The sequence below is a fragment of the Pogona vitticeps genome, chromosome 3, assembly GCF_051106095.1.
Source record: "Pogona vitticeps strain Pit_001003342236 chromosome 3, PviZW2.1, whole genome shotgun sequence".
NCBI lineage: Eukaryota > Metazoa > Chordata > Lepidosauria > Squamata > Agamidae > Pogona > Pogona vitticeps.
In genome coordinates, this window is record NC_135785.1 from 169,569,118 (window position 1) to 169,713,296 (window position 144,179).

The following is a 144,179-nucleotide window of genomic DNA, read 5'->3' on the forward strand; positions in this document are numbered from 1 at the left end:
TTGATATTTCTTCCGGCAATCTTAATTCCGGCTTGGGTTTCTTCCAGTCCAGCCTTCCGCATGATGTATTCTGCATATAAGTTAAATAATCCGGGGGACAATATACAGCCTTGCCGTACTCCTTTCCCAATTTTGAACCACTCAGTTGTTCCATGACCAGTTCTAACTGTTGCTTCCTGTCCCACATATAGGTTTCTCAGGAGACAGATAAAGTGGTCAGGCACTCCCATTTCTTTAAGAACTTGCCATAGTTTGCTGTGGTCCACATAGTCAAAGGCTTTCGCATAGTCAATGAAGCAGAAGTAGATATTTTTCTGGAACTCTCTGGCTTTCTCCATAATCCAGCGCAAGTTAGCAATTTGGTCTCGAGTTCCTCTGCCTCTTCGGAATCCAGCTTGTACTTATGTTTTTAGCATAAAATACTGTATTTTAATGTTGTAAGCTGTCTTGGGTCCTTTTTAAGGGAGAAAGGTGGGGTAAACATATTTTAAATACGGGCAAACAGGCTTGCAAAATATTTTGGCATAGAAGGAGTGCCACTGCTTCTCAGCTGTTCTTGGTGCTGGCCTCCCTCTCCTCTGGGATCTTCACCTGCTTGGTATCAATTTGTGAAGGGCATCTTGTAGACTAGTAGTCCCCAACCTTTTCCAAACTGTGGACCAGTTGGGGTGTGTGTGTGTAGGAGGGTTGGACACCCCCCTGCACTCGCGCAGGAGGCGGGGGCTCATGCATGTACGGGTGGGTGGGGTGCACTCGCAGGGATGGGCAGGGCACCAGTGTGTGTGGAACAGTAGGCCATGGGTGCATGTGGGCATGTGTGAGGGGAGTGCATGCAGGGAGGGGGTGGAGATCTGTCTCCATGGCCTGGTCCTGCCAAGCCCATGGACCCACACCAGGCTACAGACCAGGGGTTGGGGACCCCTGCTCTATACCATCTTGACTGCTGCCATTGGTATTGACAACATACTGTTTGCCCTTTGCTATGTAAAACTTGCCAGTGCCGGCACCATATTGTGTAATATTGGTCCATTTCCTGGCATTTTGAATCATGGATACAGAAGCACAATATCCCATACTTATAAACAGGAGGGTGTTGTTGTTGTTGTTTTAAGAATTGACGCTTCCTACCTCAGACTTAAAACAAGATGGCACCCTTTCCCACTCCATGAGAGCACTGGCTGCTGCACCTTATTTCAGCACTGGTTCAACTACTAGTGCCATCTGTTGTGCCTGAAAAAGCAGGTCAGTGGAAGGGAGGCAGGGCAAGCCATGTGGCACACAGCATGCCGCTCCCAACACCTGGCTGCTTCCTCTCAGCATCTTTTCCCTGAGGCAAATGCTAGGGATGTGCACAGAGCACACTTTCAATCCTGTTCCGATTTTCCCCCTTCAGCTTGGGAGGTTTTTAGCTGTTTTGCCCCTTTATTTTTTGCCATGAAAGGGAGTGGCTCTTTCAGGTATTTTCATTTGGGGTTTCTCCCTTTAGCTTTTCAGGTCAGGAGGCAAGAAATGGAGGGGAAAGCAGAGCGGGCATGAAAGCAGGAAAGCACACAGCTGCTTGGTGGGGCTAAGAGGCAGGCAGTGGTGGCGACAAGGCTGTTTTTGAGGGGTGGGGAAAGCCATACAGGCTGGCTGTTTTTGCAGTTTCAACATTAGGTGACTTACTGTACATCAAACTGAGATTAACCGACAAATATGCAGAAATCAGGTGTTTTCATGAAGCTTTCTTTAGTTACACTGAATGAACTGAATTTTAGAAGCTGTCTATCTGAAATTACTGAAAGAAGCCAATACTGAAAATAAGAGCATCTTTAGTGGGCAAGGTTAACTCAAGAAGTCTTACCTCCAGTGGCTGCCTCTCTTTGTCTAAGAGCAGAGACAAATTTAGGTTCTGCTCAAAGGGTTGTTATGACAGCTCCCTCCCGCTTGCATTTTCGGGTGGAAATATTCAGCATATCAAAAATGGCATGCAGGCTAGACATGCTGAATATTTCCAAACAATACACAATCTGACCATATATTCTTGAAGGCTTTCACAGCTGGGATCCGATGGTTGTGGTAGGTTTTTTGGGCTGTTTGGCCGTGTTCTGAAGGTTTTTCTTCCTAACGTTTCTCCAGTCTCTGTAGCTGCCATCTTCAGAGGACAGGAGTCAGAACTCTGTCTGTGTTCTGGTGTAGTGTGTGGGATACCTGAGGCTCTTCCACACACTACACCAGAAGACAGACAGAGTTCTGAGTCCTGTCCTCTGAAGATGCCGGCCACAGAGACTGGCGTAACGTTAGGAAGAAAAACCTCCAGAACACAGCCAAACAGTCTGAAAAACCTACAACCAATCTGACCATACTTGGAAATTAAGTATTTTAACAGCATATGGCCAAGTGTATATTGGATATACTTCTCCCCATACAGAGAATCAATATTATAAAACAGAGGACAAATTTTGTACTTTTTTCTCTACAAAACCAAACCAAAAAGCTGAGGTAATGTGTGGGGGGGGCAGTGGTCAGGAGGCAGATTTTGGATCTTCTCCATATTTCTTCTTTCTAAACGCATTGTGGCTTACATAATCCCTGATTATTTCTGTAAAGGCTGGGTAAATTTTCATTGTTCAGGCAGAGAAACAAATTATGCCATCCTCTCAAGTGAACCATCAATTGCTGGCAAGTAGGCACACTTAATTTACAGAGCTCTAGCCTTCCATTTTAACTGGGAACAGAGCTCTGGAAAAGGTTGAGAGCAGAAGAAAAATCATCATCTGATAGAGCGACTACCCTTACCCATGTGGACAAAGTTTGCTAACACTTCCTTCAACGCTCTCTTACAGAATCACGGGCTTCTTCCATTGTAGAGATGCCTTTGCACAGCAGCACTGGAATTAGGACTTAACAGAGATTGTCACATCACAGAAGGGCCTGAAGGGACCACAGGGGTCATCGAATTCAACCACCTGCCAAGCAGAAACCCGTTGCCCAAAATATCCCTGAGAGATGGTCATTTACTTGAGTACATGTTTCCAGTTTTGGAGAATCCACACCACTGTACAAGGTTGTCCAATTCCAGCTTTGGACACCTCTGCTCTGAAGTTCTTCCTGATGCTGAGTCAAAATCTCCTTTCTGGTAATTCAAATTCATGACTTCAGGTGCTGCCCTCTGGAGCTGCAAGGAAAGAGATCACTTCATCTTCCATGTGCCAACCCCCAAATATAATTTGTAAGCACTCTGGAGAAGAACTTATTAGTCTTATGAATATTGGTTTATTAAATTCTCCCCTCTCTTTGACAATGAAAGTACAGTATTCCCTCTAATATACTTTTCCCATGCTTTCCACACATCACACAAATTCAGGACAACTATACCCTTTCTATGCTCTCTGTTCCACCTGGATATGCCCACTCCAGGTATTTCAACCTGTCCCTATTGGTGTGCAAGTTTTTCACATTTAGGAAATGTACATTCCCTCCTTCCCATCATCAAAAGGCTCTTTTATAACCACTTTCTGCATGTAAAGAGTTTGAGTTTATTTCTACCTGACTGCTGAAAAATTCCACTCCTATCCAACAACCGTGTTGAGCCTGTGGCCCTTCGGTTGTTGCTAGACTACACCTCCCACTAGGACAGAATTATACCTGAGACATAACACATGGAGTCCAAAATCACTGGGAGGGTTGCAGGTTCTGAGCCCTGTGATATAGAGTCTCTAAGCAAGCATGAACAAACTTGTTGTGAATTTTCCGGGCTGTTTTTCAGTCTGTGCTCTGGAGTTATAGGTCATTATCTAACCTACTGGTTCATCTTTCTGAGCTCTACTGGTGCAGCTATGATACTTCACCACTGAAATCCCTTGTAATCTACTGCATTTACTAAAACAGCACTATGTTCTCTTTGAATTTGCTGAGAGCACAGACAGAGTTCTGACTTCTGTCCTCTGCAGATGCCGGCCACAGAGACTGGCGAAACATTAGGAAGAAAAACCTTAAGAACATGGCCAAACAGCCCAGAAAACTCACAACAACCATCGGATCCCAGCCATCAAAACATTTGAGAATACAATGAACAAACCTCTTAGGAGAAGTAATTAAAGGTCACACAAGGAAGCTGAGAGGCAAGCAAAACTGTCACAAATTATTACCACTTTAGGCGGTATCTTAAATGGGGGGTCCCCCCCTCCAAATGTTGTTGGACAGCAAACACACCCATCACCCCTGGCCTGCATTACTGATGGTAAGGGAGAATGTGAACTACAATTCCAATATCTAGAATACACCCCCCATTTTTGCTTTAATGTGTTACATCTGTGACTGGTCTTACAGATCATTATCTAACCTACTGATTCATCTTTCCGAGTTCTACTGGTGCAGCTATGATGCTTCACCACTGGGATCCTTTGTAATCTCCCGCATTTACTAAAACAGCACCGTGTTCTCTTTGAATTTGCTGAGATTAATGATCCGGGCAGAGTTTAGAATACCTCTTAGCCTAAGATCTAGAACTGTTTTATTTTTTTCCTCTAACCCTTAACCAGTCTAAACACATGTGATCTTTAGGGCTTTTAAAACTACTACTTTCTGGCTTTTACTACAATATCTATCCAAATGACATAAAATATCAGGTGAGAGTTGGCCAGCTAACAAAAGAGGGCAAGTTAGAATGACCATCAGAGTAAAATGAGGGATTCTGTATAAATGTGATTCCAAGCTACAGAACCAAAGGAACAAGCCTATTGTACAGCTCTTCCTTCCCTCAGCCACTTATTTTGGCATTCCGAGAACATTCTCCGGGTAATGTATTCAAATGAAAATGAATAATTACCAGTTTAACAAAAGTCATTAATCCCCTCTAAGTGCATCCCTGCATGAATCTATTACTTGGCATTTCACAAACTTCAGAGCTAAAATAAATGTTTGATGTAATATGTGCTACCTACTCTGTTTTAATTAAAGAACCTCAACCGCCTTAGTTGGGTGAAATATGTCATTAGTCAATAACACATTCATCTTCAAGGAGAAAGCTTTGAGGGCTGCCTGACAGATATACTTTTGAAACAGTGGGAACAATCAGTAAAACCTCCTCAAGCACTAATGCCCTTTCATGTAAGAGGGACTTGTATCTCCTCCCCACCCACTCATCCTCTCTCATCTTAGCTCAGAGGCCAATTAACCAACATGCCATGTCCTTCTCCTTCTCAAACGCAGAAACAAATGATCATTTGAGAAAGCTATGCACTTGGTTTGGACCAAGCCTCTGATGTATACTTAAAAACAACGATATATATGACAGTAAGAATGTGATTCCTGAATCTGATGTCACTGACAAAAGTGTAAATTCTTCTGAAGCCCTCAATAGGTGTTTTTTTTTTAAATCTCACCAAGAACCGGGGAAGAACCGAATCCTTCTCAGCCCATGCCATTCAACATGCTGTCTTATGGTTAGCAAAAATGTATGGAAGCATACCTATACAAAGCTATGAACCTTTAGATCATAGGATGCAGCTTTCACAACAAATATGTATTACCTTGTCACATATTTTCTTTTATTTTTTTTTCTCAAGTAACAAACAGGCCAGCTTCTTTTTTGAATACCAAATACACAGCTTCACAGCTTTGTGACGTGATGTATATTCTATAGTGTGGAACATTTAAAGGGCACTAGCATTCTCTACTGACTGCCACATGCAATTAAGCAGATCATAACAGTGATTAGACAAGTTTGACACAACTCTAATACTTTGACTTGTAGAATCACATAATGGCAACATAAGATCCAAGGAGTGTTAAAGTGTTAAGTCCATGTTTGTGTCAGTTTACAAGCCTGGGTCCAAACTAGACAGCACACAGAAGACGTAAATGTATTTTACATATGATTTTAAGCTCTGTTGATGCTCCAGCTGGTTTTTTATGGATCCTCTGATGTTAGTCATTGCTTCTGTAAGACACATGCTAAGTCCTGTAACTCTTTTAACATTCTTCATTACTTTTATTTTTTCTTTGTATCAAATGATTATCAAACAGCATAAGGTAATTACTCCACAAGTCTGAATATCTTAACTAAAGCACTGCTGCAGTTACAATAATCTGTATAATTCAAGTGTATGCCATTTTACAGAAACACTGCTGCTTTGAGCTATCTAATACAATACAGTGAACCAGAAGAACTGTGTATTAAAACCAGAGATATCAATAGACAAAAATGCAAAAAATTAAGTTTCTGTAGTGAAAAGAAAAGAAAAACACATTGTGGTACTGATCATGAACTGTTAACATTCAACATTAAAGTAAATCTGACAAAGAACACTAAAAAAATTGTAGTGCCAAAATACTACTTTAAAAACATTCCCGGTGAATTTTAAATCCCTATAAGGGACATTATTAAACTCAGTTGACTATCAACCAGAAGAACTGTGAATTGAAACCGGATATATTCTTAGCGAAGGATGCAAAAATACAATTCCTGTTGTTACAAGAAAAGAAAAACCTAGATGGATGACAGAAGAAACACTTAAAATTGTAAAAGACAGGCAAGAAACAAAAGTAAATGGTGGCAGGAAGAGGGTCAGAACTCTGAATGCAGCTTTTCAGTGAATGTCATATCGAGACAAAGAGAATTATTATAATATTTAGAGCAAAGAGAGAACAAAAAAGAGGAAAAACAGGAGATGTTTTCCAGAAGATCCAATAAATCAAAGGGAAATTTAAGTTTTAGATTAAGAACACTGAAAGACCAACAGGGAAGTACACTATCTGACCAAGATAAAATAGAGAAGGTGGAAATAGTACACTAAAGACGTCTATAAAAGAGATAAAAGAATGACAAATTCCTTTGAAGAGGAATCCTATGATGAAGAACCTGGAATTCTAGCAAGTGAAACTGCTCTGAAAGCATTAGGAAGTAACAAATCATCAGAGGTAGATAGGATATCAATATAACTATTTCGAGCCACAGAGACTGAATCTGCCAAAATCCTAATAAGAGGCTGACACATATGGAAAACAAAACATCCCACAGACAGGAAACACTTAATAAACATTCTGATCCCTAAGAAAGGAGATGCAAAGGACTGCAGTAACTCTAGAACCATTGCCATAATTTCCCGTGCAAGCAAAGGGATGCTCGAGGAGTTGCAACAAAGGCTTTGGAGCGAGAAGCACCTGATATGAAAAACTAGATTCCAAAAAGGAAGAGGTAGTCAATATCATACTGCAAATATCTTTTAGCTACTGGAGCGCAACAAAGAATTTCAGAAAAATATCAGCCTATGCTTTACAGATTACAGCAAAGCCTTTGACTGTATGAGATGCTTTGGATTGTTCTGAAAGAAATGGGGGTGCCTCAGGACTGTCCTAATGAATAACCTATATTGTGGACAAGAAGCTACCATTAGAACAGTGTAGAGAGAAACAGAATACTTTCCTATAGGCAAATGTGTAAGGCATAGGTGTATTTTTCCCCTTACTTGTTCAATGTGTACACAGAACATATCATATGAAAAATTGGATTAGAATCAGATGAAAGGGAAGTGTAAATTGGTGGAAGCAACATTAATAATCTAAGATATGTAGATGATACCATCTTGCCGGCAGAAAGCAGTAATGACTTGAAATGAGTTGTGGTGAAAGAGAAAGAAGTGGCAAAGCGAGACTGCAGCTGAATGTTAAAGACCAAAATCATGACTACAGAAGAATTAAACGATTTTAATGTTGACAATGAAGTAACTGAAATAGTTAAACTTTTTGTATACCTTGGTTCAACTGTCAATCCAAATGGAGACTGCAGCCAAAAAAAATCAGAAGACGGCTGAGACTTGGAAAGGAAGCAATGAAGAAATTAGAAAAGACAATCAAGTGTAAGAATGCATTACTGGAGACCAGGACCAAAATCTCCACACTCTTGTGTTCCCAATCATGATGTATAGGTGTAAAGGCTGGACAGTTAAGAAAGCTGACAGGGAAAATGTTTTGTTTTGAAATATAGTGCTGAAGAAGAGCTTTGCCACATCCTGGACTGACAGAAAGATGGCCAAGTGGGTCCTGGAGCCGATTAACCCTGAACTGTCCTGAAAGGTTGAGGGTAGCAGAGAAACAGGAAGACCGAATATGAAATGGATCAAATCCCTAAAGGAAGCAACAGGCTAGAGTTTACAAATCCTGAGCAGGGCTGTTCATTTTGGAAGTCACCCATTCACGGGGTTGCTAGAAGTCGGAGGCACCTTGACAGCAAATAAACAACAACAACATACTACAATGCCCATTTTCTTTATCAGTTTCACATTTTGTCCATTAAGTAAAGCCAAGACCAGGACACTTTCTGGAAATATATAAATCAGAGCTGCTGAAGAATGCAAATAACCTGTTATATCAAAAAAATCACAATAAACCATTTCAGCTACTTCCATGTAACAAAAAGTACAAAGAAGCTTATTTGGCCATATATATATCCAAAGATGAAACATGTTCAGTTAAGTGGTGCACAAAAGAGAAAACCATAAAAAAAAAGAAACAAGAGAAGACTTTGGATTTAAAGTCCAAGACTGCAAAGGTGTCTGATTTCTCCACACAAGTTCCACAACATGATATACTGCCCAGAGAAGACCTTTGGTCTAGATGGGCGGGACAGAAATCCAATAAATAAATAAATAAAATACCTTGTTGTTGTTGTTTAGTCGTTAAGTTGTGTCTGACTCTTCGTGACCCCATGGACCAGAGCACACCAGGCCCTCCTGTCTTCCACTGCCTCCCGGAGTTGGGTCTAATTCATGTTGGGAGCTTCGATAACACTGTCCAACTATCTCGTCCTCTGTCGATCCCTTCTCCTCTTGCCTTCACACTTTCCCAACATCAGGGTCTTTTCCAGGGAGTCTTCTCATGAGATAGCCAAAGTATTGGAGCCTCAGCTTCAGGATCTGTCCTTCCAGTGAGCACTCAGCCGTGATTTCCTTTAGAATGGATAGGTTTGTTCTCCTTGCAGTCCAGGGAACTCTCAAGAGTCTCCTCCAGCACCACAATTCAAAAGCATCAATTCTTTGGTGGTCAGCCTTCCTTATGATCCAGCTCTCACTTCCATACATCACTACAGGAAAAACCACAGCTTTGATTATGCGGAACTTTTGTCGGCAAGGTGATGTCTCTGCTTTTTAAGATGCTGTCTAGGTTTGTCATCGCTTTCCTTCCAAGAAGCAGGCGTATTTTAATTTTGTGACTGCTGTCACCATCTGCAGTGATCATGGAGCCCAAGAAGGTAAAATCTGTTACTGCCTCCATATCTTCCCCTTCTATTTGCCAGGAGGTGATGGGACCAGTGGCCATGATCTTAGTTTTTTTGATGTTGAGCTTCAGACCATTTTTTGCACTCTCCTCTTTCACCCTCATTAAGAGGTTCTTTAAGTCCTCCTTACTTTCTGCCATCAAAATCCCTATTCTGGGTCAAAACCAATCTCCATCATCAGAAGTGGACACAAACACAGTAAATACCACTCTGATCATTACAGAATCAAAATATGGTATTAGAATCACTGAGGTGTCACAGACAGGTTCATCTACACATGCCTCATTTCTGATCTCATTTTGACTATAAATTCTCTTGATACCTCTACTGCAAATGTTGAATCAAGTTACAATACATTCTGGGGCTGAAATAATTGCTGAAAATGAAAGTTTTGTGGAGCATGGTGATGGTGGTGAAATTATTCTGTCTGCAAAAGATAAAGTAAACCACAATGTAGCAAAGGATCCAGGGTTGTTGCTTGATTTCTCTACTGAGTATGTGGTTTATTGGATTGCTTTTGGACCCAGTGACTGTCAACATCACAATGGGCCATTTGACAAGTCTTACTGGCATTTCAGTAGTGGCAAACCAGTAAGGTATTGTTCGCAGAAACTTTTTATTGGGACAAAAACCAATGGTGAGAAATACAAAAGAGAGGGGTTACAATAAACAGGATCAGTTTATTGTTTCGTTTGCAAACTGTTTCCTCCTTAAAATTTCTTGAATTTTATTTCAGGAGAAGGGTTCAGTGACTGGCAAAATACTATTATAATTGATAAGCATGAAAAAAGCACTACTCACAGAGACTCTATGCATATGTATCTGCTGTCCTCTGAAGATGCCGGCCTCAGAGACCGGCGAAACGTTAGGAAGAACAACCTTCAGAACGCAGCCAAAGAGCCCGAAAAACCCACAACAACTCTATGCATACTTAGCTCGCAGACAAGGTGTGGGGTCGGGGTAACAGTTGGAAAAACAAATTCAGGAAGAGTGTGATTATTGGGAACATGTCTTGTGGCGTGTCATAGTTGTTATTTGTACATTAGCTGAACATGGCTTGGCTTTTTGAGGAACAGAAGAAAGGTTTGGATCATTGCAAAATGGGAATTTTTTAAGGGCTGCTTGAACTCATAAGCCAGTTTGATCCATTTTTAGCACGCTACATTTCAAAATACGGAAATTCAGGCAGAGGAAATCCTTCTTACCTGTCCAAAACCACCTGTGAGGAACTCATTCAACTAATGGAACAAAAGGTCCATGCGCTCATTATTGATGAAGTAAAATCTTCTTGTTATTTTAGTTTGTCAGTCGATTCAACACCAGATCACATATCAATTAGTTAAGTGTTGTACTTAGATACTTAAAAGATCGACAGCCTACTGAAGGGTTTTTTAACCTTTCTGGAAATGAAAGGCCATACTGGTGAGGAAATGGCAAATCAGGTATTACAGTACTTACGTGAAGTTTATAGGCTAAACTTTTAAAGATGTAGGGTTAGTCTTATGACAACACTGCTATATACGTCTGTGCGTTATAAGGGGATGCAGCAAAAATTTCTAGAAACAAACAAGTTTGCTATATACCGTATCTGCCCTGTGCAGCTCATTCCCTAAATCTGTTAGGCCAAAGTGCTGTTAATTGCTCTCAAGAGGCAGTTAATTTCTTCTCTACAGTGCAGTTACTCTGTACCTTTTTTTCCAGCGTCAAGCAGCCAGTAGAAAATTCTTAAAGGTTGTATTGGAAATGAAAATGTTTTAAAATCCCTCTCTGATACCAGATGGGAGGCACATGCTATGGCAACAGCAGCAATTTTGAAATCTGTCCTTAAAATTTTAGAAGCATTAGAATACGTATATAGCCGAGGACCAGTCACAAAAGGGAGATGCAAATAATATTGCAGATAAGATTCAAGAGCTAGAATTTGTTTTTATGTTGAATTTTTGGAATGAGATTTTGCAGAATTTTCACAGAGTAAGCCAAGCTCTACAAAATGAGGGTGTGAACTTGGAAACATGTGCAGATCTGTATGTATCATTAGCTGATGAACTGTGCACTTCACAAGATGAATCTGAAAGATATGAAGCAGCTGCAAAGGAAATGCTACCAGATGTTGATTACAAGGTAGCTACAACTCACAAACATATCAGAAAGAAGGTACCCAATGATGGAGATGCACCAGAAGTATATCTAAATGCCAGAGATAAATTCTGTATCACCACCTTTTAAACAATTGTTGACAAACTTGAAACTGAGATGAAAAAGATATATAAATAGCAGAGATTTTCTTTTCTAAGTGATGTGCCACATGATGTTACTTCATCACCTACTAACATTGAAAGATATTCTCCATGCTGTCAAAACTTGATTGATGCTTACCCAGAGGACTTCAACAGTAATTTCTCAGCTGAGCTTCAGCAGTTTCATTCATATGTGTGCCATAAGTTCAGTGCAACAAAAAAAATGTAAAAACAAGATTCAGTTCTGCTGAACTTTATAAAATAATTGTAGAAGACAATATTGAGTGTGCCTTTCCAAATCTAGACTTTTGTATGTTTTTAACATTAATGGTCACAAATTGCTCAGTTGAGCATTCATATTCTCATCAGAACAACTATGCAACAAGGCAGGCTGGATGCCTTATTTCTATTAAGTACAGAAGCAGATGTGTTACATAAGATCAGTTTTGAGGATCTGATCAAAGACTTTGCAGTTAAAAAAAGTAGGAGAAAAAAATTCAAATATAAATAATAAACAAACATTATTTTCCATCTTACTGTAAGTTTTGTTTAATTTCAATAAATAAAAAATTATTTTGTGGTTTATTATTATTTATATTTTGAATTACTTATACAGTATATGGGGGGCACCAAAATCTTTTAAGTGCTTAGGGTCTCTAGGGGTCTTAATCCAGCCCTGAAGCCAGGCCAGAGGTAACCAGGGTCTCTCTTACTATGGATGAGCTCAAAAACAAACAATAAGCAAACATGCAAAGGAAAATTGAATTCAGTAGAGCAGATTCAGAGTTTAGCAAACATAGTATGGTCCTCATCAAGACTTGCCACCTCCATTTTTAGGTGTATAGTGTTTGATAATACACTATATGAAAAGAATATTTCACACAAAAACCTAGAATTACAATGAAAACACACAGAACTTTCAGTATACCAAATTCAACATCTGGCAACAATGGCAGTACTGCGACCTAAGTGGACCTTGTCACTTCAATCACTGAACCTTTGAGCTGGGCCTAATTCACTATCATGGAATCTTAGTACAGTACCTCTTTGCTAAAATGTTGCTTTAATAAAATCCTTCCAAATTACCTATTGTTTTTTATATTTAACAACAATTCCGTTAGAAACATACTTATAAACCCACAAAAGGGCATATTTTTCAGTTGAAACCAAGAAAAAGTAGCAAGGAATACTCCCAGAATCAAGAGTGTGTGAGCCTCTTCATGTTTCCAGTGTTAACAAAGTGAGGCTGTTAACTACTGGAAGTATTTATCTTAACGATTCATATTACATTTGAGATGTGATAAATTAAGCTGCCAATTGGTTAAAAAAAGGGCTAAGATTCATTATCAAGAAATCAAGCAATATTTTAGCAACAATGGTAAAGATTTTTGTTGCACAGAATGGAATGCAACATGGAGAGAGTGGCTCCTTTATGCCTCTACTCTAACTATTTTGGCCCAAGTGACTTAACAGAGTTTGGCATTCAAAACTCCTTAAAAAACTGATTAATGTATTAAGTACAATAATCAAGAACTGAATAGACACAACTGAAATTAATTTTCTCAGAATATGAATGGTAAAATGATTCAGATTTCACCCCAGTTCATTTGTTAACGTTCTCAGCTAGAATTCACATTTAGACCAACTTAAAAAGAGTGCTTTAAAATAATAATTTAAAAAGAACCATGTCCCATACATCCATTTATCTGCCAGAAAAATACAACAAATGGATATATGCTTAAAACCAACAATTTAAAACAGCAAATTCTTTTTTTAAATGCACCAAATTATTTCCAGCCATCATTTCTGCCACCATGTTAGGTCTATAACTAGGTTCAAAACACAATAGATATTCATGGATGAAATCATCCACACTGTATAGGCCAAACCCATTTCAAATGGAAGTGTTTATATGTACATAATATTTAAGCCAATCATTAAGTGGTGGAGGCTGAAAAGAAACATGCCTGTGGATAAACAAATGCCTTGCCAACTGATTCTCAAGTATCTGTTGCCAGTGTCTGTTAGACAGGATACCAGAATACAGTGGACCCTCAACTTACAGATGGCTCGACTTACAGACTTTTCGAGTTACAGACTTTTCGAGTTAGATTCAACTTGCAGCCAGAGAATCGACTTACAAACCAGAAAAAAACCCAAAATGGAATAAAAATAGAATAAAAACCACTGGTTATGGGATTAATTGGTTTTCAGTGCATTGTAGGTCAATGGAGATTCGACTTACAGACTTTTCAACTTGCAGCCACCATTCCAATACGGATTAATTCCTTAAGTAGAGGGTCCACTGTAAAGGGACAAATGCTTTTGTCCCTGACTGTTGGCAACTGAACATATTTACAGCAGTGGTACACGAGTGCAAGAGACGCCATACTCACACCGAAGTCAGCTGAACGCAACAGAACCCTAAAGCTGGAAGCTTCAATCCTGTGACAACCAAGGAGTTTTGTTAAATTTCAGTGCAGGGGACTTGGAATAAATTATTGTGGCCTAGATATATTAAATGCACATATGCCAGTACCAAAGGTGATTGTGTGTTTTTGATAGCCATGCATGAGAGTAATAGCACAAAAAATGAATTCTCTTCTCATCTGAGCTGCAGCACAGGAAGAGTTCTAAGGATGTAGCAGTAGCCTTGTTGGTGTGTTCCAAAGATCCGCCCACTCTGCCATCGTCTTCTTTGCCACAGCAGCCAATCTAATTTCTCCAAGAAGCTCACAAGGAAGACAACAACATCCCTCTGGTAGTTCATTCTCCACCTTCATGGCACCAACTAGTACTGAACATATATTCATCACATACTGACTTCAACATGAATGTTCCATACAATCATTAGGGATAACAGCCATACTCACCTTCTGAACATTTTTCTAATTGCCTTTTAAAGCTGCGTAAGCCTGTTAAAGGTAATCCATGAGGCTATTTGATTTTCTCAAGAAGATGCCTTACTTGTCTTGCCGCTATACTGACATGACTTAAAAAAACAGCAAACCTTGATATGATGTAGTCTCCAATTCAACTAAAATTTGTATCACAATGGGTTTCAAACTGACAAAACAAAGCAATTGGCCATATATTCAAAATTCTACCTGATCATAAAGTTTCTTTTTAAAATAAGATCAGCAATTTCTTTTGCACAAATTGTTCAAGCTACACAGAGAACATATGATTTTTTTAAAAAAAACCCACTTTAACATGCTGTACCAAAGGATGAATTCAGTACTCCATCTTCACATGATACCTTTTTTTATTACAATATCCAAAACAAAACAAAACAAAAAACCTGGGTATGCATGTTTCTGGGATCTCAAGGTCCTTTTTTTTTCCCTACCAAATTTCAGGAATGTGCCATCAAGACTATATTTAAAACCATAAGAAGTTAAAAGAAAAGAAAAAAGAAAATGCAGTTTCTTCATATAACATTCTGTGTGTCTTACTAGCAATCGCACCACCATTTCTAAACCCTGATTTGTTTTCCATAATGCAAATATATATAGATATATATTATATGTATGTATGCATGTATGTGTTGGAAGCCCCACCCACCCATCATTAGTTATGTCTATTAAACTTCTGTATTAGTGTCAATCAGCTACAGATACATATTACTTTAAGAATTAAATACATAATTGTTTAATTCAAACAAGCAGAAGGGCAAGAAGAGAAAGCATTATGTGGATGGCACATTTGGTTGTAGATTACCAAAACATTCAACCATTACAATTCAATGATTCTCTAAGTAATCAACTTTCAATGAAACATCTCTGTTGCAATTACATGTCAAAGTACGCTAGATAGATTCTTTTACTACAATCTTACTGTAGCAGTTTAAGAATTACTATTACAAAAAAAAATTTAGTTAGTGTACTCTTCACAGAGTCAAAGAGGCAATGTAATAGTTGAGTAGAGAGTGTAAAGAGTGCTTCTAGAAACTAGGAATTTCTGGAATAAACTACTTGGTAAGCAAAATAGCTACAGAACTCACAGCCACAACGGTTATGTCTACTATATTTCATTTAGTTAGCTGCAGGTTCAGTGCATTCAAACTGTGCCCAGTCTCTTAATGATGAGTTCTGCTAGCGTTCTGCTAGCGTGAGCTTTTGGAACAATTTAACACTGTTTTAAATTGAAGACACCCCTCGTTTATGTGAACTAACTATGTAAACGTACACAGAAGAGAGGAGTTCAGAACCCGGGAGAAGAAGAAGAAGAAGAAAAAAGAGTGCTTGCAATGGCCACATAAGTGAAATATTCAACCTGAGGGGAGGTGAAACAACTCAGTTTTTTAAAAAGACAACTGAAGCAAACAAAAAAGCAAGGGGCAAAGAGAAAAAGAATATAATCAACAGAGCAAATTCTTTAAGAAAGAAGCCGCTCTCTGACGACTATCCCAGACTGGTGTCAGCTGCTCTGCTCTATAAAACTGAATTTCAGACCTAAGGCTTGTAAGTTATAAGAGGCCCCTGCAGGCCTAGTCCATCTTCAATGTCACTGAAGTGCTTTGATTAGATATAACTTTTCCCCATGTTCACTGGTGAAGATAGGAGCCTTTTTGTAGTGTTCCACCAACTCATCCATAGTATTAAACCGACGCTGCCCAATGCAATAGACATTGTCCACCAGCTGCACCTTGAAATGTTTGTTCTTCCCTGATGCCTTTAGAGATACTGAAAAGTCGCTGGGCTGTGAAGAGAAGAGAAAACTGTTATTGTTTTAGGTTCAACAATAAAAAATGTGCCTTTAAAAAAAAAATGTCTGCTACAGCCCTGATCAGGCATTACACACCACAGTTTATCCGAGACTCAAAGAGAGGTGCCTAGCCTCATGCCCCTCTGTCATAGCTTTCCTTGTGTAAAAAGTGACTTGGACAGAGAAGGAGAGGTTCTTGTTTATGTGGAAGCTCTCAGTGAGAGAAGGAATTGGGAAATTAGGGTCCTTGCTGGCATGGAGGACCTCTGTGTGGCAACCTTTTCTCTTCAGGCTCATTGCCTTTTGCATCAGGAAAACAAAAAACGCAATGAAAGGAGGCATGTAGGGCAGGGACCCTGGCACTCTCCTCTTTGTGTGCTGGATAAGGCACAGTGAGTGATGTCTTTATAGCACTGATGTACTGAAGTAGCTGTGTTCTTTGTATGAGCTACTTAAATTGTGAACTACTATTACCATAAGCAGGATGAGTAGTTAAGTGAAAGGCATCTCAAAAGCACCATATACAGGTAAATATTATGCAACCTGAGCTTACCACTATTAGAGGCCTATGAGTCTCAAGAGAAACATTTCTGTTAGTATTTAAACAATACTGCACGGTCATACGCATACGATGTTAATTGACATGGTGTTTAACTCTATGGCCACGAGAGGGCCTTTCCTCTCTTTCCACTGGAAAAGAAAAGGACTCTTTCACCTACTATATCTACAAGAAGGTTTACGGGTTCGTCCAACTGAACCCTTAGCGTGGCAAAACAAAACAGCTTCAACATCCAATTATTTATGTATAACAATTTTAAAATCTGTTTGTCTAGTTTTACTATGACACAAATAAGCTAACATCGCTTCAGAAATTTGTGTCTGAAATGAGTGAATAATTTTTGCTACATATAACTTTTGCTATTTTGCAAAGCATAAAGCAACAAATGGTGGTGTGCAAACAATAATTTCTACCTGTTTTCCTTTAATCTAAGATTATAATGTCTTTAATAACCAGTAGAGAATCTTCCTCTATTTTAGAAATGGGGACACTGATAATCTATTTGTGAAGCATAATCAATTCCCCCTTTTTTAAAGGCTAACACATGAGCTAAGGCTGCACCAATGAACCGAAAAACAAAACTACTGAAATATTACCAAAAGAACATTGTAACATTGTAATGTTTCATTTTGTAAACCTTCTGTAGGTTGCCAAAAGTTCTTTTTTGTTGTTGTTCAAGAGCTGGTTGATTAATATAAAGTACTGTATTTTATCATATCTGTACTCAGAACGGTACTAAAAAGCATCTCCCACTGCTAATTGCTATCACAGAATTCTTGCACATCACTGTACTGGAGTGCTTATTTTATATTTCTTTATGAATCATCTCTTCAACACCACCTTCACTCTGAGGCCTAGTGTACAAAGCTGTTAAATAAAAAGCAAGGGTATACCAGCAAACATTCTGGATAGCACTCACATCACGGCTGGGGTTTCTCATTATTCTAGCCAGAAAATCTAGTAATTCCAGTGATTTAGAGACTGCAATTGTAGTTATCTGTCCCAGACTCTTCTCTCTTTTCTATCCAACCCACTCTGCCAGATTGCCACTCAGCCTACATGTTTCCAGCTCATTCTCCACATGTTTCCGGCTCATTCTCCACAATGTGCATGCACTGAAGACACTACTACCGATGAACAAAATGAAGAACATGAATGGCAGCACCAACCATCTGTATATGACTGATATAATCCCAGCCTAAAAAGGCCTCTCAGAGTTAAAGCTAATCTGGAAAGGAATGGTTTAGACAAACCATCAAGAAAAATCAGGCTTCTTATATTCAAAAAATAATATGTAAATAAAACATCTCTCAAGTACTGAACTGACACATGCTGGGAAAAAAATTTGAATGCCAGAAAAGAATTAAAATCACAATGTGCAAAGTATGAAATAGGGCATCACTGTCTACTGCAATGTGATTATGACATGACTGCATGTTATATCTAACATGAGATGCCAATTTCTGTTGTAATTAAAAATGAGGTTTTTAAGGATGGAATCTGACACTGAATGTAATGGCAAAAAACAGTTCTGGAGCTGATAGGGCAGAGCTAGAATCTGAAATACAAAAGCAGGTTTGTACAAGGCTAGATGCCAGAATGAACTGCGAGGGGATCCGCATTATGAGCGCACTCTTCCAGCAGACCACAGTGTTACAATAATTGCATCAGCAAAGTGCCACAGGAAACAAAATACAGTGCTATGACTGCTTTTCCTTGCCCGCGGAGCTTTGAACAGGAGATGTGCAACTGCCTTTGACTAGCTATTTACCAGGCAGACGTAGAAAGAAGGACTGACTGACATAAAAACAATGATCATTCTTTGTGGTCTGAGGTTTACTAAATGCATTTCCATTATTTCACCTTTCCTTTTATAAGAGGGCCATTCTTTCAGGGCTCCTGCTGCTCCTCCCCTCCCCACCCAAAAAAAGTCCAGGATCTGAAGGTCTTGAACAGCTGCTGATGTATGTGTCTCAGGTTCCCACCCTCGACTGGTATTTCAAGTAGCACAGGAAACACGAAGAAAATGTAGAAATAATTTTACTTCTCCCCCCACCACAGCCAATATTCAAAATAAAAGTCTAAGCCTCTCCATCTTAAAAAATTTAAAGATACCATCGCACATAACCACGGATGCTTAATGCAGACCAAAACTATTCCCTGCTGCTTTCCTTGGATGTGTTCTAAGGCTGTTTGTTTTTATATTTTGTTTCTGTTTTCTTTTCTTTTCTTGTTTCAGCTCCTGGAAGATATTTCTGCTCCTTTTCCCACTGGATATAAGCTGCTACAGTTGGATGGCTTGCACGCAATCTTTCCCAAGCGTAGACCTTTACAGCAGCACATAGCGCCCACAGGCCCTTTAAGGGTATACCTAGAGGTCGAATGCCCGTTACTCTGCACCTCACTACATAGATTTCCTCTTTCAAAATACCATACTTGGGGGGGGGGGGACCAGTAATTTGATACTATCCCCTTGGTACTGCACAGCCAATACAGCTTTGCCCCCCTTGCCCAGTTCAGAAATGTGACATTTGGGGACTTTGATTATACTTTTGTTATAATTTTTCTTTTTTAAACAACTGAACAAATTCAACCTCAATAGCTCAAAGAATAAGAACAAGGAGGAAGAAGAGAGAACGCAGGAACTCTAAACACAGTTTTAGACACTTCTTAAGAGATGGGAGGGGGTGGTGTCAAAAGAAAGAGAAAGCAGCAAAACCAAGGCAAACAGTGTGGACGCAGGATGGATGCCTCGCACGACAGTTTAAGCAATGCTCAGGGGTGGCTCATTCAATGATCAGAGCAGATACCTCACCCTGCACACTGTTGGGGAGGGGTCTGTTCCAGTCACCAGATGACTATGCCAAAATTGGAAATATGCAAGACAATCTTTATATGGTAGTTTGGGGTTACAATTTATTTCCAGCTCGTCATCTCATCTATTCTCTATTCCAATTAAAACACTTCTTTATCTGTCACTCCTTTTTCATGCATACTCTTTGTGGAGTAGTGCAAGCTTTCTTCTCTAGTCCACTCTGTCTATCAAGCAAATCCTTTTTCCAAGACCAGAATATTCTCCATAAGGCATGGGAACCTATTTCCTCCTAGATGGCTATCAGAAGTCTATCCACGCCAAAAGGCTCCAACATTTCTAAATGATGTACGGCAGTGGTCCCCAGCCTTGGGTCTCCAGATGTTCTTGGACTACTACTCCCAGAAACTTTCACTACCACCTCTGCTGGCCAGGATTTCTGGGAGTTGAAGTCCAAGAACATCTGGAGGCCCAAGGATGGGGACCGCTAATGTACGGCATTGACTGCTACAAGACTAACAGTATATCAGTCCACCTTTGTTACTCCAGATATCTAGTACTTTTCAATTTGTAACCTCCCAGAAAGCCATTTCAAAAGCAGGCCTGCAGTGGATCATTCTTAGGGCTAAATCTGATCATCTGTACAATCTCCTCAGATTCAAATTGACTAAGTAAAAATCCTTCTAAAAGACAGCAAAGAGCTGAAAAAAACCAAACTATTTTTGAAGACTAACTTATCTAATTCAACTTTATACAGAACCCAAGGTCTTTTCTTTTTGTTTTAATTATTTTAACTAAAAACATTTTAAGGAGCCTAGTGCTGCAGTGGTTAAAACTGCAGTGCTGCAGTGAAGACTCTTCTCACAACCTAAGTTCGATCCTGGACTCAGGTAGCTGGCTCGAGATTGACTCAACCTACCATCTTTCCAAGGTCAGTAAACTGAGTTCCCAGCTTGCTTGGGAGTGGGGGCATGTGTGGCCTTTATAATTAAGTTGTAAACTGCCCAGAGTGTTTTGAGTGCTATGGGGCAGTATATAAGCAGTATACTTGCTTTTTTTTCTTTCTCAGCTCTGAAATCCAACTCTGCAGGTATTAATCCTTACCAACTCTGAACCTTTCATATGATTCTGTTGAATGTGGGACCTATTCTGCACCTCATCTCACTCCGTCTTGCAAACAAAAACTGATGTTGCTATCAGCTTTTGACACAGTTGCGGTCTTCAGTGCTCTCACCTACAAAACCCTTAATTATTTCCTCATTTTGCAGACAACATATAGCAAATGATCAGTTTTTTGAATCAAAGTACAGTATTTAATATAGCATACTCATTCAGAGACATTTAAAATATGTATACATATGAACAGTTAATCCCCTTCAATAATAAGGTACAGTACTCTTTTTATTTACAGGAAGGAGATACTTTATGTTGAAATGATTCTAAGATATAATAAATATATCACAATAAATATATGTCTACAACACTCTAGTCCATCTCTGAGTACAGTAGTGGCAAACCAGAAGATACTATGTCCTGACAGCTTCTAATTAACCAACTAAAGACACATATATTATTTGGGGAAAATATTTAGTTCAAGTATACATCTTTAGTCAAATTTATATCATACAGCAGAGCATCTTTCAAAAGCATACACATATTTCATGTTCATAGGACCAACTAAATTTTGGCTGCTCCTCAACTGGAACTTACTAGGGGTTCTATGAGTCAGCAAAGGCAACTGAGAGTTAATTGCTAGCAATTAAATTTGCATGAAGTCTCTCTAGTCCAGCAGCTGCCTCACAAGCAGGTTTGGGGACCTGAAACCAGCTGGGGGTGGTGGTGGAGGAAACCTGTTGCCTCATAACTATCACCTTGAAATGCTTCCAGATCCCCAACCCACCCAGCTTCAATTCTCCCATGAAAAGGCCACATTTTGTTTTGCACAGTAGTTCTTTTAAAACATTTATTCATTCATATGTCTCAGGGCCTGGCGAAGACCACAAGGTGTGGTGAGCAGGAAACAGCAACTCAGATCTTATATCTATCAGGAACTCACTAGATTACTTTAGATAAACTACAATTCCCTCACCTCTTGAATACACTACAGAGTGTGTGAGAGAAAGAGTCCCTGAACATCTTTAGAAAAGAACTTTTGGCCGTGAAATGCAGACCCTAGATCCAATCCTCTCTTCCTTTTGTATTTCTAAATATCCCCTATGCGTAATACTTCATTTTTATATAACTGTCTACATAAATATCTTCTAATAGTGCATAATCCTAAAGCACTACTTTTAAAGGTAAAATCATCATAGTAAGTAATGAACATGAATCAATTACCGTATTTTTCGCTCCATAAGACACACCTTTCCATAAGACGCACCAATTTTTAGGAGAAGAAAAGAAAATATAATCTGTTTTCTTCACTCCATAAGATGCACAGACTTTCCACCCCCCTGTTTTGTGGGGGAAAAGTGCATCTTATGGTACAAAAAATACGGTAGCTGCTTGTTAACTCCGGTAAAAATGTATATTCATTGCTCCCCACCACCATCTATAAAGGAGAGTGGCTTTCTTCAAAAAGTAAAATGTTTAAAATAAAATAGGGAAGTGACACAGACATTAGGCATAAGGAATCTATTTGATTTTTAAATAAATTATTAGAAGTCCAATTTCTGCCCACATGAGCAAGTTACAACAATAGCAAGTTCGAGGCAGAACCAACCACCGATTATACCCCACAGATCACCATATGCAGGTATGCCTGCATATAGATTTACAAATTTTAATTTACACTTAATAAGCAATCCTACACAACAATGGAAACAGCAGAGCTGAACGAAAACATTGTCTGTGATAAACAAAATCATGCAAGGCTATAAAAAGAAAATCAACTTTAAAGAAGCACTCAAAACTGAATGAATGAGCAAAAAAAATAAAGAAACCAGTTCAATGTGAGCAGTTGTAAAGCAATCCATATAGGAGTAAAAAGGAAAAAGATCCTAACTTCACAAACACATTGATGAGACTGCAATTAGTGACTAATGAGGAAAGAGATTTGGGGATCATAAGTAAGTTTATTCAAGAAAAAACTATTGTACATTAGCTTAAATATGGGAAATTCTGTTTTAGGGATTATTAAAAGTAAAAAAATCAAACTACCCATTACAGCACTTTCAAATAAGCCTTGGTATGTTCTGCTTGAAATACTGTGTACAATTCCAGTCACTATACTTAGTAAAAATAGACCACAGTGTTGGAAAAGGTCTTCCAAAAAGCAACTAAAATGTCAGGGAGCTGGAGCAAATGTCTCATCAGGAAAGGTTACATTTGAAGATGCTTAGAGTATGAAAAAAGTGAGTAAGGAAGAGGGTCACGACAGAAGCCTATCAAAAGTTGTGTGTGGTGTAGAAAGGTGGGTGGAGATACATTTTGCCTTTCTCTCTGCATTACTGGACAAAGGCAAAATGTATCAGAGTTGGAGGTAATATTTCCTCTAAACCGTGCAGGCGCACACCGCTGTATTGGACACACGCAGGCAAGCGAGTGCTAACATCCATTTGCTTCTGGCTGCTGCCAAACCCCATGTGCAAAGGGCGGAGCTCCCATGCAGCACTCTGGAAAATTAGAGGAAACATTGGTTGGAAGAAAACAAGGACTGACAGAAAGAAGGCTTTATTCACAAGGCATGTGTGAGAAGTGGATTATATGTTTGCATTTCTCTTCAAACTTAGCAATTTTTACTCAACACAACCCACAACTGTTTTCTATTCAAATCAATACACAAGAAATGGGGTGAAATGCACAAAAAATATACAAAAATGCATGTGTGTTAAAATCGTATGTAGAGGTGTACATCAGGGAGAATGTACAAAAAGCAACATTTTTGTCACCTGGAACTGCTTAGAAAATACATAAACTTGAAACAATCTAAAATACAATTTTAAAATATAAAAAAAACATGCACCAATTTCCAGAGGACTATAAAAATGGCAGTCTGACGAAAAACTGGATCAAAATGGAGTTCATTCTGGGAAATAAGAGCCCTGAATGAAATCAAAATTTATCTGATTGCATTCTCCTATACATAAGAATATAGCTGAACCCTGGAATTACCTGTCATAAGATATGGTAACACTGTCTAGCTAGTGATGAAAAACAAATGTGTGCAGAAATAAAGCCACCAATGGATTTCAGATCACAGGCTGAATGTGTTTGAATTCCATCTACTGTGAAACAAGAGGGAGAAAGGGTGGATGCTTCTAGCTGTGAAGTTTTTGAAGGCAATACGGATGGCTCTTGTACTAAACAGGATGCTAAACTATATGTGTCTTGAATCTGATGCAACTTTGTCTTCAGTTTTGTGTTCATTCTCATGTTACATTCTATGAACGGAATACTAAGGATAACAGAGAAACATGCAGCTTTAAGCTAGCAATTGCAAATATTATTTTTAAAACTATAGTACTATTTACTATTGTGTTCTAGTTGGACTAGCACCAGACGATTTACACAGAAATCTACCAATAGATCAATTTACCTCTGGTAATAACTTCTACAGCATGCTAGCAGAGAAAACTTCAAACAGGATTTGTAGGAAATTAATTTTTTTATGTCTTGGATTCACAAAGCCTCAAACATTGTTCATAGCTCTTTCTCTTGACTGGCAACCAAAACAATGTTCTGTCATTTTTTACCTAAATGAGTACATTTTAAAAAGAGAGAACTGCAAATCAAATAAAGTAGGCAGTGCCCCTTGCAGGTTCCAGAAAGATCTCTAGTTCACTCTTTCACTTATTGCTGTGGATTGTATTTCTGGCAAATGTGCCCCTTGCCCCACTCACACCCAGTTCAGCTACTCTTAATTTCATGCCCTGTGAATACTTGCTACACCGTTCAAATACATAAGGATGCACAAAGCTATTCACTGTAAGATTTTAATTTTAGATACATAAAGCCTTCTGGTGGGAAAAACATAAAACCAGGTGGGTAACTGTTTTAGATAAAATTAACTAACTAAACACAACTTCCAGATAAACATACACATAGCCATAGGCAAGAAGGAACTACTAGCTCTAGATACCTATTGTGTAAATACAAAAAAAGTACTGGAGAAAATGGAAGAAGAAACACCAGAATGTGAGAAAGAGGATATTGTCTGAAACAGACTGACCTCCATTTTTTTTTTAAAAAGGCAGTTCCAATGTGTTTCAGACAATATACTCCTCTGGAGCCATCTCTCCAACTTTCATGCATAAGATCAATAAACATTTCAATATCAAGAAGATATTATCTGAAATACTATGATAAAAATGTTCCCCTTTCATTAACATCTTATTTTTTTTCTTGTTATGGTGCTATGCTACTTTTGTTGGGGGGGGGGCAGTGGGCCTGGAATGCCAGTTTCCTGTAGAACAGCTACTGCAAAACTACAAATTTGCATTGGCAGCATGATGACTGAAATCATAAATTATCATAATTAAGTGTACATGAGTCATCTTTGTCACCTGCTGCCAGCAAAAAATCCTGTGTTTGTTTATCCAGATGTTGGTCAGACTATGTTCTGGAAGGCTTATTCCTAGGTAAGTGTGCATGGCTTCTATTTGAGACTTGAGAAGAAAAACCTATACCAGAATCTAGTGGGTAGATACCCTTCTGCCAACCTAGATTTTGTAGCACAGCTGTTTCTTAAGTAGCCAAATAAAGCATAAATCTAGAAAACTACGATACAGAAAATTCTAGAACTCTGCTTTATACACGTTGCAATGCATTTTGTCTATAAAATGCAACTGATACACCAGTTTGGAGCAACATAACCAGAACCAATTAGAAGGAATACTAAAATAATTATTGAAATAAGCAGGGTTGTTTACAGATTTAAAACTGACTAAAATTCTAGATTTGTCATTTGTGGTTGGTTAAGACCAGTCCATCCTGAGGTGGAAGCTGCGAAACCCACAGGAAGTGGTGAGAGAGAGAGCCCATCTCAGAAAAGCTGAAGGTTACTCAGCTGTATCCAATGACACCTGCTGCTGCAAGGAAGCAGTTAAGTCTCAATAGACAGGTGGCCAACACGTGTTCCTGCAAATAATATTGAACTTGAAATCCCAGCATTTCTCGCTGCTGGCTATACTGGCTAACTAGTGTTCTAGGAGTTGCAGTCCAAGAGCGCTAGAAGGGACATATTCTGAATTCCCTGTTTTAAGCTGCCACAGGAGCCTTTGGCTGCCATGACATGTACATTTAAACTTCATGACAATTACATTCCCAAACAATCACTCAGACTGGCGCCCCCTTGGCTGTTATGCTGCAAGAGTCCAACATAGCCTTCTCAGAAGCTTCCTATATCAAAAGGCCAGAAATAGAAGAGCAAATGTAGCAAGCATTGAGGGAGCTTTAATATATATTTTTTTTGGCACAACCTGCTCAAATTAAGATGGCATACTAGAGCATTTTCATATGGGTAGGATTAATAATAGAAAAGGCACAAATCAAAATAGACCAAAAATGTCTCGCCCACTCATAATCAAACTGAATTAAACATTTCTCACCAATAGATTGTCATAAACAATCTATATCATTGCAGCCACAAGCTATTTTGTGAAATAATTTACCAATGCAAATCTTCACAGAAACTTCCTTTTCAGATAGAAATCTTCATACCCACTCTCAAATCATTTTAGAGGCATAAAATGAAAATGATCTAAAATTCCAGCCATGTTTCATTTCAAGAAGGCCTTTATGTTGCATGCTTGCTGCTCTGTTTTTCCAAATGAATTAGAAGTCTATTCATGTAACAACTATACTAACATATCCTCTCTTTACAACAGGAGAAATTTTGCTTTCTCTGCTTTCCATATCCACTGCATGAAGCCTTGTATGCAAAAACCTAAATCAACTACTTTACAGCATTCAAATTCTGACACAAAGACCACTTACCGAAGACTCACTGTCTCTGACGAGGAAGTCCCCTTCCACTCCCCTTTCATTTAGCGCACATTCTGCCTGATGCCGAGTAACATTCCCATAATACCATTCTCTTCCTGCAAACCGTCCTGTAGAAGAGGGCCCTGTGTAGCTTATCTGAGGTGGATGGGAAGCGTTAATGGCAGGACCATCACTTAAGATTACTACATAGTTTTTAGGAACAAGACCAATTTGCCCTCGGGAATTTTTACATTTCCACCATTCTGGGTCATTTTCAGGTTTCTCTATGACTTCCATGGTTTCACCCTTTTCGAAGTTGAGCTCTTCTTCTGTAGCAGAACTGAACGGATATAGCGTCTGAACAATGTGAAGTACTTTCATGGCCTGACCGTTACTCATGGATGCTCCCTTCCTCAAACTTAGGAAACTTGGTGAATCAGCAGTTGCCTCCTCAACTTCTTCTACAACATAGTTTGAAGGAAACCAGCCAATTTGTCCATTGTAGCTCCCTCTCCACCAGCCATCGCTGCATTTTTCCATAACAATGACTCGAGATCCTTTCACCAGAGACAGTTCATCCTCCCTCTCTGCCATGTAGGCAAATTTGACATATGCTGGGATGTTGAGGTCATAAATCCGATCAGCACTGCTACCATTGGATGGATATTCTGCATCAGTACTAGGAGTTGGTGAAGCATCTCTGGCACTTGTCTTTCTCTTTGTTTTACCCAAACCTGTTAAAATGAAAACACAAAATAAAGCAGATGTTTCAAATAAGCTTTCAGTAAACTTAGCTTGTTGACCCAATACAGAAATGGAAAATATCTGAATTGTTTCCTACAACAAAAGAATTAAGACACAGAAGAATAGAGCTATAATGCCAGAAAAGCTATCAGAAAAAAAGCTCAACATCTTAACTTTTTAGTAAGTTTCTTGGCACTGAATGAAGCTTTGCCCTTTCAGTGTAGTTCTTTCCAATGTCACTACAGAGTTAACAGACATACAAAACTATAGTCAGCATGCAAAAGGAAATACTATTTTTAGTCTCCATTGTGGGAATAACACCAACTGCAACTAGCCAGTTTTCCGTTTAAATGTAGCAAGTGATGGCAAATAAAAGAAGTTAACAAAACGTAAAGTCAGTGGTTAAAAAGTTCCATCTGACCATTTAGCTCACTCTGCTGGAATATAAATGAAAACAATCTTTACAAATTATGTCTCTATGACACCAGGATTATTCTTGAATATTTTACCAGAGGGTTTTGACACTAATGATGTAACAATGCAAAAGGTCCTAGGTTTTATTCCTGGTATTTCCCAACAATACCACCAGAGTATCCTGCATGAAATCTTAGTTAAAAAAAAAAAGGTGGGGGCTAGATGGACTATTGGTCAGGCCCAGTGTAAGACAGCACCCAGTGTTCCTGTGCTTCTGGGCTGCAGTCAGCTTGCGTGGCAATGTACCTTATATTCTGCTTTTAGCCAACTGGTCTGTGAACACCAAACAGCTGGCATCAGAAACCAGCAATGGAACCAACACTGTTTTCAAACAATAAAGTTCATGAATATTACCATGCATGATAAAGATTTGGCATAGAAACAATTCTTTAGTACTCTACCCACGAACACATAATCATTACTTCTTAGTTCCTATAGCAGTGTAAGTCTCATGGCATTTCAATTGGGCAGCAGAATCAGTTCTTGCTGGGAGAAACAGAATCTAAGTGTTTTGCAACTGACATACAATGACAAACACACAAAAATACCCATTGGCTCCTCCTTTTAAACATAATGGCTGAAATCCAATAGTATGCTGCAGCTAAAGTAGGCCAACTGAATGTGTAGAACTTGCACAGATGTTGACTCATCAAATCCCCACTGTTTCAATCACACAATTCTATTAGACTTACTACTGGAATGAATAGTCAATTACTGTGAAGAAGAATTTCAACCTTTAAAAGAAACTTCTTCACTCTGATACAGGGTCTAAGGTGATAAGGCTAATATAAAATGAAATAATTCTGATGTGCACAGAAACAAAAGGAAAATGAAAGGTACAGAACCATAATAGAAAAAATAGAACAATATGCTAAAAATAAATCCTGTTCTAAACAGTTTCATCTCATCCTTAACAATTTGGTTTGACTACATCACCTCTTAATTATACACTACACAGTGCAGCTTAAACCACTGTCTAGGGTACCCTCAACATACCTGATGCTCTCTGGCAGACTGGCCAACCAAATGCTACAAACAAAAGTTTTCTGGAAGAAACAGAAGTTGAAAACAGCAGCAACAAAAGCCACACATACATGATGACACCTTTACATGGATCAAACATCTTCAGACACCAAAAAGAGAGCAACAAAAATGATTCCACATACTGTACATGGTATGTTCATCAGAAAACTCTCCCTCCCCTTCCCTTATTTATATGTGATTATCTGAATAATTCTAACTGAAGGTTTCACTTGCCTGGAAGTGAGTGTGCATGCATTTTGGTTAAGTGACAGCAAATAAGCCTATACCAAAGGATACAACTGCAGGAAAACTGTATGTCTGTTGTTTTACAGAATGGACTGTACTACAATTTGGCTCTACAATCTGATCCATGATGGGAAACTGTTATGTGTACCACTATATCAACCTACTGCATGCAATACAAGAAAGAGGTAACTGAAAAGGTAATTCTATCCAGGAACTGAACAAAATCAATTCATGATTTTTGTACTTCTTCACTGAACTGTGATTACTAAGTCCCATACCATCAGAGCAGTCATTTGTTTGGTAATTATGATTTCCAAGTATGTATTTAGAAGATTCTCCTTTTAATATCAATGACCAAAAACAATTAATATAAAAGATAGTTGATACCCAAAGAGTAGCAAAGAACCATAAATAAACAAATCTCTCACAAAATATATACATTTCATAGGCAATAATTCAACACTTACAATACTGTGAAAATGGACCTTAAAATTCTTTCAGTACTGCTGCAAAATTGGGTAAGAGCAATTAAATGCTCAAATTTACACAAACACAGAGGCTATTTTTAACATCATTGCTGGGAAAATCTGAACTTTCCATTCCTATAAAGAAGCACGAAAAAAGCCCACATAATTTTTTGTCAAGTTTTAGTCAATATTAGCAAAATGCTTACCATTATGAAAAGGAAAGTAAATACAGCATTATAAACATGAGCATTTATATACTATAAGGACCTCCCTGGGATTCTTGTCAGTCATGGTTAGGCCTCCTACTGTTATGGAAAACAATGAACTCTATGACTATGTAGGGTTCAAGATTACAAACAGAAAAGGTCATTATTTAATTCCAATGGGAGCAGGGTTTTTTTTATTAAGAATTCCTAGAGTGAGGCCTAATAATTAGTTATATCTTTCATACTGAATCTTCTCAGGAGTTTGACCACTATGGCCAAAATCCTCTTGCACAAGTATACTAGTGTCACACTAACAGTGCAACCTCTGGAGGTGAACTGCAGCTAAACAATCACTGTATCCATTGCCTACTGAGCTACACCACCCAGTACACAACAAATAATGTCTACAGTGATTTCTTGAACTGAAGCAATTCACCTCCAGCACTTATGCTGCTTTAACTAGGTGTAGCGTTCTCTATGGTCTATGTCAGTGGTTCTTAACCTTTTTGAAAGAAATGCCCCCTTGAGCCATTGAGGCAGTTATCGCCCCCCTCCCTGAGGTGATATCTTTCTTACCTACCTACCTACCTACCTACCTACCTACCTACCTACCTACCTACCTACCTACCTACCTACCTACCTAGTCTCCCTCCCCACCTGGGTGTGAGGCAGCGCTTCACGGGGCGAGGATGAGGACCCAAGAGACCCTTTCCTTCCGCCCGATCCACACTCAGTGCTCCCCTAAAGGAGAAAGGCGAGATGTGGCAGGTAGAAAGAGCTGGCTCATCTGGCGGCAGCAGCAGCACCGGATCTACTGTCAGCACTGCAGCTACAGTCGCCTTCACAGGTTTGGCTCGCTCCAGCGCCCCCCTTCTGTTCTTTCGCCCCCACACCGCCCCTTTTGTTCTACCGCCCCCCTGAAAAATGAAATCGCCCCCTGGGGGGCATTATTGCCCACGTTAAGAACCACTGGTCTATGTTATATAATATAATGGTTTATGAATATTAATGTTGCAGAGAGGCGGAGCCGAGACACATGCTATAAGAGGCGGAACCTGAGTCAATATTTCAATCAGAGTGTGTGAAGATTAAGAGAGTTTAATTCAGATAGAGTTAGTGAGAGAAATGTAAGAGTCTGGCAGGAGAGAAAAGCCAGACAGAGACCTTCGGGCAGTGTGGGCGGCATATAAGTTAAATAAATAAATAATAGGGTGTGTGGTTTGGGAAATTTAGGAGTGATTAGCTACTGAAGATATGAATCAATCTATGTAATCAATAAACCAAAGTTTTACTTTAAAACAACTGAAGTGTGGACCTGAATCTTTCTGAAGTAATGGTGATTTAGAGATCACCTGGTGGCAGCAAGTGTAAAAGGAGAGTGTTTGATTTCGTGTGCTCTGGGGCTTGAAGGTCAAGCGAAGGGGCACGAGGGTGGACGCCACACTAGGCAAAAGGATTTTGGCTAATAAATATTAATTCAATTTAGATATGTTTGCCTACTGTGGTGGTGTATCTCTGTGCATTACAAGTAAGTCTAAAACTGGCCTTGTTCAGAGCCAGCCCTGCACATCCACCTCTCTGAAACACTACATAGAAATATACCTTTCAGCAGCATCACGAAGGCTGACAATATGCATGCCAATCACTTTGTTCCATCATATTTTGGCAACACATAAACAACATTGCTTCTATAGACATATCATATTTTTCCATTTATAAGACGACCCAATGTATAAGACAATCTCCCCTTTTCTAACCCCAAATTAGAAAATTTGCACGATTGCACCCCTTTGATCCTGAAGCCCTTTTATGGCTGCATTACCCTGTGGCTTCGCAAAAGGAAGGGAAAGTGACTGCCTTCCGTGTATAAAACGAACCTCAATTTTTTGTCTAATTATTTAAGTTAAAAGTCTCATTTTATACACGGAAAAATACAGTACATGCTATTTTTAAATTATAGTCTGTATACTCAAAGTTTGTTTATATCTAGGAGGCCAAACCTGACCACGTCTTCACACGTTTATGCACATTTTTAGGTTCTGATGGTGAGCGACCTCATTACAGAGTTCTTAGCTCAGTGTTCTCCAAGCAAAGGAATGGAAATGCTGGAACCATGGCTCCTCATCTGTTAACCTACAAGTAGTGCCATTTTATCTGTTATAGGTATGAAAGAAATGGACTAGATGTATTACATAATTCATGTTACAGCAAGTTCATACAGTACCTGGTCACAGAACCAGTTATATAATTCTTAAAAAATCAATTCATATATTAGGCAGACTTAAGTGCAATTCAATACATAGTATTTTTTTTTAAATGCCACTGAAGACACTTAGGCATTCAGTATAAAAGATGGGGAGCAAACCTGACCCACTGAAGGACTGTAGTGCTATCCAAAATAGTCTGAATACCCTCCCTGCTAAATTTGGGAGGGGACATAGTCATTCACAGAACCTCTAGCATGTTGAAATAGAGTTTCGGTTTACTCTTATTCAGAACCCATTTATCTCAGAAAAGTTATTCAGCTTATTATCAAGTCCAAACACTCTTTGGGCATTTCTACCACTTTGCCTAATTCAAACGTAAAGTTGACTACTTTCTGTTTACTGTAATGGATTGTATAAATATCTGCAAGGTGACTGGAAATGGTAACTATTCCAATACAGGGACGTAAGAATGTTAGCTGTAACTGAGTGATTTGATCAGTACTGAGTATTTTACTAACTACAGAGGCTTCCACTCTGTCTCCAAGCTAATTTCAGAATACCTGAGCTTCTTATTAGAAAACGCAGCTCAGCTCAGGGCCAGGTATCCAAAAGTCTGCTTTCTCCCACATATGTTACGTTGGTTTAGGCTGTCAAGTCAGAACAGACTTACAGTGACCCTAGTTAGGGCTTTCAAAGTAAGAAGTATTTAAGGAGTATTTTTACCAGTTTCACCAGACCCAATAAGTTTCCACAGTTGAGTGGAGATTTAAACCCAGGTCTCAAGTGCTAGTCCATCACTCTATCCACTACAGAACACTGAGTAGCCTCCCACGAATATCTACTAAAATCTTGGAATCTATGCCTGCTGCCTTCACCAAATAAAATGAGGCGGGCAACTGCCAAAGGCAAAGCCTTTTCAGCAGTTGTGGCATTACTTAATTAAATTTATATTCCAGTTTTCCACCAAAAAAGGGTGGTCTGGAAGGCTAAAAATAATAAAAACAATTATGGCTGCAGATTCAGCTCAGAGGTTTTAGATTCACCGCTCATGCTGTGGATTAGAGTGTTTCTCCCTACCTTGTTAGAGAAAGCACTGCCAGAATAAAATACACCCTGAAATAAAGTCTTTATTAAAATATAGCATTAAACTAATTAAAAAACACAGGACCCTATCAGTTAAAGTGTCTTCAACTGCAGAGCAATTTATAAGCCGAGAAAACTGTTTTAGCTTGCCCTCAAAAAAGTGCCAGAATAGGTGCTAATCCAACCTAGGCAGTAGTACAGAATCTGGGCTAACTGCCTTTCCTGTTCCAGGTGAAGAATTGTGCAGTGGGAATGCTAGCTCCCGGTTTGATATGGCCCACTGCTTGCCACAGGGCTCAACACTGTCCATCAAGTCCAATGAAACAACAAGAACAAAACCCAAAAGAGACTCCTAATAAGACAAGGGAGAGGCTGGCTGAAGGGAGCACACTGAAGTGGCCTCCTGGTGCAGTGGTTAAACTTCTATACTGCAGCCAAAACTGTGCTCAGGACCTGGGGTTCAGTCCCAGGTCCTGAGCACAGTTTTGGCCGCAGAAGGTTGACTCTATCCTGAGGTCGGTAAAATGAGCACCCAGCTCACTGGGGGGGGGGGCAATGTGTAGCCTGCATAATTAACTTGTAAACCGCCCAGAGAGTGCTTGAAGTTCTATGGGGTGGTATATAAGCAGCACACTTTGTTTTAAAGGAACCCACATTTACCAGTTTAGCTTCTCTGCCACTGCTGCTGTTTCCAAAAGACACACACCTCAAAATAGATCATTGTTGCTACTGGTAGAAGAACTCAACCACCAATTACCCTGAATTGATACAAAAAGAAACCTTGAAGTCTGCTGTCTATATGTAGACGCTACATAAAGAGATGTACTATAATCCCCACTTCCTCAACTTCAATGCTCCCAAAACATACAGACCACCCCACACTACTCCCTAGTTATAATAACAGGTATTTTAGTAGCTTTGTTCATAATAGTCTATAATAACTGCTTCCCACCTGTTTAAACTATTGAAACTGTTTTATTATATGAAATAAAACAAGTAAAGTTAAATGGAAAGTGAAGTGATGTTATATGAAGAAAAACAGTTGCCCCACAGTCTTGCCACCATTCGCAGCCAGTTTGGAGAAAAGGAGAATTAACCATGTGCCCTTAGGCAAGGAAAAGACATACAGCTGCTTAGGCCCTGTAAAGTTTGCAAAGGCACCGACTGCATATGGTATTCACTATTTGACAGTTTATCATATTACATTCCATAAATAGAATTGCTTGTTTCAAATCAGGCAACCACAACTTCAAAAGATGTCAGCATTATCTGTGATACAGAAACAAAGAGACTGACACACTTAATAATCTCTCTATTTTCCTGAAGGAGTTTCATTAAACCAGGTGTTAGGGGAGAGGGTGGAAACAAATACCATTAAAGTGAGGGAAACAGGACAGAAGCCCCCACTTGGCAATGTTGCTCTTCCTAGAAATCAGACTGGCTTAAGGTCAGATGACAGTTTCACTGGCATGTGTAGATTTTTATTCTTATTATTTAGGGATGACCTACAGAATTTTACATTGTGCTCCAACCATGTCATGTTTGAGACCAAATATGTTGTTGTGCTACAAAAATAAATACCATTTAGAAGTGTTATATCAAATATTCCCAAAAACTATGATGGACACTGATAATAGCTATCATAGATTTGCAGATATTTCATTGGTCATTTTTAACTATCATAATCAAAGACAACTTACATAAAATAAGAGTGAAGGTTACATAGCTGTCTAGATGATGTTAGACTATAATTCACGAGCCCCAAACAACACAGCAAATATTTAGGAGTTAAGGACACTGCAATTCATACTTGGAGTGAAACATAGCCCTTATCTCAGATACAGAGCAATTCGATCTAGGGACTCTAGTTTCTTTGCATACATATTAGGCATGTCAGCCGTTTTGAACTCAGCAAAATTTATTTCTGAATAAATATGCATACAATTTATTATAGGATACATTTATATGCCAAATTTCTACAAGATAAAGGCCTCATACTGAAACCACAACATATAGTAACAATCCATTACAACAGGGCATAGATAATGATCAAATACAAAAGAAAACAGACCAAGCAAACAGATGCTGCCGAAAAGCTGGGGAAATAACAAAAAAGCCTCCCAAAAGATAATAAAGAAAAGCACCCAGAAATAGTGTGGGAGCTACTTCAAAAAGGTTCTGCCACAGAGAAGCCCCTGTCACCAGCAGCCTCTGACCTGACCTCTTTACCCTGGCTATCTACAGCTCACCTACACATATGGTAGATATTGACATTTAGCTCACAGCTGAGTAGCATTTTTGACAAATCTCTGAACAGTAAGCCAAAGTCAGGTTCTGAAAAATAACAGCAGAATGAAGAGTGCTGGTACCAGTGCATGCAATCAGATTATCTTCTTAGAAGGTATCAAGAATTAAAGCTTTAAATATACATAAAGCGTAAGAGTATAATTGGTAGAGACATTGAGGATCAGAAGTAAGAATATATACAGTTGTGTTCAAAATTATTCAACCCCCACTGAAATTGAGTGTTTTGGCCATTTTGACATTGATTTTGATCATTCAGTCATCTTACTTACATACATTTACATGAAAGAGGCACTTGCAGGTCAGAGAAATATAACCTTAAGTTTATAATGAAATAACCACAAATGTCTTTTCTGTGCTCACATCATTATTAGTTTTTATTCAACCCCCAAGTGACATTCAATCTTAGTACTTAGTACAACATCCTTTTACAGTTATAACAGCTTTTAAACGTGAAGCATAGCTTGACACAAGTGTCTTGCAGCGATCTACGGGTATCTTCGCCCATTCTTCATGGGCAAAAGCCTCCAGTTCAGTCAAATTCTTAGGCTTGCGCACTGCAACTGCTTTCTTTAAGTCCCACCAGAGGTTCTCAATCGGATTTAAGTCTGGTGACTGCAATGGCCACTCCAAAATGTTCCAGCCTTTCCTCTGCAACCATGCTCTAGTGGACTTGGAGGTATGCTTGGGATCATTGTCCTGTTGAAAGGTCCAACGTCTCCCAAGCCTCAGGTGTGTGACGGACTGCATCACATTTTCATCCAATATCTCCTGGTACTGAAGAGAATTCATGGTACCTTGTACACGCTGAAGCTTCCCTGTACCTGCAGAAGCAAAACAGCTCCAAAGCATTATTGACCCTCCGCCATGCTTCACAGTAGGCAAGGTGTTCTTTTCGTCATATGCCTTGTTCTTCCTCCTCCAAACATAGCGTTGATCCATGGGCCCAAACAGTTCTAATTTTGTTTCATCAGTCCACAGAACACTATCCCACAACTTTTGTGGTTTGCCCACATGACTTTTGGCATACTGCAGTCGACTCTTCTTATTCTTGGGAGACAGCAAGGAGGTGCGCCTGGGGGTTCTGGCATGGAGACCTTCATTACGCAGTGTGCGCCTTATTGTCTGAGCTGAAACTTCTATAAACACATCTGACAAATCTTTTTTCAGTTCCTCAGCAGTCACACGGGGACTTTTCACCACTCTACGCTTTAGGTAGCGCACAGCAGTCGAAGTCAGCATCTTCTTTCTTCCACGACCAGGTAGCATTTCAACAGTGCCATTTGCCTTGAATTTGCGAATGATGCTTCCTATGGTGTCTCTTGGTATGTTTAACTTCTTTGCAATCTTCTTATAGCCATTGCCCTTCCTGTGAAGACAATTCACCTCTTCTCTTGTCTTCCTGGACCATTCTCTTGACTTCACCATGTTTGTAACCACACCAGTAAATGTCTAGAAGGAGCTGAGTATCACAGTCATTTTAAAGCTGCCTAATTGGTGCTTATTATGCTTGATTGGTGCACGGTGACATCCACAGGTGTTTTCAATACCTGATCGAAAACACCTGAATGAAACTCTCTTCTTCAGAGTGGTAGTCTTTAAGGGGTTGAACAATTGTGGCAATGAAGAAACCACAAAAGAAACATTTACTACTGTATTACATGAACAATTGATGTTATTTTAGTTGCATTTGGTTCTTTAAGACGTCCTTGTAGGATTTCATTCTGAATACAATTCCAAATGTACACTATAGTCCCTAAACCCCTTTGCAGCATTGGGGGTTGAATAATTTTGAACACAACTGTATGCAACGATATAAATAACAAAATAAAGTTTAGACTTAAAAAACCTGACAGCCTTGAATGAGAAAATAACCCAATTATCTATGTGATGGACAGGCAATGAGGTAAAAATCTCTTTAAAAACACATCCATCGGACATAACAAAAACATATTTAAAAGGAGAAGCAAACTATAATAGTTCAGTAGTAAGTCAAATAAGAGAGAGAGGCTAAGTAATTTATACTTCTATTCAATTTTCCGTGAGCCAGTCTGAATCTAACATTTGGGAGAAAAAATTAAGAAAGGAAGACAGAAAGACAGTCTGCCTATGCCGGATGTCCAGTCAAGTGTTAAGGCCTATTATGGTGTTTTTAGAACAACCAGTACTGGGGGAAGGGACATGGCAGACAAAAGGTTTTACACATTTGCCATTGCTACAATCTGAATCAATATTCCTCCTCGTTCTGAAACATAGTTTTTGCAATGAACTAAAGGGTGCTGATTTCACACGCTAGCAAGGTTATGCTCAAAATCCTCCAAGGTAGGCTTCAGCAGTATGTGGACCGAGAACTCCCAGAAGTATAAGATAGATTTCGAAGGGGCAGAGGAACTAGAGACCAAATTGCTAACATGCACTTATTATGGATTATGGAGAAAGCCGGAGAGTTCCAGAAAGATATCTACTTCTGCTTCATTGACTATGCAAAAGCCTTTGACTGTGCGGACCACAGCAAACTATGGCAACTTCTTAAATGGGAGTGCCTGACCACCTTATCTGTTTCCTGAGAAACCTATACGTGGGACAGGAAGCAACAGTTAGAACTGGATATGGAACAACTGGTTCAAAATTGGGAAAGGAGTACAACAAGGCTGTATATTGTCCCCCTGCTTATTTAACTTATATGCAGAATAAATAATGCAAAAGGCTGGACTGGATGGATCCCAAACTGGAATTAAGACTGCCAGAAAAAATATCAACCTCAGATATGCAGATGTTACCATTCTGAAAGCGAGGAGGAATTAAAGAACCTCTTAATGAGGGTGAAAGAGAAGAGCGCCAAAAATTGTCTGAAGCTCAACATCAAAAAAACTAAGATCATGGCCACTGGTCCCATCACCTCCAGGCAAATAGAAGGAAAAGATATGGAGGCAGTGACAGATTTTACTTTCTTGGGCTCCAGGATCACTGCAGATGGTGACAGCAGCCACGAAATAGATGCCTGCTTCTTGGGAGGAAAGCAGTGACAAACCTAGACAGCATCTTAAAAAGCAGAGACATCACCTTGCCAACAAAAGTCTGCATGGTCAAAGCTATGGTTTTTCCAGTAGCGATGTATGGAAGTGAGAGCTGGATCATAAAGAAGCCTGACTGCCAAAGAATTATGCTTTTGAATTGTGGTGCTGGAGGAGACTCCTGAGAGTTCGCTGGATCACAAGGAGATCAAACTTATCCATTTTGAAGGAAATCAACCCTGAGTGCTTACTGGAAGGACAGATCCTGAAGCGGAGGCTCCAATACTTTGGCCATCTCATGAGAAGAGAAGACTCCCTGGAAAAGACCCTGATGTTGGGAAAGTGTGAGGGCAAGAGGAGAAGGGGACCACAGAGGACAAGATGGTTGGACAGTGTCATTGAAGCGACCAACATGAATTTAACTCAACTCCCGGAGGCAGTGGAAGACAGGAGGGTCTGGCGTGCTCTGGTTCATGGGGTCACGAAGAGTCGGACATGACTTAACGACTAAACAATGACAAAGATTACTGAAGGGATCTTTCCCTTCCCATTGGATACAACAGATGATTGGAGGACTGGCTATCACAGAGACAAAAGATTAAAGCCCACTTCACCTATACCAAGGGTGTTTAGCTGATTGCCCCTGCCTCATTCCAGCTGTCTGTTAAGAAAACAGTAAACCATGCAAATCTTAACTTGCTTCTGCTGTGTGCCAGGAGAAGCATTCGGTCCTCCAGGCTGGCAACTAGATGGATTCTAAAGACTACTTTTAAGGAAGCTCTGCCTTGCTCTTTCCTCTTGTAGCCTAGAAGGCAAAGGTAAAGCTGGCGAAATTAAGTAAGTATTGTTTGCCTTGTTTGCTGTTCTCCAGAAGATGCAATTCAGACATCATCTCCCACCTGAGGAAGGGCCTTTGCTGGGAGATGAGCAGACAGAAGCATGAAATAATGCATGACAAAGGAGGTGGCAATGTTCTTGCCCAGGTTAATCTAATCTGTCCTCACAAGAAACAGGATCCACCATATTGACCAACCTTTTACTTTGGATCCCAATAAAAACTTTTAACTTACAAAATTCCCCTCTACTGCAATTCTTAAGCCAACAGCAAGTTGCACTGATAACCGAAACATGCATTCCAATAATAAGATATTATCATAAACCTCCATAACATCTGAACGTGCACAACTTTTGATAGTAGCATATGAGAGGGAGCATTTGGAAGTGCTGCAATCCTCCCTGGAGCATGGAAGAGGCAGGTCTGCAGTACATTTGACAACTACACCTGCACAATATTCACTCCCTGCTTTATTTTGTGATCTCTAGGGCAGATCTGTTGAAGAACATCTGCTACACACAACTACCTAAAATAATTTCACCCTGTGCAGTTTTATATCAAGCAGTCATCAGTCTTTAGTAGCTCAGGACTGAGCCATTTTTAAGGATTCTTTTCTATGACAGAACTGAAGGTTCGTTCTTACGCATTTATCAACCGATAGCATACATTTTAGGATTCACAGCTAATTGTGCAAACAATTCCACTGAAAACTAATCTGTTGAAGCTCATGTCAGTTTATACAATCTCAGGCTGCTTCAGCTGCCCCAGGAATGCCAACTGTCCACCAAAGGACAGAAATAAACTCCTGCTTACAAATGACCACCAGGCACTGTATTTATCCATGTATGCATACTCACTATTCAACAGCCAGTAGTGACTCACAGATGTGAAGTAAGCTGAGATACAATGAAAACAGATAAGATGACTTCATCTCAATTATATACCAAGAGTATTTTTCCTAGGCACATGGACAGGAGGTCTGCATCTATTCAACAAATAGGGCAACTCTGCATTTAAATTCAGTTTTGCCACAACGGAAAAACTTGGTCAACATCTGATGTACCTACTAAGAATCTTTATCACATGAAATGGCAATATTTCAAGTGATACTGTAACCCAATGTGTAACAATATTAACCCGAGATGTACAGTTCATGCAAGTCAAGCTTTCAAAGGTGTGCATGTGTGGTTATGCAACAGGTTAGAACATCCTGCAACAAGGTGTTTAAGTGAACTTGAGTGAAGGCCCTCAGACAACAAAGGAAAACCTAAATAAATGCTTCACTTCCTTTGGTAGTGAAATAAGGAGAGGCAGCATCTAAAGCACCCTGACTGCTAACAAACCATGTTGCTTTAAAAAAAAAAAAGAACCATCAGTTTTTAACAAACTTTCAAAATAAACAGGAAGTGAAAGAGGAGGGGGGGGAGAAAGGCCAGTACTGTAGAGATATGCAACATCTTTAGCTTGAAACAAGTGGGAAACAAAAAAGATTTACAGTGAACATGTTATGCTACTTATTTTAGCAGTACTATTAGAATTGGGGTTAAATACCACATTCCATTTGTGCAACAGTGCATTAAGTGGAATGAAAAATCAGGCATGCCTGTCTTAAACAAAGACTTCACGCCAACAATTGGAAGCAATCTCTGAGCAACTTCAAGAATCTCTCCCAGTGTCCCAGGTATTGCTAATTAATTTCAATTTTACTATCAAGCTATTCGGGGAAAAATACAATCGAATGGGCAGAAATGAGCAGAAAAAGAAACTAAAAAAAAGCAAAAACTTAATGGCATGATTTCAGACTGCTGAAGGATTCAAAAACGCTTTTTATCTATGCAATCTGGAGAAAAGGCTGTGGTCTTTTATTTCAAATTCACACCAAGTAATTGTTGTTCATGCCACCATGGATAGAAATGCATTCCATGAATGGCTGTCATAGACTGCTTGAAAGAAGAAGCCAGTGATAAAGGTGGTGGCATTCTAACTGGGTAAGTGGCTGCAAACGTAGTATTGGCACTACAAAGTCTACACTGGTTTCCTCTAGCCTTTCAGGCACAATACATGATCCACATTTTGACCTAGAAATCCTTTTGAACTAAATGACAAGTGTACATATGCAGGAATTTTCCATGGCTGACCTACAAAGTATGGAATTCTTTCCTCCAGTTGATTAAAATGCGCACACAACTATTTTCTGAATGCACAAGATTTTTGAAAGGATAATTTTCTAGAAAGGAGGATTTTAACTGGCTTAAAGACATGTTGAAGAAAATTAGCACACTGCTTGTATTGCCAAAGACACCCGTGACTCAAGAATCCAGACAGCTGTTATGCATTCAAATAACTATATATTTAAAATATATAGTAGTTACTAATCATGGATCTCCCCCTCCAAGGAAAACTGTTTTCTAAAACATACATATCAAAACAAGCTATCTTCTCTTCCTGAATTATCAGGACAATAGTGGTATACACCTGGGTCACAGACCATCTAAATGTGCTTTTTCTTCCAATCCATTTTCTTTTCCAAATACATGGAATGGCAAGGAACTTTCATTCCTATAATGTGGTACACAAGGTCTAATGTTACTATCATTCCTGCTGGTGGATCATTATATTTACACTATTAATACTACCTACAATAAAAGCCTATTCATATGATCAAATATCATAGTATATTTTTATTACACCAGTATCATTTGACTGATGCCTGAGGCTTAATGTCTTCGGAGCTGTGCAGCTTCATTTCAACAAAACAGCACAATGAATAGACAAGAGCATTGAATTACAAATACAATTTGGCATGCTGATCTAATATAAAGAGATCTGAGCACTGTAGGAGAGATCTGAAATTCGAGGAGGTTTTTCATCTGATAAAAACTCATACCTGGTTGTGTATTGGCACAATAATTTTTATTCGATCCCCTCTAAACTAGCTGGAGGAACATTCAGATTTGCATCTCCATTCCAGACCAAATTACTTACTAACAGGAGCAGGATCCCTGTCCCACTGCTCTCAGGTAAAATTAATATGGTTCTATGAAATTATTGGCAGCGATAAGAGAGGAATGGGGAGAAAAATGAGATCCAAATCAGCATAAGCCTTTTGTTCTGGGATATCAGAAAAGGAAATACAGCTTTTTTCCACAGGTTTATTGATAAATGTCAGGATAGAAACAAGTGTTACAACAAACAGAAAACTCCTTCTTCTTAAGTTCCCCTACAATTTAAAGCAGGGGTGGGCAAAATGTGACCCCCTGACTACTTCAACTCCCCAGCACTAGTTGTTGTTTTTTACAGAAGATTAAAAATTATTTGCTCAAAAAGTCCTGTGCTTTATGGGGGTACACTTTCTGGGAGTATCCAGCAACCTTGGGGCCACCTCCACAATTTGTTTTTTAAATGGGGGGTTGCTATTAGAAGGCTTGAGAAGCTTGACAAAAACGTGGAAAGAGCACATGTTATTCTAGACATTATAGAGAAGGAGGGAAGAAAGTTTTGATAGCACGTCCTATGCGTTTTCTATCCTCACAATTCTCAAGGTTTCTCTTACTATTTACAGCAATCTGGGCTATTTTTTATATTTGTAAAATTATATCTACAATATGCAGGCTCACATGAGGTAGTAAGAGAGATGAGCAGAAAGAGAAACTGAAAAAAGCAAAAACTTAATTAGAGGAATAAAAATGGAAAGATGGAGGCACGAAATTCCATTTGAACTAACACTGTTCAACATTATGAAAACTGCATGATCTGAGCAGATACTACTTGTGCTCAAAATTAAAATAAAAAACATAAGGAACATGTTAATAAGGAAAGAAATTTCTAATGAAACCACTGGATAAAAAAGGAAATATTTCATAACTATATGATCTCCATTATTGTGAGTCAAGGCTAAGAGCATGTCCAAGTATAAACCAGGAATCACAAAGTTGCACTATCAGTATCAGGGTTGCTTTGGAGCATAAGAGTTTCAGACAACTAGCAAATATATCTAGAAAAATTTAAAAAGTGGGGAAGCAAAAAAAAAAAAAATTAAAAGAAGATAATTAACCAATCTTCCTGGGCCAGATTAGCCCCCAAGTAAATTAAATAATTAGAAAATAAGGGTGTGATTGCAAGTACCTAAGATGGCAACTGAACTGACACTACAGCAAACTGAAACTATGTTGAATCCGAACACCTCCCAGTCTAAAATGTTGGAAATTGCTCACAACTATCGTCACTTTGGCCTAACTTTGTGCTACCACAGTAGCTGTGGCTGGAAGTGGTATGGATCTGACATAATTCAGCTCCTCTCTCTCCTTGTCCCTTCTCACTCCTTTTCTGGCTGTTCTGCTGTTATCTCAACCAGCGTAGGAGTAGTGCCAACAGATCTTTTATATCAGCTAGTACAAGGAATTATTGCACAAGAGCAATTTTGCTGACAAAACAGATTTCACCCACTCTAAATAGATACATCTTTAGGATTGCTCTATCAACTAAGAGGGATTCCCCATTTTTAAGCTTCATGATGAATTTACATGTGCAAATCAAAACACATACACACTAGATCAAATACTGGCGAAAATGTCATCATTACTAGTATGTATGAGACTGCATTTACAAGTTTAAATTTATGCAGGGAAAGTGGGGAGTGTGACACACTAATTTCTCTGGAAAAAAACTGAAAATCAGGACAAAATAAAATTGAAGTTCCTTTGTATTTCATGAATAATAATTTCTAAAGCTATTTACAAACTGAAATCTTTTGCTACTTGTTTACTAAATTAACAAAAGCCACATCTAAACACCTTTCCATGCATAATACTAACATTATGGCTACCTCGAAGATATTTTAAGACATTTGATTTCTTGATAAAATCAATGTAGGATTTGAAATAAGGACTCACCCAAAGTGTCTTTCAGATTCTTAACCAAGGATCCTTTCTTCAAGCTGTTCTTTCTCTCAACGTAATTTGATGGCACGTATCCTGTTTTGTTGGCTGCATTTCTTACCCTCCACCATGTTTTAGAATCATCTAGCAGCCAGAGACGCTCATTCTTCTTGATGTCAAGTTCTTGGTCCTGTTGTGCAGTGTAATCCCACTTTGCTATAACAATAACTTCTTCTGTCATCTTTCATGGAGTCCCTCTGTACTAAAACAAACACATTCATTGAAATGATCACTTGAGCTCCTCCATTAAACTTTCAACACTGAAGCATGGAAACATGAAATGGTCTTTAAACAGTACAAGCCCACATGTGCAACGGGCAAAAAACAAACAAAACAAAATAGAAAAACCCCACCATTATGTTTTTGCTGGGGCATTAAAACACACTGGATCCTAGAATGTCAAAACAGAATTCACTGCACACAACTCTTATCAGGATGTAGAACTGTCTGTGCATTCCATCATCTGCTGTCCATTCATCTTTTTCAGGATTTCATTTGTTTGGGCAAAATCTTGTTCCTCATTAAGGAAACACAAACCTGTTCACATCTGATCAGAAAGCCTATCTTCCCAACCACTATCATACTACTTTCATGTCATTTATTGGCACTTACTGACTCCCTATTATTTAATTTGCACTACAGAACCAAAACAAGATTTATTTAACTACTACTGTGAAACTTTCTTCTGTGAGCAGAAACTTACATAGCTATTGCACATTCTGAAAACATATCTACTTCACAGTCTTGTTGCAAAGGCATTATACTGTGTCAAATGTTATTAGGACAAACAGACAAATGAACAGATGGAAATGCATAGGCATAGGTATATAGTGGCTTCCATTTTTATGAGGGCATGAAGGTCAAAGTCAATATAAGACACAAAATGAACAGAAACACCAGCAAGAACGCTACAATCTGTCATTATGGAGCCACAGTTATCACTGAAAATCCCATACATTACTGTATCTGAAGTTTAACCCAAGTCATAAATATGGATATTTTCTGGAATGCATTACCTGTTCTTTACTGCTTAACACGTCACTGTATTGCCAGTACCTAAACCAACACCTCTGTTATGCCTGAATAAGTTTCTGTCTTGATGTGCTATATATTTTTCTTTTTAAACAATATACTAAATTACAGTGTTCCAGAAGCATAAGCCTGAATTAGAGTCATGGGGTGTGGCTCTGAGTTGTATTTGTTTTTCCTCTGAGCTGGAAGCACATGAGCACCAACAGTAGAGAATGTGATGTGGAGATATCCATACCTTTCAAGTTAAAATTGATTTTCCACTGTCAGTGTTATAACACAGAGAACGCAGACTGAATGATTAAAAAAATTCTCTTACTAGCCAATTTTCACTTAGTACAGTCTAAGATAAGGCATTTGGTAATTACATGGGGTTGGAGCAATAACATACTAATAATAAGGGCAGGAGTTACTAATACAAGACAAGATTCATAAGAGGAAAAATGCCTGAGTCCCTATTTTCCTCTGAAAATTTACACTGATAAATTAGTGTTGTGCCATAAAGTTTCAAAAAGTTGTAGTAGTAGTAGTTGTTGTTTTTAACTTTACTAAGGTACTGAGACTGAAAAGAAAGAACTATTTTCCCTTATCAGAAAAAGAAATAATAAATTAAAAAAACAAAGAGAACATAAGGGTAGTGTGGCATTAAAGTACTTTGAAAATTAATATGCACGGCATATGGTTTTGTGGCTCTGAAAGATCAAAGCACCAGCCAATACATATGAAAACACACAGAGAAGATGCCAAAGACCATGTTAGCCCTTTAGGGGGGAAATTAGAAAGTATCAGAAGCATACCCCCAAAGGACCAAGTATGCAATCAAGGATGACATCATGATGAATTTGTCATCAGAAAAGTTATGCCAAGAATCCACCCAGCTACTGTTAATAAGCAGAAACATGCAACCAAGACTTACATGATTTCCCTCACACTGGTGTAAATCTGCAACACTACTCTGGCTAATGTACTGCAAATTGAAGAACCAAGATTTGCATTCTGCCCTGTTGTTTTTCTGGCCTTGACAAAGGGTTTTATGAATTTTAATGCTTGTTCATATTTTTGTGCCTTTGATTTTGGTTGTGCTTCTCACTACACAACAAACAAAACTGCCACTCAGAAGAAATAGATGTGGGAAACTGGGTATACAGTTGTACCCTCTTTAAGCCAGCTAAACATTTCCTCTGTGAGAATTATGCAACAGCAAAGTTCAATTTCTGAACAAAGCCAACACACTGCAATTACAAAACAAACTGCAGGTCAATAACATGATCTAGCCATAGGGAGATTATCGCTGAGCCTGCTCTGGATCAACTTATTGTCAATACACATTTAGATTAATTTAAATTATTCTGAGCAGGGGTGGCTGAAATTCCCCATTATCAACAACTACAGTGTCAGCAGAAACAGCTGACCGATCAGTAGGGGTAACTTGGGACATAACCAGCACAACACTGATCATTAAAATGAACAATAGTCTGTTAAAAAAACCTGCCAAAAGAAAGAAAGAAAAAGAAAAGAATGTATTCTTGAAGGCTTCACAGCTGGGATCTGATGGCTGTTGTAGGTTTTTCAGGCTGTTTGGCCGTGTTCTGGAGGTTTTTTGTTCCTAACGTTTCGCCAGTCTCTGTGGCTGGCATCTTCAGAGGACAGGAGTTAGAACTTCATCCTGGACTCAAAAGACAAAGAATTACTATTCCTACACATCAATATCAGCCAAAAAATTAGAAGTCATGATTGGGACAAGATCAATTCCCTCTCCTACACAAAGATGGAAAAAGAAATGGTGGACCACACAGCCAGACAAAAACAGAAATTCAACAAATGCCAACCAAGTCAACTGAAACCTACACTAGACACCTCACACATCATCAACAACCTATCTGAACGCCAGTGGAAGACATCATTGCCAACATGTAATCAGCCATACACCATCTTCCAGAAGAAAAAGCAACAGAAATCTGAGGTAAAGTGACAAGGCTCCTACAAAAAGGAAAAAAAAAACCAAACAGCAACATAACAAGAAAGGAGAGAAACACTAGCAAGTCCCTAAACTAAGATCCTTACATCATCATTCTGCCAGCAGACAAAGGCAACACCACAGTAATCATGCAAACAGAAGAATACAAAGACAAAATCTGGGAACTTCTAGACCCCACCACCTACAGAAAACTGAAACAGGACCCAACCAACAAAATCACAAAACAAACATGCTGATCAGGAGTTCCTCCCTGCACCTCAACGTCATTCAACAAATCTGCAAGACAGAAGCTCTCTCACCAAGACCATATAGACTAACCAAAATCCACAAAGACTCAGTCCCACTCAGGCCAATTATAAGTGCCATTGGCTTCCTGACATGAAGTAGCAAAACACCTGGCCACCCTCCTAGAGACCCACATTGGACAAACCTCATCCTACATCAAAGACTCGGGACCTTTCCTAAACAAGATCAGTACCCTAACACTCAACTCCAGGGACAGACCGATCAGCTTTGAGGTAGTATCCCTATTCACCAAGGTACCGATAAGGGACACTCTGACACCCATCCAGCAGATCTTTCCAGAAGACATCACAGCCCTTCTCCATCACTGCCTAATGACCAGCTGTTTTCAGTGGGATAATGATTTCTATTAACAGGCAGATCAGGAGTGGTCATGGGGAGCCCCCTCAAACCGGTTATAGTGAACTTTTACATGGAACATTTCAAAAAGCAGGCCCTGGCTTTGGCACCCTTCGCACTCACAGTCTGCTTCTGATATGTGGATGACACCTTCACAATTTGGAAACATGGTGAAGAAAAACTGGAAGAATACCTAAACCATCTCAACAGCATCCACCCAAATATACAATCCACCATGGAAGAAGAAATAAGAGGGCCAACTTCATTTCTTAGATGTCATGGTCATAAGCAAACCTGACCTCCTATTGGGACACAAGGTCTAGAGAAAACCCACCCACACAGACTGGTACCTACACAAAAACTCCAACCACCACCCACAACAAAAAAGAGGCATAATCAAAACACTGGTAGACCGTGCGAATAGGAACTGTGAAGCTCAATTTCTCAGCATTGAACTCAACCATCTGAACTGGGCCCTATAGGCAAATGGCCATTCCAAGAATAAAATCACAAGAGCCATCAAATAAAGAAAACAACACCAAACTGAAGAAGAAAAACTAACCCCCACAAATAAAGTATTTCTGCCATTGCCAGTCGGAGCAGGGAGGCAGTAAAGGTATTGCTGAGGTGGGCTTGGCTATAGTGACGGACAGCTGCTGACTCACTGTTGACAATGGGCAAAGTGCTCGCGAGAGTGATGAGCGGTGTGTGTGTGTGTCGTACAGTGTGCAGAGGGAAGACTGCATGTGTGCCGGGCCGGCCACTGTGGCTGTCAAAGGGAGACCTCTCTCCTCCTCCTGGCGTGTCTTCTCCTGGCGTGTCCTCTCCATGCAAACAGGTGTGCACCAGGGAGGTGGGGGCAGAGGAGATGCAGGGGCTAGTGGAAGGCTGGCTGTGGCCAAGTACTGGCCAGGCTGCTTTACCTGGCCTGTGGCAGTGGACTAAAACTCCTATCCGTCTGGGCTGTGTTGGCTGGTGAGGGTCTGGCCCCCCCAACAGTCTGAACGACAATGAACTGGCCCCCTGTTTTAAAAGTCTGAGGACCCCTACACTAGAAGATCCAGATCCATTTTCTGTCCATCCCTTTAAAAAGCCATAGATGACTGACATGAATCCTCATTTTCAAAATAATCTTTAAACCCCTCTCCTTGATCCCAAAGCACTTATGTTGTAGATGGGCACAACAGAACAGGAAGCAAACATTTTGCATTCATGCATTTGCAGATGGGATACACTGAAAATATGCCAGGCAAAATCCAAAGGAAAAAACAAACAAACAAAATGGATGAAAACATGTGGCACCTTAAAAACTATTATATTTTAATGTGAGCTTTTGTGGATCAAGTCTATTGAAAATATTTAGCCTACCTCACTCACTATATATAGTAATATTTTAACTAAGTATTTATTTGTTCTACCTTACCATAAATAGGGACGTGGTGGCGCTGCGGATTAAAGCGCAGAAGCCTCTGTGCTGCAAGGTCAGAAGACCAGCAGTTGTAAGACTGAATCCATGCAACGGAGGGAGCTTCCATCGCGTGTCCCACTTCCTGCCCACCTAGCAGTTCGAAAGCATGCAAAAATGTGAGTAGATGAACAGGTACCACCTCATTGGGAAGGTAACAGCGTTCCGTGTCTAGTCGCGCTGGCCACATGACCACGGAAACTGTCCTCAGACAAATGCTGGCTCTATGGCTTGGAAACGGGGATAAGCACCGCGCCCTAGAGTCAGACAAACCTGAACTAAATGTCAAGGGAAACCTTTACCTTTATCTTTACCATTAATATATACAAAGAATTCCTAATTACAATAAAAACCCATGTAACAAGATTATGTCTTCCCATATCTTTATTTAAAACTAAGCAGATGCTATTTCAAGTTTAAACTTTTTTACAAGTAAATCACCCATTTCACGGTAATAAAGTCAAGATAAATAATGTAAAATATCCTACCGTGTTCACATTGTTTTTTCTAAAATGCAGCCGTGGGTGCTTAATCTTAAAACATTTTAATGCCAACGTCAAGCAACACCTGCTCATCTGTGCAAGTGAGCTAAGTATCTGATAAAAACACAACACACAACCACTCCAAAGAACCTGTACATCCTCTATCACCTAAATCTGCTTACAGGAAACCTCAAGTCAGCATACCCTCGAGGCAACAAATAGCTAAGCAGCATCTCTAGAAGAAAAGATGTCTGTGCATGCACCACTAATGCCACAGCAGTTTTACACACACGCACACATTTCATTTGCATGGTCTTTTTAAAAAAGGCTGGATGTATTCAAAACACTATGTTACTAAGCCCTCAATAGTTAATAAGTGTATGAATATAATTATTGCCACTTTTCTACTTTACAGTATGACCATAACAAAAAACATGCAAGTGAAATCAGTATTTCACATATATCTTTAATATAAATGTTTTACCAAATGTCATCAAAATGTTTAGTATTGTTTCACCTACACATGGTTTCAGCCAGCAGAGAGAAACACACCTTAATCAGCACACTGAAGAGAAGTGTGCCGGAGGCAAGCAATAGTCCATCAAGATGACAAAAAAAAAAAAAAAAAAAAAAAAAAAAAAAAAAAAAAAAAAAAAAACTTTAGAAAGAAGCAACATCCTACCTCCGGAGAAAACAAAACAAAACAACTTTCCACTTATTTTCAGCTTGTTTTTGCTTCCAGTTGATCTGGAATAACCACTTAATGGCCTAACACATCATTCTAGTGCACCATTCACAGCACTGGCTGTATACCTAGTGTCCACCAAATTTAAATGCCAGTCTATGTTGCTAGTTAACTGATTCTTAATGTGGTACAACTTCGCACTGAGACAGCAAGCTTCCTTTAGTCAATATTCTTCTTCACAAAGTGAGCAGCAGTTGAATTTCAACAAACAATCATTTGTCCCTCCCCTGCCACCTTTTGGAGAGGTTTTTTTTTTTTTTAACTGTTTTAGCATTTTTACTCAAGTTAATGTCCACTTTAACATGGGGGTGCCATCCATGCCTTTTCCCTGCTTTTTGTACCATTTATTTTTCTGTTTCTCAACTGTGTTATCCTCTCCTAGTACTATGAAAGCTATACAGACAGACACAGTAGTCCTATCACTGGAACACAATGGTTAGAAAAGTCAATAAATCAAGAAAACAATTTTGAAGAGCTGTTGTGCTACCACAAATAATGTAACTGAAAGCTCCTAATACCCAGTTATGTTCTCAGGCAAAACATTTTTGAAATCTTCCAAACTTATATCTTTGCATCTTCCATAGAAACAATGAAATGCCTTTAAATCATACACAAGACATATACTAGTGGTTCTTTTAAATTTGTCTTTAAAAAGAGAGAAAAGATACTCCTCTATCTGTCTTGACAGAAAATGCTATGGAGACACTAAAAGTTGATCAAATGACCATCAATTTTATATGCTAATATTTTACTTAGTCGAAAACTTTAAAAATGGGAAAAGAAATGTCTCATTTACAATAATAATAATTGAAATCTATATTGCTTGTGTTTTTCACCTGTGGCTAATGATGTATTCCAAAAAAGCTGTATCCTGAGAAATTCCAGATCTTCTAAACTTTTTCCACCCACTAACCCCAATAACCTTTGGGCAACACGTGCCCATCAACCTCAGTTTATTCTTGCAGTGTCTACGGGGTGGAGAGACAATAACTACCGAGAGAGTGAATTTATTAGACTTCTGTACTGTCCTATAAGCAGAACCCTCAGAATAGTTCACAAACTAAGATTTAAACAGCAAAACAATCAAGACTATCATTTTCAACAGCAGGAGAATAAGGAAAGTCTTGACAGGGCCACAAGCTGAGCAAGAGTCTCAGGACTGCATTCCACATGGCACCAACAGGACCCAGTTTAAACATCTTTCTACCTGATCCATCAAGTACTTGGTTATTTTGCAGATTAGATTTTTATTTTTTTAATTGAAAAGATTTTTTAAAAACATACATAGAAATAAGATTCTTTTTTCAGCAAAGTAGCCATGTAGTCTTTTTTAGCAGATGAAAAATAAAAGCAAAATAATAATGCCTTTGACACTGATCATTATTGAGACTGACATTGTTTCAATGTGATCTTTCAAGGATTGTAATTCACTGTTGTTTGAAGGATTGAACTATAATCAACACAAGATCAGATTGAAACAAATTTGTTTGTCTTAAAGGTGACAGAAAACTTTGTTCCATTTTGTTTTTAAAAATTATGGACTTTGCATTGCATGTTTTGTTAATAAGTAGAAACCTGCAGGACAACTGTACAGACCAAGTTAAGGAGTTCAGATATCTGGGCACTATGTTCAAGTCTTCTTTCTTTTGTGCTCCATAAAGATAGTCTGCTATACAGGAAGCTCAAAACACTATCGATGCTTTCTCCTCTCTCTTTTTTTTCCAATACTAATTGGCTCAGTTTTATCCCTGCTACTATCCAAGTATTTAAGACCAAGATTCTGCCTTTGTTACTTGTACAGAGTGATTTAGATCCAAGGTTTGCACCCAAATATAGAAAGTGCCCTTTCAAGATTCTTGCAAACTTCAGAATACCAGGCTGCATCCCTATGGAAGGTTTACAATTGAAGGCAAGTACTGTATCAATAGATATTTGGCTTAGTCCCTTGCTTTCAGATACTGGCTAAAGGTAGTTTATGTCGATGCTACTACAGGATACCTAAATCTTCTCAGATGGACATTTTTACCAGTTCATGGTTTAAAACAGTTTCCTCCAAACTGCAGTTATTGGGTTTTTCTATGGATTTTCTGTACACCCAAGAGCAAAGGGCAATAAAAACAATTTTAGAAAAATGGCTCAAAGATACTGAACTCCACTTCTCTATCATAAAAGCCTGTAAAACTTGCTCACCCTTGCATTTCAGTATGAATGCTGAATTTTGCAAATATGCCAGGTATTTTAGAAATCTGACCATTCCTAAGTATTGTCCTGCCTTCTCTAGAACTACTGTAGATTCAACTGCCTTCCACCTGACAGAAGAGCACTATCAAGGCATCCATATGAGAATCAACTATGCCCTTGCACTGACAAAAGATGGTGAATCTCTAGGGCATTGTTTTGCAAACAATTTTTATAGGGAAAATATATCAGATATGAAAGCACCTTTCAATTACTTGAAAGGTACTCACACAAAGAAAACAATCTGCACTTGATCATCCCAGAGTGTAGGACATGTAATAATGGGCTCAAGCTACAAGAAGCCAGATTTAGGCTGAATATAAGGAAAACCTTCTTAACTGTCAGAGTTGTCATGAGCATGGGATATGTAGTTAGAAGCATATCATGGTGATGGGGTATGCAGTCAGAGAAATGTAAAATAGAGTCAGATAGGTTCTGTGTGGAGATGATTTGAGAGACTTTAGAATGTGTTTTTCTAAGTGCCATGAGAGTGTTTTTCTGAAGACCGTTACAACCAGGATCCAGATATCCTGAAGGCCAAATCTAGGGGCCCTGGGAGACTCAACATTCCAAGCTTGTTACCAAAGAGATAAACAACACTTTGGAGTCTCATGGGAATAAGGGGAGGAGAGAGGTGGTACAACCTCTTGAAGCTTAATTTGTTAACAGCCAGAAGAGGCCATGAAGAAGGGAGAAGTTAGGAGGGTAGAAAATGGACACTGGGTTATGTAAATGTAACAACAAAATGGATTCTGTTCTGGATTTCGTTCTATGATGATGGTATGGGCATGTAGTTTGAAGGAGAGAGGATCTAAGTAAAGGAGAAAGTGGGGGCTAGTCCACCATGTCAAGGAAAATTACAGGCCTGAGCAGAATGGAGTGTATTAATGAGAATCCATAATGATCAGGTGTGTTAAAGCTGAGTCAGGATGACTCAGCAGTGCTGATGCAACTCATGGATGATGCAACTCAGGGACGATTCAATGTGTGATCTGATTGGTCCTGTATATGTACGTATATATGTGTTAGTTGTACAGTCAGTTGTGTCTTCTTCCTGCTTGAAGATCACTTCTACATGTTATGCTGCCAAAATGCTGTAAATACTGCTGTAAATACATGTTGCTGAAGGAAATGCTGCTGGACTGTGTGTGAGTTATTTCTGGACTGTGAATCACTCTGCTAAAACCGTGATTTGAGTTAAGAAACACTGACACACCATAACCCACTATAGTCCACCATAAGTTTCAGCTTAGTAGTTTATCATTTTAAATGGGAAATAGTTATCTTATTTAACTGCAATGATCTTTGAATATGTTCTTGAATGCTAATGCTTCTGCAATATAAACTGATTTTCTAATGAATCTATTTTTCTAATTAAAAAATTAATAAACATCTTTACTAAGGACTGGTCTCTTGAACAGCAGGGTCTGGCTAAATCCAGGAATGGAGAAGGGCCACAATCTAGCTATCATTTAAGAGTCCTACCTAACTGAGCTGTTGTGAGTTCTAAGGAATCACAAAGCCCATGTGCATGTACTTACAAAGTACTGAGTAAGTGTAAAGTGTTTTTAGGTCAGACTTGTTCAAAGGGCTTATGCTATGCACTCCTGAGGTCAAAGGACTCAATCCAGCATGAAGGTGGTAGATAAGTGCCGGTTGAACTCTCTGGCCAAATGCCCAACGACCCTTTAGGGGGCCATGAGCACCGCAAGAGCAATACAACAATGGAACGAATTACCTCAGGAAGTGGTGAGTGCTCCAAAGCTGGAGGCATTCAAGAGAAAACTGGATAACCATCTGTCAGATCTGCTTTGATTTGGATTCCTGCACTGAGTTGGACTCGATCGCCTTATAACCCTCCCAACTCAATTATTCTATGATTCTATGATTTCTTGGTCCTAACATGGGAAGATTTCCAGGCAGATCCTAGATTGTTATCTGAAATATTTTCTGGCTAATCCCAACAAGCTAACCAACTTTAGTGGCCAAATTCTTCTTTTTAATTCAAAGAACATGTAAGATGATTTATTCCTTTGAACTGTAATAATTCGTATTTGTTTTGCAACTAATATTATCTGTTTTTCTTATATATCTATTTTGTTGGGTCTATAACCACACAATAAAAGAGGGGGGATTTTGTTTTTGCTTCTGTTTCTGCTGTTTCTTTGTGTCACACTAAGGTATCTCAGGCTAGATGCTGAGAAATTAATGTCTTCTTTCTTCTTATCCTGTTCTACCTTACCTTCAATGCAGATGACATCTCATGCTGAGACGTTAGTATGAAAGAAACAAATAAAGTAGTACAAGTTTATTCAGATAAATTACAAGGCCTGTCCTTGGTTTTCCCTGAGCACAGGAGATCTACACTATTTTGAGGCAAAAAAAATAGAACTTGCAGCAATCTGATGGGAGTGGGCTTCAGTCCACAAAAGCTTATGCCAAATAAAATTTCCTAGCCAAAAGTCTGTCTATCACTAATACTTTTCTCATCATCTGTTATTTGGAAGATCCTTGAATAGGAATGGACAACTTGCTGACTTCAAGATTTTTTGTTTTAATCTTAACCCCTATCAATCCTAGCCAAAACAACTTAGCCTGAAGAGCCAAATGATGACAGAAAATAGTCCACAGCAATGGCTGAAGAGCCACAAACTGCCAACAGTTGCCCTAAACTAACTGCAAATACACATGGTTTTAATAGCAGTATGAGCCATGACATTATCTTGTTTTGAGGAAGCATAGTAAGAGCATGTAGGCAATCGTAGACATATCAAAAATCTAAACGTTCAGAGCCCTGTTTAAATGTCAAGAAGCTTTGAAGCTGAACAAATGATAGAATTACATTGCAGCAAGGAAAGCCTCACACAAGCAACACAAAACCGTACTAAGACTTTGCCTCTACATAAAAATAAGCCAACCTGCCCTGACCTTTAAGAGCCATTTTTTTAAAAAAAATTAATAAATAAAGGCTAAGTCTGAAAACTGCACTCTAATATGAAATGTGGGCTGAGGGGAGGTATGTTTACCTGGCTGAGCAGTGTTTGCTAGAAAAAGGCTACAGTTGGAAAGACTATTCAGAGCAATGATGTTCAGTCTTTCTGAAACAAAAAAGCAGAAGTTGGGATGGGAACAAACACTGATGGAACAGAAAGTTCAGAGTGAGTCTCCACATTTATGCATGTATAAAATAAACAACTAACTTGGAAAGCAACACAAAGTGTGAGATATTCTGTGACAGGGCCACTGTTACAAAGTACACCATCATTCATATGTATAATATATGACCGAAAATGTAAACAAGCAAGCCTAAGCTAGCTAAGCAGCGTTGCTAGCTGCAACATTAAGAAACAGAAGTATCAAGCAATGGAGTGAACAGAAAAAGAAAAGCAAGGATTGACCTGTTTTTTTAAAGTTCCATTTGTCATTCGTTTCGCAAAATGAAAATTTCATTCACTAAATGAATCTCCTATCAGCAATGAATGTCCCCATTTTATTTATATCTTTCATTTAAAAACCTATGAGCAATCTGTGGTTGGCCTTTGTACTCTAATTCACCAATGGAAAATTTAGAATAGTATTTGAAGAACAGTAACAATGAAATAATAACCAAATAGCATTTCTCACCAAAATATTACAAATTGCAAATTGCAACCGATAGTCCCACTTCGGGAAATATTCCTGCCCAAACCTACTTGTACCTCAAATGACTCCTTCTGTCTCTTCCCCTGGATCTGCAAACCAACTGTTGAGATGTAGACAGCTGTCTAACGGCTACCACAGGAAAGCCCTTTTCTTTCCACCATAATTTCTGCTATAAAGGATGGGGCATAAACACCCTGAAAAAGCCCCTCAGTGCTATTAATTTACATTAGATAGGTCCATCTACAATCCTAGTGGTAGCAAGAAAGAAAGGAGGAGACTTGTAAAATATGTATCAACCAGGCAGAAAATATCAGACATTAGGGGAGGGATAAGAAAGGGAAAGGGACGTGGTGGCGCTGTGGGCTAAACCGCAGAAGCCTGTGCTGCAGGGTCAGAAGACCAAGCAGTCGTAAGATCGAATCCACACGACGGAGTGAGCGCCCGTCGCTTGTCCCAGCTCCCGCCAACCTAGCGGTTCGAAAGCATGCAAATGCAAGTAGATAAATAGGGACCACTTCGGTGGGAAGGTAACAGCGTTCCGTGTCTAAGTCGCACTGGCCATGTGACCACGGAAGATTGTCTTCGGACAAACGCTGGCTCTATGGCTTGGAAACGGGGATGAGCACCGCCCCCTAGAGTCGAACACGACTGGACAAAAATTGTCAAGGGGAACCTTTACCAGAAAGGGAAAGAAGCTCTTCTGGGGAGAAGCATGAAAACTGATGGGGGAGAGTATTTTTTTTAAATGCCAGGGGAATATAGTAAAAGGAATGAATTTTTTTTCCAAAAAGTAGCCTGAGCCTCTTAAAATTGTGAATGATGGAAGGAGTGAATAGGGAGAGATGATAGAGACATCTTGGCTGAGTATTACCAGAACAGGAGAAAAACAACCTTTACTAAAGAGAAAAACTTATTTTCCGGTTCTCCAACTCTAATGTTAAGTGAGAAGTCATCAGGGTAAAAATAATCTCTTCCACATGGTTTAACACTAAAAACCCTAGCATTAGCTGGTTACACAGACACAAAAACATGCACACCCCAAAGGAAGATTTTCTTCTTCTTCTTTCATGCCAGCACTGGACAATCCCCTTTCTTTATTTGCACCTGACTTTATTTCTCAACATTAAACAAAACATATACCTATTTTTTAAAAGCAATTTCTCAAAATGCAACACCTTATACCCATGATGCCATAGAGGCCACCTCAATTAGCGTGCAAGTACCATTATTTCAGAGATCTCCCTCTTTATTTCAATAAGCCTCCGTCCCACCCACATCTGCTTCAGGAGTAATGTCTCTCTTGCCATCTCCATTGCCATCTTTAATCTCTTAGAATTCCGCCTCTGATAAATACATTTGCCATCGTATTCAGACAGAGTTCTAACTCCTCTGAAGATACTGGCCACAGAGACTGGTGAAACATTAGGAAGAAAAACCTAGAGAACACGGCCAAACAGTCCGAAAAACCTACAACAAACATTTGTCATCGTTGTCATTGTCATCATCATCATCTTAGAACTGAAGAGCCGGAAGGGACCTTATGGATCATCAAGTCCAACCTCTGTCAAGGTATTCACAGATTTGAGAGAGAGAGAGAGAGAGAGAGAGAGATGAAAATTCCATACTAACAAAAGATCAGAACAAAAGGAAGAACACAGCCAGCTTAGCTTGTAGAATTTCTTCAAAACAGACATAAGAGAACATACTGGTTGCTGATTGTGGAACCTCATCCAAAACTTTTGTCAGGATCATAGAAGCTCAAAGTTCTGCCCAGTTAAAAGGTGGCAAAATGTCTCATCACCTATCTTTACTTAAGGGGAAAAAGAGAATTCTGAGTGCCTTGGCTATTTCCTGAAGTGATCAAGTAAAAGGCTCCTGAAGCCAGAGCAAGTTTCAAATTGATATGCTGCACAATTGCCCTACCTCACTAAACACCTACCAGATATTCTATTTCAAAGAGTCAAACAGAATCCCAACAAATTGCTTTTAATAGCTTGAAGACGTTCTGATTAATATGAAGATCAGGGTATTCATCCCATGCTCAAACAAATGAAAGACACTAAAGAATATTGCCTCTACAGCTGGGAGTGCAGCTGAGCACAGACAAAGAAACAAAGACTGGAAGAAATGGACCCGCATCTTCATCTCGTACAAGGCACACAGACATGTATTTTGTTTTAATACTCCACATAATCTCAGAAGCATTTGGCTCAGTCTGCCTGTTTGATAAACTGAAGGTGGTGGAAAACAGTATCTGCCAACAGCTTGGGCTGGGGGTATCAAGATATTGCTGGCTCCTTAGGACTACCCATATTCCACAGACCAGAGACAATATGAGAGAATCCTACCTTTATATGATGGACTAGGAAGTCCACTATCACTCACATTCAACTATAGATTCTCTCCAGCACCTTCCCTAGCACTAAATGTAGAACTCAGCAACAGAAGTGGGGTGGATAGATGGGAAAATCTAAGAAAATACAGTATGGCAAATATAATACAGTAAATACAGAAGAGAATACAGTTCTATAGGGAAGACAAAAACACATCAGAAGCGCTAATAATGATCTTGGATAAATTTCCTCCCAGCTTTGTCAACCAGTGGCTAGCTCTAGGTCTGCAGTAAATGTATTCTGTGGTTATAACTTAAAGCACTAAAATAACACAGGTAATAGGGAGCAGGTGGGCCATAACCACAGTGGTGAGCAATATGGAGATCATGCCTGGAACCTTGTGGCGCATTGTTAAACTGCAGTCCTGCAGTCATGACTCTGTTCATGACCTGAGTTCAATCCCAATGGGGTCAGGTAACCTGCTCAAAGTTGATTCAGCCTTCCATCCTTGCAAAGTCAGTAAACAGAAAACCAAGCTCACGGGAGGTGAGGAGCAATGTGTAGTCTGCATAATTGTAAACTACCCAAAGAGTGCTTTAAGCACTATGAGCGGTATACTGGATAAGCAGCAGACTTTTTTTTCTTTATTTGTAAATAGTAAACAAAACAAAGGATAGGTGTTCCATTTCTGGTCTGCTGAGGCAAAGCAGTGCTCACCTTCTGAATGGCTATGTGGACAAGACTAGCTGCCACAATGAAAGAAACAGCCATTCCTGTTCAGATGGCTGATGATCAGATTCTTCCCACCCTGCTCTCACACTAGCACACAAAGAAAGTCACTCACATAAACTGAGTGTGTGTGTTAGCCTTCTTTTTAAATTGTTCCTGTAAAGCCTCATATTGCTGCACATACTGTTTAGCACCTTCCAAACATACTTCTCAAAGGCTGAAGCTGAAAACAATATAAATAAGTAGATCAATATTAATCCTACTAAACAAAGTTCATTGGAACATATAAAAGTGGACATACTTGACCACTCCAGTTGAACACCTAGCATAAATTGTGACATACTTTGGCTCTAGTCAAATCTCAGTTCTGAACAAACAAATGAATCCAAGGGCACTGACTGTAGATGTTGTCATGTAAAGTTAGCCATTGACTAGCCAAGCAACATCAATTACAGCATCTGCAATCCAGAAAAAATGACTCTCTTCTGTCAAATGCTCATGGATGTCCTATAGTTCCAGAGCTATAGGTGTTAGGAGAAAGGATTTATTTTCTGCCAGCAGCCTGGACAAAAATGTGTTTTTTTAAAAAATCAAATAAATTATTTACATCTATTTTTAAATTTTTATTGTTAAAATGCTTTAAAAAAGAGAAAAAGCCCTGTGTGATTATAGTTTTAATTTAAGAAGTGTTATAGCTCTAAGAGCTCATTATGGGACAGGGATTCTACCTTCTAAGGCTTTATTATGAAATAATATGAGAGAGAGAGAGAGAGAGTTTTGGATTTGTCCTCAATTTTACAAGATTCCATAGGATTCTTCATATATTATTTTGATTAAACTTTCTATCTTCCCTAGCTTAGACTAGTCAGTACACACACACACACACACACACAAATACCGTTCTTAAATGGATTTGTTTATTGAGATTAAAAATGGAAATAGTCCTACTAAATAGCAATATATGGAGATGGGAAATAAAATACGTCATTATACCCACTCACCCACCCCCTTTTCCAACCCTGACTAAAATTATTCTTTGAGCTCCAACTTCCCTCAGCACGACATACTGCTGGAAATTCTTGAAACTCCCTCCACTATGTTGTGCTGACAAGGTCAAGCCCTTACCCCTTCCTCCCTCTCAAACAGCATACTTTCAGTCACTGCAAATATCAACGAATAAAGCATCATTAGAGGTGGAGTCAATCTGGGCAGGCAAATCGTGAACTATATACTATGGAAAATATGTACATTATTAAAGTTATGTCAAGTGAAAGAGTGCACTTTCAAGGGATGGGGAAAAACAGTAGCATTGAGACTTTCATAGTACTGATTTAAATGAAATCCACCCTGCTAGGATCTGCTTGTGAATGGAAAGGCAGAAACATTCTTTCAAACATACTGTTTCTAGGTCTGAGCCAGGCTAGTGACCTTTAGCAAGGACTGAAGCACTGACATCCTTGAAGTGAACTCCCAATTTTTCCATGTATTTGTAAATAGTGCTGTTACTTGATGAAAAATCTCTCACCAGTGTCTGAAGCAAAGCAGAAAATTTGCCTGCTGTATGCTATAGACTTGGGATATGCTGACATTTTAAAGGTGATATAATTTGTAAATTATGCATTCTACAATCAAATGAAAATAACAAAGGGCACTGGGCCTACAGGTGGAGGTGGAGCTGAGCAGGGAACAAAGAAATACACTAAATTGCAGAAAATGAGCTGCATCTTTGTGACTCAAATTGGTACACAGAGCTAGTTAATAGAATTACTAATTTTTTGTCTTCGGTAACTCCAGCAATATGGATTTTGAGTAATTCATATATAGAGCAAGCCCTTTCTTCTTTCAACAGTGCTACAGTGAGTTTTATTCTTGCTTTGTACACTTCTGTAAGTTATATTACATACCACCAAGATGGAAATGACTGATAGAAACCCTAAAAAGCACTTTCAAGATATACGAGATGTTGAAGGAGTGGATTTACCAGTTCCACACACATACACCAGTGAGTTTCCATGGCCTAGCAGAAATATGAATCCAAGTCCCCTAAATCATAATGCATCAATTTATCCTTTATACCAGCCATTCTCAACTTTTTTTTTGCCACTGCTATAAACACAATATGAAAGAAATATAGGCTGAATCAAGATTTTACAAGTCACACAACGAACCTTATACGGTAGTATGTGAAGAACTGCTTCCATTCTGTGCCCCCTTCAAATGTGCCAGGGTTTCCTAGGGGCCATATAGGCCTGGTTGAGAATAGCTGCTTTAAACCAGCATGAGTATCAAACACCTCTACTGTAACATAAATTTTATGCAACTAGATCAGTTTACGTCTACACTGAAATGACCTTATGGCTCTGAATGTATCTGAACTACCGTATTGCCGGCGTACAAGATGACTTTTTGGCCCTGAAAAACATGCTTCCAAGTGGGGGAGTCATCTTGTACGCCGGGTGCATGTCCAGCAAACCCTCCCTCTCTCCCAGCGAAGTCACTTAGCTGGTAGTAAGACTGAGTAGAGCCCCACTCCTAGCCTGGGAACAGCCTGACTCTAGCGCAAAACAGCTGACTGTCGGAACAGCAGAGAGGCAGCAGCCATTTTGAGATGTGACCACATGGCTGCTGCCTCTCAAAATGGCTGCCGCCTCTCCAAAATGGCTGCCGCCTCTCTGCTGTTCCTTCTTCCAGCAAACCCTGGCTCTCTCCGAAAAGGTACCAAAAGGAACTCTCCCCATGATTCAGCCAAAGCAGAATCACACGTGTGGAAGAGGGGGTAGTCTTTTACAGCAAGTATGTAACAAACTCTACATTCTGAGTGGGAATGTTGGGGGGTGGTCTTATATGCCCAGTAGCCTTATACACCGGCAAATACAGTAATATATGCTGTGAATTTTACTCTTCGGTACATTACAGATATATCCCTTAGATAATATCTAGCTCACTGAATGTTTTTTTACAAATGGGATTTAAAAGGTACATACATATAAAATATACTATCAACAAACAAAATAGAACCTCCATGTTCTATCCACCTTACTTAGGTGATTATATTTAAGATAGGCTCAGATGTTTAAAATCTAGGTGTCTTTTAAAGACACAGATTAGAAGGGTTTGGGAGGAAAATAGCCATATGTTCTCCTAAGCTTTGCTAGTCATTTTTTATATAATCTTCTTTAGATAATGAAGAGTTACTGTGATTTAAAAATAAGTATTCCACAGCATCCTTTGTACAGAGGTAGCAAGCCTGAATTGTGTCTGAATCACAGAAATAAAAGTGTATTACTGGTTCTTCCCCATCCTCCGGGCTGCAGGTCTACAGTATTTATCAGTAAAAATAGTCAATTGACTAAAAGCAGTAGTCAATTGTCTTTGTACAAACGGTAATCAGCAAAAAAAGTACTTTGACATCATGGCTGAAATTCTGTTGCTTACAGCAATAAGTCATAACTAGACTAGGTCCACTGAATCTATGGAACTTGAGCCGATTCACCAAATCCCCAATGAGCCTACTCTAGTTTCAACTAACTACAGTGGACCCTTGACTTACGAAGGTCCCTACTTACAAAAATTTTGCAGTACGAAAAGCTCCGGCCGCAAAATTTTGGTTCGACTTGCAGCCGGAGCTTTGATCTACGAAATGCAGGGGGAAAGCAGAACAGCTTTCGGCTTCCTGGGCTTCACAACTCCCTTCACTGTCCCTGTCTCCCATCCCTGGTGCCCTCTGCTTTCTGTCCCTGTGTGGACAGAAGGCAGAGGGCACCGGGGACGGGAGACAGAGGGCAGCAGGTGCAGCTTTGGTAGCCCAGGATTTTTCTTCCTTTGGCTGGAACAGATTAAATGGTTTTCAATGCATTCCTATTGGAAATGGACCTTCGACCTACGGACTTTTCGACCTACAGCCACCGTTCCAATACGGATTAATTCCGTAAGTCGAGGGTCCGCTGTACACTAAACGACAGTTTAGTTGTACTGCCTCTATATCTCCTCTTCTGGTTTGCTCCTCTGTTTAAGCTTCAAAAACATTTTTTTCTGCCAATATGCAACTTTAGCCTGAGATTCCTATATACAGTATTTAAACTCAAGAGTGTTGCTTTCTGCTCACAGGACCTTTATGTTCTTCTAGCTGATTCCCAGGCTACAAAACAGCAACGTACCACCACACATTCCAGGCTCTCATATAATCTCAGAAATTCTCACACAGTCCTCAAATGCTTATAACTGTACTCAAATTAAAACAGAGTATCAAACATCTAGCACTTGAGGGAACCCACGCTTAACAATGTCAATAACAACCAACTGTCTTGTAGCATTTCTGATTTCAGTTAAATCAGTCAATGTCTTGGAAGAAAAAATTGCGTTGACACCTTGGAGAAGCCATTCTCAATGGGGGAGGGGCATATGCCCCCCAGGGCACCCTGGCACATTTGAAGTTGGGGCACAGACTGGAAACAATTATTCACACACCATCTTATAAGGTTTCTTATATAAATTATACAATCCTGATTCGGCCTATATTACTTTCATATTGTATTTATGGCCAGAGCCAAAAAAAAAGTTGAGAATGGCTGCCTTGGAGAGTAATTGACCTGTATAACTGTCCTTATCGTTGTCAGGATGTCTATATTAATCAGTCTTTTCGAAGGCTATGGCCATTGTTGTTAATTCAATTAACAGAGTTAATATAATTGTACATGTAATATAATAGTTAATATAATTATCTATACCGTATTCCATTTTACCCCATCCCAATAATCAGAATTGCAATTGTTAAATGTGACAGACAGATCTAGTGTTTTATCTTCTTCTCAGCTCAGTCTTCAGAATGCTTGGGGCAGTGTTTAGAGAGTCAAAGAACATCAATTTAAATGTCTGAGTTAGAGAAGGATTTTTTGAGAAAATGATGCAAAAGTGAAGGGAGACGTGAAAGAATTCAAGAAAAATTGAAGTAAAGTCAAACGTTAACTGTTACTGAAAGTATTAACAGACATCTAACTCAGAACAGTTTGGTGTATTGCTCCAGCACTGTAAATAAATTACTGTGATTTTATGCAAGCTCATAATTAATTTCATTTTTATTTTTTGGGGGAGGGGGATCTGTAGACTCCTGTCATGCTTCCATGGAACAGTCATTTCTTTATTTCATTGGTAAGCCTCCATGACAGTTTGAGCCTGGGGTCAAATGGGGACATAATGCCTCTGCAACCAAGAGACCTGAGCGATAGATACCAGAAGCGGTGCTCAGAACCTGGCCACCCCCTCCTCACAACTTCTATATGAAGTTCAATAATTAATCAAAATCAACACTGTAGCCAAGAAAACAGAGACTTGGAAGGTTGGCTATGAAGAAACTAGAAAAGATCCTTAAGTGTCAGACTGTGACACTAGAGACCAAGGCCAAGTTCATTCAGAATATCGTATTCCCAGTTACAATGCATAGATATAATAGCTGGAAAATGAAAAATGCTGATAAGAAAAAACTAATTTGATGATCTTGGACGAGTTTTATGAATGGAGCACCAGAAATGCAAACAGTGAATGCTGTATCAAACCAAGTTTGAACTGTCACTACATACTAAACTAACTGAACAAATGCTACTGTACTTTGGACTTACTTGAGAATAAAAGACTCAATAAAAAGGCAACAATACTAAAAATGCCAAAAGTAGGAGGAAAATAAGACTGAACACAAGATGGCCTGACTCAGTAAAGCCATAAGCTATTGTTTTCAAGACCTGAGCAGCTCTGTTAATGACAGGACCTTCTCGCTGTCATTTGTTCATTAGGGTTGCCCCAAGTCTGAAATGATGGTGCAGAGCAACATAATAACCAGTAAGCATAGGGTCTGAATATGGTACTTGGGCATAGGTAACTTCCAGACACCCATTCCTAGAATTTGGAGAGTACCCACTCCTCTAACCTGCCTACTCCAAAAGTATTTTTCCTTTTGAAAAATGAGGTATTTAACTGAAAAGTCTCCTCCCTCATGCACTCCTGTGATTGAAACATTTTTCAAATTTACAAAAAAGTAGAAGAAGGGGCCAAGGTGCTCTAAATATAGCAAAATTGCTTCCCATGTCCACTAGAGGGTAGAAAATAAACTTTTAAGGGTTCTTGGAGTTGGTGGGGCCATATTTCAGCCTCTGGGACCATATGCAGCCAGCCAGCAGGTCTCTGTTTCCTTCCCTGTTGTATTCCTGTATCAGAAGTGGACTATTTTCCATGGAAGTTCACATCAAATAAAACGTATTGCTTTTAAAACTGCCACAAGCCACTTTTTACTGCAACAGATTAACATGGCTAGAGCTTCAAAAAATGTCTGGCATCAGTAACGAAGACTGAGTTTTTGTGAATTTTAGTTGAAACTTGCTAAGAATATGAACAAAGAAGATCCTTGTGAACTTCTCTTTAAAGTCAAGAAAGCTTCAAAGCAAACATATATGTAATTGGTTGTTGTGGGTTTTTCTGGCTCTTTGCCCATGTTCTGAAGGTTGTTCTTCCTAACGTTGCGCCAGTCTCTGTGGCCGGCATCTTCAGAGGACAGGAGTCAGAACTCTGTCTGTGCTCTGGTGCAGTTTGTTTGGATAGCTGAGTATTTATAGCTGTGGGATCAGCTTTTGTCCTTTTCAGGAGGTGGGTGATTGTGGTGATCAGGGTGTTTTTATTGTGGGTGTATTGTTGTGATAAGAGGGAGAGATTATCTGTCACTGTAATTGATGGGTGTCGTTAGCTGGTCTTTTGTGTGCAGTGATCACCAGTCCGTGTAGCTGGGTAGAGTTCACTGACCTTTTGGAGGCTTTATTTTTCAGTACTGGGAGCCAGGCTTTCTTGAGTTTTAAACTTTCTTCTTTTTTGTTGAAGCTCTGCTAGTGTTTGTAGATTTCAATGGCTTCCCTGCACAGTCTAACATAATGATTGCTGGTATTGTCCAGTACTTCAGTATTTTGAAATAGAATTTAATGTCCAGTTTGTTTTAGGGCATGTTCAACTACTGCTGTTTTTTCCAGCTGTTTTAGTCTGCAGTGTCTCTCATGTTCTTTGATTCTGGTGTGAATGCTGCGTTTTGTGGTCCCAATATATACCTGGCCACAACTGCAAGGTATCCTGTATACTCCTGCAATGGTGAGGGGGTCCCTTTTGTCCTTTGCTGACGGTAACTTTTGTTGTATTTTTGTGGTGGGCTTGAATACTGTTTGTAGCTTGTTTTTTTTTTCAAAAGTTCCCCATATGGTCCGTAACCCCTCTGATGCATGGCAGAAATACTTTATTTGTGGGTGGCTGTTTTTCCTCTTCAGTTTTGTGCTGTTTTCTCGGTTTGATGGCTCTTACAATGGGTGGGATTGAGTCTCTGTGGACTTTGGGGAGTCCATATAGTCTTGGTGAGAGAGCTTCTGTCTTGCAGATTTTTTGAAGGACGCTGAGATGCAGGGAGGAACTCCTGATAAGCATGTTTGTTTGTTTTGTGATTTTGTTGGTTGGGTCCTGTTTCAGTTTTCTGTTAGGTGGTGGGGTCTAGAAGTTCCCTGATTTCGTACCGATAAAGGACACTCTGACACTCATCCAGCCTAACAACCTTCAGAACACGGGCAAAGAGCCCGAAAATCCACAACAACCATCAGATTCCGGCCGTGAAAGCCTTCGAGAATACGTGTAATTATTTTTTAAATATACAATGCAATGGAAGCAGCATTACAGAAAGTTCCCTTCAAGTGATTGTTGCACCTCTTAATAATGCCAAGATTATAAATCCCTTCATTCTTCCCTTGCTAGGAATTAAGATGGCAACATGAAACTAATAAATCAGACTACATTGACACTTAGTTCTTATGCTCATTAGCAGCCCCCAAAATGAACACAGATGTAGTGAAACTCTGTTATTCATAAAGAAAGCAGAATTAAATATATAGCGCAGTCAACAATTTTGTAGATTGCATAGACTTCTGTGTGGGAACAAATGGTAGTATGCTCCACGTCTGGCAATGGGATACACTCAAAAATGTAGCTCCATCAGCAAGTTAAATGTGAAAAGAAAATTAATCACAGAGTATAGCATATAAGCCACTTGCATATATTTTTCAAATCTGACATAAGTACCATGAAGGGGGATTTTATCATTTTTCTGGAGATGCTCTTAAGGCTGCAGTTATGGAAATTAAATGATAAAAACACTGGAGAACTGAGTAAACTCGCCAATCAAAATAAATAAATTCAAAACAAACATACCTATGGCACAATTCAGGATCCAGACAGCAATTAAGACACCTGAGCAAGATTCTGAAAACAAACAAAAGCACTTTTAATTAAAAGTCTAAACTTTCATCAAATCATGAGTTTATTCAATGTAGGCTTTAATTTTTAATTAATAAAACAGAATGTAGAGACATTTCCAGTCAAATGAACTCATGCAGTCTTTTCCAGTTCTCATTTATACAAAGTTTAAAAACACTGTTTCCCTCCTTCATATATTGATGCCTTTGCCCAAGCCAAGATTATGTCCCTTATAGAACACTTTATTTGTTTCACTGCCCAAGTCACAAATCAGCCATTAAATGGGATGAGACATTGCTACTTCTCTCCCAATCTGAATGCTATACACCATAAAATCTTTATTAAAGCATTACTTGAAATAGCTAGAATGGAAATAGTTGCACAATGGAAGGCCCTCAAAGGACTGATCATGTAAAATGGCTGTGTCCATAAAATTTACCCATAACCTGAGAATTATGAGAGGAAGTTACAATAACTGGTATTCATTTGTAAGCACACTGCCTCCCTTTAATTTTGGTGCCAATAAGGAAGGCTTTCTATATGCCTCCCAAACCCCAGCTGACTATTTGAAGTTTTCAGAACACTTATCCTACTTTTACAAAGAAGCCGCTGCAGCTGGTTGTTTCTGCCTTTGTTTGCTTTTAACTGCAGTATCTCTCCTTTTCTTTTCTTTTTCTTTTTTTGGTAAATTATATTATACTTAATACATTTTGAACAAAATTTTGGAAAATTAATAAAACTGGGGGAAAATAAGGAAACTTAAAAGATTAACAGCATAGCCCTGTATAGGTCATTCAAAAGTAAGTGCCACTGAGTTAACTGAAGCAGCGGTCCCCAACCTTTTTAGCCCCATGAACCAGCTGGGGAAGGGGGGGCACCCACTGCGCTCATGTCCATAGGCACACATGCACTTGCGCGAAGCAGCGCTCGTTCAGGTGCTCGTGTGCATGTGTGAAGGGCGGTGCAGCGCTCGTGCAGGCGCACGCACACTCATACGCAGGAACAAACAGGATGTGTGTGGGTGAGTGCGTGCAGGGGCAGGTCTCTGCGGCTCGGTCTGGCTTGGGTGACGGACCGGCACTGGACCGTGGATCAGGGGTTGGGGACCTCTGCACCAAAGCAAGAGTGAACAAATTGTGGCCTTACAAATGCTCCTGAACTGCAATTCCCATCAATTTACCCATCATAGTCAACACCGAGGAATACCAGAGGCTGCAAGCAAATAACATCTGGAACGTTGCACTTTGCCTACCTCTGGTCTAAAGTGACACATTTAGCCTGAATATGAAGTCCTGCTGGTGGCTGAAGCTGAACTTTCCTCCACTCTCCCTTTTTACTCCTTGTGTGTCCACCCAGTTCTTTTTAGCGTTTCAGAACCTTTCTCCCCTCTTTCCAAACATATCTAAAATAATTACTGGAACAAATTAAGGAGGAGTGCAGCTACAGGTTGCTAAACACATTTGAAAGCTTCTTTGGATGTTTCAAGGAGATGGCAGGAATGGAACAACACATTGTTCACTGCCATGAATAATGTAAAGCAGAAGAATGAACTTGGTGTGGAAATGTGTGGTTGCCAGATATGGGGACACAAATTCCCTCTATGTTTCAGATCAGGTGCAAACTGTCAGGATAACACATATAAATTACTTGCACTGTTCTCTTGACACTTCTCTGTTGTATTCAAAGCAGGCCTCATTTTAGATAGCATAACAATTCACACAGCTGTTAAATCATGATAAACATCACTGTTGTTTGTAACTACTAAACACAAGCAGAACTCACAGCTATCTTAACCACTTTTCATTTGTAAGGGAAAAAGCCACCGCTAACAAACGAAAGGGAAGGTAAAGCTGCTTGCATTCCTTTTCCAACTGTAACATATACAGTGGTGCCTCGCTTAGCGATCGCTCTGTTGAGCAATGAAATCACTTAGCGATGGGGTTTTGGCCATCGCCAGAGCGATCGCTTAGCGATGGCCCCATGGGGAAAAATTGCTTTGTGATGATCGCAGGGAAGCGATCATGGCAAAGCGACCCTTTTTGCACAGCTGATCAGCGGTTCCAAAATGGCCACCGGAAAAACAAAATGGCCACCCGCTGTTTTGCCTCACTTTAGAGGCACCGAAAATGGCCACCCCTATGGAGGATCCTCGCATAAGGTCAGTTTTTAAGCCCATAGGAACGCATTAAACACGTTTTAATGCGTTTCTATGGGCTTTTTAAGATCACTTAGCGATTAAATCGCTTAGCAACGTTTTTCCTGGAACGGATTAACGTCGCTAAGCGAGGCACCACTGTAGATCATTTTAAAAATAAAAGCTTCAATTCTTTTCAGAAAGTGCAACCTGAGGCATTTTTCAAATTGTACATGTATATTCCCTTTCCAGTATATTATGAAGAAACTTACATTTAAAATAATAATAAAAGGCCAAACAGCTTCAATAATATGGTGTAGTATTTTGAATACAGCTTACTGCAGACTGTTAAAGAGATATTTATTTAAAGAAGAAAAAATAACAAAACACAAACACAGAGTGGTACATACTGAGTAGACTATGTCTAGATGGGCGGCATATAAATGCAATAAATAAATAAATAAAATAAATATGTTCACAATTTCCTCTAAGAACTACCTACTATAATGGTTTGTGCCTGATAGCTTTTTGGGTGCCCCTTACTTGATTCCCAACCAGAATGAACCCTGAGCACCTACTGCTGTACTTGCTCACTGTTCATCCATTGCTACTCTCCTTGTTCTCCCTAGTTAGGAACACTGACTACTGTCTTTTGAGTAAAAGAGTACATGTTTTATAATCCAAAGAAATGAGAATATTGACTCTTAAATCAATGCCATGATTGAAAAGTATCTTCATGCAGAGCAAATGGAAGGCAAACCCTTCATTGTGGATTGATTATACAGTATAAGTAATGTCTTTTGGCTCACTTCACCATAGATTCATTGCATAGTGGAGTCTTTTTAGTTTTCACACCAGGTTAACTTCTAAACTTCTATCTAATCCTTAGATATTTTACCTAGATTTTAATAGTTTCTATAATAAGCTCATTCTTCCCTTTATTTCTTTCATATTCATTATACTCCTAAACAAAGAAACAAATACAGTATTTCATAAAGAGATAATGACCTGATTTTAAAATATGCTACAATTCACTCCTAATTACAAGCCACAACCTCTTTATTTCAAATGTAGTTTACTATATCACCCACCTTCCCATTATTCATATATTTTTATAATATCACTAATTACTTCTGGAGAAGCTCTGAGACACTGGCCAAAATTCTGTTCCCTAGCTATACTTGCTGAAAGGCAAACAGTATTAATTATAGTAGCTCCTCCTTGGTAATTAATGAGTCCTACATGGATTTCCAGGAAGGTGCTAAGCCAGCAGGCAGGCACCCAAAAATCCAAACAAGAGATTTGTTCATTGCTAGTGATATGCTATTGCAAGTTAATGCTGTTTGCCTTCTACTGGTATAAACGACACAAGATTATTTTGGATGCTGAATTTTAAAAAAAGTTACGTTGCTGCTCACATATTTACTCTTGTTCTTTACTTGTAAAATAAGCAATTTTTTCATGTCACTGAAGAAACAAGCCATGTATAGCACAATCCTGTTTATGTTCAGGCACAATCCTGTTTAATGTTCAGGCACAGGCAAGTCCAACTTGAGTTGAATGTGGCTGACTCTTATGTCTAGGATTGGACCTACTGTGTCCCTAATCCCACCTTTTAAAATACTTTCTACAGAATAAACAATTCATTTCACTGGTGATATATTTTCTCCACCATCCAGACATTGCAATAACAAGTATTCAATGCATAATGTAACCTGTTTTTGTGTGCTTTTAAAAAACAGGTTTTTTCTTTTTCAGCAAGAGCTTCTTCAATCAGAAGCTCTTAATTTAGCACTATTAATTTAAATTAATTTAAAAGCTGCCAGGATCGTGTCCAACTTTTACCTAGCTAGAGTAGCTACAGTAAAAGTTGCTACAAGACCATTCTTCGCTGACCGGATAAGCAAAGCTCACAACCAGCAGGCGGAACTTTTCCGTATAGTGCACAATCTATCCAGAGTTGGCCACGGTGATAGGCCTCCTACTAGTATTTCCTGTGACCAAAGTGGAGGTCATCTGCTGGGAGCTTGATCCCTTTTTACAGACAGTAGATCGAGTTGAGATGTACAGTGCATCGTCTTGTCCAGAGAGGTTAACCTGCTTTCAACCTGTGACATCCAATGAGGTGGATAGGGTGCTTGCGCACTGTCATGCCATCACCTCCTCCTTAGACCCTTGCCCGGCTTGGCTCATCAAAGCAGCCAAGCCAGTAACAACAGAACGGGCCACTGAAATAATTAATGGGTCTCTCCAGGAAGGCATGGTTCCCTCTGCCCTCAAGGAGACACTCATTAAGCCCATTCGAAAGAAACCTAATTTGGTGGCGGACGAAACTGGAAATTATAGGCCCATCATCAATGTTTCTTTCTTAAGTAAAATGGTCAAGAGGGTGGTGGCTGATCAGTTTCAGGCACTCCTGGAGGAAACTGACACCCTTGATCCATTCCAGTTGGGCTTCAGGCTGCCGCATGGTATGGAAACAGCTTTGGTTGCCCTGCAGGATGATCTCCTGAGGGAGGTCAACGGGGCAATATGTCCCTGTTGGTCCTCCTCGATATCTCAGTGGCCTTTGATACCGTCGACCACAGTATCCTCCTGGGACGGCTCTCCAAGTTGGGGATTGGTGGCCTCGCTTTGGCATGGCTCCGTTCCTTCTTGGAGGACCGTCCCAAGAGAGTGAAGCTTGGTGAGATGACTTCACCCTGTGGATCCTCAATTGTGGGGCTGCACAGGGGCTGATCATCTTGCCAATGCTATTTAATATCTATATGAGTCCGCTGGGTGAGGTCATCCAGAGTTGTGGGGCTCGGAGAGGGATATGCTGTATACCTCTCCTTTTCTCCAACTGCAGTGGATGCTGTTCTGTCCTTTGAATGCTGCTTGGGGACCATTCTGGGGTGGATGAGGGCAAATGGACTGAGGCTGAATCCAGACAAGACGGAAACTTTGCACATGTCAGTGGGTTGGGAAACTCCCTTTCCTTTGTGGGAGTGACTCTTCCCACGAAGAATGAGGTTCACAGCTTGGGCATCTGTCTGGACCTGGATTTCACCATGGAAACTCAGGTGACAGCTGTGGTCCAGCAGCCCATTTCCATCTTTTGGATTGTTCAGCTGTGTCCCTGTCTAGGTGCAGGGGCACTCACGACTTTGATTCATGAACTCGTAATCTCAAGAATAGACTACTACAGTGCTCTCTACATGGGGCTACCCTTGAGGTTGATGTGGAGACTACAACTGGTTCAGAATTTGGCAGCCAGATTAATAACTGGGTTAAAGAAATTTCAGCATATCTCCTCCATTCTGGCTGCCCTTCACTGGCTACCGGTTTGTTTCCGCATTGACTTCAAGGTTATGATGATAACATTCAAAGCCCTAAACACTTTAGGACCTCAGTATCTAGTAGAATGCCTGCTCCCAGCCAGATCTGTCCATAATACCCATTCTTCACAGGCAGGGTGGTTAAGGGCCTTGACCCTGAAGGAGGCCTGGAGGGAAAGAACAAGAAGCCAGGCCTTGTCGGCATCCCCCCCCCCCCCGCCTGTGAAACAATCTGCCCATGGAGATACGCCTGGCACTCTTGTTGGATGGGATTAAACGAGTACTGAAAACTTAGCTCTTCCGTCAGGATTTCCCTGAGCATTAAGTTGCTGATATTTCTGCTTCCCTTTCATCATCCTTTTTGCCATCCTTTCATCATCCTATCATCCTTTCTACCATCTTTATGTCCTTCTGTTTTAATTTATCCTACTAATTATTATATCTGTTGAACGTTTGTATTATTTTATTCTTACTGTGTTTTAATACTGTGTTGTTCGTGTTGTTGTTAGCTGCCCAGTGTGGCCTGGCTGCCAGATGGTGTGGAGTATAAATCTAATAAATAAATAAAATAAATAAATATTCCATTTAAATAAACACAAACCTCCAGCACAAAAATACAGTCTGTAGAAGTGGACTTGTCCAAGAAAGCTCACATTAAAATATAGCAGTTACATCTTCACGTTGCCACAATGTTTTTGTCTTCTTTATTTCTTATTTTTGTTCTGTTTTTGCCAAAATTACAGTAGAAGATAATTTCTAAGGTTTCCTCCAGATTTTGAAAACAATAGTTTTTGAAGGCAAATTACAGTATTTTGAAAGTGCATCCGCAGTGGACGTCCATTGCTATTGGAACCTTTCCATTTAATGCTGTCTATTTAAAGCAAAGGAAAAGGGGGCTAGCAGAGAAGATCATTGTAAAGGTTAAAGGGTTATAGAAGTTTTTTTTCCTCTTTTCAATCCATTTCTTATAGAGATGCTAGTTTCTTGAGAGCAAAGAGAAGTGAGGCAGTCTGGACAGTAATCCCAGTAAGATCTGTGCCTAAGTACAATGGTGCCCCGCATAGTGACGTTAATGCATTCTGGATTAATTGTCGCTATCCGGAAACATCACTATACGGATAGGAAAACCCCATAGGAACACATTAAACTCCATTTAATGCGTTCCTATGGGGCGAAAACTCACAGTTGAGCGAAGATCCTCCATAGCGCTGCCATTTTCGCCGCCTCGGTAAGCGAGGGCAGTGCGCGAAAATGCTTGAAGTGGCCATTTTGGTTACCCGGCGGCCATTTTGGAACCGCCGATCAGCTGTTCTAAAAACATCGTGATGTGAAGATCGGTACACGAAACCCTCACCGATCATCGCAATGCGATGTTTTCCCTATCTAAACATTGCAATGCGATCGCATTAGCGATCGCAAAAAATAGATCGCTATGCGGATTCGTCGTTAAATGGTGCGCTCGTTATGCGAGGCACCACTGTATCATTAAGTGGCACCCACTGGCACAAAGCAAGGAGGAATAACTGCTCCATCTGAATGAGCCTTCATAAATGACACCAAAGCTCAACTAGACAGCTTAACAAACATCAAAGTAAGTAAGATCCTCTCTCTGGGCAATCATTTTAACCAACCAACCTCAAAGTGTGATGGTTGGCTGATGCATGAGATATATTTCAAATTGTTAAGCTGCTATTAACATGTACAGTGGTGCCTCGCTTAATGATTTTAATTGGTTCCAAAAAATTCATCGCTATGGGAAAACATCGCTAAGCGAAACAGTTTCCCATAGAAATGCATTGAAAACTGGATAATCCGTTCCAATGGGAACGGATTGCTGTACTTAAGTGAAAATCGCCATCGGAAACATCACTAAGCGAAATGCGGTTCCCCAACTGAAATGCATTGAAACCTATTCAATGCATCTCAATGGGGGGGGGGGGGAATTACAACAAATTTAAAAAGTCAGAATTAGTTTAACAAAGGGTTTAAGTACACTTATGATTTCAAGCATTCTAAACATTTTTTAAACATTTTAAACATATAAAAACAGCCAACATGAGGCTGTCAAAACCATCGTTGTGAAACAGGGGGACCCAAACTGTCATCGCTATGCGAAGCATGGTCACAAACATTGCTATGCGAAAATCGCCCATAGGGAACATCATTAAACGGAGCGCAAGATGGCTCCAAAAAAGCCATCGCTAAGTGAATTTGTCGTTAAATGAAGCGCTCGTTAAGCGAGGCACCACTGTATTTATTTTATAATAAGATCAATTCATTCAAAGATCCCTTTCACTGCAATCTACTCATATGGGAGAGAAAAAACAGTTTCAAGAAGTTACAAGTACAGATGTATGAAGGCCATTCCCTTCCACCTTCACTGGTCATGATTTAAATCTATTTGATATTTTTTTAATTATCAATTTTTATCCACTAAATTAGCCATAGAGCCATATGACCCCCAGGGGGCAGGACTGGAATATTTGAAGGGGTCCACAGACTTTAAAAAAAATATTTTTTTCTGTTCATGTTGTATCCTTGTTTACCAGGACCTCCTAAAAGGGTTGTGACCAAAACAAACAAATAAACAAACAAACAAAAGGCTGAGAATGGCTGCACTAAAGAATTAATGAATCTGAATGAAACTATGTTCTTGTCAGATCAACACTGCTGTCTTAAACTGTTCACTACTGTTTCAGTTATACTATCTTATGTAACACAGTGCAAAAATATATTCAAATGGAAGAAGAGAACAGTATCTAACTGGTGCTTATGTGCAGCAAGGAAGCTTTCTGATTCATCAGAAGCTTTTGTCAGCAGAAGGGAGTGTTTTTCTAGGATTCCCCACCATCTCATTTTGCACCCCACTGTGCTACTTCATGTTGTTCCAACGAGACCCTCCAGAGGCAGGAACATACATGGTGGCTACAGATGGTAGAGGAATCAACAAATCCCACTTTCTTCCTATCACACTAATGGAGATCTCCAATGGATGACAGAGATTTCCATCAATGGAATGACACCACTTGGATACAATCCGCTTGTAACTAAAGCACAGGGTCATCTCCATCAAAATTGAGATAAGCTTCCCCCTTTTCCAGTCCATAAGCCACAATGGTATAAAGCCTTCTATGTGTCACAAACACACACAAAAAACTATACTAAAAAAACACCTCAGTCTTCAAAGGAAAAGGATGTCATGGTCATCTATGAACAACGCTACATATGGGTTTAATGCAAGTCCTTGAAATCTTGAACATCATGCTAAACATCTACTACTACATTGATTACTGACTTATAAAAAGAAAAGCATTTGTCCTGTTATCTATAGATAACTGGTTTAAGGCAAAGATCAGCCATGACAAGTTTTAAGCTTGAGTGGGTCTAGTTTGGCAAATGCAAGAATAATTTAAAAAGAGGAGCTTATCCCAGAGTGCTAAGCAAATTTAATAGCATTGTTCATTATGCTAATGCAGTCAACAATAGCCTACCCTATCATACTCTAAAAATAAAACTGATTACAATACAGCCAAGAATCCAGTGGCAATATGGGCTGCAACTTGACTAGAAAGGAAGCTTTCCTCTCTTACAGGCCTCCTGAGTATCTCTCCTTTCTACAAGTTTAACTATACTGTGTTTTCCATGTTTTTTAAAAATTAGTTCATTTCAAAGAATGCAGACAGACCATTGTAAATCCCCAAACAATATTTTGTTTCATACTTGTTACACAGCATCTGTCTCACCTGTCTTTTTAATGGTGCCTTTAAAATTATTGGAATAAAATATTTGAGCACAAATCTATCATGTCATTTCTATTTTAGAACTCTTAAGAGAATGTCCTTTAGAACTAGATATGGACATTATATCTAATAAAATATGAATTAGCGTTATAAATAATTCTGACACCGGAACACAAACTAGCCTTATTTTAACAAGGAAGGAACTATATACATTTCAGAAGATATCTGTTAAAAACAAGCCTAAGTAATCCTTCATTCTTTAGTCAAAATCTCAAATGTTTGTGCAAGGTAAAATGTCCTCCCACACCAAAGCCATAAAACTAAATAAATACAACCAACAATTATCCAAACACATATCAGTACAGTGGGGTCTCTACTTAAGAACTTAATCCGTATTGGAAGGTGGTTCTCAAGTTGAAAAGTTCTTATGTTGAATCTGCATTTCCCATAGGAATGCATTGAAAACCATTTAATCCGTATCTGCTCTTTTCCGTCCATAGAAACTACAGTGGAACCTCTACTTAAGAACTTAATCCGTTTTGGAATGGTGTTCTTAAGCTGAAACGTTCTTAAGTTGAAGCAAAATTTCCCATAGGAATGGACTGAAAACCAATTAATCCGTTCTGGCTGTTTTTTTTGTTATGTAGAGGTGCGTTCGTACATTGAAGCATTAGTTCCCATAGGAACTAATGCAAAGCTGGTTAATACGTACTCTACCACTAGGGGGAGAATTTTTTTTAACCTAAGATGACCTAAGGTTAAAAAAAGAGCAGGAAAGTTTTTTTTTTCCTGTTCTTATCTTGGATTTCTGTTCTCAAGTAGAAGCAAAATTTAGCAAATGGAGCTGTTCTTAAGTTGGATTGTTCTTAAGTAGAGACGTTCTTAAGTAGAGACCCCACTGTAATGTATTCTTGAAGGCTTTCATGGCCGGGCCCCGATGGTTGTTGTAGGTTTTTTGGGCCGTTTCAGGCCAAACAGCCCGAAAAACCTACAACAACCAAAGTATCAGTAATCTTTACTCATAAAACAGAGCTCTTCTAAACATTGTATTTCATCCATATTATTTAATTCTTATTCAGTGACACTGAAAATATACTACATTAAATTGGCAGATTTACAGTTATGATGCCTACTCTCTTTCATTTACATCTACTTCAAGGATTCTGCCATTTCAGCAATCTTCATCTGAATGTCAAAATTCTGCACCACTTTCAAATATATCTGCAGATGTTTAAAAAGGTTTCAGTCTAAACCCGCAATGCTTGAGTCCCAGCCCTTGCCGAAAAAAGCTAAGAAAAAATTAATTAGGTTGTGGACGATGTCATAGCTGTCAGTTTGATAACACATAAAGCTGCCCGAAACCCCTTATCTTCAGAGTTTGGTATCAAACATATATGTCTTTAATTGGACAAATGCACCAGGTATCAGCAGTATAACATTTTACCATTTTCTTCTACCTTTATGCAAAATCAAGCCAGCATTACAAGTCTTTTTCAAAAGATTTCCTCTCAGCTAGTTTCTGTAATTGATTTACCTACCTTTCTCATTTTAAATCAGTACTGCACTACAGCCATCCTTATTTAGAAGTACAATTTAACAAAATTATATGTCCAGAATTTCTTCACTTAATATGTTTATATACTTAACTTTCATGTCACATACAACTTAAGTGCTAATGTTCAATAGCAGTCGAATTCTACAAAGTTAACATAGCCTAAACTGCTATGTGAAAACTCTTCCATAAATAGGAATCTGGAAAAAAAAACATTAATTACTTATGGTCACACATTTCCTTCACAGTCTTCACTAAATCATATTTTGAATTCCTTATATTCTTTTGCCACGGTCCTAAGTTCTTTCATTTTCTGTTCTGAGGTACACTTAAAGTCTACTACTGAGATGACTGACCATAAAAAGCTTTTAGTTGCACTGAAGATCTAAACTTTCTTTTCTCATGAAAACATGAAGAAAATGATGGCTTCAGGCCATTTTTTATCCATTGCAGCAGTCACTATAGCGCATGGGCCTACACTGAGGCAGGATCTGTTCTTTTACAGGATGGACAAAATTGGGACAATTGCAAGAGAGCACAAGGAATTAGAGATATGATTTAGGAAAGAGGCGAAGGAAGTGCATCCTCTGTAACATCATAAGAACATATCAGTGCAAAGTACCACATCCTAGGAAAGATAGGAATCTATCTCATAGGTCCATGCACTAAACTGTCTACTGCAATGCTTCTCAACTCAGTCAGTCTATACAAGACCCTTTTAAATCCATTTTTTCTAAAGAGGGCATTTATACATTTACATATATTCTATCATATTTACAGTTTTGATCAGTTTAAGAACATTGCAGTAGGATCACTGCATGCACGCACACGCACCCATCAGTAGCTGAAAACTGTAATACTGTGAAGTATAAATATTACTGATACAGCAATCCTAAAACACAGGAACTAAACAAAAGTTGCAATAAAATAAGGAAGGACAGAAACACAGAGATATGTGTTAGGAACCTGCTCATCAAAAATTCCTGCTGGAGGAGAGGACTGAAGGTTTAGAAAAGATTCAGAGGCCCTAAAGTTAATGCTAGCTTGCCAGTAGGCTAGTATAGAGATAAATAATCCATGGCAGGTCCGCTTGGAATGAGACAGCATGGCATAAAGGACACAGAGAATGAACTCTAAAACCCCACCCTAGGCTATTACTACTGCATCCCACCAGTAGTATACATACTGCAGAGAATTCCAGCTGTTCTGTCCCATCCACCTCCACACAAGTGAGGCCAGATACAGAGTACATCACTTTTGTCTGCTTTTCAACATCATGGTCAACTGGAAAACAGCATGGGAATATTTTTGCCCCAATATTTCTCCCAACATTGTCTGGGAGAAAGAAAAAATTACCCCACAGCAAAATGCAATAGAATTGCCAGGCACTGTTTTTCTCCATTCAGTTTTATCTGTGAAAATATATATATCCTGTATGGTCAAGGAGATGAAACTTAGGGATAACATTTACAGCTCTTTAGATGACAATTTCATAAAATATCTATTTTGTAAGTCTAGAGAGAAATGAGAATTCTGTGTGAAACAAATCATATGCAAGAAAACATGACAAATGTTCCTTCGTGGTATGTGAGGTTTGTGCTTATGCTTTACACAGGAGAACACATAGTACCAAATCACAAGTATTCAGAAACAATTCACTTCCAAAATCTTTGATTCTCCCTGCCTTCAAAAGTTGAGCCATCAGCGAGATAAGGTTTTTCAAGCTTGGCAACATTTTCACCAGACAGGTTCAAGTGGTACCAACATCTTTCTTATTTCCAGAGAGAAGGTCACCGCTTTAGGTATTTCAATACAGTGGTGCCTCGCTTAACGACGTTAATTCATTCCAGCGAAATTTGTAAAGCGAAATTAAAAAGCCCACTGAAACGCATTGAAAACCGTTCAATGCATTCCAATGGGCTGAAAAACTCACCGTCCAGCGAAGATCCTCCATAGGGGGGCCATTTCCGGTGTCTGTAGAGCGAGGAATCCATCAAAAAACACAGGGGGGAGCCATTTTGAGCACCCGGTGGCCATTTTGAAAACCCAACGATCAGCTGTTTTGACCGTCGTAATGCGAAGAATCGGTTCCCGAAGCAGGGAACTGATCTTCACAAAGCAAAAAAAACCATTTAAAACTTTGTTTTGCGATCGCAATTGCTATCACAAAAACATCGTCATAAAGCGGATTCGTCGTTATATGGGGTAATCGTTAAGCGGGGCACAACTGTACTGAATCAGCACATTCATATTTTACAAAAAAGAAATGAACTGTATCACAAAGTTAAGAAATTTGCCACAAGACTTTTGGAGTTCCAATTACAAGGAGAATGTTCTTTTGTAGTAAAAATATTCAAATGATGAGATCAAAATCTTCAAACACCTAGATTCATGTGATGTTGATACTGATACATATACTAAACTGGTATTAAGCAACCTTCATTTGCGATTTATCCGTTGCAGAGGTTAAGGATGTCACTCTCCATTTAAAAAAAAATTATAGTCTTCAATCCATCCACAGTTTACTCAAGGGGATTATTACTTGTTGGAACGCCTTTCTCCAGAACATTGACCCATAACACCATATTTTTGCGCTCAAGGCACCTATGCATTGCCATGCTGGAAAAGGCATGGAAGACTTCCACCAGAAATTGTGCCTTCTCGGCACTGGCATCAGCCTTTTGGAATGGTTCTCAGTGGAACTACATCTGGTCCCCTCCATCTCTACCTTCAAGAGGCTACTTAAAACAATGATTTTTAAAGCTTTCAGTGCTATTCTTTAATGTACTGTATCTGCCAGAACACTTGCCTCTTGGTTCTTGGTTTGTAGTTTTTATGCTGATTTATTGACCTGTTTGTTTATAGTTTTTGTTTTGTATTATTTATTTTTTATTCCTATAGAATTTTTACTTACTTTATTTGTTTATTAACCACCCAGAGTAGTATTTTGCACTAACTGGACAGCATAAAAATGGAAACAAATAAATATAGGGAGCTGATTACTGGTCAAACAGATATTAGAAGCAAGAACTTCCTACTATTCTCTTCAGCAGAGAATCTTTGTTCACACTGAGTTAGATTATTAAAGTGTCCTCCTCAGCTTGACCACATAAAAACGACAAACAAGACCAAAAGAAAAGCTGGAGAAAAAAGTGATTGCGAACATTCCATTTAAAAAAAAGGAGAAGTGACATCAGTTATAGACAGTGGCTGAAATCCAGAACTAAGTTGCAAATGGAGCAATCCCACTGCATCAGCAAGGAGTTAGTGAATTCCTCTGTAAGTTCCACTGACTCAATGGATCTACTCTAATGGATCTCAGCCACCGAAAAATACACACATTCTCAACATACTATACTGGTGGTACAGGGAAAGGACACTGTTTAAAAAAAAATAAACCAAACAAACATTATTTTACTGACACAAGTCTTCTGCTTTCCAATGCTATTTTATTTAGCAATTTTTTGAAAACAAGAACATTATTTTATGTATTTGTTATTAATACCAAGGGACAAAACACTGTATGACTTGTCAAAACAAGTTCATAAAAATATTACAAATGAGTTTCAGTCTTAAGCTTTATAAAAGGCACTGCTTCTCACGTTATTCTAGCAATAGGGAGTATTGTGCAGAGCAGCTATCTCCTATGCTGCTGTGGCTACCAGGGAAAGTCTGGAATACTCGTATATGACAACTTCCCCCATCCTCTCATGCAGTTCAGAACTTTTCTGTCATCATATCACTAAAGTAGACCAGTAAACCAACTCCTATGTTAGCAGCAGAAAACAACAAAGTTTAGCTCTAGCAAAAATAAATTAATACTAAAAAGTTTGGTAGCCAATAGCATTTGTACCTTCTACTGTACTCAACTAGACTATAATCTCATTGACACTGAGTTAGATCCAGATTCAATCATATCTCAGGTTTAAATAGGTCTTTTCCGAGTATATAAACTTGTTTGAATCCAATCCACTGACTTTAGTGGTATTAGTTTCCAAAGAAATGTTATTACAACTTAGGAGGAGCTCTGTGCCTCCATAAACATTATATTAGTTCAAACAGTCCACAGCAGCTTTTTGAAGGTATACTGGTTGGAATGCTGGACTTCAATGGAAGAAGACCTACAGTAAAATCAGATTAGATTACGAATGCTTAGGTTAACCTACCTGACAGGACTGCTGCAATAACGAAGGAGAGAAATCCTAATTATCTTTGCATGGGGATGGGAAAGCGAGAGAAGAAAAGATGGAAAGCCAGTAAGTAAAATACTGTGAATTAAACAAACTAACAGGTCCTGTAACAAACAGTTTATATTTTCCACAAAGATGCACTATTCAGAAAGACGCATACTTGGTTAATGTCATGAGAATTTTAAATGTTATCAAAGTTACTGAATGAAAGTATTAAAATGGTTTAAAGCAAACAAATCATGAAATTTTTCTGCAATCCTTCAAGTCAAAGAACTTTTTTGTACAGTATTTTGTGGCAGATTTATTTTATTTGTAGATTGTGGTGTACACACACACACACACACACACACACACACAAAAGGATAGAAGCTTCTGAGTGCAGACTAATGCATTTTTTTTTAACCTTAGGTCCCCAGATATTGTTGAACAATTCCCAGATTTCTTATTGTGCCTGAAAATCCTGGGAGCTGCAGTTCAGCAACTCCCACAGGCTTATAATACTAGTCCTTTAGGATTTTGTGTACATTCTGGAAAATCAGAAACCATCTGTGACAATATAATGAACATATACATGAAAATGTTTGGGGAGAAAATTCATTTTTATTTTCCCAATTGACACAGGATGGATTTAATGCCACCGTCCTGTTATAAGAATACAGTCACTTCATCAAAAGTCTATCAATTAGAGTAGATGCAAGGACAGTTTAGCCTCAAGGTAACAATTGAATACAATTTACTTTTTCATAATATGATCAAAGTGGGGGGGGGACTTGATTCTCAGCCAAATTCAAAACAAGCCATTAATCTGAAAAGTTATTTTTTAAAAAAAAAACTGGATAAAGACTGTTCCGATTAACATAATAGTGATTTAAATCCTTAACTGGAAAAATGCATTAAATATAAAAATTCCCATTGAAACTACTTCAAAAGAAAATGCAAAATAAAAATAAAGCCAAAATAGTTGTTGCCATGTTTTAAGAGATAATCTCTTTCTTTAATCAGTTCCGTTTCTGTAAAAGACAGTCCGTAAAAAAGCCTTTATCTACCACTATTATACATTAGGGTTTAACAGTTCTGAAAACCACAAAATTAACAATAAAACATTATTCCGGGTCTTAAAACATATCCCAACGTTCCTTCTCTACCAAAAGATTCAACAGAATATTAGAAAGGTCACAAAAACTGAACTGTTTTGAATATAAAAAGCAGTCCATAAATCAACACTTGAAATCTAAACAGACAGCAATAGCCTGAGATTAATTTTCTATCTCAAGATTAAAAACATAATGGTATGGATGCAAAGCTGATAAGCATCAGTAAACATGCAAGGCATTGCACATTTCTAATAATGTTGTACAGTGGTGCCTCGCATAACGAGTGCCCCGTTGAGCAATTAAATCGCTTAACGAGGGGCTCTGGGCCATCGCTGGAGCATTCGCTCAGCGATGGCCCCTATGGAGTTTTTTCGCATTGTGATATTCGCTAAGCGATTCGCTTAGCGAATATCGCATAACGAAGCGGGGAGAACAGCTGATTGGAGGTTCCAAAATAGCCGCCGGAAGGTCCGCGCCGCATTTTCGCGCCCTGCCCTCGCTTACCGAGGGCACGAAAATGGCGGCGCTATGGAAGAACTTCGCACAGCAGTGAGTTTTCAAGCCATAGGAACGCATTGAACGAAGTTCAATGCATTTCTATGGCTTTTTTCATTCCGCACAGCGATGTTTCCCATAGCGAGGGTTAATCCGTTCCGGATTAACCTCACTATGCGAGGCACCACTGTATAGTTTGGCTTTCAATTATGGTATGTTGTGGAATGTGCTAGTACCATATCTATAGCGAACAGAAATAACAATGTATGGATTTTACCCACATGAACATTGAAGGGCAGTACAGTGGTGCCTCGCTTGACAAGGATAATTCGTTCCGTTCAAATTGCTGTTAAGCGAAATCCTCGTCAAGCGAAATGAAAAAGCCCATTGAAATGCATTGAAAACCAGTTCAATGCGTTCCAATGGGTGAAATACCTCAGCATCCAGCAAAGATCCTCCATAGGGCGGCCATTTTCAGTGCCTGTAAAGCAAGGAATCCATCCTAAAACACAGCGGGGAGCCATTTTAAACAGTGGGCGGCCATTTTGAAGAACAGGGCTGCACAGCCCCAGTCTTGTCAGAGGCCAAGAGAGGTCCTCAAGCAGTGGTCTCCAACCTTGGGCCTCCAGATGTTCTTGGACTTCAACTCCCAGAAATTTTGGCCAGCAGAGGTGGTGGTGAAGGCTTCTGGGAGTTGCAGGACAAGAACATCTGGAGGCCCAAGGTTGGGGATCACTGCACTAGAGGATTGTAGGAGGCACACCCAGCCCCTGATGGGGGTCCCGCGGGGCACCCCAAAACACTGAGGAGCTCTCTTGGCCTCTGGCAGGACTGGGGCTGTGCAGCCCTGTTCTGAGTGGGAGGTGCAGCCAGGGGGTCACCATGCCTTGGGGGTGCAGGACACAGAAGGGGGTAGGAGGTGCAAGGGCCACTCCAAATCATACCTTGCAGGGGAAATACCATCATCATGAAAGTGGTTTTCCCAGGGTGAGGCTCATCCATTGCACTTCAGGTGTACTGATCCCTGTGATTTCCCCAAATGTGGGGAACTCAACTGCATAATTTGTGGTAATGGGGGATTGCATTTGTGCTTTCCCTGGTCTTTCTACAATCCTTTTCATCTTTTTCCCTCATCAGGACCTATTTCAAAGGCAGCAAGTCCTGTTAATGTCTTGTATTGCTTTCCCCCCAGTGGCAAAGGATCAGGGAAAAGGAATCACCATAATCAGGAACCAGGGGGCTGCTTTGACTCCTTTCACCCTCTTTCTTTGCTGCTGGAGAGAGAAAGAGGGGGAAGGCCATCTGAGACCCACTGCATTTCCAAAGACAGTGCAGGTGAGGTGATTGCTTTTCCCCAATATGGTAGATTTCAATGCATTCCTATGGGGAACTACGTTTTGCAAGACAATGTTTTCTATGGACGATTTTCGCAAGACAGTGATTCTCCCCCCCCCCCATTGGAACGCATTAAATAGATTTCAATGCATTCCTACGGGGAACCGCGTTTTGCAAGAAGATGTTTTTGCAAGACAGTGATTTCCACGGAACAAATTAAAATCGTCTTGCGAGGCACCACTGTATTTTACCTTCACCTTTCCCCTACCCATAGCTACTCCCCTTACTCTCTACCCCCCTACTCCAAATCCTATTCCCACTGAAAATTAATTAAAAAAAACAATGAAGGGCAGACAGTAAGTGTGCCTCCATGCAAGCAATGTGACATCCACAAGCGCTACTCTGCCATAGACTGGTACAGTTACTTCTGGAAAGTGTGGTTCCATTTCTCCTTCTCCTTCCCAGAGCAGCAGGTAGAACAAAATACATGTTATGATGTAATCACTCTAAAAGTTTCTCTGCCGCTGTCCTATGTTGTGGGCTGTCATTTGCTTGAAAAGCTAAATCTACAATCATACCATGTGATGGGTTTCTGATTCGTACTGATTCAAGTAATTCACTCAGCTTTCTATTTTGTTTATTACTGATTACTAGGATGTGCCAATTTTCCTATCTTTCTTTTTCACTTTCAGACCCTACACCGGTGTTTTCAGAATAACTTGCCTTTTGAAATTACTATTTTAAAAGTGCAACCAGGGCTTGTAACATCTGATTCAATCATTAGAAAATAAAGTACAGTTACATTTTCAGCACTGCAGACTGACACCTAGGGGAGGGGGCAGATTAACCTGCACCAACAGACTCATGAATATTAGCACAAAAAGGTAAAATAAAGAATTAGTGACAGCACATTACTAGCATTATGCATTTTTGCTGCTCGCAAAAGTTGTCAGGTGTGATGTGAGAAAGAAACTCAAACAACATCCGTTTATGACTATCCCGATAGATTAAGGAAACTGAGGCAATGATTAACTATCCTCAAACAGTTCCCACATAAAATCTTCTGTTTTGCATCCTACAAATGAGAGTAAAAGCTACCAAGATTAAGATATAGATATACCCTTAAAGTGATAAGAAGTCCATGTTTTTGGAGATCCTTCTTGGATGAGAAGAAACCAAATCCTTACAACCACAGGGAGGGTTAACTTCCAACTTAATGGATTCTTCCAACGTTTCTGGAACAAATATTTGCTCAATCAATTCTCAAGTGAACTATAACTAATCAAAACCAGTTATTTAGGAACTAAAGTTTAACATTTCTATAAGTATAGCATATCCATTTTGATTTTCAACTAAGTAATCTTGCTGAATGTGTTTATTATTCATTCAAGGTACCGGTATTTTACGCTACTCCATGGATAGCATGCAATAAAATACAAAAAACTACAATGGCCTAAATCATACTAATATAAGCAAAGTTGTAACTTTCAGTCCGTTCCATGTGCTTATGATCCTGAGATGGCATGTGGGCCTTTATTTACTACTGAGGAACAAATCAAAACTTATGACTTTGCTTAGGCTAAAAAACAGTATTTTGCTAATGAATAATAAAAATACCATTACCATGCAAAACATCATAGCAGAAACAGATCAATACAATGTTTCAGAGATGGGCTTTAAACCTTTAACTGTCTAAGAACTTCAAAATACTCACAAAATGATTTATTTTCTTTAAAAATTATTCTATCCATTGTACAAATATAAGTAAATGCCAGTCAACCATCTCTGTGAGGGTTGTTTCTTTAAATGAAATGCTATTACTCAGGAGATCTTTGGGTGAAGGCACCACCACAATATAGTGCTTCCATATCTAAAATCAGACAGCTTACACAGAAGGCTATATACAGTGGTGCCTCGCTTGACGACGTTAATCCGTTCCAGCGAAATTGCTGTAGAGCGAAATCGCCGTCAAGCGAAATAAAAAAGCCCATTGAAATGTATTGAAAACCATTCAATGCGTTCCAGTGGGTGAAATACCTGCTCGTCCAGCGAAGATCCTCCACAGGGTGGCCATTTTTGGGTGCCTGTAAAGCGAAGAATCCGTCCCTAACACAGCGGGGAGCCATTTTGCACAGCGGGCGGCCATTTTGAAACTCGACAATGAGCTGTTTTCTGATCGTCGTAAAGCGAAAAATCTGTTCCCGAAGCAGGGGACCGGTCATCGTAAAGCAGTTTTTCCCACTGAAACATCGTTTTGTGATCGCAAAAGCGATAGCAAAAACCTAATCGTCAAGCAGATTCATCGTTTAACAAGGTAATTATTAAGCGAGGCACCACTGTACGTATTAATAATACAGAAAGTTGCAAAAGGAATTCACGTGGTGTGAGGGTTCAAATGGAGTCTCTTCTGGCTTTGACATAGACACTAGAGGCTCATGAGTTGCAAAATCAAAATGGGGTTTTATCGGAACGTTGAACACTCCCAAGCAAACTACACTAGAGCACAGAGTGCTGTCCTCTGAAGATGCCAGCCACAGAGACTGGCGAAACGTTAGGAAGAACAACCTTCAGAACACGGCCTAAGAGCCCGAAAACCCACAACAACCAGTAGGTCATTAGCTTCTGACTCTAACATCGTCTCTCGTGAACAACGGGTCCCACAAGGGCATCCAAACGTCTTTGTTAAAGGGATTAAACTCCAAGTAATTCCAGGGACCCTTGGATAAAGGATTTATTGTCCTCCAAATCCAAAGAGTCCGTTCCTGGGTCTATCAGCGATATAGTCTCCTCGTCTCTCCCCTTGGGATCAAAGGGGTCCTCATCTCTTCGTAAGGGAGCGCACGGTCCCACAGTAACCCTCTCCACCGGGCTTCCTCCAGCCTCCATGCTCTTCTCTCCCTTTCCTCCCTCTCCCTGGCTTCCTTCTCTTCTCTTAACCTACGGCACCACTCACGGGCCTCTGATTCCCCCCAATACGAAGGTCGTGGAGGCAGGCCTCTCCTTCTTCTGTAGTCTGCCTCCTCCCTGGGAACCCGGACCTTTTCACACTTTCCGGTCCAGGGATCTTCCACCCATATTAACTCCCAACCCCCTGGTATATTGTCCCTTGCTCCTTTTATATCCCCTGTTCCCGCCTCCACAGTGGTTCTGCCCCTTTCTTCTGTTCCTGCCATTTCCCACTCAGTTTGAGTGGCTATAGTTATTTTAGCCAAACCCCGTTCTAGCTCCCGGGTGTCCACTCCCCGTTGTACCGTCTCGACGGGTGATGCAAGCGGGTCTGTTTGCGCCTACTGTTCTTTCCTGAGGGAGGACAACACTCCGGCAAGGGCTTCTATCCCCTCGCCTAGCGTCTCACACATGGTTACTAACAAGACTGCTCTCCCTGATCTTTCTCTTGAAATGTGTTCTTCCATAGAAAATCTATTTCCAAATTCAGGCCTGAACTCAAATTAAGAAAACCTACATTCATCCAACTGAATGGTCCAGAAGCCACTTGGATTGTCTCACTTCATCATGAATCCTTATCTGCCTTGGAAATGGGAATACAAATTACTGCAAGAGTAAAAATCAGATGGATTAAAGACATGTGGCAACAGTACCATGAAGTACTATGTGACTATGAGGCCTTGAGCAGCTCCTAGTCATTTTTCCTAGTACTATATTAGTTAGCTATAAACCATTTTAATTAAAATGTATGACTGAAAACAGTCCAGCTTTGAGCACAAAAAGATTAGGTTAAAACAGCAAGTAGAATTCTGTACTGAATATTTCAAAGCAGAACAGTTGTACAAATATTTGGCAAAATAATGCCTTGGCAATCCCTGTAAAACAGTAGTGGGCATGCTCAGAGGACTTGTGAATCAAATTTGTGTCCCAACTCCCTCTGTAAGACTCAGCAACCACCAAAATGGCTGTCTACTGTCATGGGTGTGGGAGTAAACTGGAAGTGCCCAGAAGACCATGTCTATTTCGAGTGGGGTGCGGCTTTAGGGGACCTCCTCCAAGCTCATGGATCTAACCACTATCGTTCTTGGATTTCCCAGGAACAGAAATAAGCCATTATTTGCAAAGAAAGAAAACTTTTTCCTTGGACATATTGGAGTACACAAAAATGATGGAGGGGGCTGCAGTTGGCTCACCTGTACTGTAAAGACATCACTTCTATGGGGAAGGAGAGAAAAAGAGAAGGAAAAAAATGGATGAACCATTTTTAGACTAAGCAAAGTGGACCAAAAATGTTGAAACAGTTAAGTATCATAAACACTTCAGAGTAGAACGCTAAGAGAGGGCATGGCACTCCTTGCTAAGCATGTTGCTGAGAACTAGGTAAGAAGTAACTGAATAGGGCAGTAAAGCAAATTATAAAATACTGGAAAATTATGGCTGCTGAATCAGCTACTTCAGCAGCAACAACAATCCTTCATAGTTCATTTCTGAATAAATTTAGGAACAATGTTCACAATGCAGTCAACCCTCGACTTACGAACGGCCTTAGTTACAAACATTTCAACTTATGAACCGCTCCGTTGGAAAAAATTGGCATTGACTTGTGAACGGAACCTCAACCTATGAACAAAATTTCCCGCCCTTTCTCCCTGCCTTTTTGCCTTCGGAGCCCGACATTGGAGGAAGCCCTTTGAGAGCTCTGAAGGCGCATATCGGGGCAGCAGAGACCCCCCCCGGGAGGTCTCCCAGGGCTTCTCCACCACCAGGGAAGTCTACCAGGCTTTCCTGGAGAGACCGGGCCTACTGGAGGAAGCCCTCCCCTGGTAGGCCCGGTCTACTTCCTGGAAAAGCCTGAAGGCGCCGATCACAATGGTGGGGGACCCCAGGAGGTCTCCAATGGCGGCGGAGAAGCCCTGGGAGCTTCCCCGTCGCCATTGGAGACCTCCCTAGGGTCCCCCACTGCCGTGATTGGAGGCAGTGCTCACCCAGCGCCAGGAGGCTAGAGCTGGCCGGGCACCTGGCCGCTCGCCCCCAGCCGCGGCGGAGGCAGCAGAGCAGCGGGAGACTAGAAATGGCCCAGCGCTTGGCCGTTCGCCCCGGCCGCAGCGGAGGCAGCGGAGTTTCAGAAGGCTTCGGACTGGTATGTGCTTTTCAAAAAAACATTGAGTAAGTATACCACATAGGTTAATACGAAAATGGTGGACCAAAACAAAAGGTCAGTGGAAAACATTAGAAGTTGTTTCATTCATACTTACATAGGGAAATATCAGTAGAAGCACATTGTTCAAAAAACTGTATTAGAAAGATGACATAGCAACTATCATTTTGGTTTAAATGCCAGCAAGAAAGGTTTTCATGTGCCAGAGGTACAGCTCTGTTTCAACAGCTTTTTAAAAAAGGTGATTTTTATTCTTGCAGTAATTTATATTCCCATTTCCAAGGCAGATAAGGATTCATGATGAAGTGAGACAATCCTTGATTTAGTTAATATTTTCTACATGACAAAAATCAATAAATGACAATCAAATTACATACTATTAGAAGGAAGAGCTTCAAAATAGAAATTTCTTGCCAGGAAGAAATTTCACAAAGCAAGCACTCATCATAAAGATTACACATTTGAGTTTCACAATGGCAGGCATCAGGGACTCCTAAAGAGATCTAGTCAGCAGAGTTCTTCATATTTGACACATGACTCTGATCAGCAAAGCAACCTAATGTAACAAAGCCGGAGGTTATTAAAATGATTTACTTTCAATTGCTACTTTCACTAACTTGATTCTCGCTCTCATCAGATGACTCTGAAGCATTCTATATAAACTTGGCCACTAACATACATGGGGTGCCACTGAAAAAGCATGACTGTGGTGAATTATTCCTACTTTAGCCAAAATGCACAAATTCCTACTTACATAAATATCCATTATGTTTGGCGGCACTGTTTGAACAGACACTGTTATTCACAGGAGTGAATGTTAGGAAACAAGATACACAGTGCATTTGTTGTTTCAAGCAGGCAAGACTCAGATTGCTAACACTACCCTATCCCAAACTTCCCTCTTCTCATTTATTAATGCTACGTGGACTTTTAAGATAAAGGACAGGAAAGTAGGTTATCTTTCACATCTGGTGCACAGAACATCATTTGGCTCAATGTAAGGTGAACAACCACACCCTAAAGACGAGTTCTTTTTCATTTTCTTTTCTTTGCATGCCAGTACCATGCCAAATAAATGAGCAAAGACAAATTCCAAATATCATTTTACAGACATTTAATCTGTATGATTTTACTGGCAATTATGTGATGACTGCTCCAATTTAATCCTGCAATAATGCAGAAATCAAAGAGTTAATTTCAGAGGATGCTGATGAGAATGAAATGAAATACATTTGGAAAACAAAAAATAGCATTGCCTCACTTGATAATGGTGCAATTTATTATATTTTTTAAAAATTATCATTTACGATACACATATTTTGATCTTCCAGCTATCAAGTGTATTCCACTGTGAAATTCTGACACAGGCCACTATAGTGTACTGCAAACATGCTTCTGTCCTCCAAGTCCTCTAAATAAATTTTTCACATGTCAGTGAATAATTTTTCCAGTTCTGGTTATTTTCTGTTAAGGTATGCATATATGTGCACCAGATTTTTTAAGCATACCTAAAGGAGATGATAGACCACTATATTTTAACGACAGAAGCATAAAGGTATCTGACTTTTAGTAACATTAAACCCACAGTTATAGCTACACATGAAAATGTATTGCTTCACAAAATGGACATCATAATAATCTGGTCATTTCAGACATCAATGATCAGTTTCAAAAGAATATATTCAAGAGGCCTATATGGAATGACTTTTAAAAAAATCAAAAAAGTCAAAAGCAAATTACAGCTCTCTTCATAAGCAAGTTTTTTCAACTGCAGTACTGTATTGGCTTTTCATGAAATGGCTGGGGATCAAAGATGAGCATAAAAGCTAACAAATACGAAGACAGAAAATTTCACACTGCTGGATGGAAAGGGTAATTTACTCTTTATATGCTGGATGGAAAGGGTAATTTACTCTTTATATACCGCCTATCCCAACTGAACATCCTCAGACATTTTGGATTACATCTCCAACATCCATGGATACCAGCCTCAATAGCTGCTGCTGGTGGGAACAGCATTCTAACACATTTTAAAAGGTGTGTGTGTGCGTGCGTACGTACATACATACATACATAGTACACACACACACACACACACACACACACACACACACACACACACACACACACACACACACAGAGAGTGGTGCCTCGCTTAACAATTATTGGTTCCAAAAAATTCATCGCTAAGTGAAAACATTGCTAAGTGAAACGCGGTTTCCCATTGAAATGCATTGAAAACCGGATAATCCATTCCAATAGGAACAGACTGCCGTCCTTAAGTGAAAATCGCCATAGGAAACATCGCTAAGGGAAACGGAGTTCCCCAATTGAAATGCATTGAAACCTATTCAATGCATCTCAATGGGGGAAAAATTCAACAACAAATTAAAAAAGAGTCAGAACAAAGTCAAATTTGGTTAACAAAGGGTTTATTAAGTGCACTTTATGATTTCAAACATGAGGCTGTTTAAACCATCGTTAAGCGAAACAGGGGACCCCAAAATTTAATCGTTATGCGAAGCATGGTCCCAACATCGCTAAACGAAAATCGCCCATAGGGAACATCGTTAAACGAAGCGCTCGTTAAGTGAGGCACCACTCTCTCTCTCTCTCTGTGTGTGTGTGTGTGTGTGTGTGTGTGTGTGTGTGTACCCCTGAAAGTACTACAGGGTGCCTTATACTAGTTTACATCTTCATGTGTGCAACACAGCTAAGAATAAGTACTCTTAAGATTTCAGATACAGCAGCTCAAAACAATGAGCTACATCCCAACCAGTCTCCCAGGTTCTTCATTTTTCCACGCTGTTTTCCCCATTTATTTTACCTAGAACAATCATTTTTAACTATCTGTACTTTTTCTTCCCCACTCTGTGCGTTATGCATTTTCTTCTGTGTTATCAGTGTGAGAGATACAATACTACTGTATCAGTTTATGGTTACAACATAATACCTGCAAATATAATTAAATTAAAAGTATTTTACCTGCTCGCTTTTAAAAAAAGGAGTGAAACAATGTCAAATAAAACAAAACTCTTTGGCTCTGTTTTCACAACTGTAGAACTTTAATTAGAAAGAGATATAATTAATTTCTAAGAGAAAAAAGTACACATATTTTGGAACAATTTCTATGACCTGGGCTTACATGTCTTTTCTCTGAAAAAGATACTTGCCTGTCTAAAACTCAATTTTGACTCAGTAAGATGGAAGTGTCACTCACAGGGCATAACTAACACTTCTGCAGCCATATGCATGTTACATAATACAATTGCATGATGTCAAGTTAATTCCAACTGATGGTGAATCTCTCCAGGGTTTTCTAGTTATAAAGCACTCATAATAAACTCACAATTGGACTTATTCCCTGAGCTTGGAACTGCAGCCTTAAACTTATTAGCCTTCTGTAAGAAAGCAGAACATGCAGCAGGAACCTCTATCCTCATCACTTCAATCTGGTATAAATTCTTCCCAGTACATAAAATCAATATTAACCATGCAATTCTAGCCTAAGTTAAGACTTTCGCAACTGTGGGGAGAGCTTATGAGGAATTCTATATAACCATAATCTAAAACCAACTTTAAACAATGATTTTAGATTCTGGTTTAAGCAGCAGCCCCAATTCTAACCACAGTCAACCTTACCACACTAACAATCTATATAACAAGACTTAAAAATCAGATGTAGTTAGAATCATGGAACAATAGAGGTGGAAGGGGATCTAACATTCTTCTACTCCAACTTACAGTACCAATGAGGAGATTCCACAGTCAAAGCATCCCTGAAATACAGTGATCTAGCCTATGTTTCAATAACTGAAGAAAAGAGAATGCCACTTTTTCAGACGATCTACTGCACGGTCAAACAGCTCTTAATATCAGAAAGTCCTTTTTAACGTGTAGTCAAAATGTAAGTTGTATTTTTTTGTAATTTAAATTTAGCAGTTTGAGTCCCATGTTCTGGATCAGAGAAAAAGAATTTGTAATATCTTCTATTTGCGGCCCTTCAGATGTTTAAAGACTGGCATCGCACCACCTCTTAATCTGCTTCTCCAGCCAAAACATACTAAACTTTCTCAACCACTCCTCACAGGGCTTGATTGCTGGGGTCTATGCCATTGACGAGACAAAGAGTTGGGTCTTGCACGTACCAGACAGGCAAAGAAGACCCTCGCAGAAAACCCCTGAGACAGTCTTTTGTGCCTGAATAATTTCTTGCAGATTGTAATTCAGCACAAATATAAAAGTGGGCTGTAAATTAAGAAGATACTTTAAGTCCTCTGAGTAACCATTCCACAAAACTGGCTCAGGAAATTCACACTTCACATAATTACTCAAGTGGTGAAGTTATACCTGCAACTCCATCTCCTTTTTAAAATTATTATTAGTTACAGTAGCAGTTGAACAAACTCAGCAAAAATATCTGGTCGTGGCTCACAAAGGGCAAGTGATTCTTCTCATCAATCCAACCACCTACTGCAGCCACTGCAATAAGCAACACTGTTCCTGAGAATCTCCCTACAAGGAGTAGCCTCCCAGAGGATGCAACTGAACTCACGGGCTAAGCTTTGTACGCAAGGTAATGGTTTACAGACACTAACACAGAGGCACCACTTTAGACAATCCATTATATTTTACCTTCTAATGAAATTAAAATATGGGCACTAAATCTTTTATGCCTTCCAATGCATTTTAGCTTTGTCATAAGGTTTCTTAGTTTATTTAGGATGGAGACACACAGACTGATCAGCCTACAGATATAAAATATGCTATCATTTATTTCAGTCGTTCCCCCAAATGGATTAAGTGTAGGTGTTAAAAAGAACAAAATGTATTGCTCTGCTCAGCTGTCTGCTAGAACACTGACTGTTCTAGCTTCTATTTCTGGATCATTCCCTGAGTACAGTATTCGCTTCTTATTAACCAGAAATGAAAATGATCCTTGAACAATTTATAGCAAGGTATCAATTGTAATACCACCATATGTAACTTGGACATCTGTAAGTACATGACATACTGACTCATGTATCATGAGTTAACGGTAGTAAAAGTACTTTATTTATATCCAGGGTGGATTTCCAAGAATTCCATCCTGGAAATAAATATAGAAGAAATATTTCTAGATCCTTGCTTGGTAACACTTTCAAATTATTATAAAAATGATCACAAACCTCCTAGCACCAATCCAACAGTAAATAAAATACCACCCAAACATTAAGGTGTGACTTTATTAACCACCAGATAAATAAAGGAATAACTACTTCAAAACCCTATTAAGAATATTTCAGAGACCTTAAGAGATCCACAAGTATTTCATTTGAGTTTTTCTTGAACATTTAATTCTGTTATAAATATATTTTATTTTATTTTTTTGAGTACTCCAATTATCTTAATAATGGTCTTATGCAGCATGTTCATCTGTTGGTAAATGTTTTTGTTCTTGTGGAACTTCAATCAGATGGCATAGGCAAAAAAGGACATGCGCTGCCACCAGTATCTCTGAGGAAAAGCAGAATGAAAAAATATACTGTATATTCATTCGTTCATTCACTCGCTCAATTTTATACCTAGCAAATGCTACTCTGGGCAGTGTACAGAAAGTAAAGCAAAAATCATAAAACACATTCTAAAATATTAAGATGGGGGGAATCAAAGAAAGATTGGGAAAAAATCAAACAAGACAGGCAGCAAAAAACTGACCAGCAATAACAACTCTTCTTTATCCTCTACACATTCAATGGAGAAGAATCTCCACAAAGGCTTTCTTGAAAAGCTGTTTTTAGTTGTTGGTTTGAAAGCACGGAGGGAGGGTTCCTGGTGTAATTCCTGCAGCAATGCATTTCATAAGGAAGGTGCCACACACAGAAGGCCCAGCTTCTCATTGTTGATTTCAACTCAAGGTGTTAATATTTGTAGGCACATGTTGTCTGAGTACTTGGTCAAACAGGCAGTCAAACGTGGCAGAAGACATGCAGATGTTTAATGTAACAAATATACAAACTGCCATTAGAAAAGTTTCTAGTCATTTGTGTTAAGTACGCCACATAATACAACAGTCTTCTACACTGCTGATGGGGAAATTACATCCAAATAATTGGAGAGCATTATCTGATTATGTGATTGTCCCCTTGAAATAGAGCTTATGCCTTTCAAGGAATAGACGCTGCAGCCAGTAAACTTCATGCCTCCACTCTGTTCTCCCCCTTGCCATGCAAAGTGGGGCAAAGAGACTGGCAGAGGAATGTGACAAGAGGTAGGCTGAAGTCATGCCTGGTACATTTGAACATATCAGCACTGCCATGAGGTGATGACCTAACAACCTACATTATCTATACAGCTTCAAGTGGGCCATTCATTGGATATGCCAATCTAAAGTGCACATTGCCATTGTTTAAAATATCTACATTGTGCCTCTGTAGAAAGTTTTCAATCTCTGGTGTTCAGAATGTGAATATTTTTGTCAACACTGCATTGGCAGATGACCACTAGTTTCTTCTAGCGCACTGCAGGTATCTGCACCAAAAAACAACAACCAAATACCAATGGATTTTCCAGCATTGTAGACCATGTCCATTGGTTCAGCTGGAAGAAAGGTGCTGTGACAGAGAGTTCCACTGGATCAATACTATCAACCTTTGTGGGAAAGCTTGTAAGAAGAGGTCTGAAGAAGTTGACTTGTCCATGAAAGCTCACATTAAAATATAGCAATTACTCTTTAAAGTGACAGAATGTTTTAGTCTTCTTTATTTTTTATTTGGTTTTGCCTGATATCCTAGCGCAGACTAACACAGCTGCCTCTTCTAAAACTACTGTAAGAACAGTATGGCTATAGGTGACACTCAGCACACAAAAACAAATCTGGTCCACTTTTACAAGCAGCTCTTCATCCTACCAGCCTCTGTAAGCCACAATTCTACAAATATACAGTATGTTTAAGCAATAATTGAAAAAAATTCAATCTTTTTTCATCTGGTCCCCCAATCTTATGTTGGCAGTTATAAATCTGCTTTTTATCCTAGTTCTTCTCTAAGGGGGTCATCTAAACTTCAATACTGGCACTTAAAATTCAAAATATCAGTCTACTGTCAATTTTGATGTTTTGTTCCAATTACTTCTCACTTGGTTCACAGAAGTACAAAATTCAGTACTTGGTAGCTTTGGAAAGACTGCAAGATTATATCAATATAAAAGGTAAATGGTGGGCTTCACATAAAGACGAGTTATCTGCTCAAATATGCAGTGAAACATTAGAGAATAATGCATGACAAGATGATTAAATGTACCGGTAATTAAATCTGAAAAAGAAACCTAGATCAATAGAACGGCATTACATAAAATGGATGCTTGTTCGTAGATTCAGGTTTGCTGAATGAGAAAGTACCCCAATTTCTTTTATCTTTAGATGTTATCATGATCATAATTTCTTTTTTAAAAAAGTCCTCATACCACACTAGAAAACTGGGCCAATGGATAAGTTGTAATAATCATGGCTAACACTCTCCACAGAATCCAAGTGTTAATCAGATGTTTATTAAAATGAGGAAATATTTCATGCTAAGGAGATGGGACACCAGTGGCCAGAACTGTACTGACAACTGACACTTGTGTAAGGGAAACTATGGAAGTTGCAGTGACAAATTGCTACTGAGCTGTTGGCTGCATTCCTGAGTGCACACCCAATTTGACTTCTGTTTATTTAACAAGTATATCATGTTTACCTCTGGCATAGACCAGCATTGTGAATGAACTCTACTCCAGGATTATCGAAGAGTGATACTACTCTATGTCTGAAGTAGTTTTAAACTATTGCATTCATTTGTTTTCATGATTTTATATATCATCCTATATTGTTTTTCATTTTCTAGCTGAAACTGCATATGAGATTTTAGTGCAATCTGAAGTTAAAAGGTTAACTGAAAGAGCTGGAAAACCTCCAGAGCAGAGCTGGTTTCAGGTGGCACAGAGGAATGAGTGGAGGAGGAAGAGAACGGGATGCCTTGATGCAGGGAGAAGGAAATTACCTGTTCCAGAATTGGCTGACAGGACTTTTTCCGTCAACACACTTATTTTCCTGGCTTCTGGTCTAGTTTTTGAACATAATTTGAAATCAAAATCATTGACTATAGTTAAATGTTTTTAGAAAAAAATATTTTATACTTTTTCCTTTTATTTTTGGTAATACGCTTAACATTTCAGCTATGCAATACCAGTATGAGTTAGTCTCACGAACACAGAAAGCTCCCTTTTACTGGCTGAAATCCTGTTGCTTAGCATAACAAAATTAATAACTTTCAATCACTTCTTTGTTGTTGTTTTTTGTTTAGTCGTTAAGTTGTGACCCCATGGACCAGAGCACGCCAGGCCCTTCTGTCTTCCACTGCCTCCCGGAGTTGGGTCAAATTCATGTTGGTAGTTTCGATGACACCGTCCAACCATCTCGTCCTCTGTCATCCCCTTCTCCTTTTGCCTTCACATTTTCCCAACATCAGGGTCTTTTCCAGGGAGTCTCCTCTTCTCATGAGATGTAATCACTTCTTAGCTAGCAGATAAAAAGTTCACAGTGTGGTTCTTGGTGGTACAGGTGCACACAACAAGTGTGTGTGCACCCCCTCTCAAGAATCATAACTAGGACACTTTATTTGCCAGCTAGGAATGGACTGGAAATTACACACTTGCTTACACTGCGCAACAGCATTTTAGCCACTGTGCTGAGTCACTGGTTCAACACAGTGGTTTGTTTATTCTAGTGTAATAGACACTGTCCAGCAGTGTTTCAAGTGGGTGGTGGGGATTCCAGAGCCAGCAGGAAATACTGGAATCAAAACCTGGGACCCGGAATGTTCAAAGCACATGTTCTCTCATTGATCTACAATCTATGAGATTGTAGTTTTAGCTAAATGAGTGATACATTGTCTGGATAGCACTCTGGTGGTTTTGTTGCACATGCAATGACAATAAAGTGTTATTCTATTCTAATAAGTGCTAGGAATCTTCTGACTAGTTACAAACTTATATGTAAACTAATCACAGTTAATGTTAACTATAACTCTTGGTTCAGAAATAAAAAGCTAAGATTAATTCAGATTCAAATGAAATGCTAAAGGAAATGCATATCCCTCACATAAAACTGACACATTTTCACAGTCACAATGGGATTCCTGAGATATACACCTCATCAATCAAACTTGCAAATTAAGCCTATGTTTACCTCCCAATGACCAATTACAAAAACTTAAGTGCAAGATCACATGCTACGGAAAAGAGCCTTCACTAAACACATGGGGCAGTTACTATGATGAAATCCGATAAACATTTTGGTTTGATTCTAAATACAGAAGATTCTGGTCTCTTCCTCTTGGTCATATAGCAGAAAGGGAATGTACAATTCCAGGAGAAGTTTAAGCCTATTTGTATAAGCAAGAACCATGATTTAGTATGATGTCCAGTTTTGGTAATTTCCTATAGGAGGAAGAGCATCATACATGTACCTCTTAAACATTAAAGAAATATCTTGGTTCTCATTGAGTTAGCTATAAATCAGAAATTGTTTTATTTCCAATTTATTTATTATTTTACATTAATAAACAGTGCTTTTTTAAAAAAATCAATTATCTAATACATTTCAATATTTCTTATTATTCTTAGCACTGTATTCCCTTGCAACAATTCACAGGAATGCGCAAAACACTGCCTAGAAAGAAGACCAAAAAATCTTACGCTACTTTCTGTACTGGTTTATATTCTATTCCATAGAACATGTTATATATAACTGATATGCAAAAGTTATCCCAATCCTAAAGATATGCACATGTCTATTGATTTCAAATGGAAATCAATAGATAAATATCCCACACTCCATTTATTGCAACATATGTCATATTTCCTACGTATGTATAAAGACAGGTCCAGAAATAACCCACTTACATGAATTTATCACTTTATTTAATAACAAGCCCAAGGCTAGTTATTAGAGCTTGATACAAGAAGGGAGGGATAGTGTCTTGGCCCAAAATCTACAAAAACCACCAAACCACATTGTGACTCACCACACTTACTCCCTGATGATAAGAAGCTGCACTCACCTCGCTTCCTACAACTATGTTCCACGTGTCTGCTAATACTCATAAAAACAGGTACTGTATGTATGGAAAGGGCCACATGTTACCTGTTGATGGAGACAGAGTCATCTACAGTTAAATGTGCAGAGCACAACGTTGGCTTGAAGTGTATAACTTGTCCTTCATGAAAAAAAAAGCAAAGGACTACCACTAGGGACTCTTTGGAACAGATACAGGCCCTGTTCCTAGTTCCTGATTATTCCAATCGGTAAACATCAACAATTGACCAGTACATACTAGGGAAGTAAATCTCTGCTTATTTCATTTGTGCAGGTGGAAACAATTACTGTATTGTCCTGAGTACAGGCTGCACTTTCCCCCCTAATGTAAGTCTTTAAACTAGGTGTGAGTCCTACAATCAGGATGTTGTGAATTTATTTTTTAAAATAGCACCAAACTTTAAGGGTGCAGCTTCTAATCAGGAGCAGCCTATACTTAGAATACGGTATTTCAGAAATTTGCTTTCCACTGAACAAAATTACAGCATTTTTGTGATTCATTTATTTTGCATTTCAGCATTTTTATATTGGCAACAAAAAATCATGGATTTTGTCCCGCAAAATCATACTTAGAACTAAAAACCTTATACTTTGCAAAAACAAAACAAAAAAGCATTGTATTTTGTACAAAACCCAAGTTTTAAAACATGAAACACAACGTATTTGGACACACGAAAAGATGTTTTACCATATATACTTGAGTATAAGCCGACCCGAATATAAGCCGAGGCACCCAATTTTACCACAAAAAACTGGGAAAACTTAATGACTTGAGTACAAGCCGAGGGTGGAAAATGCAGCAGCTACTGGTAAATTTCAAAAATAAAAATAGATACCAATAAAATTACATTAATTGAGGCATCAGTAGGTTAAATGTTTTTGAAGATGCTGCCCTTCTGAGCTGCAAGACACACTTCACTGCCTGTGGAGGGAGGACTCATACTGGATGCTGCGCTTATCTACTGCTCTACTGCTCCGTAACAAGATGGAGGGAGACAGAGGAGGAAGGTGGGAGGAGGAAGGTGGGTACATAGAATATGCAGAAAGAGGAGAATGGGAGTGTCCTGGAAGCGGAAATGCAGTGTACTTAACCTGTGTCATTGGACCACCCACAGAGGTTGCAAGCGCCTGTAGATGAGTGGGGGAGTCTGGAGAACACCCACACTGCAGGGAAGAACATGTAATTTTGACACTGACTCGAGTATAAGCCAAGGGGATGCTTTTTCAGCACAAAAAGTGCTGAAAAACTAGGCTTATACTATAGTATATACAGATATACAGTATTTATTTTGCCAAAGCTGCTTCTGACTGAAGAAGTGTGAAGAACCCGAAGAGGGTTCTCTTGTGAAGGAGAAAATTGTTTTGCACCAGTTGACTATTTTCTGACAATGTATCTTGATGCATCTAGACACTTTCCCATTAAAAAGATGAGAAAATCTGAAATGATTCATTACATCCTTACTATGTACCCACCTGCTGGCATAATTTATCTTCTGAATAGACAGATATACAGCCACTTACACATTGATGTAATTTACATTGCCAAAATAAAGAAGTACAAGATCTTCAAGTTCTATAGCCAAGAGTAAAACTTACAAGACTGACTTAGACACAGACTTGTTTGCCCTTCAGTTCCCTAAAGAGCACAGAAACTGTTTCTACATGAACAAAAGTAAACAGTCAGATATTTACATAAAGGTGATTAGGGATTATGCACACTTTAAAATTGTACTGCTTATTCATACTGAGTTCCCCAGCACCCAGGAGTACGATGATCACTCAAGTAACATGAGTATATCTCAAAGTCCCCCGTTTTCTAGAAAAGCTTTAATTATCCTCTCTATGGTGGACACACACAATGTAGGAAAAAGAGAAACAAGATTACTTTAGTATGTTCATATAAATAAATAGTTAGGAGCAGAACTAAAGAATGTTCAAAGCAATGTTTACAGCTTTCCTTTCACCTCATTTTCCCTTTCACAGGAAGCCCAAAATATACATTTAAACCCATGGTGTCAAGTTGTTGAAGTGAAACATCATGACAACTCGAGATGGGGATATTTGTATTCATATATGAATACACATATCCCTGCGCAGCTGGACCTAACAATGGTCCAGCTCCCTGCCGGGGCACCTGTTCACTCATTCTTCCTGCTCAGCTGGCCACTCCAGGCAGGGGGCAGGAGGACAAATCTCCCTGCACAGTTGCTAAATGGCCAGCCAGGTAGGAAGAGAGGGGAGCTCTGGATGCCATTGGAAGAATGAGTGGGATCGGCACTGCAGCAGGACGCATGAGTGGACGGTTGGATCCCTGGGATCAGGCCCTCATTAGATCCAGCTACTCACACACAAATACAAATATCCCTATCTGTAATGACAACCCTTGCAAGATGAATTCAAGAGGATTCAATTGCACTTAAAGATGTTTTCAATGTTCTCTTTTGCATGTTTCAGTGTTAGGAACAGTAGCTGTTACAATATTATACCAATATCACTCACCCTCTTGAAATTAGAATACCCAGCATTGTCCTTCCATAATAAACACATGAAGCTCCCAATAAAGTAAATGGCTGCCTCCATCTCTGAAACAATGTTTAAGAAAATGCCCTAGCCCCAATTTAGCATACCCCAAAAACTCTCATCAGCATATCAATCACTAATAAATTAAGAAGGTATTCTTAGTTAATATTCTTTGATTCATTATGAGATTAGGAGTATTACATTTTTGTTGGTTTTATATAAATGTGGTTTCATGTTACATAAACCATCGCAAGTAGTGGTCTCACTAAATCAGGTGGTATATAAGCTTCATAAGTAAATAAACAAATATCATACAGATGTACTACTTAAGAAAGCCATAATTGGCCCAAACGTCCTACAGAGTCCACCTAGTATTGCCTCTGCATATAATCTGAAATGGCATCAAGTGCATCCTAAAATAGCCAACTTGTGTATCCCTAGACAAGCAGCACAGTCTGAGGGCACCCTGAGGAGGGAATAATAAACCTGTGTAACTTCTACCTAGAAAATGATGGAAAAGGTTGTCAGAAGTCAGAACCGACTTGGCCGCATGCAATTATTATTATTATTAAAGACTGAGACAAGAAAGTACAGATTCCCACTTTTAAAAGGAGGCCTGCATAATGTGCAAACTTACACACACAAAAGTGCTAAACATTTCACCAAAATATTCTAATGTATGCCACTGTAACGCTGCCACCTTATACAGTATACACTTCAGCTAAACAAGAAAACAAACCCAGGCTCAGACTATAAAAGCAGGAAATGAATACCCACCCAAAGTAATAATAGTATTCAGCATTTGTGCGGTGCTTCACAACTATCACGTCAGGCTGGTTCGTGTTGGTATTATTCTGTATATATAAGGTGGAAGCGAGGAAAAAACACTTCCCAGATGCCAATCCACCTCACCGAAAGCAGCCTCCATTCTCCACCCTGATACTGTACAAAGCAACAGCAGCAGTAGCTTGACAAAAACTCCAGGAGCAGGAGTCACTGCTGCTCCATCTTTACCACACAACAACAAAAAAACCCACAAAATGTGGGTGAGCAAGTACCTCTGCCCCTCGTTTCACCTTACTACCACCATCACTACCACCCCATCCCTACCTCTGACCCCATTCACGTCCCTTCCACTGCCCCCAATTCCCCCCTATTTTAAATCCCTCTAACTCCTCCCATTCTTCTTCTCCTGCTCCACAAAGGAGTCCGTCCAGAAGCTGGACTTGGTTGGGTCTCCCCCACTCCTCCTCTCGCTTCTTCCCTCACGGCAGCAAATGTCCTCTGTTTCAACATTAATGGGGGATTTGGCTCCCATTTCACTCCCCAACTTCTCCTGTTTCCTCAACAACAACCCCGGGCTTTGGAAAACCCCCGCCAGCGCCTCAACACACTTCTGCGCCTGGACCTCCTCCTCCTCCGCTTCTTCTCTCGCCCTCTCCCTCCCTCCCCCCACCACACCACTTCTGTGAGGGGGGGGGAGAAAACCCACCCCAGCCCTTCTTCAAAAGCCCTAATAATCCAACTCCTTTCTCTAAGCAGGCACTGAGATACACACACACCCTTCCACACGCAGAGAAACACACCCACCCACCCGCCCACCCATCCCGTTTCCCAAGCCCCTCAGCTCTCCTTCCCTGCAGTTTAGGGGCTGGGGGGGGGGAAGAGAGAAACCCCTTTCTCAAAGCCACTCCCCATAACAAAACTGATCCTTTAATTTAGATTATCTCCCTCTCCATACGTCCACCTTTTCATCCCCACCCCCACCCCGTCCCCTTCTCCATCCGCACCCTCTCCATCGGGAACTGCCCCATCAGGAAAAAAAATTTGTTTTTTTTTAATTTCCTGTCACAAAACCCCGAAGCTGAGAAGAAAGAAAGAAAGAAAAAGAGGGGAAGGAAGGGCGGAGGCCCTGATCCTCAAGGCTCACTCCCCCCCCCGCACGGGCGCGCTCGCTAGGCCCGGCGGCGGCAATGGGACGGAGGCAGGGAGGGACGGCCGAGCGGGGCTGGGGCTAGCGAGAGCCGCCTCCCTCCAACTCCCCGGACGACCCCCGGCGACAAGTTTATGGCGGCGGGTTATTCCCTCTTTCTCTTTCACGGCCCCCCCTTCCTTCCTTCCTTTCCTTACCTGCTTATAGCAAGGAGAAAGGGGGCGGCGGGAGCGGCGGTTCTCCTGCCTCTGGTGGACTCCCCCTCTCGGGGCTCCCGAACTCTCCGGCCCAGGCGGGAGGGAAGCGGGAGCGGATTAATAATGGCAGGAGGAAGCAGGAGGCGGCGGCGGCCAAGCAAGGGCTCCTCTCCCCGGCGGGCTCCGCTCTTTGTCTCGGCGGTGGCGGCGGGTTTCTCCCACCACCACCACCTCCGCCCGGCTCGCTCGTTCTTCCTTTCCTTCCTTTCCCTTCGCCCAGAGGGCCGGGGCGAAATCGGGCCGCGTCCTCCTTGAGCGGCCGCCGGGCCTCACCCCGCTTCCCTGACGGGATTTGGTCCCCCGCTCGCTCCTTCCTTCCTTCTATCCTCCCTCCTTCCCTCCTCCTCCTCCCTCTTCCCGACTCGACGTGTCCAAGGCCCCAGCGCTCCTACGGCCGCTCAGCACAGCCCCAGCAGCCCGGCGGCGGCGGCGGCGGCGGCGGCGAGAGCAACAGCTCCGGGCCCCTCCTCCTCCTCCCCCTCCTCCTCCCCACAGGCCAGGCCAGGCAAGGCAAGCGGAGAGTTCGTTCCCTCCCTCCCTCCCTTCTCTTTTCCCTGCCTGCCCCTTCCTTTCCTGCCGCCGGGACCGGGTAGGGAAGGGAGGGGGAAGGCGGGGGGCCCAGGAACATCGAGCCGCCCTCCTCCTCCTCCTCCTCCCCTGTTCCTTTTCCGCCTCCCTCGGAGGATCTCCTCCTGCAACCACCACCTTCCTGCTTTCCTCTTCCTCCTCCTCCTCCTCCACACCGGCCCCGCTCGGGTAAGGAGAGAGGAAGGCACAGGGGCGAAAGCCGCAATTAGTGGGGGGGGGGTGGCGCGGCAACTGCAGCTGCCTCTCTCTCCCCTCCTCCTCCTCGCTCCGCTCTCTTGCGGCTTCTCCCCCGCGCTCGAGCCCCTCCGAAGTTGAGTGTGGCTCCTCGGTTCGTCTCGCCTCTTGGCCTCCGCAGAGTTTACCGCGGGTCTTTCCTTCGTACAGGAAGCCCCGCGGAACTCAGGGCGACTTTTCTAGCCGAAAGGCCGAGAGCATCTGCTGGCCGCCCAGGCGGCAACAAGTTGTAGGGCTAGATTCGGATCAAGAGACCGTATAGGGAGCGAGATGCACTTAGCCTAAATATTTAGGCATAGATCTCTCTCTTATTTTTTTTAATTTTTTTGCAATTGACAGGGGTTGGGGAGTGGGGGGACTTCCTGTTTTCCCAAAGCATGAAATAGTGGCTGTGTTGATTGCTTTGAGCTGAGCTCCCATGCCCCCACCCCCAATTTCAGGCCGCGGGTATGTCGGTTTGGGAAATTTACATAAAGGCAGTACATCCCCAACTCTTTAAAAAAATGGACTCAGACAAACTCATGCAGCACTTTTCTTTGGGATGGGGGGGGGAATCCCTGACCTGAGTCTCAGAGATGCCAAAGGGCCTCTGCTCCCACTCGTATTTAAGGCACTCTTTTATCTAAATTTAACGCTCAGCTTCAAAAGATGTGGGAAGGAACGCGCTACTCTTGGTTCCGCCGCCGGCGGAGACCAGCTTTCCTATCTGCGGAGAGCAACTGGAAGGACGTGTTTTTCTGTGGATCGCGGAGTTCACGCGCTGCCTGCTAAAAATAGGACGCGCGGGCCGGCCAGGGCTCTCTGGCTTCCAGAAGTGCTACCCTAGAGAAAGGAACTTTCGGGCATAGCGTCACGCCCTCCTCAGAGGCTGATTGGCCACGGCTATGACGTCACTCGGGAAGCGCTGCCTTCTCCGAACTACAGAAGGGATAGTCGGTCTGTACCCGGGCTGTGTTTTTTTTTTTTTAATGGAATCTGCCCTGGATAAATGCATGCGGGGATAAACAGTGAAAAGAATAGTGACAAAACAATAGCAATAAATATAAACAGCAAAGAGTAACAGCAACAGCAGTAGTGAACGTTACTGGTATTTGGTCCGTTTAATCCAGTACAACATTTGGAAAATGAATTGGGACCGGTTTTAGACTTGTTGCCAACCACAAGGTTTCAAAATAGCTACAAATCGTAATATTAATAATATATATACATATCAGAGAATCATTAAAAAGTGAAGTTAGTAGGGGCCTGCAAAGGCCATCAAGTTCACCCCCTGCTCAACGCAGGAATACAATCAAAACATATCTGCCAGGTGATTATCCAAGGTTTTCTTGAATGCCTCCAGTATTGGAGTACTCACCAATTCCCCAGGTAACTGGTTCCACTGTTGTACTGCTCTAACAGGAAGTTTTTCCTGATACTCAACTGAAATCTGGCTTCCTTTAACTTGAGCCCATTGTTGCATGTCCTGCACTCTGGGATGATCGAGAACAGATCTTGTCCCTCCTCTGTATGACAGCCTTTCAAATATTTGAAAAGGGCTATCATATCACCAGGACGTGGTGGCACTGTGGGTTAACCGTAGAAGCCTCTGTACTGCAAGGTCAGAAAACCAGCATTCATAAGATCGAATCTATGCAATGGACTGAGCTCTCGTCACATGTCCCAGCTCTTGCCAACCTAGCAGTACAAAAGCATGCTAATGTGAGTAGATAAATAGGTACCACCACAGTGGGAAGGTAATGGCGTTCCGTGTCTAGTCGTGCTGACCATGTGACCATGGAAACTGTCTTTGGACAAACGCTGGCTCTACGGCTTGGAGACAGGGATGAGCACCACGCCCTAAAGTCGGACATGACTGAGCTAAATGTCAAGGGGAACCATTACCTTTATCATATCAGCCCTCAGCCTTCTTTTCTCAAGGCTGTTTTTGTTGTTGTTTAGTCTTTAAGCCATGTCCGACTCTTCGTGACCCCATGGACCAGAGCACACCAGGCCCTCCTGTCTTCCACTGCCACCGGAGTTGGGTCAAATTCATGTTGGTAGCTTCAATGACACTGTCCAACCTTCTCGTCCTCTGTCGTCCCCTTCTCCTCTTGCCTTCACACTTTTCCAACATCAGGGTCTTTTCCAGGGAGTCTTCTCATGAGATGGCCAAAGTATTGGTGCCTCAGCTTCAGGATCTGTCCTTCCAGTGAGCACTCAGGGTTGATTTCCTTCAGAATGGATAGGTTTGTTCTCCTTGCAGTCCAGGGGACTCTCAAGAGTCTCCTCCAGCACCACAATTCAAAAGCATCAATTCTTTGGCGGTCAGCCTTCTTCATGGTCTAGCTCTCACTTCCATACATCGCTACAATTCTTTCAGCCTTTCCTCATAAGGCTTAGTTTCCAGCACCCTGTTCATCCTTCTCCTCTGAACTTTTTCCAGTTTGTTAGCATCCTAGTGTGGTGTCCAGATCTGGACACAATACTCAAGGGAGGCCTAACCAGTGTTGAATAGAGCGGAACTAGCACATCACGGGATTTGGAAACTATACTGTACTTCTATTAATGCAGCCTAAAATAGCATTTGCCTTTTTTTTGTATACACATCACACTGTTGGCTCATATTTAGCTTGTGATCTACAACAATTCCAAGATCCTTCTCGCTCGTTGTTTTGCTGAGCCAGGTATCCCCCATCTTGTAACTGTGCAATTGGTTTCTTTATCTGAAGTGCAGTACTTTGCACTTATCCCTGTTGAATTTCATTCTGTTGCTTTCTATCCAGTGCTCCATGCTATCAAGGTCATTTTGAATTTTTTTCTGTCTTCTAGGGTATTAGCTATTCTACCCAATGTTGTATCATCTGCCGATTTGACAAGCATTCTCTGCACTCTCTCATCCAAGTTATTAATAAAGATATCGAAGACCACTGGGCCCAAGACTGAGCCTTGGGGTACTCCACTTGTGACCTCCTCCCAGTTAGAAAAGGACCCATTAATCATCACCCTCTGAGTACAATTTTGTAGCCAAATATGTATCTACCTGACACTTGATCTATCCAGCCCACACCTAGTTAGCTTGCTAATCACAATATCATGGGGCACTTTGTCAAAAGCTTTGCTGAAGTCAAGATATATTATGTCTACAGCATTCCCTCTGTCTATCAGGGAAGTTACCTGAGTGAAAAAACAATATCAGATTAGTTTGGCAGGATTTCTTCTTGACAAATCCATGTTGGCTTCTAGATATTACTGCATTGTTTTCTAGGTTCTTGCACAATGACTGTCTTATGATCTGTTCCAGAACTTTGCCTGGGATTGATGTCAGGTTGACTGGTCTTTAGTTCCCAGGTTCCTCTTTTTTGCCCTTTTTGAAGATAGGGACAAGATTAGCCCTCATCCAATCCTCTGGCACTTCCCCTGTTTCCCATGATTTCAAGAATATAATGGATAGCGGTTCTGAGAGTTCTTCAGACAGTTCCTTCAGTACTCTCGGATGCAGTTCATCCATCCCTGGAGATTTGAACTCGTTCAAGGTGGTAAGGTATTCCTTGAGTATTTTTTTTATCAATCTCCAGCTGCAGTCCTGTCCCCCCACCCACCCATCCACACACATACACATTTGCACTTCCAATTTGTTTGGAAGTTCATATTCTGTCTTAAGGGAAAAGACTGAACTAAAATAGGAATATCAAAGAATTCAGCTATAAGTAGAGGCAAAAGGCCATAAACAGTATAAACAGCAGTAATAACATAATACTGTTACATACAGCACTGATGTTACCTGTCTGTCATGGGTTTGGAGGGAAAGTTCCATCCTATGGGGAGTGGAAGGCGGGACATCAGGAGGAGGGGCTGTACTGTATATATATGTGGAGCGTGGGAGATGCTGAGAGACACTGGGTTGTGACGAAGCAGCAGCTGGGAAGAAGAAGCTGTTGTGGGAGTCTGTGTGTCAGACAGGGTACTACTGTGTGTCAGAGTACCAACCTGATAAGTTCAGGTGTCTGTTGGTTAGCCAGAACTGATAGGTTCAGGGTCTGTGCTTCAAGTTAAGGGTTCTGTGTGAACCAAACTGTGTGTGTGTATGAGTGAAACTAGCCACGTTACTTTATCCTATTCACCTGATTGTTTATTTTTCCCTGTGTGTATTTAAAATAAACCTTATTCTTTTTATTGTTTGAAAATCCATCCCTGGTCTGTGTGACTTCTTACAGGGAATGGTTGGTGGCAGCTTAGTGTAACTGTGTGACAGATCCCAGTAGGTCTGGGTTTGTCACATTGATTGGTGTCCAGCGTGTGGGATACGACTGGTCCAGTTGTCCAGCGGTCCAGCAAAGCCTTGGCAGGTGTGCCCAGAGCAAGGGGGGTCTAGTCAGGGACAGTCTGAGGCGCGTAGGTAATCTTCTAGGTGTACCTCACGGGGAGGTGCGCTAGTAGAAGAACGTGCCAACTGGGGAGACTTAGATTAAGGTGCTCTGAGGCAGCCTAGTTTTGGCGGGAAAAAGCTGAGGCAAAACTGCGTAGTAACAGTGATCTAGCTTGCCAGCTGAGAGGCCCAGCAGAGGGGGGTAGGCTCTGACTCGATACTGTTGCAAGTTAAGTGCTGAAGAACAGCAGCCTAGGGAAAGCTGGTTCTGAGGCAAGAAGGAAAAAAGTGGTCGTTTTATTTTGAGGCTTGACTTTTTAAAGCAGCCTGTTCTGAGGGGGGGTTATGCCCTTGACTCGAAGCCAAGTAGCAGAAATGAGTGAAGTGAAAGACCCCCAGATTGACCAAGGTTCTGAGGATGAATTTGGCTCAGTGCAAGGTGACAGCACAGGAGAGCAAGACCCAGAACTCAGAAAAATACTCATAGCCCAACAGCATGAACTGAGGGTGAGGGAAATGGAGGAAAGATTAGAGAGAGAAAGAAGGGAGGAAAGGGAAAGGCAATTTGAAATGGAGCAAAGGGAAAGAGAGAAACAGCGGCAATTTGAATTAGAGAGAGAGAGAGAGAGAATGGAGAGGGAAGAAAGAATGGAGAGAGAGAGAATGGCGTTTGAATTAAGAAAACTGGAACTGATGAACCAGAACAATAATAACAATAGGGATTCTGAGGGAGGCCAACTGTCTAAAGCTGACCTGAAGAAATTCCCTGTGTACCACAAGGGAGATTGTCCTGAGGTGTTCTTTTCCCTAGTGGAAAGAGCGTTTGTGGACTTCTCAGTGAGGGAAACTGAGAAGATGACCATCATGCGATCTTTAATCAGTGGTAGCCTGGCTGAGGTTTATGCCGAGATGCCTGAGGAACTGATGAAAGATTTTGCAGAGTTTAAAAAACTGGTGTTTGCCAGACATGGGATAAATGCAGAGCAGCTGAGACAAAGATTCAGGTCCCTCACAAAAAAACCAGAACAGACTTTTACCCAAGTGGGGGCCCAATTGGTGAGGCTGCTTGAGAAATGGCTATCGCAGGAAGGGACAGAGACCTATGAGCAGCTTAAAGATTTGATAGCGCTGGAACAGTTCTATTCAGTCCTGCATGGGGAATTGAAATTCCAGGTGAGGGAAAGGAAACCGAGGTCTGTGGCAGCAGCCGCAGAGATTGCAGATTTTATTTCCCAAATAAGAAAGCCCTTGGGTGAGGGGAAATCTGTAGGGAAACCCAAAGAAACCTACAGCAAGTACTCTCAGGGACCAGGGAAAAGCCAGCAAGGGGGAGGGGCCCATGGTGAAGGGAAGCCCTCAGACATGAAACTAAGACCTCAGAGTTTGGAGGGAAAACCAAAACAAGATGAGAGAGAATCAAAATACACCAGAAAATGTTATTTTTGTCAGGGAAAGGGTCACCTAATCTCAGAGTGTGAGAAATTAAAGCAGCTAAAAGGAATGGTGCCTCAGGAGTCTAGTGGGACCAAGCCAAAAGCTGTGTTCTGTGTCCAGAAAGAGCAAGGCTCATTCTCACTGAGGGAGCCTGTTGCCATGGCTACTCAGTCTGGAACAGCTACCGCTGCTGATCAGGCTGAGGAAAATGGTCCTCTTATAGAGGTAAAACGCTGCTTGCTGATAAAAACAGATTCTCAGTTGTTTGAGACAGCAGGGGTGGACGTAGGAATACTTGACCGTCAGTATAGGGGGCTGCGGGACACTTGTTCCCAGGTAACCCTGTGCCATCCAGATATTATTCCTCGGGAGTTTATAATCCCAAATGAGAGCATAAAGGTGGCAGGGATTGAGGGGCAGGTAATCTCTCTGCCAGTAGCAGAGGTACCTGTCAATTTTCAAGGCTGGAGGGGAGTTTGGCGGCTAGCGATTTCATCGACTCTGCCAGCAGCCGTGCTCGTGGGAAATGACCTGGCTGAACATGTGAAACGGGTGCTAGTGATTACACGCTCACAAGCCACCACAGGGACAGTTCAGGGGGGTAATGATGAGCCAGAGACGGAAGCAGGTGGGGGAAGTTCAGAAGCTGTGGTGGAAACCTTAACCACAGACAGCAGATTTGGACAGGAGCAAAAGGCAGACGCCACTCTCCAAAAGTGTTTTGAACAGGTGACTGATGCCCAGCTAACACCTGAAACCCCAGTGAGATTTCTGGAGAAAAAGGGGATTTTATATAGAGAAACTCTGAGGAATATCTCAAAAGGGGGAGATGGGATCAGAAGTCAGCTAGTGGTACCTGAAAAGTATCGCCCCATGATCTTACAAAGGGGGCACTCTGACATGTTTGCTGCACACTTAGGGGTGAAAGGGCCCCTTGATTTGATCAAACAAAATTGGGAGCAGATCACCCAGGATGACCCACAAGACGTTGTGACTTACATAGACACCTTGATGAATGACCTAAGGAGAAATCTAGAGCTGGCAGCAGAAAACCTGCAAGCTCAGAAGGTCAGACAGAAAACATGGTATGACCACAAAGCTAGAGAGAGGCACTTTGACCCAGGGGAGGAAGTGCTTTGGCTTAGGCCCTGCAGAGAGAATAAACTGCAGCTCAAATGGGCAGGACCATATAGGGTCATTTCCAAGATGTCAGACCTGAACTACCTAATAGAGCAGGAGGAGAACCAAGCAAGGAGGGTGGTTCATGTGAATGCCCTAAAACCCTACTACAGAGGGGAACAGAGGGTTTTATTCGCGATAAAAGCAGCTGAGAGTGAGGAAGCTGAATTACCCTTCTGGGAGGGTAGAGGGGAAGTAAAATACAACCCAGAGGAGGTAAAGATCAGTCCTGCACTCACCCAAGACCAGCAGCAAGAACTAAAAATGCTGCTTAGTAAATATCAACAGGTGTTTTCCAACAAGCCGGGGATAGTGAAGGGAGTGATGCATCGGATCCACACAGGGGATGCACCCCCGCAGGCAGTATCCCCATACCGAGTAACGGGACCCTATAGGGACAAGGTGCGGAAGGAGCTGGACGAGATGCTGAGGGAGAACATAATCGTCCCCTCTTCTAGTCCTTGGTCCTCTCCGATAGTCCTTGTGGACAAGCCTGATGGGAGCATTAGGTTTTGTGTTGATTACAGGAAATTAAACCGTGTAACCACTCCTGATGCCTACCCAATGCCCAGGCTAGACAACCTGATTGAAACCATAGGGGGTTGTCGGTTCATCTCATCATTGGACCTGGTAAAGGGATATTGGCAATTAAGAATTGATCCCAGGGATCAAGAAAAAACTGCCTTTTGCAGCCCTTTTGGTCTCTATGAGTTTCGAGTCCTGAGCTTTGGTCTCAGAAATGCACCAGCCACATTCCAAAGGCTGATGGACCAGACCTTGGCAGGGCTCAGTGACTTTACAGTGGCCTACATTGACGACATAGGGATCTTCAGTAATACCTGGGAAGATCACCTGATACACCTGGAGTTAGTGCTGCAGAGGTTAAGTGCAGCAGGACTAACAGTAAAGGCCAGCAAGTGTCAGCTGGGTAGCCCAGAAATAAAATACTTGGGTCACATGGTAGGGGGAGGAGTGATAAAACCCCTGGAGGCCAAAATAGAAGCTGTTCGTGATTGGCCTAGACCCAACACCAAGAAAAAGGTCAAATCATTTCTTGGGTTGGTGGGCTACTACAGAAAGTTCATCCCGAGGTTTAGCGAGATTGCGGCTCCGCTGACCGATCTGACGAGGAAGACGGCTGATGACCGCATCCCGTGGACCAGCGACTGTGAGGCGGCGTTCCAGAGGTTGAAGGAGGCGTTAATCAACTATCCTGTCCTGCGCGCTCCAGACTTCGACCGGGAGTTCATCATCTACACCGATGCGTCTAACAGCGGGGTAGGAGCAGTTCTGTGCCAGGAGGATGAGAATGGTGACCAGCATCCAGTGTCCTACCTGAGTAGGAAACTTCAAAAAGGTGAGAGACATTTGGCAACCGTGGAGAAGGAGTGTTTGGCCATAGTCTACGCGATCCAGAAGGCCAAGCCTTACATCTGGGGAAGACATTTTGTTCTGTGTACTGACCATTCACCATTGCAATGGTTAAAGACAATGAAAACCCACAATAGCAAACTTATGAGGTGGGCTTTAAACCTACAGGACTATGACTTTGAAGTGAAGGTGGTCAGAGGGTCAGTGAACTGTGTTGCTGACGCCTTATCAAGAAGACCTGAAGAATGAAGACGGCGAAAGAACATGGACTATATGTATATAATGAGGACAAAAAAATTAAATGTACCTGTGTTTTTCTGAATTTGGTTTGTATGAATAAAGGTAAATTGATGTAATGTATATGGTAAATGTTTAACTTAGAATGTAAGTATAAGTAAGTATTATATGGTATGTATAACTGTTGTTGTGTATTTTATTCAGGTTGTTTTTTTGGTGAAAAGCACCTTAGCTTTCCCCCTACAAAACAACTTATAAAGAGGGGAGGTGTTACATACAGCACTGATGTTACCTGTCTGTCATGGGTTTGGAGGGAAAGTTCCATCCTATGGGGAGTGGAAGGCGGGACATCAGGAGGAGGGGCTGTACTGTATATATATGTGGAGCGTGGGAGATGCTGAGAGACACTGGGTTGTGACGAAGCAGCAGCTGGGAAGAAGAAGCTGTTGTGGGAGTCTGTGTGTCAGACAGGGTACTACTGTGTGTCAGAGTACCAACCTGATAAGTTCAGGTGTCTGTTGGTTAGCCAGAACTGATAGGTTCAGGGTCTGTGCTTCAAGTTAAGGGTTCTGTGTGAACCAAACTGTGTGTGTGTATGAGTGAAACTAGCCACGTTACTTTATCCTATTCACCTGATTGTTTATTTTTCCCTGTGTGTATTTAAAATAAACCTTATTCTTTTTATTGTTTGAAAATCCATCCCTGGTCTGTGTGACTTCTTACAGGGAATGGTTGGTGGCAGCTTAGTGTAACTGTGTGACAGATCCCAGTAGGTCTGGGTTTGTCACAAATACTAGCAGTAAAAGTCTGTAAACAATGCAAATCTATGCATTTCTCAGAATAAGGTCTTTACACCCAAGCAAGTGAGGATCAAATGGCATGCTAAAACAGGAAACAATTAAAATAATAATAAACAGTCCTGGAAACAGATGAATCTGCGGAAAGCTTCAGCTACTTGGTGTCAAAAATATAGCAATGCCTGCTGTGCCCTAGGAGCATAGGTGGAGAAAATACTACACACTGTGCCACACTGATAAATCAATACCCACTTCACTTTTCCAGGTGGCAGTAGCTGAAATCGGGATCTCTCAACCTGACCTTGATGAATGGAAAGGTTTGAGCAGGAGGAGGTAGCTAAGCTGGTTCTAAGTCATGTGGAGCTCTGCAAGTCAATGCCATCACCTTGAAATGAATGCAGAGATAAAACAGAAGTTAGGAGTGAGAAAAAGCCTTTTAATCCTGGCAACTTCTCTTTTGGTGACCCACAAGTCCAGAACCAACCTCCATGCAACACATCACAGGAATCAAGTCTTGACAGTATCAGGGCTGCAGCAAGACTTACTGTCTGGAAAAGACCCCAGTCCAAATTGGTGAAACAAAGGACACACCTTTATTCCTTAAAGCTAATTTTTTATCCTTTAAGGTGAGCAACCCACCACTGTGCTAAAGGCAACCCACAGAAAGTCTTTTCTTTGCTGCTGAGAAAACTGGCCATCAGCTGAATGGTAGGGCACAGGTTGCTGCCATTTGCAGCACAGACAACTCTGCCCAGGTCTGGATCAGTGAAGAATTTTAACCTTATCACTTTCCTCTCCCTACTGGCAAATATCACCAATTCTCCATTGCTAGTAGCAGGGGAAAAAAACAGCACATATGATTTAATCATGCCCACAGCAATCTTGAAGCAGTTGAGTTCACCTTCCCCAAAGATCCTAATCAAGATCACCATTTCTCCAATGCTAGCATGACAATATTTAATAGGTCCAGGTATTAAATGTTTGTATGTGTGCCACATTGTATTCTCTACGGAGATGTGATGAATTGAACTTAGATGCCTGACATGGCCCACTTTTCTGACTAGATTCCCCATAGTGTTACAGAGTGTTCTAAATTTAAGCAAGAGAAGGCATTTGAAATCTCCTGGTGTTAAAGTATGACTGCTTTGTTAAATAGATCTGAATATATAATGTAACACAAGCAAGGTTCAATATTCTTTGCAACAATCGCAGCCACCAGTGAGGTAGGCCAGTGAGTTCTACCGCACGTTGGCACCAGTGGTGCATCACTGGAGCCCATGCTTCTATTTGCCCATCCCTGGTATATAATAAGGGAGGAAATAACAAGGGGACAGTGTTGAATTAGAAAATACATTGGACTCAATGTTGGCAGGAAATGTCCAATTCAAGATGCCTAGTATTGAGTAAGGGATTACACTTTACATGGAGTTATTTAAGGTGTGATCACATGGGGAAATAGATCACAATTTAGACCACTTCTGCTGCAGTGCGATCTGATTCCTAGAGATCACAAGATGTACAGGGAATTGATTCCAGCCCGACCCTGATCCATGCACAAACTGAACTGCCTGGATTCAGTTGTAGGGCTACTAATTTGTGGACCCAGATGGAATGATTCCCCAGCAGACAGAAGAGTTGCTTTAAGGGATAACACTCCCTGCAAAGTGACCCTTTTTGGTGCTATTGGATATGCACCTCTCCAGTCATCTGATCACACTGTTGTAAGTCCTTTCATATTCTTAGAGACATCTAAACACTGTACATTAGTAGATCAAGCATCAGCCAAGTTAACTCATGGATTCATATCCTGCAAATTAGAATAGTTTACCATAGTACATGTCTCCTTTCAGAAAACACATCTTAAGGAAATAAGAAAGGTACTATTTATTAGAGAAATACATTGAGACAAGATAGTAATAATCCTAGTTCTAGCTAATGACCATGGAGATGCAGGGAGTTATGGCTAACCACTAATCTCTCTGGAACAAATGCAAAATGCATCCCCTGCCTTAGGAAGAGTAAAGAAGAAAATGTTAGAAGGAATTACATTAGCAAACCTAAGAATATGACTCTAAATTGAAGGAAGGTCTGCAAAGGTCACATCAATTAAAGTACGGTCTAGGAACTGTACTTTCCATCTTTCCCAGTATAAGCAGAGTTGCACGTAGTCACAGAATAAGCATGCATCTAACTAGATACATGACCAAATCTGAATTTGTTTCATTACCCTGAGTTTTACCACTAAACATACAATATGATTAGGGCATAGTCAGGTAGCTCAGCAGGCCTATAGTGTATATATGTCATAGATTGAGTCATCAGAAAGAACTGAGAAAATCCCTGTCTGAAACTTCAGAAGGTTATTGCTTGCCCATATATACCAGAGGCAGCAAACATCTGTCCCTTTGATGTTGTGGGACTACAATTCCCATCAGCTATAGCCAACATAGCTAATGGGGATGCATTATGTGAATTGTATTCCATCAGCATGTGGAGTGCCACATGCTCCTCTTTCCTGCTTCATAAACTGAATTGGATCAGTGTTCTATGTGGTGCAAATTAACTTCCTAGATTCCTAATCTACCGAACATGGATATTACTAATTTTGTCTGGACACACTTCCTGAAAATAGCAAGAAGGACCCTTCTAAAACAGCTATGCACCAGCTGTTAAAGTCTTATTTCCTTGAAGCAATCTTATTCTCAGTTAAATACAGCGGTACAACTTTGAACAGAATCACCCCCCAACACAACATATTGCAATAGACATATTGGAAAAATAACAGCCCAGAATTATTTATGCTTATTAAAGATTACATTCTACTGTCTCTCCCAGAAAGAAGCACTCAGGATTGCAGCCTTGGGGTCACAAGATGCATTTTAAAATTGCATAGATTTCAGTAGAGGGAATGTTTCAAATGGCTCAGTTGCGTGTAGAATTAGGTTAAAAATGGCTGGGGCATGCCTAACTGTGCATTTAATCATGCTTTAAATATCCTCTTTTACAATAAATGAGACGTTAAAGGACTTGGCTGGATCATGCCCTTAGTATTCTCTATATTCAACAGATACATATAATTTGTTTTAGTACTATAGGAAGTAGAGGGCATAACATGTCCGAAATATTTAATTAATTATCACTGACTCACTTATGAATTCTCAGTGCTGTGATACTAATTCAGCCTGACAGTAACATGCCTGCTATTCTCACGTATGACTGTTGAATTGTCAGTGACATTTCCTAAAAACAGTTCAAGAGAAGAGTGGTTTCAGGACTAGAAACTGCTGCTACATTCCTGTTCTCCATGTAACAAATGGTCAAAAGGTATGTTTTAACACTCCAGCATGAATTTAGAAGCAAGATTACAATGCTGTTACCATGGAATAAATTCAAATTTAGTCCTAACCCGAGTAGACCCATTGAAATGAACAGGACTGTTAGTCAACACTAATGTGCACTCTTAACTGAAGTGCACATTAGGCTACCGTAGTTGGAAATAAAATTGGATTTAGCCCAATTAATTATTTTGAGTATAAGTAACATCTCATCTCACCAAATTCCCTGTGATTCACTTGGGCCTACTCTAGTTGCAACTTACTACTTGATTTTCCTTATAATCAAGAGAGGTAGACTTGTTAATTTGTTTCAGTCCTTAATACTAGATTTCAGCCACTATGTCTCCTTGAACCTTGTTTTTTTTGTCACAGAGACATTAAATGGAATGTATTTTTAAAAGCTGACCTGGAGTCTCATTCTTAAAACAAGTGTTTAAAATTGAATCCTTTTAGTCACACTTTAAGAAGGATGCCAACAAACAGGAGCAATGTACAGTGGACCCTCTATTTACGGAATTAATCCGTATTGGAACGGTGGCTGCAGGTCGAAAAGTCTGTAGGTTGAGTCTCCATTGACCTACAATGCGTTGAAAACTGATTAATCCGTAACTGGACGTTTTTGTTCCATTTTTGTTCCATTTTGGCTTTTTAATGGTCTGTAAGTCGATTCTCCGGCTGCAAGTCGAATCTAAATTTTGCAGCCAGAGAAGTCTGTAACTCGAAAAGTCTGTAAGTCGAGCCGTCTGTAAGTCGAGGGTCCACTGTACAGTATTCTCGAAGGCTTTCACGGCTGGGATCTGATGGTTGTTGTGGGTTTTTCAGGTTCTTTGGCCGTGTTCTGAAGGTTGTTCTTCATGACGTTTCACCAGTCTCTGTGGCCAGCATCTTCAGAGGACTGGAGTAGGAACTCAGTCCATGCTCTTTTGCTGTTTGTTGGATAGTTGAGTATTTATAGCTGTGGGACAACAAAAATACCCTGATCACCCTGTCTCCTGAAAAAAGACAAAAGCTGTTCCTGCAGCTATAAAATACTCAACTATCCAACGTGGACAGAGTTCCTACTCCAGTCCTCTGAAGATGCCGGCCACAGAGACTGGCGAAACATCAGGAAGAACAACCTTCAGAACATGGCCAAAGAACCCGAAAAACCCACAACAACCAAACTGGAGCAAGTTCAGAGGAGGGCAACAAGGATGATAAGGGAAATGGAAACCAAGCCTTATGAGGAAAAAGTGAAAGAACTGGGAATGTTTAGCCTCAGCAAAAGAAATCTGAATGGAGATATGATAGCATTTTTTAAATACTTGAAAGCTAGCTATACAGAGGAGGGGCAGGATCCATTCTCAATCATCCTAGAGTGCAAAACACGTAATAATGGGCTCAAGCTACAGGAAGCCAGATTTAGGCTGAATACCAGGAAAAACTTCTTAAGTGTTAGAGCAGTACAACAATTGAACCAGTTACCTTGAGAGGTGGCGAGCTCTCCATAACTGGAGGCATTAAATAGAACATTGGACAGCCATCTATCAGATCTGCTTTGATTTAGATTCCTGCACTGAGCAGGGGGTTGGTCATGATGGCCTAATACACCCCTTCCAGCTCAATTATTCTTTGATTCGGACTCCCATCCAAGTGGAAATTGCTGAGCTGCATGGCAGACTGATAAACGAAGAGGCAATGTGAAACGTGCTGCGTCATTATTATAACCAAAATAACAATGTAGAGCATCACCCTAGCTTCTCTCTGACAATCCATCTGCCAATAAGAATCACTTCTTTATTTCACAGAGTTTCCATTTTCTTTCTTTCTTTCTTTCTTTCTTTCTTTCTTTCTTTCTTTCTTTCTTTCTTTCTTTCTTTCTTTCTTTCTTTCTTTCTTTCTTTCTTTCTCTCTTTCTCTCTTTCTTTCTTTCTCTCTTTCTTTCTTTCTTTCTTTCTCTCTTTCTCTCTTTCTTTCTCTCTTTCTTGATAATGATTATCATTAAACCATGGGTTCTTTCCAAAGTCATCTCTCATCTTCAGTGGTAAATGAAGAACAGTGCCATTTGAAAAGTTGCAGATTGTATTGGATCCACACTTAGTCATGTTTAGAGTACACCCACTGAAATCAAAAGAACATACCGTAAGTTAGTCAGGATGAATACTGCAGCCTAACAGTGCAATCCAAACTCTTAAAAATATACCAGATGTAATGGGTTTGGAATGGGTAGAAGCCTTTTATGCTGGTACAACTCCCTTTTGTTAGCTGATCTCAGATTTGCTGGCACATCTGGATCTGCTGGTGCAACTGCTGCACTGGCTGAGATCTGCTGGCAGAACAGTGAAAAGGAGGAGCAAGCTCTACACCCTTCTCAGCCTAAGAATCAAGGCCATTATGCTGGCACAAGGTGAAGCCAGGGTCAAGGTAGCCCTAAGTAATCTCCAGCTTCCCTAAACAGGGAGGGGTTTGGATTCAGCACAGCCTCAGCATCTCCTTCACCAATCCTCAGCCATCTTGGGTGTTTAGGATTGAACACCTTGTCCCCATCCAAACTCCAGTTTACAGGAGACAGCCATTCTATGACCTTGTAAATAAGCTGTGTTAGGAAGTTTCAGCTACTATTCCAGATGGCGGGCAACAATAATGATAAAATATTTAAAATGTGTTGCATAATAAGCAGCTGATCTTGAACAGTTTTTCATTATGAGCTGGCTGTGGTGATGAATTTAAACGCAGGTTCTTCATTACAGAAAGCAAAAAGCTAATCATGAAAGCACTAATCTCTGCCCTAGCAGATCTTTCAGGTAATATGTTTGATATTTTACCTTTCCCTGTTGCTTCGAGGCACATTGAAGTTTATTAGCCTCCCCCATTTTATGTAATAATTAATGTTTCCACCTGACATAATCTAGAAGACAGGGTCCATTGTTGGAAATATTTCCTTGCCTCCTTCCACATTAGAATGAGGGCGCAGAATAGATTCCTGATACACATCCTCATGTTAAAGATACAGACTGACTTTTCTCCTCTAGAACTCACTTGGAAGCATTAGCACAAGTCGTTTGAAAGTAGCACAAACTGATTCCCACTCCTTAGGGAAAAAAGACTCAAGCTTGATCAAAGTGCAAGTAAGGTGGAGTCAAGGAAAGCAGGTTTTCCTCCTTCTATCATCTGCCAGTGTACCTCTGCAGAGAAATAATGAATATAAAAAAGCCATTACAGTTTTATCACAAAGAATCTTGTGGAATTCACAGTCTTAATATGATTTTGCTGCTGCCCCAGTTTTAAGAAACAAGGAATTTTAGGAGCTGCCTTTTCCAATTGGCAAAGCTGCATGGCATAAATGGCAATGATCTCTAAGTAAACTTACTTTAAAGCAGGGGTCTCAAACTCAATTTACCTGGGGGCTGCTGGAGGCAGAGTCTGGGTGAGGCTGGGCCACATCAGATTTTCCACCAAGCAGAGCAAGAGCCTGAGGAAGCCGCCCAGGAGTTTCCTTAGCCTGGCTGGGGCTCCGAGGAGGAGGAGGAGGAGGAGGGGCCCAAGAGCCCTCGTCACTGGCCACGACCCCCTCCGGCTCCTTCTTCACTACCACCGCCAGCAGCAGCAGCAGGATGAAGAAGTGGAGAAGGGAGGAAGCGCCGGCGACCGCCTAGCCGGGGGGGAGGAGGGTAAGGAGAAAAGCCCCCACCGGTACCCGCGAAATTAAACAGAACGGGGTGGGCCCCCCACAGATGCATGCACATGCATGCATGCGCATGCGCGCGCGCGCGCGCACGCGCACACACACACACACACACACACACGGAGGTCCGGCAACCTTCCTCTGAGGCCCCCCTCAAAAAAAGGCGCACTCAGCAGCAGCAGCTGCCCCCATCACGACAGAGGAGCAAACTTTGCGAGGCCAGCCCAGGCAGCCTCCAGAGCCAAGGCGGCTGAAGCAGCAGCAGGAGGAAGAAGCACCACCAGGTGCTGAGGTGGCCACTGGCCAGGTTGGTGCTGGGGGTGCCGAGAGAGAAAGAGAGCCAGAGAGCCGCTTCCCTAGAAGAGGCGGCAGCAGCTGCTGTTGGAGGCTTGGAGGCACTCTTCGAGGACTCCGCTCTCAGGCATTGCTCAGCGGCAGCTCAGGCACTAGGGGAAAAGGGCCAGCAGTGTGCCTCACTCACCGGCTCTGCCCAAAGACAGCGCCTCTTGCACCCTCCATCCAGAACTGCAGGCTGCCAGCCAGCAGACAGGTGGGCTGGCTGGCAGGCTGCAGTTCCAGATGGAGGGTGCAAGAGAAGCTGTCTTGGGAGAGAGCCAGCGAGCGAGGCGAGGCTTTTTTTTTACTCTTGAGAACAGAGGACATGTGAGTGTTTCAGGGGGGCAGGCAAGGCAGGGGCCACAAACTATCGTCCGGCAGGCTGCAAATGGCCCATGGGCCGCATGTTTGAGACCCCTGCTTTAAAGCTTCCTATCTACCCCAAACAAGTTCTGAGGCCACCTATGAATTCCTTTTTACTTGGAAACCCTTTGGGAGCTTTGGGATGGGGGAAGCTTTCAATATCTGAAAATCACTACTGGATCTCTAACATTTTATTCATTTTTCCTTAAACAAATGAGAGAGGGCTGATCATATGCATTTAGTGAATTTCCTTTCCCAAACAGTCTCTACTTTCCTTGTTTGGGAAGAGAAATTCACTGGGCAGTAGGGTGGCCACTTACACATCACCAAAGAAAGAGAACATGCATCACCAAAAAGGAAGACAGCTTTTCAAATAGAGGAGTGTCCTCCCTAAAGAAGGACATATGACCACCTTATCTCATCCATAGTGCTACCTGTCGTCGTTTAGTCATGTCCGACTCTTTGTGCTACCTGTAGGCTGTGTGAAAAGAGCAAGAGTACCCATCAAGGCTATGGGTGCACAGCTATACCCCAAATATCTACTGCATTAAAAGTCTGCCCTTGTCAGATTATCCTTTTAATATGGGTAGGCAGGAGGAATAAACCTCTCTGGTTGTCTGGGTCAGAGATTGTTGTTAAATGTTTAATAGACTGAGAGGTGAAAATGGCAACTCAAGCACACAGTTTGTCAAACCATTGTTGTTAATTGTTTTGTTCCAACTGCCTTTTGATGTCCTTAACAGCTTTTGATCAGTTTACCTGAAAGATTGCCATCTTCTATAATAGCCTTCTACATTCCTCTTGTAGTTTACATCCCAATCCCAAAGAAGGTCAGTGCCAACGTATGCTCAACTACCGTACAATTGCACTCATTTCACATGCTAGCAAGGTTATGCTCAAAATCCTACAAGGTAGGCTTCAGCAGAATGTGGACTGAGAACTCCCAAAAGTACAAGCTGGATTTCGAAGGGGCAGAGGAACTAGAGACCAAATTGCTAACATGCACTGGATTATGGAGAAAGTCAGAGAGTTCCAGAAAAACATCTACTTCTGCTTCATTGACTATGCAAAAGCCTTTGACTGTGTGGACCACAGCAAACTATGGCAAGTCCTTAAAGAAATGGGACTGCCTGACCACCTTATCTATCTCCTGAGAAATCTATAAGTGGGACAGGAAACAACAGTTAGAATTGTATATTGAAACACTGATTGGTTCAAAATTGGGAAAGGAGTACGACAAGGCTGTATATTGTCTCCCTGCTTATTTAACTTATATGCCAAATACATCATGTGAAAGGCTGGACTGGAGGAATCCCAAGCTGGAATTAAGATTGCCGGAAGAAATATCAACCACCTCAGATATGCAGATGATACCACTCTGATGGCAGAAAGTGAGGAGGAATTAAAGAACCTCTTAATCAGGGTGAAAGAGAAGAGTGCAAAAAATGGTCTGAAATTCATCACCAAACAAACTAAGATCATGACCACTGGTCCCATCACCTCCTGGCAAATAGAAGGGGAAGATATGGAGACAGTGACAGATTTTACTTTCTTGAGCTCCATGATCATTGCAGATGGTGACAGCAGCCACAAAATTAAAAGACACCTGCTTCTTGGGAGGAAAGTGATGATAAACCTAGACAGCATCTTAAAAACCAGAGACATCACCTTGCCGACAAAGGTCTGCATAGTCAAAGCTATGTTTTTTCCAATAGCGATGTATGGAAGTGAGAGCTGGACCATAAAGAAGGCTGACCGCCAAAGAATGGATGCTTTCGAATTGTGGTGCTGGAGGAGACTCTTGAGAGTCCCTTGGACAGCAAGGAGAACAAACCTATCCATTATAAAGGAAATTAACCCTGAGTGCTCACTGGAAGGACAGATCCTGAAGCTGAGGCTTCAATACTTTGGCCATCTCATGAGAAGACTCCCTGGAAAAGACCCTGATGTTGGGAAAGTGTGAAGGCAAGAGGAGAAGGGAATGACAGAGGACGAGATGTTTGGACTGTGTCATCGAAGTGACCAACATGAATTTGATCAAACTCCGGGAGACAGTGGAAGACAGGAGGGCCTGGTCCATGGAATCACGAAGAGTCGGACACGACTTAACAACAACATTCCTTAAGCATGTGAAGTAGAACAAGTGGCTTCTAAGGGCAGAACCTGGTCAGTGGGACAGCTTCCACACAGCTTGTCTGGTGCTTTCTTTATGATGTTGTTCCACAGCATGGAAAAGTTAGTCTCCAATAACAGACTCCAAAGTAACTTTCCCAAGCTTTTTTGCTGCCATAAAACAAGACCAGGAAAACAACAACAGCCCCACAACAGAACTCTGGGATGTTATTGTTTGATTTTATTTACTTTATATTTCTAGAAGCAAGAAAGGGGTTTTTAATGCTGCATTTTATAGTCTTTGCAGTTGCTTTTAATGCTGACTTTTATTCATTGTTCTGTGATACATTCAGAGAACATGTACCAATGTCCATACAAATTCAGTAAATATGTTGTTATCCAGCAAATGTTCTTTTGCTAGTTTTCTCTGTGGTTACATTCAGTGAATAACCTTGATCACATATGTAGATGCAACTAAGCAGCACATCAGTTCAATCAATTACTGCTGTAATTAATCAGTAGATGAATTAACCAAAAACAGAGTCTAAAAATAATAGCACAGGACTGAAACTAATGCCATTGATTTCAATTTACATGGCTAATCCAATCCATGAAAAGGTAGGAATATATCACACTAACAAGAGGATTGTAGAAAACCAGTGGGTCAGATATAAAGGTGTTCAGATATACTCATAGTTGATGAAAAGAGGCACTGGGTAGGTGTGTAGTGTGTAAGAATATGAGGAGATTTATTATAGGCCTTAGCATAAATTGTAAAAATAAGGGGGTTTTAAGTTAATATGTTTGCAAATATTAATCATTCCTTGAATGCATAAATTATTACTTTTGAAGGTGAAATCAATCTTACACTTAGCAGGCATGCAGAGAATTAAATAAGAATAATCAGGTTTGGTATGAAACCTTATTTTCAAGTCACCTCTCAGGTGTACCTCTCTCTCTTTCTCAGTCAAGCAAATTATTCCACAGAGTTAAAAGAATATCCTATGGAAGACCAGCCTCTGGATTATTCCACCATGCAAGCTGCCCAAGTTCCATAGCTGCAGTTCCTATCAGCCACCGTCAGCATGGTTAATGATTTGTGGTGGTAGGAGTTGTAGTCCAACATTTCTGCAAGGCATGAGGTTGGGAAAAGCAAGATTGCAGATCTGGCTGCCTAAGGCTTTAGTTATCCATGTGTCCGTCTCCATTTTGAAAATTCCTGATTGCCAGCTGAGCCCAGCAGGTTCAGAAAGATGGAACTATCAAGCAGCGATAATAGCAGCAACTTGTATGAAAAAAAGTAGAGTGAGCACTATATTTAAGTATTAATATGCTTAAGCTAGAGGCATCTGAGCCAAAATGAGATACTGTAGTCAAAATGTCTGGTTTTCTGTTTCAATGAACAATGATACAGCATGCACCCCAGAAACCTGGTGCAATGAACACAGAGTCGTTTCTGGCTTCTAAATCTGTATGAAAGACAGGGAAGTTCATACTTAGGATGATTCAGAGCTTTTACTGGCATGCACACACAAAAATCACTTATACAAGATAACTATTAATTAACTAGATCTACAGATTTGTTGTGGGATGATGTTGCCATCCATGTACATCCAAGAGAAGCTGTGCCCTAAAACAAAACTGATCCCGGTGCCCAGCTACTATGAAAGACGAATTTGTAAGATCGGAATCATTATGAAAGGGGGATAGACTAAAACTGCCACAAATAGTACTGCTGTACGAATCCATGGTGTAACCCTACTTGAAAGCCTGTGTATAGTTTGATCACCATTGCCGTAAAAGGTTTATATGGTGGCTCTCAACACGATAGAGTTACAGTTGATGGGAGGGTTCTCTGTTATTTCCCATATAAAAACCGAAGGCAGAAATAGTGCTTTTTAACTTATTTTTTGAAGCAGCAGCATCCACAGTTTGCCCAAGACCACACAGCAAGCAACACATATAAAAAAAACCAGCCATCTGCACTCTGGGTTATATTGGCTGGCTCTTCTCCCAGGACCAAAGTGATAATTTGAACTCCCAGCCACTGCCTGCACTGCCAGGTCCTCCACCCCACTAACCCATACCAGCTTGTAGGTAGGTAGGTTGACATAATTTATTTATTTATTAGGAATCCCATTCACTACAACAAATTATGCTACAGCAGGGAAGCAAAACAAAACAAGAACACAACTACATGGCTAGTTGGAGTGGCATTGGAGTGGCATGGCCTTTGACAACCCACCCTCTGCCCCAACATCTATATAGAAACAGCTTTAAAATTTTCAGGACGGTGACTTTGGTAATCTGTTGCCAGGCGAAGAGGATAAGTAAGACATCTTGTGACACTTTAAGGACTAACTAGTTTTGTCTGGCATTAGCGTTCAAGGATATCAGACCACTGTATCCAATACATAGAGTGTTGCCTTAGTGGATAGATTATTAGCTAGGCAGCAGGGTGGGGAGGTTTAATCAATGGAGTGAGAGGGAGCTGAGACATGAAAAGTAACACACACATGATTAACAAACAGATCTACCTACCTACAAGCTGGTAGCAAAGACACAGCACAGGCAAGCCCATGAACACATGCACTGTGACGACATAAGTTTAATAAGATACAGAAATAGGAGCTAGAATGTTTTCCAGTTATAATACATAGTTATTATAGTAATTATAGCTATAATAACTATGCATCTCTGAATGAAATCAAACCTTGGAGATTCCCCCCTGCAATTTCCATTATTTGTCCTTACTTTTCTCCACATTTATTACTGCAAATCAGATGACAGAGGCCTTGGGGGGAAACTCCATATGTAAGGCTAAACATGCAGCAGTTTCCCCTCTCTTTATTTGCCATTTTCCCCATGACCAAGTGTGCAGGCAGGCAGCTAGCTAGCTGCTTCCTTTACCCGAAGAAGCAGCCAGGTGCAACAGGCAGACAGCAGCACAGGTAAACTCACCTGTCCTGTTGTTTACTTACACTGGCAGTTTAACAAGATTCTGGCCACGGTGTCACTCATGAACCATTCCTATGGTATCCACATAGATCTTGTCCCTATGTATGACAAAACATCATTATTGTTGTCTTTGTTATTGTCATTAAATACTCCATCATAATATATTTGGTAGTGTCACATTGTTCTGCCTCCCTTTTTATCCCCCAAACCATTCAAGGTACATCTGGCTGTGTGGAAGAGGCTGGCCTAAGGTTACACACCAAACATTGTGGTGGTGTCGGGATTTGAACTGGAGTTTCCGTGTTCCAAGTCCAGTGCTCAAGTCACTGCTACACTGGCTCTCTCCGATCAGTGCTTTTTATATATATATGGTGCCTAGTCTGAAACACTGGGATTTTAAAAATAAAATGCTATACTTAATGTGCTCAGTATGCAAAATACAATTACTGTAATGTTGCCAATTTGCATAATGTGGTAATAGTCATAAAATGCAAATTAGGCTGAGCAGATTTGGGGATATGGCAACATGGCTACCTGAAGCTGAGATTATATAACCAATACAAACATATTAGTAAAATCACATCAGAAAGAAACAGCTTTAAATACAACCAGTATTTTTGCTCATGCAAAAGTCTTATAAACAAGTACAATCAGTGACCACCGGAATTGCCACTGCAGACAAGAGGCCTGAAGATAGCACTTGACACAGTTACCGTATTTTTCACACCATAAGACACACTTTTTCCCCACAAAACGGGGGTGGAAAGTCTGTGCGTCTTATGGAGCAAAGAAAACAGCTTATATTTTCCTGTTTTCTTCTCCTAAAAAATTGGTGCATCTTATGGAAAGGTGCATCTTATGGAGCGAAAAATATGGTATGTCCAAAGAGAGTGGTATGTAAAAGATACAGTACTGTTTGACATGGTCTTTTCTGTTCATATGAGGTGCCTAGGCATGATTAATTGGGCATTCCCCCCCCCAGTACTGTGTAGAACTTTGTACAACCATAAAGCTTGGGTGTTTTTGTGTGCATGCTTTCCCCACCACCACCACCCTATTCTTTCAGAATTATTACCTTTCTGCATTGTAAACAAGGCAAGCTTGCCAGTTTCTATGGAACGGGAACTTTTTGTATAGGTTTGTGAAAATGAACACAAGAAAATAAAAACACGCAAAATAGTGTACAATGGAAATTCAGTTTGTTGCCAGAGAAAGGAGAAGGGGCTAATTAACTCTAAGGAGAGTTTGAACAAAACCTACCAGGAAATGGGGGGGAAAAGTAAGGCAAAGACTGCTAGGCTGCTTGGTGAATGCAAACCGTATCAGAATACCATATACTTTTTACTTCAGGCAGCACTTAGGAAAGTTACTTTTTGAGTTAGCACACTCAAATCCCCCTTTTCCAAGCTCCCAATTAGAGTGTCAGTGTTTAACCTTTTTCTTGTTATTGGTTCACTAATAGTTTTTTGATCTATTTTTAAAGCAATGAGCAGGTAAGAATGAGGAAATTGTTTGATTATCAGCCAGACCACTGGTCTATTGTGTATGGTACAGTGGTGACCCGCATGACGACAACCCCGCAGAACGATGAAATCGCATGGTGACGACTTTTTTGCGATCACTATAGTGATCGCAAAATGATGTTTCCTATGGGTTTTTTTCGCTGGATGTCGATTAGGTCCTTGCTTTGCGAACGATTTGGTCGCAAAAACGATGATTTTTCCAGCTCTGCAAAATGGCTGTCCTGTGTTTTCTGGACCCATGCTTCGCAGGGCAGCCATTTTAACAGCTGATTGGCACTCAGAAAATGGCTTCCCCTATGGACGATCTTCGCTGGACGACGAGGTAATTTCGCCATTGGAACACATTAAATGGGTTTCAATGCATTCCAAAGGGGAATTGCTTTTCACATGATGACAATTTCACTGTACAGCGATTTTCCTGGAACGGATTATCATCGTCATGTAGGGCACTACTGTACTAAAGATATACACAGAAGGTCACCGACTCTGCAGGTTTTCAAACAGGAGCTTTAAATGGCAATGATTTTTCTGCATTCAGTAGTGTTTCACCAGTGAGATTACACTCCAAGATACCCCGGTAACACTTGAACTATACTGCAGCGTGGAGTTTATGTGCTCCTAACTACTGAACTATCAGGCCCTGTAGTTTGTTTATACTTTTTACACATAGAAAAAGTTGGACTTTCAAATTTTGATACATCAAACATCTGTTAACGGCATAGAATCCTTTCAGGTCAGCATTTTCTTTTGGAACGTTGGCAGATCAACTTCGACCATGACTTACTGAATTTCAGGTGAGAAATAATGTTTATGCATATTATTTATTTATTTATTTAACTTAATAAAAGCAGACATACAATAAATGGAGAAATGGGGGATTTTTTTAAAAAAGTGGATGATAAATGTAGTTCAAAGTCAACATGAATTCCCATGATCTGAAATCCCACAGTCCAGATTTAGGACCCATTTTCATTCTAGTTTATCTTGGCATAACAACCCATAATCATGTCTGACCCTCAATTTGTTTATTTTCTTCCACTCATACATACTTTATTTAATATAATTTTATATTTCTGAAAAACACATATCCATGGAAAGACATAGATGAAATAAAATATCACACAATACAATTAAATTAATATGAAGTGGGGAGGAGCAACAACTGCTGCTTATTCCTTCTGTATTCCTGTTTATGAAATAGCTGGCACTGCTAAATAGCAAGAAGGGACTAGATGAGTTGGTGCAGTGGACAGGTTTGTTCTAAGAGGTCCTGGCTCTTAGTTCATTACAATGGGGAGAGAGTGGAATGATGCTAATCTTCAGATCATGCATGAATTTCTTTATATCTTTATATCTTTATTTATTTTATTTTATTTTATTTTATTTGTATCCCGCCCATCTGGTCTATGCGACCACTCTGAGCGGCTTCCAATATAACATAAACAATTAATAAAATAACACAAAATTACAAAAATCTTTGAATGAGAATGTAAAAACCAGAAAAATAGAGTAAAAATAAATAAAGAAAAAAATATAGGAAGAAAGAATCAAGTATTGACTGGAGGGAAGGCCTGAATAAACATCCATGTTTTTAATTGGCTTTTAAAGATACCCAGTGTAGGGGCCGCACAAATCTCTGGAGGGAGATTGTTTCAGAGGCGATGAGCCACTGCCGAGAAGGCCCTATTTTGTGTCTTTTCCTTCCGGGCCTCTCTCGGCGTCAGGTTCTTCAGCCTCACCTCCTGACTCGCACAGGTGATCCGGGTAGAGCTTGGTGGGAGCAGGCATTCCACCAAATATCGAGATCCTAACCTAAACCGTTTAGGGCCTTATAAGTAAGCATTAAAACTTTGAAGTTGATGCAGAACCAAATGGGCAGCCAATGCAGTGCGGCCAGAGTAGGAGAAATATGCTGGTATTTTCTCACTCCACTAAGGAGTCTGGCTGCCGCGTTCTGCACCACCTGAAGTTTCTGCATCAGCCTCAAAGGCAGCCCCACGTAGAGCGTGTTACAGTGGTCTAATCTTGAGATTATGAGTGCATGCAACAAGGTAGTGAGTGCCCCCATATCGAGGTAGGGTTTACTTACACAAACTTACTTCTGTGTACCTTTAGAGCATAGAAAAAGAGATCATGTTCAGGACATTCCAGGACCTGTCATAATGCCATTTTCTCAACAATAATGTACCTTGGGAATCAGAGTTGCAATTAAGACACTGTTTACCTTCTAATGACCAATAACTAACACACACACACACACACACACACACACACACACAGAGAGAGAGAGAGAGAGAGAGAGAGAGAGAGAGAGAGAGAGAGAGAGAGAGCATGCTGAAACAGAGGATACAGAGATCTCTTGAGTGTCGAAAAGAACTGGCAAAACCTCTAAGAATGGGATGAAAAGGACATTTGGTACTTATGGATTATTCAACATACACACATGTCATACTGTCAAATTAACACAAATCTGGCAGACAAAAATAAAGAAACTGAGGAAGTGAAAATATATTACTCAGTCCTCCACATTTGTTAAAGGAGGGTATTTCCCACCCCCCAAAAAAGAGATAGCAGATTATAAAGTGTCAGGAGTTAAGAAGGCAAAACACTGCTATATGAGGTACAGAGGGGTTCTGTTCAGGCACTGCTTAACAACTCAGACAGAGTAGCAGACATTCAAATACAGTCAAAGAACCAAAACTGGCTGATTTTCCATTGTTTGGTTTAATAAGTTGCTCCAGAGTAGGCCCACTGAATTAGTGAGGATAGTATGATGAGTCAACTCCTGTATAAATTCAAATGGACTTATTTTATTGTTTTAAGTTACAAGTAGAGTAAACCCATTTGAATTAATAGAACTTACATAAGGGTTGACTCACCAAATTTCCACTGATTCAGTGAGCCTACTTTACAATGACTTCCTACTCCAAACAACAGGATTTCAGCCAATATGCAGCAGAGAGACGAAGAAAAATTAAATGAGCACCATATTCCTTTGTATACAAAGCGCATGTTATGTTCACAATGGATAAACATTCCATTAGGGAAGTATTTCCCAAGCCAGCAATAAATGCATGTTTCCTCTGCGTGCACCTTTGGCTTCTAAAGAATGGAACAAATTAGATGTCAAGGCAGCAAATGAGATGTAAAAACTACTAAAATTGAATTTCTCCCTAACTACATAATTCACCCTCAAGCTGTATAAATGTCCATTCATTAAACAAAGAACTGAAGGCAGAATTTTCCCCCTCTACATTTTTCCATTTTCATGTTGAGTTACGTTGTAATTTTCCACAAACCTCTGCAAGCAACCCACAGATATTGACAGCTTGTGCAATACCTTAAACTGAACTAGGATTCGCAATCATAAAAATGTCACACAATGGTATGTTTTTTTAAAAAAATAGTAATTTGGCATATTGCAAGTAAAATAATAACATGGGAAAAACACTAGCATCTTATCTGAAATGGTAATTCTTCAAAATATAACATTTTTTGCATGCCCAACCATTCTTCTTTTTTTGCATATATTAAGAAACACACAAACACAGAGTCTGTTATCTCTCGATAGCAGCAGGAATTCTGAAGTTCAATAGAGTGACAAATACTGTACAGGAGAATCATCTATGAAAGACAACCCATAAGAGTTGCACAACGCATGAAATACCATGATCTCATCTCAGAAGTAAGCCTACTGTATTCAATGGAAGGACGCCCATGCAAGGGTCTAAGAGTGCTTCTTAAAATGTTAACAACACAACACTGTTATTGTTTTAGCTTCTTGAGGCTTCAAAAGACAGCTTGAGATGGTATGGGCTGTGCCTGGTCGAATCTTAGAAACCAGAACAGTGTTAAGTATACAGTGGTGCCTCGCTTAACGACGATAATCCGTTCCAGGAAAATCACCGTTAAGCAAAAACATTGTAAAGCGAAAAAACCTCATTGAAACGCATTGAAACCCCTTCAATGTGTTCCAATGAGGTCAAAACTCACCATCCAGCGAAGATCCTCCATAGTGCAGCCATTTTCGCTGCCTGTCTTGCGAGGAATCCGTCCCAGAAAACAGCGGGGAGCCATTTTGTTTACCCGGCAGCCATTTTGAAACCGCCAATCAGCTGTTTTAAAATCGTCGTTTTGTGAAGAATCGGTTCCCGAAGCAGGGAACCGATCATCGCAAAGCAAAAAAACCCCATTTAGACCATCGTTTTGCGATTGCGATTGCGGGGCAATCGTAAAGCGAGGCACCACTGTAGTTTCTAAAGTTAGAGTTTGATGCTTGGATATCCTGCACAGCTCTTTGAAGCACCTTATGGTTACCAAATTGAAAATGTGTCCCAAGTGAGTTATATGCTCTCTTACAAGGTAAATAATTGGTTCTGGTCAACACATTTGGAGTTTCCAAGTGTGGAATTCCATACCCATCCGTCTCCATATCTATATACCTCCATCTATACCTATATTTATATAGAGATTCCTAGTGTGGTGTGTAGTGGATAGAGTGCTGGACTAACGCTCAGGAGGCCTGGCTCAGCCATAGAAACTCACTGGGGGGTGTGGAACTGGTAAAACCACTCCTTAAATTATCTCACATAACTTGAAAGCCCTATTGGGGTCACTTTAAGTCGTTTCCAACTTGACGGCACAGAACAACAACAAATATCTATATCTATATATACATCTTTTTAACTTCATACTTAATAGGAATTCTACTGTTCTTGAGTTCTCTGTGTTGTGTTGCCATGAGTGAATGAATCATGCATAAGATTTTTAAAAACACATACATTATTAGATTTCAGCTACTTCCTCAAAAGCCTGTCTTCGGAAAGTACAGAGTGAATAAAGAAAGAACACCCACGGGAGATCCAAATATATAAAAATGGTGGAGAAGAAAAGAGAAGCCATCTACTTCTAGCATAGAATGCAGCGGTTTTGCAAAGTATTTAGAACATGATACAAACTTTAAAATAGCTCAGATCTCTGGAGAACCTGTGTTCTGCTTATTGTGATCATAAGAATAGATAATGATTATTGGAAGCAGTTCTATGTGAAAATTCTGAATTCCAGCTTTTACGTTTTATTGTTGATAGCCAACTTTTTAGAAATCCCACTGTAGCCTAAATGGTCTTAGAACAGAACTTTTTTTAATTTTATTTTTTTGGAAAACAGAGACTGTAATATTCTGAGAAGTGAACACAAATATAACACAAGAATATGATACCAGAAAAAAAAGGGGGGGGGAGAGAGAATCGATGCAGTCAAAATCTTCCATAAAGATTACTCCATAAAGCAATCTTTGTCATTTTACTTTCTCATATGTAACAGCCTATGACTCATGGCTCGTAATTTTGAAAATAAGTAATTTATTTTCTTCCGATTCCCTTGAGATTGGTTACTAGGAAGAGAGATTCTATACTTGAGGCTTGCATGAACTCCAATGAACTCTAGTAAAACTGTGCTAGCTCTTTGCCAGAAGTAAGTCAGCTTGGAGGCACTATCCCACTAGATGAGAGCAACAGCTTTTCGAATTGCTGTGCTTCAAATAACGTTTGTAACTTGAACCAGCCTACCAGGAAGCCCTTGCATATTTAGCTAGATAACTTTTTCATGTTAAAGAAAATGGGAAATATTCTATGGTATATCATTAGGATCTAGGCTGGACACTACAAGCGTCCACAGATAGCAGGATGACACATCTTTAACCATCATGACCATTCTACACACACCCGGGACTTGTAGCCTGGTGAAGTACTCATTTTCTGTGCTAGGCCATTCAAGTGCACACCCCTGAACCCCAGTAGACAATTGCTGTATATCACCAAATTACAAAGCCCAGGATTCTCCAGGATGGAGTCACCGAAGTATCAAATTGCAACAAGTGTTTGATACAGATATATTCCTAACATAGAAGACATTTTGCCACATCTGTTAGTTTTCACTCTTCCTGTTAGTGAACAATGGGTTGCCTCCAACAGCATCTGTCAGCCGGTGATATGTGGAAACAATTCCCTCCGTTTCTTGCAGCTATTTGCACTCTCACATTTTCAGTAGAGGATTGAAGACCTTCTGGAGCAGATTTCAGAGGTGAAGGAAGGAGCAAAGAGGAAATCTCATGACATATCTGGGCTACAGGCCATCAAGTCACATCTAATAGAATCTTCAAGGTATGTGAAATCTTTAAAGAATGGTTTTGCCAGTCCCAGTCCCCGGGTGAGCTTTCATAGCCAAGCGGGGATTTGAACTCCGCTCTCTTGAGTCACCATCTGACATTCCCTTCTACTACATTACACTCGCTTTTCCTACTGCATGAGTGGAAGTCCAATCAGAAAACAGATGTAGCCTCCGCCTCAGTCTACCCAAGATAAACTTTAAAAAAAAAGAGGTTGTTTATATTAGAGGATGATTGATAGAGGTAAGCAAGCTTTCAGTGAGCCATAGTGATCTATTTGTTAGGAACCCCTGATAAATTTATTTATTTATTTATTTATTTATTTATTTATTTATTTATTTATTTATTTATTTATTTATTTATTTATTTATTTATTTATTTATTTTATATGCCGCCCACTCTACCCAAAGGTCTCTGGGCCTTGAAGGAAACCCATTTCATGAGAACACTGGTGAGGAACCACTGCTGCAGTGAAGCAAGGTAACTCCTTACATGTGGCAAACTACAGTAGGCTTTCATACTTCTCAGACAGTCCCAGGCCTACTAATTTCTAGTACGTTGTCTCCTGTTTTCTAAAACGCCTGAACTAGAGAAACATGCCCTCCTGCAGAACAGTCCAAATGTCATCCAAGGTTTCCACAGAAGGGCACAAAATACCCCACTCTTCGGTAACATTTCATTGACAACATGTTGAGGCCTCTTTCCTTTTCTGGAAATATGGAACAACACAGTCAGGTCCTTGAGAATATCAAGCTACAGTCATGACTTCATCCTATGCACGGTGGCCCAAATTCTTTTGCTTGGTTATGCAGGTGTAACTTATGAAGGTGGATTGCCTTAAGTTAAAAATTATGATAAACATTGGGCAAAATCCTGTTGTGGAAAGTTACATAGCGTAAACTGAGTTCTGAGTAATTAATCTAAACACATTGAAAACCTCCTATGCCCCCTTCATATTTTGAGGCTCCCTAAATCTTCCTTTTGCCCTGGAGAAGCCTTTGGGGACTTTGGGAGTGTGAGGGAGCCTTTAACAGTCAAAAATGACTGCCAGATCACCAGTGCTGGAATCAGGAACACCAAGAGCAATCCAGTAGTGATTTTTGACTATTATAGACTTCCTCTCTCCGTCCCGAGGCAAACAGGAGCCCTAGAGAGCCTTCAGACCTGAAAGGGGGACAGAAAGATTTCAAACTGTTGAAATAAATTATTTTCAGTGCCCAGATCCGGTTTATGGTAGTGTAACTTCATGCCAACAAGATTTTGCCTGCTATTTGTTGCATACTGAGTTATGTGATTTAGTATTCAAGTGACAGCATCTACAGTGATTTCTTAGCCTGGAGCAATTTGCCTCCAAAAGTTATGCCACTTGAGTAGCTACACAAGAAGATTTTGGCCAGTGCCAAGATACAGAGGTTTTAATACAATATCTATTCCATGAACGCCTCTGGCCATTATCACTTCAGACTGGTTTCTGAAATACACCCTACTCCCATTTTTACAAATTGTTTTCTGCTGTCAAAGGGAGCGGGAAATGCAGCAAGTTCCTTCTTCATTTAACTGCCATTTCCACTGTTCAGTTTTTTAATGGAAACTGTCACAAACTGCTGCAGAGGACACTAAATGGGGCTGTAATCGTTGAAAAACAACGAAGCCATGATACCAAAGTCCCTGACGAATACCATAGTCACTTTTCATATTAACATAATACCAATATTTATGTTGCTGCTTCCTGGCTAATGATAATTTGTCAGTAACTTTTACATTTTAAAGCCTTTACTGTTTCAAGCAGAACTTGGAAAAGTTATTTTTCAAAAAGAAGATAGATCTCAGAATCCTTAAATCAAAAGGGATGTGGGGTGCTGGTTAGGGGCTATATGTCAGCTGTAGCTAAAAAGGTAATGTTTCCAGGCTCAGGTTGAAAGGCAAAAATACAACATTCGGATTGAAGTATTATGTGCAGTCTTGTTTCCTTGTTCATAGAATTTTGCAGATGGTTCATGTTTTCTCATCCATTCTGTATTTTTTTTCCTTACCAGGAAGTGCCAGGGTACTTGCGTGGAACAACTTTATTGTGACATTTGAGTGTTGACATTACGCATGCTCTCCTTGTCTGGAAGCACCTTAAAACAGTGGTTCCCAACCTTGGGTCTCCAGATGTTCTTGGACTTCGAGTAGGTCACAAAGTCACAAGTGTCCCCTTTGAGCGAGAGGCACTGTCCTTCTGTTTAAAGTATAAAAATCATTTTCAACTTTGCTTCTGTTCTGTACATATAAATTAGCTTCTGCAATTTAATGTAAATTGTTCTCTTTTACTCTCCTTTTTGGCAACTGCCCAACCCGACTGGAAAAGAAAAATCAACAACACTACCATAAGTAGTAGTTTTAAAGATACCTGCAATCATGGTTTCTCTTAATGCTGGATTGCTCAGTGACTGAGGTCTCTGGCTGTGGAGTCAGAGGTCAGGAGTCCCCACTATGCATCCTTGACAGGGGCTGCACTCAATGATTCATAGGGTCCCTTCCAGCTCTACAATTCTAAGGTGATGATGATTGCCAAGTATAAACTCTCTTATATTAGGCTAATCTTAATTTATATGAAGCTACATGAGAATGACAAACATAGATTTTTCAGGCCAAATGGAGGCTCAATCCTGATAGTTGAGTTTACAGATGGCTACAGCCCTACCTATGGCTTTTAAAAAAGTGTTTAATCATGGAAAACTAAATCCACATTTCTTTGGCAGCTAGCACTGATTATGCAGATGTCCGTTGCAGACAGTGCTGCCAACCAATTAATGATTTTCTTGGTTGATTAACTGTCTTGCTTCAGTCAATTGAATTGATGAATTAACCATATTAAGCAATCATCAAATTATCTCAAAACAGGTGACATTTTAAGGATATTATTGAGGGTAACAATGTCTCATCAATTTATCAAAGCAATATTTTTTGTTGTCTGGAACATAGCACATCCATAATCTGTTTTGCAACACTGTGCTCTACCAAAATATTGAATATTTTATCATACTTTAGTACAAGAACAGCCTGGCATAATGTTTATATTATTTGTATCAAACTATTAACTATACTTGTATGATAACTTTATGGCCAACTGCTTGGAATCTACACCTCTTGACGATGGAATGTCTGTGCATCTAACTGTATTTCTGTAAAAATAGTTCAAGTTTTAAAATAGCAGATGGCAAATGATATATACCATCTCACTCTAGCTAATGTTATGATGGCTACACTAGAGTCAGAGAATGAGCTAATGTGGGCCACTTTGGAATGGATGGACTTGATTAGAATGATCTAATCAAGCCCAACTGTTCACCCAGAAATGGCTCTTGTCAATATTGTAAAGTGGCTTAATATTGCTCTTGCTGCTTCTGTGAAGTAGGCCCGTATCAGTTATAAAAGAACTAAAAATATTTTCTTTTCCTCATCTGAAAGTGTTTGTCAAGGAACTACAGGCAGCCAAAGCCACTGCTGTGCACATGACAAAGGGATCTCAATGGTATTTCACAAGTTCAAATCTTGATATAGTGTTCATCTCACCTAATATCATGAAGGATTATGAGACAGCCGTGAAATGCAGTTATGCTTCCCATTGGATTTTATCCACTGAATACTTGAGGGACCCAGTCTCAAATCTCTACTCAGCTATGTTATCAGGATAAAACCAACATATGCTGCCTTGACACTCGTACAATAAAGGTGGGAGAGAACCCTAACTTATAAATAAACACGGAAGCACAATGAAGTATGGGCAAGATTGAGCAAAAAGACTACACTGAACACAATAAAGTTATTTGTTCTTTGAGCAGGAGCTGACCTGGCCTAGTTTTCCAACTACTGTAGATATCTAACAAATGTAAATCTTCTGTGATTATCCTCTGTCCAGACTGGCTTTGTTCTTTAGCCAGAATAGTGGATTCAGGTAATGCAGAATTTTTTTCTACAGAAAGGCACAATTTGCTCTCTTTGTTCCTGCCAATTTATTGTTTTTGCTCTCTGAACAAAGAAATGTTCAGGCAGTATACTTTATTTAAAATGCAATGCAGGTTAATTCTACTAGACAGTACCACCATAACTGCTACTCTTCCTGTTAAACTAATGAGCAAAAGATTTACTCCCTCCCCCGTCCCTGCATATCTCTCCCCGTTCTCTTTAAGTGTTCAAAGGAATCAGCAGAGCTAATTGCCAGCTAATTCTGCTGATGATGTGGCATGTATCTGAACAAGGGTCAGGTCCGCTGCTTAACATACATTCATTTTGTCCTTGTTGCTCTGTATCCACACCTACAGTTTTGCTTTATTTCCTAACTGTACTAATTGCTTGTTCAAAATTGCTTGCTATCTTAACAGTTTTAATTCACTGCATTTCGCAGTACTCGTTTCAACGCATTTCCTCTTCTCTCTTGTTTGCTTAGCATGCATTCCATTTGAATTTCATTAACTGTTTTCTGTCCTTATCATTCTAACAGACATTTATTTTTAACTTAAAATTAAGCCTCATTACCACTATACTTAAATGGATGTTCAACAACTGAATAAGCAAGCAAGTTCATTTTCTGTGCCATTTCCCCAAAACAAATTTACAATCATCCTCCAAAACCAAGTTTACAATCATCCTCCATAGACCTGTTAATGGACACTTGACAAATGTTTGTGTTGCAATAATTTGGAATGGTTAGCTCAACTACAACAGACTGCAGATTCTTGGGAGGGATATAAGTGGCCAAAAATGCCTCCTAAAATACTAAAAATGAAACCAGATATGGCTAGGAGTCCATTTCCAGTTTGAAAACATTTCAGAGTGTTAAATGATACAGGAGGATCCATACCACCAATTGAAAAAGTGAATTGCCACCCCTGAAGTCTTCCAAGAACCATAAATCACCCAACCTGTTTGTTTGTTTGTTTCCAAACAAATATTTAAATTGGAATAACAGTCTAACAATTCTGGAGGCCATACTTGTCTTACTCTTGATTAGAAGTGCACTGGAGTGCACCTCCAGCATTGCATGTCGCTGTGAGATCATTTCATAGGCCATTATTAATAGGAAGGGACAATCCAAATCAAAAGTTTGTTGATTGGTTTTGTTTCATTTCTGTGCTGCCTTTCCCTCAGTGTTCTAACCTTTGAACGGGGTCTTAAAATCGGAACCTTATTTGGCAGAGTGGTAATAAGTAGGATTTGCTTTGTGACAAATTCTGGAGAGGTTTAGACAAGTATTTTTAAAGTTCTTTCAAGCTGCACAGTCTGAGGGTGCCCCGAAAAGAAGGGAACGGTATTCTCTACCTTGAGTATTCTCTACCTTGAAAACCCGGAAAAGGGTCACCATAAGTCAGAATTGACCTGATGGCATATAATTATCATTATCATTATCATTATTATTACCACCCCCAGTTCTTGCTGCAAACATTTTTCTGGCATGTGGCCAAATTCTATGCTTATTTTACAAAAGCTTAACTCTGGTTCCTGAAAAGAAAATGCTTTTCCCTACAACCTTTTCTTTGTTTGGAGTTGATCTGTCTTGTTGTTTAGGAGATAAATGGGCTGAAAAATACTTATTTTACATAAAAGATATGACTTGTGAGCCTTACCAGCCCCCACCTGGTCAGCGGATCTTTTGATCCATACTCTTCAGACTAACAACAAAATGAAGTTCATTGGACTTGGAAGGGGGTGAACAACCGTTGCCTTGGTACAGAGTCCCTTTTCATTGGCCCTAGTTCCTGACATTCATCCAAGGCAGGGGTCTCAAACATGTGGCCCGGGGGCCATTTGCGGCCCCCCAGATGATATTTTGTGGCCCTCGCCTTGCCTGCCCCCCCAAAGCACCCACACATCCTCTGCTGTCAAGAGTAAAAAAAGCCTTGCCTCGCTCGCCAACTCTCTCCCAAGACAGCACCTCTTGCACCCTCCGTCCAGAACTGCAGCCTGCCAGCCAGCCCACCTATCTGCCGGCTAAGGAAACTCCTGGGCAGCTTCCTCGGGCTCTTGCTCCACTTGGTGGAAAATCTGATGCGGCCCAGCCTCACCCAGACTCAGCCTCTAGCGGCCCCCAGGTAAATTGAGTTTAAAACCCCTGATCCAAGGTCTTCTAGCACTAACCCTTATCCGTTGGTTCCTTTCATCAGGGGGAAATCATCTGTCCTGGGGGCTTAGTTCTTGCCCCCCCCAAGACTCCTTGGCTAGAACATCTGTGAAGCCCCAAGCCTGGGGCTCCTTTGCCTTCTGACCACTCTTAGGTGGAGTGGGGGGAGCTGTATGTTCGCAGTGAGGACAAGCTCAAGGAGATATTGCCTTCAGGGAACCATGCTGATCCTGGTTCCCTGAGTTCTTCTCCTCCATGTTCTCCAGGCACGTCACTTTTCTTGTCTCTTCTTCTGCCAGCATCTGTGTGCAGGTAGTCTCTCCCCACTTTCTTCAGTTCTCATGTTCACCCCAGTATGACAGCCAGTAAGAAGTGTTGGAGTGTCCGCCCTTTCTTTCTTGGAAAATCTTAACTAGAGATGGGAGCAAACCAGAAAGATTGCAGTTTGGGATGGTTTGTGGTTTGTGGCCAGTCACAGCCTCTGCGCCTGTGCCCACTGACTAGCTGGCTGCCAGTGAAACCCAGTGCTGGGGCTTCTCTGATAACCAGCTGGCCAGCAGGCACATGTGTAGAGGCAGCCACCTGGTTCCTCCAGCTGGCTTCTCCTCTGCTGCCATCACCTCTCCGGGCAGCCCAGCTGATCTCTCCTCTCAGGTTCCCTGATCAGCTGGGAGGCAGGCACATGTTCTGAGGCAACTATTGGCTTCCCTGCAAGGAGCCTGGCTGCTGCCTCAGAGCACGGCACCCGGGCACCCCAAGAGGAGGCAATAGAGATGGTGATGGCAGTGACAGTGACAGAAGTGGAGGAAAAGGTTGGCAGAGGTGATGGGGGCAGCGGGAAGGGGAAGGATGTGCATCCCCTTTTACTAAAGCAAATTAAATGACAAAGGGAAATAAGTTCAAAGTTTTGTTTTGCTTCAGCAAAACAGGATCACCGAACCGAGTCACAAACCGAACTGCAAACCAGTGTCACATTCCCGGGGGTTACAACAGCAGAGTCTAATAAGCCAGTCCTATGTCAGAAATTCAGAGAATGCAGAGCCGATATCCAAATACCAAAGCCAACTCACACAACGTAGTCCAGGGTCAGAGTCCAAAGCCAAGGGTCCAGAGAACAAGGTTCAAGATAGTCAGGAGCATGGATGCAAGCCAGAGGTTTGACTTGTTGCTTCCATGGACTTTCAGCTGTCTGAGAGCTGTTTATATAGTAAAAACAGTCCTTGAACTGCTGGAAGCCTTTTCATCCTGTCAAAACTCAGGACTAGTTGATCGGATGTTTCTGTGGGCAGCCTTCAAGTGATCCTCTGACCTTTTCCTCATAAGTCTTCCCCAAAGCTTGGCCCTCAGCCTGTCTACTAGGGGAGGAGAATATGGAGGTGATTCAGCTGTTTGTGTTTCTAATCGCTCAGACTTCTCCTCAGCTACAGTTAACCCCTCAGGTTCTGGATCTTCGGCTGCACTCATGACAACCAGCCGAGTTTGTTGGTTTTTCTAGTTTGTGGTTTGCTTCATGCCCATCTCTTCTCTTAACTCTACCACCACTTCTCTTCAGGGTTCTTCTTAATAAATGTAATCCCATTCCCCCAAGGGCCCCGGTTCTTCACCAGGGGAACTCTCTGCCCAGTAAATCCCAGACCAATCCTCCCAAGCATCTTCCCCTCCCTCAGGGTCCACTATCCCCATTTCTACAAGGTCACCTTTCAATTCCTCTCCTTTCTTGATCCACCTTGCCCAATCCTCAGAGCTGACATGACCACACAGGCCTCCATTTGTGTCTTGCTTTCTTGGGAACCATACATGGTAGTGTGGCCTTCTTACTCATTTTGTATGGGAGATTCTGTGGTAGACTCATGGGGTGGGCTCTGCAGGTCCTGGGTTGGAATTTGAAGGATCGCCAACAGGGGCATACATGTCCCTGTCCTCCTTCTCACATGGCTACACATGTTTATGGAATTATTCCCTAACAGTTGCCCAAATTCCTTGTGAATACCTGAGGAAACCAAAGTAAGAAAAAGGGAATGGTTTGGTTTTATTGGATTATAAATATTTAAAGT

General features: G+C 40.5%; 2 protein-coding genes, 2 long non-coding RNA genes and 1 other non-coding gene across 8 annotated transcripts; 3 read left to right on the forward strand and 2 right to left on the reverse strand.

The window, feature by feature from the left end:
- Nucleotides 1-14,743: 14,743 nt before the first annotated feature.
- Nucleotides 14,744-105,842, reverse strand: NCK2 (NCK adaptor protein 2). 4 transcript variants are annotated; one of them, XM_072994527.2, is made up of 5 exons: nucleotides 105,318-105,842; nucleotides 67,545-67,595; nucleotides 43,994-44,235; nucleotides 26,511-27,232; nucleotides 14,744-16,197 (listed from the first exon to the last, which is right to left on the reverse strand). In XM_072994527.2, exons 3-5 carry the CDS (start codon nucleotides 44,217-44,219, stop codon nucleotides 16,003-16,005), a joined length of 1,143 nt encoding a protein of 380 aa, XP_072850628.2. In that variant the 5' UTR covers nucleotides 44,220-44,235; nucleotides 67,545-67,595; nucleotides 105,318-105,842; the 3' UTR covers nucleotides 14,744-16,002. The 4 variants fall into 4 exon arrangements, with proteins under 4 accessions (XP_072850628.2, XP_072850626.2, XP_078247600.1 ...); XM_072994525.2 differs by having other exon boundaries at nucleotides 43,994-44,240; nucleotides 105,318-105,841; XM_078391474.1 differs by lacking the exon at nucleotides 105,318-105,842 and adding an exon at nucleotides 103,965-104,715 and having other exon boundaries at nucleotides 43,994-44,240.
- On the reverse strand, nucleotides 27,871-35,427 carry LOC144588500 (uncharacterized). Its single transcript, XR_013544111.1, has 2 exons — nucleotides 30,275-35,427; nucleotides 27,871-30,234 (listed from the first exon to the last, which is right to left on the reverse strand). It is a non-coding gene; the product is annotated as an uncharacterized LOC144588500 (long non-coding RNA).
- LOC140706296 (U1 spliceosomal RNA) lies at nucleotides 85,051-85,214 on the forward strand. The gene has a single exon (XR_012085936.2). It is a non-coding gene; the product is annotated as a U1 spliceosomal RNA (small nuclear RNA).
- Nucleotides 105,841-115,467, forward strand: LOC140705770 (uncharacterized). Its single transcript, XM_078391473.1, has 2 exons — nucleotides 105,841-106,133; nucleotides 109,011-115,467. The coding sequence occupies exon 2, from the start codon at nucleotides 110,893-110,895 to the stop codon at nucleotides 114,778-114,780; it is 3,888 nt and encodes a 1,295-aa protein (XP_078247599.1). The 5' UTR covers nucleotides 105,841-106,133; nucleotides 109,011-110,892; the 3' UTR covers nucleotides 114,781-115,467.
- Nucleotides 115,468-136,270: 20,803 nt separating this feature from the next.
- Nucleotides 136,271-139,451, forward strand: LOC140705442 (uncharacterized). Its single transcript, XR_012084827.2, has 2 exons — nucleotides 136,271-136,502; nucleotides 138,059-139,451. It is a non-coding gene; the product is annotated as an uncharacterized LOC140705442 (long non-coding RNA).
- The last annotated feature ends 4,728 nt before the right edge of the window (nucleotides 139,452-144,179 follow it).

Excerpts from the sequence above, each read along its gene's own strand:
- NCK2 (XM_072994529.2), bottom strand. The coding sequence starts at position 44,219 with ATGACAGAAGAAGTTATTGTTATAGCAAAGTGGGATTACACTGCACAA. Across the intron at positions 27,233-43,993 it reads GAATCTGAAAGACACTTTGG|GTTTGGGTAAAACAAAGAGA; the intron begins GTGAGTCCTTAT and ends TCATTTTAACAG. Across the intron at positions 16,198-26,510 it reads TCAGAGACAGTGAGTCTTCG|CCCAGCGACTTTTCAGTATC; the intron begins GTAAGTGGTCTT and ends TTCTCTTCACAG.
- LOC140705770 (XM_078391473.1), top strand. The coding sequence starts at position 110,893 with ATGCCCTTGACTCGAAGCCAAGTAGCAGAAATGAGTGAAGTGAAAGAC.